Below are 144,179 nucleotides of genomic sequence, written 5' to 3'. Positions count from 1 at the left end.
GTCACACGGCCGTACCTAGCTTTGTTCTCTTCTTCCACACCTGTGTTTTATGGTAGCACACTCGTGTATTGTTGTACATGGCTGAACGGCACGGGTGTGTCACACATCCGTGTTGAAGAAACAGAATCGAGCCTTGTCCTTGGCACATCCGTGGTTTTCTATCCCCACGCCCGTATTTTTCCTCTCAAGTTTACCCACAGCCATGTCGCACGGCCGTGGGGATTTATCGCACCCCGTGTTTTGGGGAAATCATGTCCTGCTTCAACACGGCCGTGTCGCACGGTCGTGTCTCTTCCCCTGTTTGTCCATGGCTTTAGGCACGCCCGTGTGCCTAGCGGTGTGTGTTGAAAAACTTTTCAATTCAAAGACTAAGTTAATGATTTGAAGTGGTAGAAATTAAAAATAAAGAAATCAAAATATGTTAGTGCTCGAGTTACCTCCTGAGAAGCGCTTATTTATTGTCTAAGCTCGACTTATCTCTCTGTTGATTTATCATGGTGGTTTGAGAAGTTCATACTCTTCGTTCCTACTGTCAATCTTAAAATAAGACTTTAATCAGGTGTTGCTTACCTTAAAAGTGCCAAACTTGGGATGACTCACCTCAACCGTGTGGAATGGGAAAATACTGAGTACCATAAGAGGGATTTCCTCTTTTGGTGTGGTAGTGATAATATGGGGATCTGCGGCATCTAGTAAGACTTTATCGCCAACCTTAAGTTGATTAGGAGAGGCATCGGGCTTGTTTTGGCATAGTTTTGGTTTATCATATGTTCTCGGTTTGTGTTCTCGCCATTCGTCTAGCTCCTCTATCCATAGTCTTTGTTCTTCATGGACGTCTTTGTTCTCTTCATGATAGTAGCGCACTGTCTCTGTTGTATTGGTTCTAGGAAGTTCCTGCAAGGACGATTGAATATTAGTTTTATAATCGATAGGTTTTATAACATTATCTTGAGTCTTAGAGGTTTTGACTGAGTCGTGTGCTTGGAGTGTTACTGCGTTGTCACTTGCACGAAGTGTTAGCACTCCTATTCCTATATTAATAATGGTTCTGGCAGTTGCTAAAAATAGTCGTCCTAAAATTAACTGTACCTCGTTATCTTCATCCATATCGAAGACAACGAAGTCTACTAGGTAAATAAATTTATCAATTTTAACGAGAACATCTTTAATAATACCCTTAGGAAATCTAACTGTTTTGTTAGCCAATTGTATGCTCATCCTAGTCTGTTTGGGTTTACCGAGACCGAGTCGTTTAAACATTTTATAGGGCATAACATTTATACTTACCCCTAGATCAGCTAAAGCATTATTTACAGATAAACTACCAATTAAGCAAGGAATTGTAAAACTCCCTAGATCTTTCAATTTGTTAGGTAACTTATTCTTTAGAATAGCTGAGCAGACTGCATTGAGTTCTACATGCGATGTAGCGTCTAATTTCCTTTTATTGCTCAGAAGTTCTTTCAAGAATTTTGCTGAGTTGGGCATCTGCGAAAGAACTTAAATAAAGGGTAAGTTAATATGTAATTTCTTTAAGAGTTTGAAAAACTTACCGAATTGTTCTTCTGTTTTGTCTTTCGTCATCACTTTAAGATATGGCACACGAGGTTCATGATTCGTACTTACCTATTTGGGATCATTATTGTTTACCTCTTCTCGTCCTTTGTTCATCGCGTTGTTTTTTGTATTTACGCCTCGGTGCAATGAGTCATCCTTATTTTGAGTACTAATAGCATTGAGGTGTTCTGTCGGATTAGGTTTAGTATTACTTGGTAAGCTATCTTTGGTCGTTCGGAGATTAGATTGGACAACTGGCCTATCTGAGTTTCGAATCCTTGGATCGATGCTTACTGATTCTTAAGTGCTGTCTCGGTATTTTGGAAACGGGTTTCTGACACCGAGATAAATTTAGAAAGCATCTCTTCAAGGTTTGGTTTCTTTTCTTGTTGATGAGGTGGTTGTTGAAAACCCTGAGGATTTTGTGGCTTTTGATTCCCTTGACCACCCCAGGAGAAATTTGGGCGGTTCCTCCAACCTGCATTATAGGTATTACTGTATGGGTTATTTTGAGATCTAAAGTTATTGTTACCTATATAGTTGACTTGTTCTTCTTCAGTTGTAGGATTGAAGGATTGGTATTCTGTATGCACACCTCATCCGCTTGAGTCACACCTCATTACTGGATGTACCTATGTAGAATAAAGAAAACTATCAATTTTTTTATTGAGAAGTTCTACCTGATTCGACAGCATAGTAACTGAGTCGACGTTATAAACGCCGGCTGTTTTTGTTAGCTTAGTCCTCATGACTTGCCACTGATAGTTATTCAGTGACATTTCTTCTATAAATTCATAGGCATCTTCCGGTGTTTTATTGTTGATGGTTTCGCCAGCAGCTGCATCAACCATTTATCGAGTCGAGGGATTTACACCATTGTAGAACGTTTGAACTTGTAGCCAAAGCAGTAACCCATAGTGAGGGCACATTCTCAGTAAGTCCTTGTATCTCTCCCATGCATCGTAAAGTGTTTCTAAATCCATCTGCACAAAAGAAGAGATATCATTACGTAATTTAGTCGTTTTAGCCATTTAAAAATATTTTAGTAAAAATTTCTCACTCATTTGTTCCCAAATAGTGATAGACCCTTGTGGTAACGAGTTCAACCACTGCTTGGCTTTGTTTCTCAGTGAAAAGGGAAATAACCGAAGACGAATGGCATCATCAGAAATGCCATTGATTTTGAATGTATTGTAAAATTCAAGAAAATGCGTCAAGTGCGTGTTGGGATTAGTTCAAAATTATTCGCAACAATAGCAAATCTAACTATACTAGACTCAGTTCCTGTTAAAGAAGGTTTAGCATAGTCATACATAGTACATAGAGCAGGATTTTGATTAGCTGCAATTGTACGAGGCAGCTGATCACCTGGGTTTTCGGCCATCTCTTCGGCTGCGGGTTGAGTATCGTCTTCTCGCTCGTTCTCCGTGTATCGTAAACTACGCCTTATTTCACTTTGATTTCTATGAACTGTGCGATTGATTTCTTCGTCAAAAAGTAATGGTCCTGATGGGTTTCTTCTAGTCATAAACTATAAAAATTTGTCAAGAGAGAGAAAAAGTAAATTAATAAAGAATAAAATAAAATAAAATTCCAAGAAAAATAAATGGCTAAAGTAATAAAAATTTACTGTTCCTAATATTTCAGTTCCCCGACAACGGCGCCAAAAACTTGATCGCGTGATTCGTAACCAGCAATAAATATTTATAATGAAGATCAAACCTAGACTAACTATTATCACGACGAAAAGGCAAACGCACCTATCGAACAATAGTATAATAATGGCAAGACCGGGATATCGTACCCAAGGGAACCAAAAGTACTAGTAATAACTATCTTTTTATTATCTAGTCTAAGAATAAAAAGGGTTTGTTTATTCAACTAATTATCTAAACTAATTAACTAATTTAATTAAAGCAAAGAGAAAATTTGGAAAAGGTCTTGAAGAGAAGCAATTGATAAAGACGACACCCAAGGAGGAATCCACCTAGATTTCACTTGTTATCTGTCTCTGTACCGGACGATTTATTCACTTGACTTGATCCGTGAGACTCCCTAACCTATGTTATTATCCCTTTCGAGACTAATAACTTCTAACCTTCAGTTGAATTAATCAAAATTTATTTCTTAATTAAAACCCCTAGAGAAGCAGTAAATCACTCTATGGACTCCTATATTAGGTTTCACCCTAATCCGGTAAAATCTCGTAACCCTATTTCTAGGCATCTTGTAACGTCCCCCTACCCGAGACCGTTGCCGGAGTCAAGCAGGAGACATTACAAAACTTATCATAGCACTTAAACAGTTTTCGTAGTAAACTAACCATCTGCGTCACGGTCGCTAAAAAAATCATATCTCGAGTTACAAAACTCAAAATCCAATTCTGTAAATTTTCCCTGAAACTAGACTCATATATCTACTTACTAATTTTTTTTCTAGTATTTTTGGTTAGGCCAATTAGTACAGTTTATTAGAAGAAGTCTCCCCTGTTTCAGGGTTCGGCTACTCTGACCCTTGTGCACTACGAATCAAATTTCTTCCTTTACAGAAATCCAATGACTATACCATTTGTTTCAATTAAAAATAGACTCAATAAGGAATCCATACAAATAAATTTTTAGTCCTAATTCTTAATACACAATTTATGGTGAATTTCTAAAGTCAGAACAGGGAATCCAGAAATTGTTCTAACCCTGTTTCATCAAAACGTAAATATTTCATAAAATACAACTCTTTTACCTATTTTGTTTCTTCCATATAAAAATAGATTCATTAAGCTTCAATTACATATTTTATTCATCATCTAATTCACTTTATACTATTTTTGGTATATTTTCAAAGTTGGACTACTGTTACTGTCCAAATCTGTTTTAGTATAAAATGTTGATAACTAAGTTTATAACATCTTCATTTCTTCTCTCTACAACATTTACCAACAATTCCTCTTATTACTCTTCACTAACATATCAAAACATACCATACTTAAGGTTTTGGTAACATTTACAAAACATACCAAAATATCACTTAACAACTTAGATACTTTCAAAATGACCAAAAGACATCCTAGGTACAATGCCATTTTCCAAAAAGATGGAAACTTCACCAATTTGAGTTTGGGGATCAGCGTGTATGCTGAGTCCTTATACTTTCAGACCTAGCTGCATGCGAAATAAACCGTCGCTGAGAATACTCTCATGGTATTTCTATAAACAATAGCTTAATCAACTTTAAAACATGGTAATTCAAACACATTATTGCTATTATTCAATATCAATCAGTACTTTAATAACCTTTACTTTATTTACCTTTATTAACATAACTCAGATACTAAAGGATACACGGATCCAACCCACACTCCAGGATAAGCACATAGTGCTTCATCGGAACAAATCCGAAACTTTAACATTATCGTACACAAAGTACTTCATCGGAACAAATCCGGAACTTTAACAATAGTCGACACATAGTGTCTCATCGACTCAATGTCGGAATATCCCAATACTTCCAATTTCTATGACATGTCAACTATATCCGACTAGCCCGACACTGTTAATAGGGTATTCAAAATCACATTCATTTCAATATGGTAAAAATACTTACCTCATTCACTTTTTCATACAATATCAATATCAAATATAGCAATAACGATTAAGCTCGGTTTATAGAAATACAAACCACTATTTATCGAATTTAATTGATATCTTTGTTCACTTTCTCTTTCCCTTCTTTGATGACGTATCCGATTACTCGTTTGCTACTAACAATCATACAGTTAAAATCATCAATATACTAATTCATAAAACACATTTTCACTCTCTATCAAACTTTTACAAAATTCCAATTTCATCCTTTTTCCATTACTAATCTTTTTTCTTTAACTTAAGCGTCATATTCTCTTTTAATCAACTCATTAACAATTTCTAACTCATAAAATTCATTATAAAACATAAATTTTGAGCTCTATTCAACTTAATCCCTATTTAAACCTAACTTAAAATTCTTTTAATAAATCACTCAATTTTCACTTCTAACTTCAATTCCTATCAATTTAACCCATAAAACCTCAATTTATTCAACTAAATCAATATCTAAAAATTTTCTATTTTTCTTCATTTTAACCTCATACATGTAGAACTTTGAATTAGGCATCCATAAACATAAAAATCATAAGAAAATGAGCTAAAACAACTTACCAATCAAGCTTTAGGGCCTTAATCCTCAAATTTCCCTTTTCTATTTCTTTCTTTCTTTCCTTCTTTCTTTCTCACGTTTGCTCTCTGTAACTCTTTCTATGTTTCTTTACTCATTATTCTTTATTCATTATACTATATTATATTATTATTAACCTATAATAAATATAAAATTAACATGTGTAATAGCTATAACATAAAATATCTTATAGCTATTACACATATATACCAACTATTACACATGTTATATCATACATTCACACACATGGCACTTAGGGTCTAATTGCTAGATTAGTCCCTTTTACTAATCTTTAATCTATAATTAAACTTTTATACCGTATGCAATTTAGTCATTATTCTAAATTCAAGCTATTTAACTTAATCAAACATTAAATAACCATTCAACTATAATTCATAAATATTTCTAATAAATATTCATGAATAAATTTCACTGAAGCTTGATTTAAGACTCAATTTCCGATACCGTAACTTTCGGTTCATTACACGTCTGATCAACTCCGCTTAATTATGCCAAACCTACAATTAGGCAGGGCCTATTCCTCCTCTGCATAAGCATATCAAATCATAAATTAATACCCGGAATATTAACTCAAGCATTAAGAACACATAATTAAAAATAAATCAAGTATTTATCATACAGTTCAGATAATAAAAACAAGATCCATTATTGGTTCTATCCCCCTTAGGTATCTAAGGGGTTTAGTTCATAATAAAATAAGAGTACATCTCAAAAGTATAAAAATAACAAAACATGAAGAAAACTCTAAAACCCCTGAAGGAATTCTGAGAGAGATCTTCAGTCTTGGAGTAGCTCCGGCTTTTGGGATGGATCGTTTGGCTTCCTTCAAGTAATTCCTGCCGTGTGGTTCTGTATTCCAGAAAAGTTCTTGAAGAGGCTCCCTCTCTGGGTCATACTTAGGGTGTTTATATAGGCTTTGGATTGGCTTTCTTCCTCCCTAAGTACCATTTTCCGTGTAAAATACAACTCTTTAAAAAAGGGACACGCCCATGTACCACGACCGTGTGACGTGATTTCCAGGCCGTGTTCGATCTGTTAAATTGCCACGGTCGTGTGGGCTCAATGGCCAGGCTGTGTGAATCGTGTAAACCTTGGTCGACACCCCCGAAGGCCACGGGCGTGTGAGATGCCCGTGTGGCAAGGCTTAGGCCGTGTGATCTTTTCGATTTAGTCTGTTTTGTCCCTTTTTAGCTTGTTTTTAGCTCCTTTTGACTCTTGGTGCTCTCATGAGTATAAAACATGAAATAACCAGATTAAGAGCACCAAAATCCATAAATCTAGTAGTAAACATCCATAAATATGCTAAGTATTTAGGGTAAAACTATGTATAATTTGGCGTTTATCAAATACCCCCACACTTAAGCATTTGCTTGTCCTCAAGCAAAACTCTCATTTACTGCTAGAATTCATTCTTTTCAATCACATGATCAGTATTGATAATGTTACAAACAATTCCACGAAAAATCATACAGTGAGAATTTAACTATAGGGGCATTAAAAGACTCAAAAAATCTAAATCTGATATTTTGATAATAAAATCATAGGTAATCTCCTTCCTCTAAGTAATTAACTTTAGTCCTAAATGTACAAGAGATGACATCCTCACTAAAGATTCACTCAAATCACTCAAAGTGTTTAAGGTTTAAGATTAAGCACTCGATTGTCTAACATGAAAAGTTATTACCATAGGCTTGCATGAAAATCAAATCTCCACCACTTGTAAATGATATGATACACTAATCAAAAGGTCTTTCCATGGTTGTAATGGGGTTTAGGTTACAGGTATGGATACAAGCTGAAGAACAGGGGTTAGAATCGGGATAATTTCAATATGTTACCCCACTATAAAAAACTTAATTACTGAACCACAAACAAATATCTAGAACTATTTTACATGAGTTCATGACAAATCAAGTAAGAGGATTTCAATGGGTTAATGATAAGGGTTAATCAATAAAAAAAGGTTAGTAGGCTCAAAGGGGGTTCGCTAAGGGTTTAATTATGTGGGAAAGCTTTTTATGGAGTAAATAGGTCAAATCCTAAGTGCCTTTATCATATCAGTATATCAAATCATACGTGTGATCTCGACATGTATAATCAAAGCAAGTTCTAGAATAATAGTTCAATGTTGACACACTCAAACCATAAAAGAAGTGAGCAAGAAAGAAAGCTATATGCTCAAAAGGCTCAAAAATCTCACCAAAAATTTGGGTTTTTGATGTCATTTCTGTATACTTAGGATTTCAAGATAATACCTCAATTTAGGAAAAATAGTCTAAAAATTTTATTTCTCAAAATACCAACTTATCATGCTCGATTCTTTAAGGTCCTATAATCAAATAATCATGCATAATTCCCTTGGTCTAATTCACGACATATCAACAATAATTATAGATCAATCAGAATTCATTCTATCAATATTATAAGAAAATCACTTAAGCACAAGACCACATTCAGGGATTTGAGAATAATGTAAAAAGTTAGGTTTCATGTTCACCCCCTACACTTAAGATGTACATTGCCCTCAATGTACAAAGATAGATTATTCAAAATAAAGAAAATCATAAGAGGAAAGAAGGTGAAACTCCCTATTATATGGATGTGGAGCTTGATTCTGAGGATGGAGTGTTCGGGGAAAGTGGTAGCTGCCATTGTTCTTGGCTAGATGAAGAAATTGGGTCGTTGAACATGGCACTCGTAAGGTATTGTTTCCCTTTTATTTTCTCATTCTGTAAAATATTCCTAGCAGCTTTGCTTGGAAGTCTGTAGAATCATGAAGAGCTTATTAAAAGTTGGTATAGAAGAGAATGTAGTGTAATTACTTGTTAGAAATACCAGAAAATGGAAAAAAAGTAAAATTTACTAATATAAATATGTCTTTCAAAATAAAATAATAAAATTGAAATGAAAATAAAAAGAAAAATCAAAATCAAAAGAAAATAAATTAAATTAAATAAGAATAAGAATAAATAAAAAAATAGGAGGATTCAATGATCCTCGTCGGTGGGGCCCTCAGGTGGTGGTGCTGGAATGGCGATGTGAAAGTACTGGCACAGCTGCTGCATCATGGCCTGCATATAGTCCATCTGTCGGTCCTGTCACTGATCTCGTTCGTGAATCATCTCGAACTGTGTAGTGCAATACTGCTCGAAATGGGCGAGTCGGTCAGAAAGATGTGCCAATGAAGCAGCCGCATGAACTGGTCGTTCCCTAGGTGGTGCGGTGGAAGGCTTCTCATGCTGTGGTGGAACATCATCAGGGATGTCCTTAAGATTCTCCTCGTCAATGGCATGCGAGAGACGGTACTGAGGAGGATCGGCCCCACGTCGGCGCTCGATCATCCTCATGTGTAACATAGTCGTGATGTCCTGCGGGGACATCTGACCTATCAGGGTAAGCGCTGATGATTGAGCCGTGGTGTTGAGGAGGCCGAAGTGTCTGGCAAGGCGCGTCACGTAGTGGCCGATAGAGATCACTCCCTTCCTATGTCGCTAGGTCTGATGACGAATGGCGAAAGCAATGAAGTATGCCAAGTCAGTCACATGTCCATTCGCCATGCACCATAAATAGTAAGCGTCGTAGGTGTTGACGATGTTGGTGCTCTCTCTCCTTCCGGTCAAGGTGTGTGCCAATATGGTATGGAGATATTGTAGGGAAGGGGGAAGAGCTGAGGCCTTCGAGCGGCTGGGGTCGTAGGTGGAAGAGAGTGGTGCCAAAGCCTTCCAGCACAAGGAGGGGGAGATGTGGATATTGCGTGGTAGTGCATTCATGTCCTCCTCTTCCATAAACTCATCGGTGTAAAGTTCCAGAGCAACTCCAAACTCTGGGACACTCATCACACGAACTAGACCGCCTAATCAAAAGTGAATGGTGCCTGGGTCATCATTGTTCATCATCACCACCTGTAAATAAAAAGTAGAACATAATTTTAAAGTTACCTCTAAATAAGTGGGCTCGGTAATAGCGAAGAACCGTTTCCATGGGTCTGTGGACAGGAGGGCGTGGATGGCATCAGCGAGCTGGACTTGTTCTACGGCAGCCCAGTCGATGCAGTGACCTATGGTGATGGGTTGTGCGCGTAGTATCTGAAATAGCTCCTCCTGCGAAGCTTGCGAAAATTCAAGGAATGAGTGCCAAACTTCGGCTGTAGCACGTGCCGATGAAGGACCCGGTCCCCTACGTCTCTCTGAGGATGGGACCGCGGCCTTCTTGCCTCTTGATGATGACATAATGTACCTTAAACAAGTCAAATATAGAAAATTCTAAAGCAAATTCCTAACTTGTCTAAAACATATTTGTAATAGTAACAATATCTATGCAAAGCATGTAGAATACTAATGTAGCAACACAAATTAAAAAAATAAGGTTGAGAAAGTGAACCAAAGGCTGTTGTAAGGCGGCGCAAGGGCGAGTTGGCGGCGAGTACGGGTGTGTGACGCGGGGAGGAAGCCGTGTGGTGGGAAAATGGAGGGTATAGGGAGGGGAAAATGGGGATTAATGCAAGAGAAGTGGATTTGAGGGTGGTTTAAGGGTTAGAAAAGTGAGAATCTGAGAAATGGTGGTCGGAATAGGGATTAGGGGTAGGGGGAGGTAGATTTCGGCTAGGGTTTTGAAAGGAGGAAGAAGATGAACAGTGGTTTGTTTATATAGGGAAGGGTCACACGGCCTAAGGCCATGCCTATGTACTTTGAGGGTGAGCCCGTATTGTTTGAATTTTGAGAGTTAGGGCGTGTGTTAAGCACGGCCATATCACACGGCCGTACCCAGCTTTGTTCTCTTCTCCCACACCTGTGTTTTATGGTAGCACGCTCGTGTATTGTTGTACATGGCTGAACGGCACGGGTGTGTCACACATCCGTGTTGAAGAAACAGAATCGAGCCTTGTCCCTAGCACATCCGTGGTTTTCTATCCCCACGCCCGTGTTTTTCCTCTCAAGTTTACCCACAGCCATGTCGCACGGCCGTGGGGATTTATCGCACCCCGTGTTTTGGGGAAATCATGTCCTGCTTCAACACGGCCGTGTCGCACTGGTCGTGTCTCTTCCCTGCTTGTCCATGGCTTTAGGCACGCCTGTGCCTAGCGGTGTGTGTGAAAAACTTTTCAATTCAAAGACTAAGTTAATGATTTGAAGTGGTAGAAATTAAAAATAAAGAAATCAAAATATGTTAGTGCTCGGGTTACCTCCCGAGAAGCGCTTATTTATAGTCTAAGCTCGACTTATCTCTCTTTTGATTTATCATGGTGGTTTGAGAAGTTCATACTCCTCGTTCCTACTGTCAATCTTAAAATAAGGCTTTAATCAGGTGTTGCTTACCTTAAAAGTGCCAAACTTGGGATGACTCACCTCAACCGTGTCGAATGGGAAAATACTGAGTACCATAAGAGGGATTTCCTCTTTTGGTGTGGTAGTGATAATATGGGGATCTGCGGCATCTAGTAAGACTTTATCGCCAACCTTAAGTTGATTAGGAGAGGCATCGGGCTTGTTTTGGCATAGTTTTGGTTTATCATATGTTCTCGATTTGTGTTCTCGCCATTCGTCTAGCTCCTCTATCCATAGTATTTGTTCTTCATGGACGTCTTTGTTCTCTTCATGATAGTAGCGCACTGTCTCTGTTGTATTGGTTCTAGGAAGTTCCTGCAAGGACGATTGAATATTAGTTTTATAATCGATAGGTTTTATAACATTATCTTGAGTCTTAGAGGTTTTGACTGAGTCGTGTGCTTGGAGTGTTTCTGCGTTGTCACTTGCACGAAGTGTTAGCTCTCTTGTTCCAATATTAATAATGGTTCTGGCAGTTGTTAAAAATAGTCGTCCTAAAATTAACTGTACCTCGTTATCTTCATCCATATCTAAGACAACGAAGCCTACTAGGTAAATAAATTTATCAATTTTAACGAGAACATCTTTAATAATACCCTTAGGAAATCTAACTGTTTTGTTAGCCAATTGTATGCTCATCCTAGTCTGTTTGGGTTTACCGAGACCGAGTCGTTTAAACATTTTATAGGGCATAACATTTATACTTACCCCTAGATCAGCTAAAGCATTATTTACAGATAAACTACCAATTAAGCAAGGAATTGTAAAACTCCCTGGATCTTTCAATTTGTTAGGTAACTTATTCTTTAGAATAGCTGAGTAGACTGCATTGAGTTCTACATACGATGTAGCATCTAATTTCCTTTTATTGCTCAGAAGTTCTTTCAAGAATTTTGCTGAGTTGGGCATCTACGAAAGAACTTAAATAAAGGGTAAGTTAATATGTAATTTCTTTAAGAGTTTGAAAAACTTACCGAATTGTTCTTCTGTTTTGTCTTTCGTCATCACTTTAAGATATGGCACACGAGGTTCATGATTCGTACTTACCTATTTGGGATCATTATTGTTTACCTCTTCTCGTCCTTTGTTCATCGCGTTGTTTTGCTGTATTTTTGGCTCGGGTGCAATGAGTCTGTCCTTATTTTGAGTACTAATTGCATTGAGGTGTTCTGTCGGATTAGGTTTAGTATTACTTGGTAAGCTATCTTTGGTCGTTCGGAGATTAGTTTGGACAACTGGCCTATCTGAGTTTTGAATCCTTGGATCGATGCTTACTGATTCTTAAGTGCTGTCTCGGTATTTTGGAAATGGGTTTCTGACACCGAGATAAATTTAGAAAGCATCTCTTCAAGGTTTGGTTTCTTTTCTTGTTGATGAGGTGGTTGTTGAAAACCCTGAGGATTTTGTGGCTTTTGATTCCCTTGACCACCCCAGGAGAAATTTGGGCGGTTCCTCCAACCTGCATTATAGGTATTACTGTATGGGTTATTTTGAGATCTAAAGTTATTGTTACCTATATAGTTGACTTGTTCTTCTTCAGTTTTAGGATTGAAGGATTGGTATTCTGTATGCACACCTCATCCGCTTGAGTCACACCTCATTACTGGATGTACCTATGTAGAATAAAGAAAACTATCAATTTTTTAATTGAGAAGTTCTACCTGATTCGACAGCATAGTAACTGAGTCGACGTTATAAACGCCGGCTATTTTTGTTAGCTTAGTCCTCATGACTTGCCACTGATAGTTATTCAGTGACATTTCTTCTATAAATTCATAGGCATCTTCCGGTGTTTTATTGTTGATGGTTTCGCCAGCAGCTGCATCAACTATTTATCGAGTCGAGGGATTTACACCATTGTAGAACGTTTGAACTTGTAGCCAAAGCGGTAACCCATAGTGAGGGCACCTTCTCAGTAAGTCCTCGTATCTCTCCCATGCATCGTAAAGTGTTTCTAAATCCATCTGCACAAAAGAAGAGATATCATTACGTAATTTAGTCGTTTTAGCCGACGAAAAATATTTTAGTAAAAATTTCTCAGTCATTTGTTCCCAAATAGTGATAGACCCTTGTGGTAACGAGTTCAACCACTGCTTGGCTTTGTTTCTCAGTGAAAAGGGAAATAACCGAAGACGAATGGCATCATCAGAAATGCCATTGATTTTGAATGTATTGTAAAATTCAAGAAAATGCGCCAAGTGCGTGTTGGGATTAGTTCGAAATTATTCGCAACAATAGCAAATCTAACTATACTAGACTCAGTTCCTGTTAAAGAAGGTTTAGCATAGTCATACATAGTACATAGAGCAGGATTTTGATTAGCTGCAATTGTAGGAGGCGGTGATCACCGGTTTTCGCCATCTCTTGGTTCTTGGGTTGAGTATCGTCTTCTCGCTCGTTCTCCGTGTATCGTAAACTACGCCTTATTTCACTTTGATTTCTACTTAACCGTGCGATTGATTTCTTCGTCAAAAAGTAATGGTCCCGATGGGTTTCTTCTAGTCATAAACTATAAAAATCATCAAGAGAGAAAAATTAAATTAATAAATAATAAAATAAAATAAAATTCCAAGAAAAATAAATGGCTAAAGTAATAAAAATTTACTGTTCCTAATATTTCATTTCCCCGACAACGACGCCAAAAACTTGATCGCGTGATTTGTAACCAGCAATAAATATTTATAATGAAGATCAAACCTAGACTAACTATTATCACGACGAAAAGGCAAACTATAATAATGGCAAGACCGGGATATCGTACCCAAGGGAACCGAAAGTACTAGTAATAACTATCTTTTTATTATCTAGTCTAAGAATAAAAAGGGTTTGTTTATTCAACTAATTATCTAAACTAATTAACTAATTTAATTAAAGCAAAGAGAAAATTTGGAAAAAGTCTTGAAGAGAAGCAATTGATAAAGACGACACCCAAGGAGGAATCCACCTAGATTTCACTTGTTATCTGTCTCTGTACCGGACGATTTATTCACTTGACTTGATCCGTGAGACTCCCTAACCTATGTTATTATCCCTTTCGAGACTAATAACTTCTAACCTTCAGTTGAATTAATCAAAATTTATTTCTTAATTAAAACCCCTAGAGAAGCAGTAAATCACTCTATGGACTCCTATATTAGGTTTCACCCTAATCCGGTAAAATCAAGTTGTCATGACACAGTTCGATGATCCTTGAACAGTCCAGTTCCGTCTTGGCAGTTTAGTGCTCCAGTTGAGCGTACCTTATTTTAGGATTGCACTAGGGCTGTATACGGAGGAGCTCATGGACGACAATGAACTCAACACCCTCCATCGTTATATCCACTATTCTCCTTCGAATAGTTGGAGTGCTTTAGTCCCTAACTCGGCCACCTATGACCCTAGCCACTCTAAGGCATCGGCCCTCGCCCCATCCCTGAGGTACTTACATGCCATCTTTTTATGGAGTATGGCGAATGGGCACGTCTTCGACCTTGCCTATTTCATTGCCCTCGCTATTCGCATCATACGGAGCGACATAGGAAGGGAGTCATATCATCGGCCCTTATGTAACTCGTCTGGCGCGGTATTTAGGCCTCCTCAGCACAGCGGCGCAAGTATCTTCCCTCACCCTCATTGGTCAGATGTCCCCATAGGGCATCTCGAGTATGCTACATATGAGGATGATCGAGCGACGACGTTGAGTTGACCCTCCCCAGTACCTCCTGGTCTAGCCCGCCGAGGAGGAGGACCAGGAGGACATTACTGATGATGTCTCTCCACGTCATGAAGACCCACCGTCTCAGCCACTACCCATCCATCGTCCAGTTCATGCAGAGGCTTCATACTCTGACATTTCTGAGCGCCTTACACGATTTGAGCAGCAGTGATTTTAGCGCTTTGATCACATTGATGCTATTCTACTTCAGATTTGTCAGCACCTTCACATCTCATCACCACCACTACCTCGCGAACCGTCCGACGATGACGATGTTTAAAGATTTTTTATTTATTATTTTTATTTTCACTGTTATCTTTATCTATCTTTTTAAAGTACTTTTTATTTTATTTTCCTTTAATACTATTTCATTTTTAGGTTTTATAATTTTTTATTAAACAATTTATAGTTTCGGCTATTTCATTACAAGTAATTATGCTTCTTTATATTTTCTAAAGAGTTTTTGATTTTGTCACAGTTATAAAGAGCTCCAAAGCTCACCATCACTTAGGAACTTAAAACTCCTCTGAAAAAGGTTCTCCACGACTGTCGGGTCCTGCCCGAACACCACGATAACCTCTTCGCTGGACACTGTGGTTGTGGAACCCAACCTCTACCACCACCAGAGTATCCTCCTCCAATCTTATCATTGCCTTGGCCGATTATTCTTCATACCTCCAATTCAAGGATTCCATTCAACATTTAGGAAGTTTCACTTCACTCCCTCTCTCTTCTGATATTATCTTTATATCACTATTATATATCTTTGTACATTGAGGGTAATGTACATCTTCAGTGTGGGGGGTTATTTATTTCATTATCAGAAAAATCCCTGAATTTTGTCTTGTTCTCAAATAATCTTCTCATATCATTATTAGAATGAATTATGATTAATTTATGATTTTTATTGATATGTCTTGGATTAAAACATAGGCATTTATGCATTGATTGTTTAAACTTTAAGGAATTAGAGAATCAAAGCATGATAAGTTGATTTTTGAGAATTATAAAAATTTCTAGGTTATTTCCCTAAGTTTAGGTATTATCTTGAGTTGAAATTCACAGGGTTAACATCAAAAAGCCATAATTTTTGTAAGATCTTGAGCCTTTAGAGCATATACTATTTCTTTCATGCTCACTTTTATTGTTACTTTGAGTGCATCAATATTGATCTGTTATTCTAAAACTTGCTTGATTATACATGTCAAGACCACATCTTTGATTTGATATGTCAAAATGATAAAGGCATTTAGGTTTAACCCACTCACTCCATAAAAGCCTACCTTCATAACTAACCCTTAGGAAACCTCCTTGAGTCTAATAAGCCATCCATTGATTTACCCTCAATATTAACCCATAACCCATTATTGCTGAAATCCCCTAAATTAATTTGATCCCTATTTTTTTCGAGATTTGATTTGAATAAATTGCTTAGCTATGTTTTATTTTTGATAGTTAGCCTATGTTATTTGACTTGTTCTTAAAAAAAATTACAATACATACATTTATATTAGTAGTGTTCTTTGTTTTTTAGCTTAAATGTTTAAATCCATATTCTGAGAAGAAGCTCACTTGTATTCAATTAATGATTAGTTATTTTTCTAGTTAGGTAATTTTTCAATTCAATCTTGATTCTAACCATTTCTCTCAGCTTGTAACCACACCCCTTAACCAAAGCCACGTTACAACCCTCTAAAGACCTTTTGATTGATGTATCATCTCAATTTATAGTAGTGGAGATTTGATTTTCACGCAAGCCTATGGTAATAACTTTTCATTTTGACTGTTGAGTGCTAAATTTCTTGTCCTTAAACACCTCGAGTGATTTGAGTGAATCTTTAGTGAGGATGTGAAACACTGTGATATTTTGAATCAAAGGTGATTACTTAAATGAGGGGAGACACCTAGGTTTTTGTGATAAAATGCTCAACTTGGAATGTTTGAAACTTTGATGTTCTTCGAGTTGAATTTGCAAGGTATGAGTACTTATGGATTATTTTGAGATACTATTGAGAATTTTAAGTTGAGAAGAATTTATTTTGATTGTGAGTTGAGGATTTTGCTTGAGGAATTCTCATATTCAAAATCAAGATAATTTTTGTCATATTAACTCAATTACACATTATAAAGATATAGTTGCATTATTAACATACAACTTACCTCAGATCACAAAATGTAGGCGACTAGTCGGTTTTAGTCTACTTGCTTGGTTTTCCCCTGATCTATGTTCGGATGTTGTATTTCTTGATCTAAAATAATAAAAAAATCATCCATTTAATCACAAGATAAAATTTACTCAATCAAAAATTCATATTTTTGGTAAATTGACCATTTTGCCCCTAGACTTTCACAAAATGACCATTTTACCCTTAGGCCAGGAAATTGATTTTTATCGAATTTCCTCGTTACTGAAGCCTAACTGACCATTTATCTCTCTTATGACAACCCCAAATTCCCAATATTTCACAACATTTCTCTCTATTTCACAAACTTTACAAAATGGTCTTTTTAGGTGTTTTCCATGAAAATCATTTTACAAAAGTTGTTTATTTCACAACTATAACTTATATTCTTCCATAAAACTTTAGGTAACATCACATATGCTTTCATGGCAAAACCTTAGACTCTCAACCATCTTGCAAAATAGTCCCCTCCATAGCTAGATTAAGCTTTAGGGGTTCCAAAAACACAAGAATAACCAAAAATAACCATCTAAATCACTTACAAGAGAAAGGAATAAGTGGCTAAAAGTTTCAAGCTACCATGGCCATTTCTTGGAGGAAAGAAATTGGTGGAAGAAGGAAGAGTAGGAAAAAAGATGACAACATTTTCTCTTTATTTCATTTATTAGTCAAATACACCACCTAATGCCAACAACCTTTGATTTTTTTGAATTTCTTTGTCTCAACCCGCAACACCTAAAAAAATTGGCCTATTTGCACATTAAATACCCCTAATTTATAATCCATGGCCATTTAAAACTATTTTCTAGCAAATCACAACTTTCTCCCTTTATGTGATTTAGTCTTTTTTTCAAAATTAAGATCTCAAACGTTAAAATTACTTCACCAAATTTTTCATGCACTATTATAATCTGGTTATAACACCAAAATAATAATAAAATAATTTATTCAACTTTGGATTGGTGATCTCGAAACCACAATTCTGACTAACCCAAAATCGGGCTGTTACAATTTTCCCTCCTTAGGGATTTTCATCCCCGAAAATCTTACCGGTGAATAGATTCGGGTATTGGTCTCTCATGGTTTCTTTAGGTTCCCATGTGGCTTCCTCGACTCCATGTCTATGCCATAATACTTTTACAAGTTCTATACTATTATTCCTTTACCGTTTAACCTGTCGAACAAAAATCTTAACTTGCTCTTTGCCATAAGTCATATCCGATTGAATTTCAACCTCAGTTGGCGCGATCACATGCGAAGGATCCGATCTATATCGGCGTAACATTGATATATAAAATACGTCGTGAATCTTCTCCAACTCTGAAGGCAAAGCCAATCGGTAGGCAACAAGCCCTACTCTCTCGGTAATCTCATAAGGTCCTATGAAACGAGGACTCAGTTTGCCCTTTCTACCGAATCTGAGGACTTTTCTTCATGGGAATACTTACAAAAACACCTTATCACGGACTTGAAATTCAATCTCTTTTCATTTCATATCCGCATAGGATTTCTGTCTATCCGAAGTGGCCTTTAAACACTCACGGATTACTCTCACTTTCTCATCCTCAGTCTTTTTAATTAAGACAACCCCGTGTATCTGATTCTCTCTCAACTCGATCTAATACAAGGGTGTTCGACACTTACGCCCATATAAAGCCTCATAAGGCGCCATTTTCAAACTTGACTGATAGCTATTGTTGTAAGCGAATTTAACTAGCGGTAGATATCTTCCCCAACTGTCTTGGAACTCAAGAAACAACATAACAACATGTCTTCTAGGATTTGAATTACTCTCTCTGACTGACCATCGGTTTGCGAGTGAAAAACTGTGCTAAAACTCAACTTTGTCCCTAAAGCTTCTTGCAACTTCTTCTAAAACCTCGAGGTAAACCTAGGATCTTTATCCGAAATAATCGACAAGGGCACTCCATGAAGTCTCACTATCTCAGAAACATACAATTCAGCCAATTTCTAAAGGGAGAAATTGGTATGCACCGGTATAAAATGTGTCGACTTTGTAAGCCTATCAATAATGACCCAAGCAGAATCCTTTTTCTTTGGCGTTAAGGGCAATCCCGATACAAAATCTATGGTTACTCGGTCCCATTTCCACTCGAGAACCATCACAGGTTGAAGTAATCCCGAAGGTACTTTGTGTTCGGCCTTCACTTGTTGACAAACCAGGCACCTAGAAACAAACTCAGAAATGGCTTTTTTCATCCCCGACCACCAGTACAACTTCTTTAAGTTGTTATACATTTTCACACTACCCAGATGGGTAGACAAGCAACCATAATATGCTTCTCATAAAATCTTCTGAATAAGCTCATTATATTTGGGTACACAAACCTTACCTTGGAATATCAAGCAGCCTTCGCTATTAATCCGAAAATTTGGTTCATCACCCGACTCACACTGAGCCACATTAGCTTGCAAGTCCTTATCACCTTTTTGAGCCTCACAAATCTCTTGAAGGAATGTAGTTCTAGCTCTTATCTTGGCTCGAATTGAACCATCATCAATCACAGTTAATTGAGTATTCATAGCCCTCAAGGCGAACAATGACTTTCTACTCAGAGCGTCGGTAACTACATTCGCCTTTCCCAGGTGGTAGTCAATCACCAACTCATAATCTTTTATCAACTCCAACCACCTTCGTTGCCATAAATTTAGCTCCTTTTGAGTCGTCAAATACTTTAGACTCTTATGGTCGGTGAACACTCGGCATTTATTGCCATACAAATGGTGTCTCCAAATTTTCAACGCGAATACGATGGCAGCCAACTCCAAATCGTGCATTAGATAATTCTTCTTGTGTGGCTTTAGCTGTCACGAAGCATATGCTATCACTTTGCCTTCTTGCATGAGCACACACCCTAATCTATTTAAGGAGGCGTCGTTATATACCACGAATTCTTTTTTCGATTCTGGTTACACTAAAATTAGGGCTTCTGTCACCAAAGCCTTTAGTTTCTCGAAACTCTGTTGGCATTTCTCTGTCAATTCAAACCTGACATCCTTTTGCAACAACCTTGTCATCGGAGTAGCTATTATCGAGAACCTAGTTACAAATCTTTTATAGTATCTAGCCAAGCCTAAAAAGCTTCGAACCTCTGACACATTCTTCAGCAATTTCCACTCAACAATAGCCGAGATCTTGCTTGGGTCAACTCTAATCCCATCTCTCGACATGATGTGTCCTAGGAATCTAACCTCTTTAAGCCAAAATTCACTCTTACTGAACTTGGCATATAACTGTTTATCTCTCAATGTTTGTAAAACCGCTCTCAGATGCTCCGTATGCTCACTCTCATCACGTGAGTAAATCAGTATGTTGTCGATAAAAACCACCATGAACTTATCTAAATACGGTAAAAAAATGTGGTTCATTAAATCCATAAACACCGCAGTGGTATTTGTTAAACCAAAAGGCATAACAAGAAACTTATAGTGCCCATACTTCATCCTAAACCCGATTTTTGGCACATCTTGCTCCTTAACCCTTAGCTGGTAGTAGCCAGACCTTAAGTTGATCTTAAAAAACACGACAGCTCCCTTCAACTGATCAAACAAATCATCAATCCTTGCAAAGGGGTACTTGTTCTTCACAGTCACCTTGTTGAGCTGTCTGTAGTCTATACATAACCTCATCGATCCATCTTTCTTCTTCATAAAAAGTACCAGAGCATCCAATGGGGAAAAACTCAGTCTCACAAAACCCTTTTCAGTCAATTCTTGTAGTTGAACCTTTAACTCCTTCAACTCCGTAGGAGCCATTCTATACGGAGCAATTGAGATGGGTGCCATACCGGTGACTAAATCAATTCTAAATTCAACTTTCCTCATGAGAGGTAATCTGGGTAATTCCTCCGGAAACACGTCTGTCAACTCACAAATCACTTGTACCGATTCAATTTTTGACTCAGACACTTGAGTATTCAGCACAGAAGCGAGATAAACCTTATACTCTTTTCTCAAATATCTTACTGCCAATATGGATGATATCACCACATGCAAGTTATCCGTTCTATTCGATTCCACCTGAAGAATATCCTTATTTTCACACTTCAACTCAATAACTTTTCTTCCATAGTCCACTACAACAATATGAGAAGTCAACCAATCCATCCCAAGGATTATATCAAATTCATTAAATGGCAATAACATCAAGTTAGCCGGAAAATAGTGACCTCCAATTGTCAAAGGACAATTTCTACACACTTGATCAACTAACACATGTCTGCCTAAAGGGTTCGACACTTTTATCACAAATTCGGTAGACTCTACTAGCATATTCATACGGGGTATCAATTGCATACAAATATAAAAGTGGGTAGACCTTCGGTCGATTAAAGTAACAACAGGAATATCATGGATAGAAAAGGTACCCGTGATCACATCGGGAGACTTTGCCTCTTCACGGGCACGTATAGCATAAGTCCTTGCAGGCACTTTGCCCTCAGACCTCATAGCAGCATCTCTAGGAGCACCTCTACTTTAACTCCACTTCTTGGGTTCTTATGTGGTCACCCCTTGAAGGAGCGTTACCCGATCTCACGCTTTGATCCTTATCTTTCTCAACCATCTCAGAACAGCTACGAATAAAATGGTCCCATGACCCACATTTAAAACAGCCTCTTTCATTTCCTTGGCATTCACCGAAATGACGTCTGCCGCATTCTGAACATTCTGGTCTATTCGGGCGAGCACTACCAACACTCGCAATAGAAATGGTTTGGGCTATTTTACCATGTACTGCTTATTCTTGCTCTTATTCGAGAACCCCACTGACACGTTTGATCAAGTAGGAAACTCTCTCGATCTCTTAAATGAGGACTGTGTGATTTCCTTATATGTCTTTTCCTTGAGTCTCGGGATTAGATATTTACTTTTCTCTTCTCTTTGGCTAATTCATCGGCCTTGCAAGCTCTTTCAACCAGTATCACAAACTCCCTCAACTTTAAAGCTCTTTGGCTAATAAACGAATGTTTTCATTTAGACTATCATTAAACCTCTTACACATGATGGCTTCTGTAGATACACATTCCCACGCATAGTTGCTGAGCCTAACGAACTCGTGTTCATATTCTGTCACTGTCATACGGCCTTGCTTTAGCTCTAAAAATTCTTTCCTTTTCTGGTCTATAAACCTCTGGCTAATGTATTTCTTCCGGAACTCTTCCTGGAAGAATTCCCAAGTTATCTCTCTCGGTACAACGGACATGAGAGTATTCCACCATTGGTAGGTCGAGTCTCACAGGAGTGATACTGTGCACTTCACGCACTTCTCAGGCGTGCACTACAGCTCATCAAATACCCTAATGGTATTTTCCAACCAGAACTTTACTCTTTCTAGGTCATCATCAATATTAGTCTGAAATTCCTCGGCTCATTACTTTCGAATTTTGTCTACCGGGGGTTTTTCTCCCCTAACAAAATCTACTCCTTGAGGAGCTACAGGTGCATACTAAGGAATCAGAGGAGGTGGGGGAGGTGGAGTATTTGGATTCGCACGAACAAACTCTGTGTACCAAGCATCCATCATGTGGAGGTAAGCTTTCCTAGCTCCTCTGCCCTGACTTATCGTCACGAGCCCACTATCTACTGGCGCGGTCCTTTCAGTTGGAGTTGGCGCATTACTCTCCACGTTATCCACCGTAGCTACGTCAGGATCCATTTATTATATAAATAAAAACACAATTTATCTCGTCAAGAGTTGTCACACTATCAATATAAAGTTATGGCATGTATAGCTAGACTCATACTCATGCTAGGTTAGTCCTAGAATCGACTAAAACATAGCTCTGATACTACTAAATGTAACACTCTACACCCGTGCCCTACATCGGGACAGAATACGAGGCTTTACCATACTAAAACACATACATACCACCAATTTTGAGTTATGTGAATTAGGTCCAATTTAAAACTTTTCTTTTTTAATCTAAAAGCTCTAAATATGGGCCTATGAAACCCAAATCATGCTTAGGAAATATCCCGGGATTAATCCCAACATCTACAAAAACTTTTGAAAAATACTACTTTAAGCAGGGCACATGCCCGTGTAGAAGGGCAGCACGCCCGTGTGGCCATTATGACATGGCTGTACTAAAGGTCCATGTGGTTCACACGGCCTAAACACGAGGGGACACGTCCGCGCCCCAAGCCCGTGTGAATTAAATTCTAAATTCGAACCTACAGGGGTTTTCACAAGGCCTGACACACTCCCGTGTCCACGACCCATGTCCTTCACACGGCCATGACATGCCCGTGTCTAAAAACCTTGACATTCTGTTTCTGACGTCAGCATCTAATTTAAGGTACACAACCAAGGCACACGCCCATGGCCAGAGACCGTGTCCTCCACACGGTTGAGACACACGGCTGTATATCTGCTCGTGTGTTTACTACCATGCGTACTAACTTGCAAATTTTACGTGTAGGGGACACACGACTGAACAACACGCCCATGGGGCTAACTGTGTGTCACACACGGCCTAGACACACGCCCATGTGTCACTCGTGTGGACGATATAAGGCTATCTACCAAGCCCTTTGCCACCTTGAAACACAATCTAACACCAACCAACATATCAAATGTCCAACTTATCATGATTTCTCAGCCATCAAGCATAGCTAAGGTCTATATATATATATATTTCATATATTTAACTATGCCAACAATTCTACATTCATGAAAGACTATCTTGCATTCATATAATAACTTTCAATATTAGCCATTTACCATGACTTTATACAAAATAAATCAAATGCTGAAGAGAGCCAACACATTTGGTCAATTGACAATGACACAAAACTCAAAAGTTAAGATCCTATACATGTCATAATCAAAATAAAAGATCTAATTATACAAAGTGCTTCAGATGATAATGTGACTGGCTTCTCCGACCTGAGCGATAATCCTCGAGCTACTTTGGCAGAACTAAAAGAAAATGGAAAGGAAATAGGGTAAGTATAAAGCTTAGTAAGTTGCATGAAAATAACCATCAAATAATCATTATAAAACAATATGCTCATAACCTTTCATAGCTTACTCATGAATACCATAAATAGATGAAGGTACAACTTACTCATCGTCATCTATTACATTTTATATTTCATATATTGGGCTCACATCTTATACATTTCAAATAGGTACCTATGCCACTCATCACATGATCATAACTTTCTCATCTAGATATAAATCATAAATCTTTCGTCGAACCATTTGGAATTCTACCAGATATTCAATAGCCCTAATGGGTTATGTGATATCCCGAATTAGGGCCTAATCGGAATAGTGGTTTCAGACCACAAATTTGAGATAGAAATAATTATTTTATAATTATTTTGAGGTTTATGATATGATTGTATGATTGTGTGAAAGTTTCGTGAAGAAATTCTATGCATAAAGTGCTTAATTTGAAATTTGGGACTAAATTAAATAAGTTGCAAAACTTGCATTCTAGAAGTTTCTAGTATGAAACTACTTTGGAAAATTAATTAAGAGGTCTTAAATAAAAATTTGACCAGTTTCTAAGTTTTTGGACAAAAATTGAACATGGATGGAATTTTTGAAAGTTTAGTAAGAAGGGCATTTTGGTCATTTCGATTTTAATGAATTAAAATGGGAAAAATCAAGCAAAAATCCATTCATCTTCTTCATGTTGCTGCCGAATTTTACTTGCTACCATAGCTAGGGTTTCTTCAACTTCTAAGCTCAATAGTAAGTCAATCCTAGCCCCGTTTTTAATGGTCTTTACATTTCGAAATTCTCATAGCTCGGTTTACCTATTTCTACCAATATTTTGGGCTAGGGTTTATATTTAAAAATTTACCCATGAATGATATGCATGAATTTTGATGTTTTATAGTAGAATATGAAGCTTGAGATTGTGTTAAACAACTTTTGCTAAGTGATTTTACGTAAAAACGACTAAAATGACATAATTGGTAAAAATATCTAATGTTCATAAACACATGATAGAGTGTGAATTTGATGTTGTTATAGAATGTAAAAATGATCAGCATGTCATAAAACATAAGAAAATAGGAAGAATTTTAATTTCCGAGCCAAGGGAAAAAATTGTAATTTTGTGAAACTTTAGGGGTAAAACTATAATTTTTGCCATAGAATGTTTTTGGAGTAAATTGAGTAATGTGAGACATTAATAACTCAAATATGTTATTATAGATCAAGAATTACGTGGAATCGACTTTGATCGAGGAAAAGAAAAGATTTCGAGCTAAATTGCAACCTACATACATTTTGTACCGAGGTAAGTTCATGAGTAAATAGGGTAACATAATTGTTGTTTTAAGCAATTTAATGTTGTTTATATGATATGATGCTTATTATTATCATGAAATGTTATGTTTTGTGGTTATTGTTGAATAATATGTAATTATGTGAATTACTTGATGAGTATAAACTATCACCGAAGTATCGATTTCGACATTTCGTAGAAGATGGCAAAGGAGTATGATCGAGGGAAATCCCATTTGAACATTAGGAATAAATTAGGATACAAGTGACATGTCACTAGGAAATTAAGATCCGAACTCGTTAAGTTGCGTTCTAAGTTTGTGAGAATTATGAGGCATCCGAACTCGTTGACTTGTGTTCTGAGTTCACTTATGGATGAAAGCATCCCAACTCGTTGAGTTGTATTCCGAGTTCATTATGGATGTGAACATCCGAGCTCGTTGAGTTGCGTTCTGAGTTCATTATGGGTGAAATTATGATAGTTTGATTTCATGTATCCGAATTACATTCCGATGTGTTCAACGGGTAAAGTTTTAGTGAAATGGAAGAATTCTCGAGATGAAAGTGACTAGTTGGTAAGTGTTGTGGAACGGATACTTTGGACAGGTATATACTTAACCCTCGGGTTGAGACTTCAATATAACAATAATATGGTAGGATCATAAATGAGAAATATGATATGAATGCTTTGGTGATATTATGCAAATGTGGATTTCGTATTATTGCATGGTTATGTTACTTACTATTTACATGTGAACTTACTAAGCAATTATGCTTACTCCCTCCTCTCTATTCTTTGTAGTTTTGTCAAGCCGGCTAGGAGATCGGGAACGGTCAGAGGCGCGCTCACACTATCAACAAACTATTTCGGTATAATGACTTGTATATTTTCGGAATATAGCATGTATATCATTATATCATTTTGTGTGTATAATCTCGTGATATGGCCCATGGATGACATGGAAATGTTTGAAAATGATTAGCTATTGGAGTGGCTAATCAAGATTATTTTTGATAACTCATATGCTTTATGTGCTAACTAATCTATGGAAGTCCATAAAATGGTGAAATTGGCTATAAAACAGAATCACACAGCAGTAGTGACGTGAGTTTGAAAAATTACTAAAAATAGTAGAGATAGAATTAGATGATGAATAAAATATGTAATTTAAGCTTAATGAATCTATTTTCATGTGGAAGAAACAAAATAGGTAAAAGATTGTATTATATGAGAAATTTACGTTTTGGTGAAACAGGGTCAGAGCGACTTCTGGATCCCTATTCTGATTTTAGAAATTCACCATAAATTGTATGAAAATAATTAGGACTCACACTTTATATGTATGGATTCCTTATTGAGTATATTTTTAATAAAAATAAAATACATGGTCATTGGATCTCTGTACAGGAAGAAATTTGATTCGTACTATACAGGGGTCAGAGTAGCCGGACCCTGAAACAGGGGAGACTTTAACTAATAAACAGTACTAATTGGCCCTACCAAAAACTCTAGAAAAAAATTATAAGTAGATATATGAGTCTAGTTTCTGGAAAAATTTACAGAATTTGATTTTGAGTTTCGTAACTCGATATATGATTTTTTTTAGCGACTGTGACGCAAATGGACAGTTTACTACGAAAATTGTTTGAACTTGTTTAAATGCTAAAATAAGTTTAGTAATGTCTCATGCTCGACTCCGGCGACAGTCTCGGGTAAGAGGGCGTTACATTTGTTGGTATCAGAGCTACGATTTAGTCAGTTCTCAAATTAACGTGGCGTATGTACGGTCTTGCTATACATGCCATATATATTTTGTGATAGTGTGACGACTTTTGACTTTTTAAATGATTTTTTTATATAGTAAATGGATCCCGATCCAGCTATGGTCAATGATGTAGAGAGAAATGTGCTAGCTCCTGATGAAGGGGTAGTGCTGACTGAAAACCGACCTCCTACTATTGGTCAAGGAGGAGGAGAAGGGGCTCGAGAAGCCTTTCTCCAGATGATGAATGCATGGTACACCGAGTTCATTCGTACGAACCCGAATGCTCAACAACCTCCCCACCTCCTCTGATTCCTCAACTAGTACCCCTGATGCCTCAAGTTATGGATCTGATGAAATTTCATAGAACCCCATTTGATAGAATTCGCAAGCAAGGGGCTGAAGAATTCAGGGCAAATGTTCATGATGATGCCGAGAAAGCAGAATTTTGGCTTGAGAATTCTATTCAGGTATTTGATGAATTGTCTTGCACACCTGAAGAGTGCTTGAAATGTGCCATATCCTTGTTGAGAGATTCAGCTTATTATTGGTGGAAGACATTGATTTCAGTGGCGCCGAAAGAGAAAGTGACTTGGGAATTCTTTCAAGAAGAATTTCGAAAGAAATACATCAGTGAAAGATTTGTAGAACAGAAGCGTAACGAGTTTCTCGAGTTGAAGCAAGGCAACATGATAGTTACTGAATATGAAAGAGAGCTTGTCCGGTTGAGTAAGTATGCTAGAGAATATATTCCTTCAGAGGCTAAAATGTGCAGACGATTCGAAGATGGACTTAATGAAGACATCAAAGTATTTGTAGGAATTCTTGAGTTGAAAGAGTTCGTAGTACTTCTTGATCGGGCTTGCAAGGTTGAAGAACTAGTTAAAGAGAAGAGAAAGACGGAGGCTGAGACTAGAAACTTGAAGAAAAGACCAATAAGTAGCACATTTCCACCGCAATCCAGAAAATCCAGAGATATGTATTCTCATTCTCATGCTTCGACAGGACATTCATATGGGGATCCTAAGAAGCAAAACATGGATTCCAGATTTCAAGCTACCTCTATGGCTAGTGTGGGAAATTCTAGACTTGTTGGACCCAAGTGCCAAAGATGTAGTAGAAGTCATTTTGGTCGATGTAGAATTAATGATAGATCCTGCTACCGGTGTAATTCTCTAGATCATTTCATTAAAGATTGTCCGAAGATGAATGAGAAAGAAAAATTTCAGAGTGCAAAACCTAGTAGTGTAGTTTCGAGAGGAAGATCTTCGAGAAGAGTTGGAAAGAGGCAAGCAGCAAGAATGTAGTCAGAGATTCAGTAACTAAATCTGAAGCTAGAGCTCCAGCTAGAACTTATGCCATAAAGGCGCATGAAGATGCTTTATCTCTTGACGTGATCACTTGTATTTTCTCTCTTTATGATGTTAATATTATTACTTTGATTGACCCCGGTTCTACTCATTCATATGTGTGCATGAAATTGGTGTCTAATATGAGTATACCTATTGAGTCTACAAAATTTATGATTAAAGCATCGAACCCGTTAGGCAAATGTGTTATAGTTGATAAATTATGTAAGAAATGTCATTTGATGATTAGAGGTCATTATTTTCTGGCTGACTTGATGTTGTTTCTGTTTTATGAATTCAATGTCATTTTGGGTATGGATTAGTTAACATTGCATGATGCTATAGTGAATTGTAGACAGAAAGTTATTGAATTGAAATGTGAAAATGGTGAAATTCTGCGGGTTGAACTAGACGAACCAGAGGCATTGCCTAGTGTGATTACTTCAATGTCGGCTCAGAGATATTTGAAAAAGGGTTATGAAGCTTATTTGATGTATGTGTTGAATACAAAAAAATCTGAGAAGAAAGTTGAATCAGTGCTGATTGTGTGTGAATTCACAGATGTATTTCTAGAAGAGTTGCCGGGGTTGCCTCCTATCAGAGAAGTAGAAATTGGTATTGAGTTGATACCGGGAACAACTCCGATCTCGATTACTCCATATAGAATGGCACCAAAAAAGTTGAAAGAATTAAAGTCGCAGTTGCAAGAGTTGACTGACAAAGGCTTTGTAAGACCGAGTTTTTCGCCTTGGAGTGCTCCTGTATTATTTGTCAAAAAGAAAGATGGTTCAATGAGATTGTGTGTAGACTATCGGCAGTTAAATAAGGTGACAGTCAAGAACAAGTATCCGTTGCCGATAATTGATGATTTATTCGATCAGTTGAAAGGAGCGACATGGTTCTCAAAGATTGACTTGAGGTCTGGATACTACCAGTTGCGAGTAAAAAAGTCAGATGTGCCTAAAACTACTTTTAGAATAAGGTACGGCCATTATGAATTTTTAGTTATGCCATTCGATTTTACAAATGCCCCTACTGTGTTTATGGATTTAATGAACCGAATATTCCAGCCATACTTGGATAAGTTTGTGGTGGTATTTATTGATGATATCTTGATTTAATCAAAAGATGAGACTGAGCATGCTGAGCACTTAAAAATAGTTTTGCAAACTTTGAGAGACAAGCAGTTGTATGCTAAGTTCAGTAAAAGTGAGTTTTGGCTTCGATAAGTCAGATTCTTGGGTTATATAGTTTCGGGTGATGGTATACGGGTTGATCCCAGTAAAATTTCAGCTATTGTTGATTGGAAACCGTCGAACAATGTGACTGAGGTTAGAAGTTTCTTGGGTCTAGCTGGTTATTATCGATGATTTGTGAATGGATTTTCTATGATTGTTACTCCTATGACTAGACTGCTCCAAAAGGATGTTAAATTCGAGTAGACGGAAGAATGTCAACAGAGCTTTGAGAAATTGAAAAAGTTACTAACTGAAGCACCAGTGTTGGTACAACCCGAGTCAGGTAAAGAATTTGTAGTATATAGTGATGTTTCTCTAAATGGCTTGGGATGTGTACTTATGCAAGAAAGAAAATTTATGGCTTATGCTTCAAGGCAGCTGAAACCTCACGAAAGGAATTACTCGACTCATGATTTGGAACTGGCTGCTGTAGTGTTTGCTTTGAAGATTTGGCGACATTATCTATATAGTGAAAAGTGCCAAGTGTATACCGACCACAAAAGTCTCAAGTATTTGATGTCACAAAAAGATTTGAATTTGAGACAACGGAGATTATTAGAATTATTGAAAGATTACCAGCTTGTGATTGACTATCATTCGGGGAAAACGAATGTGGTTGCTGATGCCTTGAGTAGAAAGTCGTTATTTGCTTTGAGAGCTATGAATACTCAGTTGACGGTATCTGATGATGGCTAGATTCTAGCAGATTTGAGAGCAAGACCAATGTTTTTATAAGAGATTTGTGAAGCTCAGAAAAGTGATCAAGATTTGCAAGCCGAGAGAAAGCAATGTGAGGCTGATACGGGATCAGATTTCAGAATCGGTTCTGATGGTTGCTTGATGTTTAAAGATCAGATTTGTGTACCGAAGAATGATAAATTAATTTGGAAGATCTTGCATGAAGCACACAATGGTTGTTTGTCAATGCATCCGGGTAGTACAAAAATGCACAATGATTTGAAGAAAATATATTGGTGGAACGGAATGAAAAAAGATATTTTTGAGTTTGTATCGCGATGCTTGATTTGTCAGCAAGTAAAAGCTGAACACTAGGTGCCTTCGGGTCTACTTCAGCCTATCATGATTCCCGAGTGGAAGTGGGATCGAGTTATTATGGACTTTATGTCAGGGTTACCGTTAACTCTGAGGAAGAAAAATGCCATCTAGGTAATAGTTGATAGATTGACTAAATCAGCTCATTTTATTCCAGTACGTACTGATTATTCTCTTGATAAGTTGGCTGAATTGTATATCAGTGAGATTGTTAGACTTCACGGAGTACCTTTGTCGATCATTTCAGATAGAAATCCGAGGTTTACCTCACGATTTTGGCAAAAGTTGCAAGAGGCATTAGGTACGAAGTTAAATTTCAGCACTGCCTTCCATCCACAGACTGATGGACAATTAGAGAGAGTAATTCAGATTCTTGAAGACATGCTCAGATGTTGTGTATTGGAATTCCAAGGTAGTTGGGAAAGGTACTTACCATTGGTAGAATTTGCTTACAAGTTTGAAAATGGCACCTTATGAAGCATTGTACGGATGCAAGTGTCGGACGCCGCTGTATTGGACCGAACTTAAAGAAAATCAGATTTACGGAGTTGATCTAATCAAAGAAACCAAAGAAAAAGTGAAAGTGATTCGAGATTGTTTGAAAGCTGCTTCAGATAGATAAAAATCCTACGCGGATTTGAAATGAAAAGAAATCGAGTTTCAAGTCAGTGATAAAGTGTTTTTAAAAGTGTTTCAGTGGAAGAAAGTTCTTAGATTCGGTCGGAAAGGCAAGTTGAGTCTGCGTTTCATAGGACCGTATGAAGTAATTGAAAGAATTAGACCGGTAGCATATCGGTTAGCACTACCACCGAAATTAGAGAAGATTCATGATGTGTTCCATGTATCTATGTTACGTCGGTATCGTTCGGATCCTTCACATGTGATTTTACCAACGGAAATCGAGTTGCAACCGGATATGACTTACAATGAAGAACCGATTAAGATTTTAGATTGGGAGGTCAAGCAACGGGGTAGAAGAGGCTACATGGGAGCCCGAGGAAACTATGAGGAATCAGTACCCACACCTGATTATCGGTAAGATTTTCAGAGACGAAAATCCTTAAAGGGGGGAGAGTTGTGATATCCCGAATTAGGGCCTAATCAGAATAGTGGTTTCAGGATCACAAATCCGAGATAGAAATAATTATTTTATAATTATTTTGAGGTCTATGATATGATTGTATGATTGTGTGAAAGTTTTGTGAAGAAATTCTATGCATAAAGTGCTTAATTTGAAATTTGGGACTAAATTGAATAAGTTGTAAAACTTGCATTCTAGAAGTTTCTAGTATGAAATTTCTTTGGAATATTAATTAAGAGGCCTTAAATAGCAATTTTACCAATTTCTAAGTTTTTGGACAAAAATTGGACATGGATGGAATTTTTGAAAGTTTAGTAAGGAAGGGCATTTTGGTCATTTAGATTTTAATGAATTAAAATGGGAAAAATCAAGCAAAAATCCATTCATCTTCTTCATGTTGCTGCCGAATTTTACTTGCTACCATAGCTAGGGTTTCTTCAACTTCTAAGCTCAATAGTAAGTCAATCCTAGCCCCGTTTTTAATGTTCTTTACATTTTTAAAATTCTCGTAGCTCGATTTACCTATTTCTACCAATATTTTGAGCTAGGGTTTATATTTAAAAATTTACCCATGAATGATATGCATGAATTTTGATGTTTTATGGTAGAATATAAAGCTTGAGATTGTGTTAAACAACTTTTGCTAAGTGATTTTACGTAAAAACGACTAAAATGACATAATCGGTAAAAATATCTAATGTTCATAAATACATGATAGAGTGTGAATTTGATGTTTCTATAGAAGGTAAAAATGATCAGCATGTCATAAAACATAAGAAAATAGGAAGAAGTTTAATTTCTGAGCTAGGGGAAAAAATCATAATTTTGTGAAACTTTAGGGGTAAAATTATAATTTTTGCCATAGGATGTTTTTGGAGTAATTTGAGTAATGTGAGACATTAATAAGTCAAATATGTTATTATAGATCAAGAAAGACGTGGAATCGACCTTGATCGGGGAAAGGAAAAGATTTCGAGCTAAATTGCAACCTTTATACATTTTGTACCGAGGTAAGTTCATGAGTAAATAATTTAATGTTGTTTATATGATATTATGCTTATTATTATCATGAAATGTTATGTTTTGTGGTTATTGTTGAATAATATGTAATTATGTGAATTACTTGATGAGTATGAACTATCACCGAAGTATCAATTTCGACATTTCGTGGAAGATGGCAAAGGAGTATGATCGAGGAAAATCCCGTTTGAACATTAGGAATAGATTAGGATACAAGTGACATGTCACTAGGAAATTGAGATCTGAACTCGTTGAGTTGCGTTCCGAGTTCGTGAGAATTATGAGGCATCCGAACTCTTTGAGTTGCGTTCCGAGTTCACTTATGGATGCAAGCATCCGAACTCGTTGAGTTGTGTTCCGAGTTCATTCTGGATGTGAACACCCAAGCTCGTTGAGTTGCGTTCCGAGTTCATTATGGGTGAAATTATGATAGTTTGATTTCATGTATCCGAATTATATTCCGATGTGTTCAATGGGTAAAGTTTTAGTGAAATGGAAGAATTCTCGAGATGAAAGTGACTAGTTGGTAAGTGTTGTGGAATGGATACTTTGTTCAGGTATGTACTTAACCCTCGGGTTGAGACTTCAATATAACAATAATATGGTAGGATCATGAATGAGAAATATGATATGAATGCTTTGGTGATATTATGCAAATTGGGTTTCGTATTATTGCATGGTTATGTTACTTGCTATTTACATGTGAACTTACTAAGCAATTATGCTTACTCCCTCTTCTCTATTCTTTGTAGTTTTGTCAAGCCGGTAAGGAGATCGGGAACGGTTGGAGGCGCGCTCACACTATCAACAAACTATTTCGGTATAATGACTTGTATATTTTGGGAATATGGCATGTATAGCATTATAATCATTTTGTGTATATAATCTCTTGATATGGCTCATGGATGGCATGGAAATGTTGGAGAATGATTAGCTATTGGAGTGACTAATCAAGATTATATTTGATAACACGTATGCTTTATGTGCTAACTAATCTATGGAAATCCATAAAATGGTGAAATTGGCTATAAAACAGAATCACACAGCAACAGTGACATGAGTTTGAAAAATCATTAAAAATAGTAGAGATAGAATTAGATGATGAATAAAATATGGAATTGAACCTTAATGAATCTATTTTCATGTGGAAGAAACAAAATAGGTAAAAGAGTTGTATTATATGAGATATTTACGTTTTGGTGAAATAGGGACAAAGTGATTCCTAGATCCCTTGTTCTGACTTTAGAAATTCACCATAAATTGTGTAAAAATAATTAGGACTCACACTTTATATGTATTGATTCCTTATTGAGTCTATTTTTAATAGAAACAAAATACATGGTCATTGGATCTCTGTACAGGAATAAATTTGATTCGTAGTGCACAGGGGTCAGAGTAGCCAAACCCTAAAATAGGGGAGAATTTAACTAATAAACTGTACTAATTGGCCCTACCAAAAATTCTAGAAAAAAATTAATAAGTAGATATATGAGTCTAGTTTCAGGAAAAATTTACGGAATTTAATTTTGAGTTTTGTAACTCGAGATATGATTTTTTTTAGCGACTATGACACAGATGGACAGTTTACTACGAGAATTGTTTGAACTTGTTTAAATGCGAAAATAAGTTTAGTAATGTCTCATGCTCGACTCCAGCGACGGTCTAGGGTAAGGGGGCGTTACAGGTTAAGATGCTGACGCCATGTCCCAGATATGGTCTTACGCTGGCTTTCATATAGCGAGGCCAATTTCATGTCCCAGACAGGTCTTACACTAGCTCTTATCTATCGGTATCAATGTCATGTCTCAGACAGGTCTTACACTGACACACAACAAGCTGATGCCATGTTCCAGACAGGTCTTACACTAGCTCTTGTTTCGATGCCGATGCATGTCTGAGACATGTCTTACACAGGCTCTCATACTGTGGCTGATGCATGTCCCAAAGATGTCTTACACTAGCACACATATCACTCATTATCACGGTACAAATATCCAAGTCTATTCCAAATGTTCAACGAAAGTCTTTACTATGTAAATTTCCCGGCATGTATTCTCATATTCAAAATCAAGACAATTTATGTCATATCAACTCAATTACACATCATAAAGACATAGTTGCATTATTAACATACAACTTACCTCGGATCACAAAATGTAGGCGACTAGTCGGTTTTAGTCTACTTGCTTGGCTTTCCCCGGTCTAGGTTCGGATGTTGTATTTCTTGATCTAAAATAATAAAAAATTATCCATTTAATCACTAGATAAATTTACTCAATCAACAATTCACATTTTTTTGTAAATTGGCCATTTTGCCCCTAGACTTTCACAAAATGACCATTTTACCCTTAAGCCCAGAAATTTATTTTTATTAAATTTCCTCATTAGTCAAGCCTAATCGACCATTTATCTCTCTTATGACAACCCCAAATTCCCAATATTTCATAACATTACTATCTATTTCACAAACTTTACAAAATGGTCTTTTTAGGTGTTTTCCATTAAAATCATTTTACAAAAGTTGTTTATTTCACAACTATAACTTATATTCTTCCATAAAATTTTAGGTAACATCACATATGCTTTCATGGCAAAACCCTAGACTCTCAACCATCTTGCAAAATAGTCCTCTCCAAAGCTAGATTAAGCTTTAGGGGTTCCAAAAACACAAAAATCACCAAAAATAACCATCTAAATCACTTGCTTGAGAGAGGAATAAGTGGCTGAAAGTTTCAAGCTCCCATGACCATTTCTTGGAGGAAATAAATCGGTGGAAGAAGGAAGAGTAGGAAAAAACATGACAACATTTTCTCTTTATTTTATTTATTAGTCAAATACACCACCTAATGCCAACAACCTTTGATTTTTTTGACTTTATTTGTCTCAATGGCCGACTATACCTAAAAAAATTGGTCTATTTGCACATTAAATACCCCTACTTTATAATCCATGGCCATTTAACACTATTTGCTAGCAAATCACAACTTTCTCCCTTTATGTGATTTAGTCCTTTTTTAGAAATTAAGCTCTCAAACGTTAAAATTACTTCACCAAATTTCTCATGCACTATTATAATCAGTTTATAACACCAAAATAATAATAAAATAATTTCTTCTACTCCGAATTAATGGTCTCGAAACCACTATTCTGACTAAACCCAAAATTGGGCTGTTACATTTTGTGTTTACTCGGGCCATAAACTTAATATTGGAAAATCAAAAATATTTTTCAGTACTAATACAGAGAAGCCAATTACAAAATTGATAAGTAATGAGTTTGTTTTCTAGGAGGTGGATAATTTGGGTAACTATTTGGGCATCCCATTATTTCATTGAAGATTCACGAAGAATAACTCCAATTTGTGATCGAAAAAGTGCAAAGAAGGTTTAATAGATTCAATGCGAAACTTTTATCATTGGCCAGTAGAGTGACATTAACCAAGTCAGTTTTGTTGGCGATCCCTAATTATTTCATGAAATCGGTAATGATCCCTATAGGGGTGTGCGATAAAATTGAACAAATTGTGAGGAAGTTTGCATAGGGGTCAACAAGTAGTGTAAGGAAGGTGGCTCTAGTTAAATAGGAAACTGGTTGTAAGCCATTTGAAATTGGTGGACTGGGTATAATGAGAATAATGCCTTAGAACTTTTCGTTCCTTATCAAGCTTGCTTTCCAACTTGTTTCAAAGTTGAATGCTCTTTGGGTTCGAGTATTGCGGAGTAAATACAAGATGAATAAACCATCTCCTTATTCAATAATTAGGACAAACTGCTTATATATTTGGTGATCCCTTATCAATATATAGGAGATGTTTTGGGAAAACTTGTATTGGAGTATAGGAGTTGGAAAATCTTTAATCTCATGCAAGATATCTAGATACCTGAATTAAGGTTACTTAGTGATCACCTTTTACTATAACTGAATATCAATGTGCAAGTTAAGGTGACTGATTTTGTTGAGTTAGACAGTAGATGGAACTAGTAACAATTGCAACTATGTTTTAACAAAAAGGTGTTGGGATATATTGTTTTGTATCATTCGCCCAAAAAATGACTAGGCGATGAAAAATGCTTATTGGAATCGAGCACTTCTGGTAAGTTTATTGCCATAGATGCATATAAAAGTCTTACTTATGAAGAGCCTTTATTAACAAATTTTGGTTGGAAAAAGATTTAAGAGAATATTTTACCCGTATGGATAAAGTATTTTTATAGTTGGCAATAAAGCAAAGACTCCTAACGAACTATGAAAGGGCTAGAAGGAACTTAATCGATGACGTTGGATGTGATCATTGTAGGTGCTATCAAGAAACGAAAATACATGTGTTACGTAATTATTCGTTTGCCAGGGATGTATGGTGAAATGTGGTTTCTAGAATGTCTGTTACACTTTTTTTTGAATTGGAATTTTCTAATTGGTTGTTGGTAATTTTGTGAAGTGTGTTCGAATTTAAAAATGGGATGGTTAAGTCTAATGTGGTGTTTGTTGTCGTATGCTGGTTATTGTGGAAAATCAGAAACAAATAAGTTTTCCAACATTCTGATGGTAATGTGGATGAGATAGTGAGGAGTGCCAAGTGTTTTACCATTAATATCTACAACAATGGGATAAGGTGTGGCGTAACGAAAGGCAGCCTAGTTTCAAATGACAGATGATAGCCACCCATTGCGAGCTGGATGAAAATTAATACAGATGGATCAGTTAGTAGTAACGGATCGACAATCGGTTGTGTCATTCGAGATTTACATGAAAATTGGGTACATGGATTTAGAAGATTCATTGGGAGGGGATCCACAATTAATTTTGAATTGTAGGCAATTTTACATGGGTTAGAAGTAGTAAGATCCAAGAGCTATAGTCAAGTGGTTATTGAGAGTGATTACTTGTATGCTTTGGAGATGATTAAGGATAAATTGAAGAATATTTCATCTGACACTCATTTTAAAGATACAAGAAGTATGTGGCTCTTTTTAGTCTGTGAAGTTCTGGCATGTTCCAAGGGAAGGTAACAAGGTGATCGATTAGTTGGCGCGATATTGCCCCTATTCAAATTCGAAATTAGATAACATTGAATTTCTTGATTTACAGGTTAGAAGATTGTTAGTGTAAGATAAACTAGGTACTCCTTATGTACGGATAAGTTGATTTAAGGTATTTGGTGCTTTTTTTTTAATAAAAAATGTAAATAAATAAATTAAAGTTTATCTTTGTTATGCATAATCACACTAAGAGAAGCTCGTCAAAGAAAAAATGCTTAAAAAGAGCTTGTCTTACTAATAAAAAGTTTGCCTGATTAATTGTCTGAATAAAAGCTTGCCTATATGAATCCTTGTCCAACTAGGAAGTCATATAGACCATCACCAAATCTCGAGGAAGTCTACCTTCGGATGTATCTAGTCATATCACATCACATTCATAACTCCAATACTTCTCATTATTGGGTTCAATTACATTTGTCACATCTTGTCAGATCCGAATAAAGCCTATCGTGGCCCCATTATTAACCATACTTAATCGAACATTCATTTTGAAGGGTATATGTCAGGTTCCAAGCTCCTCTTTATAAGATCTCTCAATTATCTTCGAATTTTGACAACCTCCTATAATAACTCTCTACACAACTGTGTAAGCCACCCATTACCTCTTTTTACTAAATATTTATCAACAATTGATGCTATTTTTTAGAAACCAAATGAAAACCCATGATTGTGCCAACCAAAACATTCCTGACATCCAAAATCAAAATGACACAATCGATTATTCTCGACAATAAACAAGACAAAGATATTAAAAAATCTGGCATATAACCAAAATGGCTAATATGATAGCTACTTCTACTACAATGCTTACCATTTACCCTATTTACAAATCACTAAAAAAAATTATCCAGACTAGTACGACCCTTTTACAATAATCTACCAATATTCACTATTACCGACAGATAATCACATTGTCCAAAACAACAAACCAAATGGCTAACAGTGCACGACTCAAGCTCCTCTAACAACAACAAACACTGAAATAAAAAGCTCAAATCACACAATAGCTCAGAGTGAGCTGGGACCCTCCCCTCCTACCCAAATATGCCATCGGTAAAATAAGAGGGCACTACATCATTATTTTTAAGAGACAATATAAAACTAAGTTAGTCGCAATAACATTCAAATTGGTCATAGGGTACTAAACTCAAGCTGTTAACCTACAACATCTAATGACGAAAAATCGTGCTTTACAATATATTCAAATTATGGCTTAGTCATTATCAAATGCACATAGTTGTCGTCATAATAATATATTTACAATAAAACATTTTGATGTAGGAGTATTTTGAGAATCCAAACTCTGAGTGTGAATTATTTAGTCTAAATCTAATACATTACAGATAGTCAAGATCACTAATGTTATGGTTGCCAATCTAATTAATCTTATATTTATCAATGCGACCGATTACAAGAGTATTTACTAAAGCTAACACTAAAGAAACTAAAAGCCATCCTAGAAATTTCAATTGAAACTTTCCCTTCAAATACAAAACTAGTAAGTGGATCCAATTGGTGAATTAGTGATTAAGCATGAACAATAATATGCATTATTACTAATCCTAACCTTTCTCGATCTCTGAATCGCTTCAAAAACTAGGATTCACTACTAAACAACAACTTTCCCCTATAGGTTTATTAAATACCGAGTTTATGCTTCTTGAGTTGGATCGATATAGCCAACCAATGTCAGATCTTTTATTTTCTCTAACTCTAACCATGTTTGGGGTTGTCAAGCATAAACATACATAAGATTATCTATGCAAGCAAGCAACAACAAATATCATTATACCAAATTCACTATTAATCAAAACATTACCATTATCCACTACTTATCACATAATCAATTTAGCTACACATAGACCTCTCAATAACACAACCATCAACAATGGAAAACATCGTTATAATTGCAATAAATTATAGAGATTGAGATTTAAAAATGCTCAACCAAATGAAACTTCCAATTGGACAATTGTCCAAGAGTAAAATCCTATTTACACTTAAATTTTCAACCAACTGAAATGTAAGCTTAAAAAAAAAAAACTAAGTTCTAGAATTTACAAAGCAAATCTAGTTGAATTACAAAATATTTAAAGTTTCTTTAGAGAAATATCAAAGAATAACAATATTCATCTCAAAATTAAATTTTCTAAGCATCTTCCTTACTTTCTTATAATTTATACTTGAAAAATCTTATAAAAAGCCTCCTTTAAAATTGTGAATTATTTAAGTAGTATTTCATTACATGGTAATTTGAGCTTGAATGTTGCACGAAAAGATGAAGAATTTTGCGACATTCTTAATATTTTTTAATTTTACCCTTTAACAATCTTTCCAATAATTGTTCAATGATTAGATTCGGTGCGGCTGCTGTAACATTAAAGGCTTGTGCATTACAAATTCCTCTCCTATTTTGTCAAAACTTAGCCTTTGATTATTGGTTGAGCTTTGATATTTCAACGTGAATGTCACAACATCCTCTAACAAGTGATAGGACACAACCTACTATCATATGCCTATTTTAATAATTCTTTCGTTTCAACTTACACTAATTAAGCTCACTTGATGATAAGATGTATTAAACATTAAAACACACAAAATAAACTAAAACTATGTGATGGAATGAATATTTAACCTAAATCTTAAAATACTAAAATAATTAAAAACAAGCATTAATCTAGTATGAAAAACTACTCTAAAAGATGAAACAATGAGATGTTAGGATCTAGTGCCCTAAGTATAGTTTTTTCATGACCTAAAATTTATGGGTATCGAAAATCGTATTCCCGGCTTACTATTTTAGAAAATTAGCTTCGTAAATATTTATTAGAAAAATTTACGTAGCTAGTTGAGTGATTAATTAGATTTTAGTTAAGTGAATTAGCTTGAATTAAGGTTAATTTAGTGTAGGACTAGATTGAATATAATGTAAAAGTTTAATTATAGACTAAAGAAAATTGAAGGGGTTAAATTAGCAAATAGCCCATAAAAGGAAATAGTGCCAAATGTATGGAAAATATTATTCCATGTGTATGTATAATATACATATATTTATACTTAATACTTAAGTATATAATATAATAATATATTAATATAATAATATAATATAATAAAACATAATAAAAAAAGAAGCAAAAGAAAGAGAACAGAAAAGGTGGAACGAAATATGAAAGAAAAAGAAAGGAGAAAATAAAAAGGAAAATTAGGGTTTTGAAGCTTGAGGCTTAATTTGGTAAGTTAATTAGTCCATTTTCTTGCAATTTTGATGTTTTTGGAGTCCTATAGACAAATATTACTTGATGTAAGTGGAAATTTTGAAAGTTAGATGATTTTAGACATGGGTTGTGTTGAATAAATTGTTAAAATAGGGATTTAATTGAATGAATTTAAAGTTAGAATTGATTAAGGGATTAAATTGTAAAGAAAGCTATAAGTTTTATGTTTGAGGGACTAAATTGAAAAAAATTGAGATTAGGGTTTTACTATGAACATTGATGGATAAGGTGGATGTGATAGGAAAATTGAATAGATTTGAAATGTAAATTGAGTAGTAAAAATCAATGAATTAGTTTGGATTAAATTGAAATTGAGATTTGAATTGAATAGAAAATTCAATTAGTTATTGTAAATTGTTAATGTATTAATAGTATAAATTGTTTAATTTCCATAGCTAACGTAGTACCGGAGACATTGACGAAGAAAGGAAAAGAGAAGGTTGACAAAGAGTAATTCGAAAACTACGGTTTGTATTTCTATAAATTGAATTTAATAGTTATTTACTGTATTATTTATTATTTAAATTACATGAAAAATGAAAATGACGTAAGTATTGTTAACTTACTATACTGATTTGAAATGTGAAATTTTAAATTGAAAAGGAATTGAAAAATCCTATTAACAGTGTCAGACTAGACGGATATAATTGGCCTACCATAGGATTGAAAGTGTTCAGGGATATTCGACCTTGAGTCGATAAGGCACCTTGTGTGTTGTACTGTTATTGTTACTGTTCTGGATTAAATTCCGATGAGGTACTCTGTACCGTACTATTATTATTACTGTTACTGTTATTTTTCGACTTCAGCCGGTGAAGCACTATGTGCTATACTGGTGTGTGGGTTGGATCCGTGTATCCGTCCAGGTCCGAGCTATGTTAAGAGGGGTAAACTACTGTACCAAAGATTGAATGATACCGACTGAATTGAAAATCTTACTAGTTTTTATTCTAATGATATATGTTTTATAAAATAAAGACAATTAATTGAATATTCATGATATGTTTATTTATTAAACTATATGGTTTAAATATAGATTTAAATTTAATTATTGGTTTATAGAAATACCACTGAGTGTATACTCAGTGTATGGTTTGTTTCCGTGCACAGGTTAGATACGAAAGCGACTAACAACTCATCATCCAAAACAAGCCCGAACTCAAATACTTGGTGATGTATCTTATTTTGAGAAATGGCATGTATCTAGGTTATCTTTTGGAAACCATTTTGAATGTGAATGTTAATAGTGTAAGAATGATAATGGTTAACCCAAGAATGCAAAGTTTATGTTTACAATATGGTCATTTATATAGCCTAATTGAAGTGATTTAATTAGTACCAAAGTACACTGTCTAGAAGTTTTAGGTTAAACACTTATTAATACACTCAAGTTGGATAATGTGAAAGGGATGTATTTAATCATGTTTTGGATTGGTTGAAAGATTGGTTTTAAATTTTGCTTGTTACTGAAGTTTGCAGGGTTGGAAAACTTAGACTATAAGGTTCCTTTTGAGTCTAAACGGCCTAGCACACGGGCGTGTGATCAGACCATGTGAGACACATGGCTTGCACACAGGCATGTTGTTAGGTCGTGTGTCCCCTGCACCTAAATTTTGTAAAATAGAATGCTCAGGTTTTACCACACGGGCAGAGACACGGGCGTGTATCTCAACCGTGTGGGGTACACGGCCACAGTACACGGGCATGTGCCTGGCCATGTGAAAACTACACTAGATTCGAATTGAAAATAATTCCATATGGGCTAAGCACACGGGCGTGTGTCTTGACTGTGTGAAACTAGTTTGTTCATGAGCAACAAACAGATAAGTACACGGGTAGAGGACACGGGCGTGTCCTAGCCATGGAAGTCATACGAGGTGACAACACAAGCATGTCATAGAGACACACGAGCGTGTCTCTATACTACACAGGCGTGTGGTACTATTCATTAAAAGAAGTCTTGGCAAATCTTACGAAAAAGTTTATAAGCTTCTGATTGGGTTCTGGTTTGTTCTTAACATATTCCATGAGCCTAGAATGTACCAAAAATGAGTTAATAAAATATATTACTAAATTATACAATGTTTAGTTTTATTTGATTCGTGTTATAAACTGTAGTGACCTGTAATACTCCGTAATCCCATTCTGATATCGAAAAGGGTTAGGGGGTGTTACAAGTTTATTCGTCATTTATACTTGTAAGTATTTAAACAAATTGGTCAAATAAAATTTCATTATTCACATTAATATCGTTTGTATTTGTCCTCAACGATTTTTGCATGCAAAGCAAAATGTAAACAAATATTAGCTCATTTATTACCTAATATTTAACTAATATTAAGTTGCATTACGTGGTTGGGCCATCATATAAGACGACAAATTGTATTAATAGGTAATCTAAAAGGTTCATAGTCTAAAAAATCGAAATTAAACAAATTGGTTAAAGGAATATTATGTTGTCTATCAAGTCCAAATGGGAAGATATCTTGTTTTGGGTATTAGAGTGTACTCCCAAAAAGTAGAGACATAGGTGTGATTGTCTGGATTGACAATACATTGGACATGACTCAAGTTGAATTAATCCTAGACCCGTTTATGGATTAATTCATTTGTGACGTTCATAGTGTGACTTACCTTAATTCTGAGTAAGTGACTGACTACGTGTGCATGACTCATATATTTTGATGTATTGAAAGCTTGAGTTCAAATAACTAAAGAACCGAAAACTGATACATTGGGTATATGACTTCTATATGATACGACTTCATTAATGATAGTGGAATTCATAGTTCAATAAATGGTAAATGATAGGTAGAAAAGTAATGTCACCACAGGTTATTTGTCAAAGACAAATGATTTAATCACTATTTGTTGATAATTGACTTTTCATAAAGGATGATGTAATGGTTACCATGAGATAAAATAAGATCATATTGGGTGAACAAATTTAACCCAAAGAGATTAATGATATCTTCTAAGGGTAACATACTTATGACTAAGGTCATTAGATAAACACTTGTAAATTACTTTCGTAATTGTATGCAATAAATGAGAGTTCAATAATCATACGTTAGTATAATAACTCCCGATTAAATAATATTGTAATTAATAAACAAAGATTTGAAACTTAATTATAAGTTATTTGAGCTCTAATTATATATTCAATTAGTCTATCTGTTAGTTCGATATAACCTAAAACGAATATCATCTCGATAATATAGAATGAACGAAAAATGATGATTAAGAGAAAAGATCGCATGTATCATTATCCACAATAAATGCATTTTCTTGCTAAATACATAAGATAGACTTAGAAATTAAATGAATTTGTTTGAATTATTATTTAGTTAATTACAATTAACAATTGAAATTCAAAATGAGAATTGGATTAATTAGTCATCATAACTTTATTAAATGAGACAAGTAAATATATTTTCTTATTGATCCTTATTATGGTAAAGTTACTATAATTTGATTAATTATAAAAGGACAAATTAAAATTATAATAAAAGGGTTAATATTTAGTAAATTAGAAATATATATTTTTTATTTCACAAGTAGCTTTAAAATTTTGACATGTATATTTTTTTAGTTATTTACTTCTAAATATTTTACCATACTCTATCTAACAATTATATTCACTATACTCTAAAACTCAAACAAGTCAAATATTTTTCAAAAAATAAATAAGAGTATTTAGAACTTTTAAATTTTAATTAATAATATTCACGTATTCATAATTTAAAATTATTTTATAATTTAATTCTTAATTTAATTATCTAGTTTTTAAAATGATTTTTATATAATTTTATTGTTTTTCTATTTTAAATTGCCCCGATGAACAAAAAGAATTATCCATATTTAAGAAAAAAAGTTTTACAATAATTATTAAACAAAAACTTCTGTTATTACAGTGATTCAAATAAATTAAAAAAAAAGAAAAAGAAAAGAAAAGAAAAATTGCAGACTCTAGAAAGAGAGAAGTGAGAACACCTTTGATGTTTGCTCATTTCACACCGCAGGGAACCAACTCCCTAACCGAAGCCTTCCTCTCCAATCTTAACCTTAAAATATCAAAATCATAAATCAAAATAAAGATCCTTCTAATGTCCAGAAAACATTTGAACTAAAAGGGTTTCGGAAAAAGAAAATCTTTCCGATCTGGAAAGAAGAAAAACCCTAGTTTTTGCACTCCACTGCCAAACAAATAAAGAAAGGTAAAAAGAAAGGGGGCAAAATGGCGCTTTCCGAGGAAGAGTGCTCAACGGCGAAGGCATCTTCCTCTTCACCGGCATCGTCGTCAGCGACTGTTTCTTCGCAAGGCGTTAACTACCTAGCCAAGTGTGTACTTAGAGGAAGTGCTATCCTTCAGGTCGCTTACGGTCACCTCCGTTCTCCTTCTTCCCTGGACGTCGTTTTCGGCAAGGTCTTTCCACTTTTTTCCTGGTTTTTAATTAATTTTAACTTTTATTCATCGAACTCGATCAATTTACTTAGTACAAACAATAATCAACTTGCATTTAGACAGTGCTTACCTTTTTTTTTTTAATTAGTTTCTAATAGGATAAGCTTTAAAATTTTCTCTTAAGATAACTCTATGTGTGGTTTTATTTTAATTCGTAAGAGATAAATTGTAATAGGAAAATAGTTTAAATATTCCTTGTCAATTTTTTTTAATGACATTTATGATGCTGTTTTCACTTTTCGACCTAGTATTTAGTTCTATATATGAACTAGAAGTTACTTTCAAACTGATATTTACATGGTTCATCCAAGACCTTGTGCTGTTACTAACTCTTCCTATAGCATTTCCATAACGACATCTTTATTTCTTCTTTAAATTCCCGTGCTCAAATATAGTATTGTAACGTTGACTTTTAATGCGTCTTTTTGAATCTACAGCCTCTCAGTTATTTGCATTTGCTTCTATCATCCTATTGTCAAACTTGTTTTTGATAATGATGGTGATACTTTAATGTTATTAATTCTGATAATAAGTTCCTTCAATTTTATATTAAGAAATCATTTATGTAAGTGCAAACACTTTCCAATCACACTGTGAAGAATTACCTTAGGAAATTGGGAGAACTGTACATAATGGAGACGGTAAAGTTGAAAAGAGAAGCAAATTTAATTCAAATATAACAGTTTATATAATTCTTGGATTTCACTAAGGCAAAAGATCACGTTGATTTCACATCAATCCGTGACTCGATACAATAGTTGAGATAGGCGTACTCATGAGGATGAAAAGTTGTAGTAATCAATTAAGTGGCTATCATTCATTTCAATCTATGGCTTACACTCAATTCAGTGTACCAACTACTGTAGCCATAGAGTTGTTTTGGGAAATCAATCTAAAAGAGAGGGTCTTTACTTTTGTGCAGTAGTGGTGTCATGGGTTAATATTCAAATGGGTTGGAATTGGTTTTCAAGAAATGGGATATGGTAATATAGAGAATTCTCCAATTGAGAACAACACACACAGATTTTGATAAGAGGATAAAGGGTTATGGATTAGTTTTCTTGGATTGTAAACCTTGTTCCTGAAGAAAGCTGTCTGGGTTTGCTCAGCTTTGAGTTTGACTCTTTGTTGTATTTGATGAATTTCTTCCTTCTGAAACTAGAGTGAATTTATGGCATTTCTGTAATGAGATAGCTAATCTAACCGTTTGTTTGATGGTGTTTTATTCATGAGACACCATAGAGTTGGTAATAATTGGTGAAAATGGTATGATAACATCTATAAATATATTAAAAAAACATTTTCCAATTGAACATAGGTTTAGATTAAAAGAATAAGGGTTATGGATTAGGTTTTCTGGATCATTGATGTTATCCTCCAAAAGACCCATTCTAGTTTGCTCTGCTTTGCGTGTGACTATTGTATCAGAGGAAATTACTTCTAAAACCACTGTTAATTCATGACATTTTTGTAAAACGATAGCTAATCTAACTGATTGTTTGGTGGTGTTTTATTCAGGAGACGTCCATAGAGTTGGTAATAATTGGTGAAGATGGTATTGCGACATCTGTCTGTGAGCAGACTGTCTTTGGTACGATAAAGGATCTTGCCATTCTACCTTGGAATGAGAAGGTCTATGGACAAAATACACAGGTCTGTACCAAAAGTATAATGGAAGCATTGTAGGACATATCCTCTTTATATTTATTTGTCTGAGAGTATTTCTTACTTTATTTATTTTTAATAATAGATCTTCTGGACTGGATAAAGTTAATATGATTTGAAGCAGTTTTTTGTAATACAATTATACTATAATTTCATTTTAAGTTAATTTGCTTTCTTCTGTTTTCTTTATTTAGATGCCTGGGAAAGACCTGTTGGTCATTATTTCTGATTCTGGAAAGTTATCTTTTCTCACATTTTGCAATGAGATGCACAGGTTTTATTTTCTATCCCGCAATTTAGTTTTCCATGTTGAAAGTGAACGTGCCTAATGGCTCTACAGCTGACATTTTGGTATGTTTACTTCCACTGTGACGATACATATTTTTTGAGATAGGTTTTTTCCCGTCGACCATATTCAGCTTTCAGATCCTGGAAATGCAAGGGATCAAATTGGAAGATTGCTAGCTGTTGATTCAGCGTAAGTCCCTTATGCTAAAGATTAATCTGTGTGCATGTTATTTTCTTGTGTCTCTGTGCATGTTGAAACTAGATCCATTTTTTTAAAAACTAACAGAATATCATGTCTAGCAATGCGATGGGTTGGCCTAACTTCCCTGATTTTCCTTTAACAGTGGCCGTTTCATTGCTACTAGTGCTTATGAAGACCGATTAGCCTTTTTTTCCCTTTCAATGTCTGGAGATGATATTGTTGACAAGGTATTGTTATTGTCAGACTGGATTCAGTGTTCTTGCAGCATTTTTTGTTGAAACTTTGTCTTACTGTGTATATGGAATTATGAGATCTTATCTGTGAGTATTTCAGAAAATATTTTATCCACCTGAGAATGAAGGCAGTGGTAGTTCTACTAGAAATGCTCAAAGAACTAGTATACGTGGTACAATATGGAGCATGTGCTTTGTTTCAAAAGATCCTATCCAAACAAATAAGGAGCATAATCCTGTTTTAGCCATTGTTTTAAATAGGTAAGAACTAAATTTATAAAGATGATCTAGGAAATGGTCATATTTATGGTTTATCTGTCTTCCCACGGGATAATATATATATTTGCTTGGGCTAGTCTAAGAAAGGGGTACATATTGTTACTGCAGGAAAGGTAATACCCTGAATGAACTGGTATTGTTGGGATGGAATCTATCAGAGCATGCAGTTGACATCCTTTCACAGTATCTTGAAGCTGGACCACTAGCACATAGCATTGTTGAAGTTCCTCATTCCTGTGGATATGCGTTGCTGTTTAGGGTTGGTGATGCTCTCTTGATGGATCTTAGAGATGCACGTAATCCACACTGTGTGTATAGAACAACCTTAGATTTTTCAGTCCATACACCAGAGGAACATATTTGTGTTGAAGAGTTATGTACAGCACATGAATTTGATGATGATGGGTTATTTAATGTTGCTGCATGTGCTTTACTGCAGCTGAGTGATTATGATCCAATGTGTATAGATGGTGAAAGTGGAAGTGGAAAAACAACCTGCAAACATGTTTGCTCATTTAGTTGGGAACCGAAAAGCGATAGAAGTCCGAGGATGATCTTTTGTCTTGATACTGGAGAATTTTACATGATCGATGTTTCCTTTGATTCTGATGGCCCTAAGGTGAATATATCTGATTGCCTCTACAGAAGTCAACCTTGCAAGTCCCTTTCGTGGGTCGATGGTGGGTTCCTGGTGGCAATTGTAGAGATGGGGGATGGTCTGGTCCTTAAGGTTGAAAATGAGAAGCTAATATACAAAAGTCCTGTTCAAAATATAGCTCCCATCTTGGACATGTCAATAGTGAATTACCATGGGGAGAAACATGATAAAATGTTTGCATGCTGTGGTGTTGCACCTGAGGGATCATTAAGAATCATACGAAGTGGAATTAGTGTAGAAAAGCTTCTAAGAACTGCCCCTATTTACCAAGGAATAAGTGGAACCTGGACAGTTCAGATGAAAGTTACGAACTCTTATCATTCTTTTCTTGTGCTATCATTTGTTGAGGAGACCAGGGTACTATCAGTTGGATTAAGCTTTACTGATGTTACTGAGTCCGTTGGTTTCCAACCTGATGTCTGTACTTTGGCATGTGGTCTTGTTGCTGATGGCCAGCTCGTCCAAATTCACCAAAATGCAGTTAGGCTTTGTTTGCCTACTAAGGCTGCCCATTCTGAAGGTATCATTATGTCTTCTCCCGTCTGCACAACTTGGTCCCCAGATAATATGAGTATCAGTTTGGGGGCAGTTGGCCAAAGTTTGATAGTTGTCTCCACTTCTAATCCATATTTCCTTTTTATTCTTGGGGTCAGATCGCTATCAGCATATAATTACGAAATATATGAATTGCAGCATGTGAGATTGCAGTATGAGTTATCGTGCATATCAATACCTCAAAAGCATTTGGAGATGAGGCATTTAAGCTCTAATGTAAACCTGGTGGATGTTGGTGGAGCTGTTCCTCCTGTCGGAGTTGGCATGGGTATTACCTTTGTTATTGGTACCCATAAGCCTTCTGTGGAAATTCTATCTTTTGTACCTGAAGGTCTAAGAGTTCTTGGTGCTGGAACAATTTCACTAACGACTACTATTGAAACTGCTATTAGTGGTTGCATTCCTCAAGACGTAAGGCTAGTGCTTGTTGATCAGTTCTATGTTCTGGCAGGATTGAGGAATGGAATGCTGCTTCGGTTTGAGTGGCCTTCTGCCTTCGCTCCTTCATCGGAACTATGCCTACGTAGTTCTATTCCTTTTCCTGGGAAGGTTGAGAATTTTTTATTGAATACAAAATTAAATTCGTTTGGATCAGAAACATGTTCTGTTAATATGGGTGAGAAAGATGGCCTTCCTGTTACACTTCAATTGATCGCGACTCGTAGAATTGGCATTACTCCAGTTTTCCTTGTTCCTTTGAGTGATTCACTTGATGCAGATATTATAGCTCTCAGTGACAGGCCTTGGTTATTGCATACAGCTAGGCATAGCCTTTCTTATACATCTATATCATTTCAACCTTCCACGCATGCAACTCCTGTGTGTTCTGTTGAATGCCCTAAAGGAATTTTATTTGTCGCAGAAAACAGTTTACATTTGGTAAGAGTCATTATCTTTAGAACATTGAATTACCGTGATTGTTTGGCTGTCATACTATTGATGATAGTTTATATTTCCAGCCTTGAACAGTTGGCTTTTGACTTATTGGAACTGTTTGGGAGTAAACTTTCTGAAGTAAACCTGGCTGACAAACTAATTTTCCATGATGTTTTTGGCATTTTCTTGATGTCTAAAGCTTTGGGTTCATACACTTTTATGGCTTAAAATTTCTCCCCTCTTCCCTAAATACTGCCAAATTTGTCTATCTGCCTAGTAATGGATAGACAAGTCTGTATGAGTTATGTTGGGAAATTTGGTGCTCTGCATATTATTTTGGAACTTCAACTCTGTAGAGCTATCAATTAAACTGCATCTAGCCCTTCCTTCCAAGTTAGATGACTCATTTTAGTAACTGTATGAGTGCATAGCATGGGTGGACCTGATTTCAACTCTTCCATTACTATACTTCATCCATATGGATTCATATAAAGCCTGTTTGGCTGTTCAAAAATGACAAATAAACTTGCAGGCAGTGTCGGAGCCAAGGGGGGGCTGGCAGGGGTCCCTGCCCCCCCTAAAATGGAAAATTTTCCATTTAGGCCCTTTGTAATTTATAAAATTTTAAATTAATAATGGTAAAATTGCATTTTGCCGCCCCCCCAAAAAAAAAAAAAAAAAAAATTGATTTAATGCTTTAAAAATTATAAAGATAGACTACTAAAATGGTGAAATTGCATTTTTACTATTGTAAAAATATACAATTTAACTCCGGCCCCCCAAAAACTTTGTTGGCAATGCCATTGCTTGCAGAGTTGTATATTAGTGGGTTGCCTGTTACAAATATAGGATGCAATGTTCTCATTCTTATCATTGATCCTTTTCCTCCTGATTCTTACTGAACGTTTCTCCTTGCATCCATAATCATCTATCCCCGATGTTTAAATTAATTGCTGAATACTTGGATATTTTCCTCTTTGTGTTCTGGATATGTATTTATATATGTATGAATGTATGTACACCTATATGTCATGTAAAGGAAATTTGAGCACATGGTTTGGTAGCTTGATAAAGGGTGAGTTTGGATGGGTGGTGCGTTTACCTGCGGTTAGTGTATAAACAGCGGTGGCGGTGAGATTAGATACTGTAGCGATAGTGTAGCGTGAGACAAAAAGTAAGCTAAACGCACCGCACTGCCGCCCCAAACAAAGCCAAAGGCAATTGAGTTACAATTACAGTGGATAAAAAAACTGTTGTCTGAATTTAAATATTATTTGATCAATTAAACTATGTAGCTTTGTTTTAGTGCGATGCTTGTGAAAATTAGATTACTGTTGGCTGCTAGTGGATTGTGTTGTCAGAGCTGTATGAATGAACAAGTGGGGTTATGAAGGAACTGTGAGTGGTTGATTGACATAGGTGGAGTGATGGACTGTTGTTGTAATTTAGTTATGGTTCTCTTACATGACTTAGATGATATTATTGGATTCCTTGTCTTCTCATAGAAGAAACTATGATTAGTAATAGCTTCCATTTTCAGAAAAATGTGGTTCTATTATTTATTTAAAAGCATCTCAATTCTAATCTGGTGCATGATTTGGTTGAAGTCACTAGTTTTAATTTTGTGTTTAAGGTGGAGATGGTGCACAGTAAGAGACTTAATGTGCAGAAGTTTCATCTTGAAGGCACTCCACGGAAGGTCCTGTATCATAGTGAAAGTAAGCTTTTAATTGTGATGAGGACTGAGCCAAATAGTGACACATGTTCTGAAATTTGTGCTTTGGACCCCCTCAGTGGGTCTGTGATGGCATCTTTCAAACTCGGACCTGGAGAAACTGGAAAATGCATGGAACTAGTTAGGGCTGGAAATGAACAGGTTCTAGTAGTTGGAACTAGCCTGTCTTCTGGTCCAGCCATAATGCCCAGTGGTGAAGCTGAAAGGTTCATTTACTTTGTTATCCCTATTTTTCCTCTTTGGGTATTGAAGGGCTCAACTTTTTATCTTTGCTTGAAGCATGGTGACTTAAACTGGGTAACTATTTTTTAGAAGAGGGCTCGAGAATCCTTATAATTGACAGAAAAATTCTCCCCTCCCTTTAAAAGTTTCTGAATATTCCATGCTTTTAGTTCCATATGTTTTGATTCGATATTTTTGCTACAGCACCAAGGGCCGTCTAATTGTCCTCTGCATTGAACATGTACAACATTCAGATAGTGGGTCGATGACGTTCTCTTCAATGGCCGGGTCATCTTCTCAACGAAACTCACCATTTCGTGAAATTGTTGGTCATGCCACTGAACAACTATCAAGCAGTAGTATCTGCAGTAGCCCAGATGATACTAGTTGTGATGGAGTAAAACTGGAAGAAACTGAAGCATGGCAGTTCCGGCCGGCTTACACAACCACTTGGCCTGGAATGGTACTTGCTATATGTCCATATCTAGGCCGTTACTTCTTGGCCTCTGCTGGTAATGCTGTAAGTTGCAAACCACAATTTATTCCTTTAAATGCTAGAGTTCTGCCATTAATTAGTCTATTAAGATGTTGATCCTTTTTACCCCCCAGTTCTATGTATGTGCTTTTCCCAATGATAATCCTCAAAGGGTGAGAAGATTTGCAATAGCGAGGACGCGGTTTATGATAACATCATTGACGGCATATTTTACTAGAATTGCTGTAGGCGATTGTCGTGATGGTATTCTTTTCTATTCATATAATGAGGTGAGAAAATTTTGCTGACTGTAAATGGTAAATTCATTTCTGATGTCAACCATGTCCTTTAATGCTTATAGATAGTTTTTGTATAATTTTCAAGATTAATATGGTAATCAAAGCATTATGGTGATCTTATCATTTGTGATTTCAAATCTACTTTGGTAATAATCATAAATGCTACTGAACTGTTAAATTAGAAAATAAAACATCAAGGGATAAACTAGCTTTTATAAAATAAATTAGGTAAACAAATTGAATTAGATCTATTAAAATTTTATCAAAAGGAGAAAAATATTTATTTAAATTTATACGACATTTAGAAAGCCAAAAAGGCAATTTATGTTTAAGTTTTCTACAACTAATATTACTTTAAAAAGGTAAAATATCATACATAAAACGATTACAATTTTGAAAGGGAACAGGTTTTTAACTCTTAACTAGAAAAGGGTTTCACCAGAATAGTTAATTTTATATATTATTTCTCGTTGGTAATAAGCATCGTAAACAAATCACCTTCTGAGAGATCAGTGCCACCAGAAGACCGTGAGTTTCTTACTTACCTACATGGTGATCTAGTCTCCATGTGTAGATCACCATGACTTTTGGGGTGATCACTCCATAAGACACTGTCATGGTGTAACCAATTGTTCTTTAACCTATTTACAACTCCCTTACCAACTGCATCGCTGTAATCATGATCTTTGATATCTATTCTAAACCAACTCTACCTTCTTATACGCTAGGACTCCAAGAAACTGGATCAGACATATTGTGACCCATCTCAAAGGTTAGTTGCTGATTGTGTTCTTACTGATGCTGATACCGCCATTGTTTCAGATCGAAAGGGCAGCATTGCTGTCTTGTCTTGTTCAGATCGTCTTGAAGGTAAGTACATGAAACCATGACTCGTTTTACTGTCTAGTTGTATGTATGGTTACATTTATATGTATTTCTTCATATGTTCTTCAAGTTTTATAGAGGCCCTTTTTTATCTTCAAGTTCTCTTAGTAGCTATTGCTATAGTTTGCTAAAGACTGATCACAATGTTGTGAATATATTATGCAAGGAAGGAAATCATTGTCTTCAGGAATTTATTTATTTATCAAGCCTTATTAATCTGATTGTTGGAACGAGTACTCCACAAAAAGTTATACTGAAACTAAATTTCGTGTTATATTTATTTATGTAAAACAATTTTATAATAGTTTAACAGTGTACATGACTAGTGAGCTCAAAGTATTATTAATCGGATGGTCTAATCAAATGTATTATTTGGTAATTTGTGCCTTTGTGGAGCATAATTTAGATAAGCAAAGCATTTCTTTTGAAGTTTTCTTAAACAATAACAATTTCATATTTGATGCAACTGCATTAAAATATAGTTTTACCAAATCATATGAAAAAAAGTTTTATTTATCGTTATAGAAGGAAAATATATTTTATGGACAAAATATTTGGATTTTTGCATTTTACATATACAGCTTAAATGTTATCATTTTAAAATGACATATGCTTTGACCTTGTACGCTTGGCTAATTGTATTCAATGAATCATAAAGCCACTGGCTCCTTAAATATTGTTTTATCCCTGTAGCTTTTCACCCTCAGGTTTTTTCTTTCATTACACACAATTTTCAGCACTGCATATTTAATACTCATTGTGATATATACGAAGGGAATAATAGTTTTAGTAGCAAAACAAAAAAGAGAAATAATACCAGAAGTGTAAGGTAAAGGATGTAGAAACTGGAACCCCCAACTAGGAACTATCTTAATGACAGTAAAATAGCTTAGAGAAACAAAAAACAGTTGGAACCTTGACAAAGACAGTAGAAAGCATGAAGCATTCAAGGAGAAAAACAGATGAGTAGTCCCTAGACCCATACAAATGTGAAGTTAAGCACTTTTTGGGATCTGTATCAAGATCTTTAGTTTCATTAGATGCTAACTTCTTTAATGGTGGGATTAGGAGGTCATCGCTGATTGCTATTACCTTCAGCTGGAACCAGAACTGGATTTTGTTGTCTGAATGTTAACATAGCCTATTATCCTGTGTAAATGAAATAATGGAGCCTAAGGTCTTGTTTGATAACCTGTTGAAATATTTCAATTTATTGAAAATTAATACTTTCAGCAGTTTAATCTTTTAAACGTGTTTAATAATAATTATCATAAATCAATTGATAGAGCCTCTTCAGTGAAAAACTATTGAAAAAGATAAGTAGATAAGAAGTGACTCATTACCATGAAGAATACATTTTTTCTTTTACAATATTTTAAATTAATTACTTTTATTATTAGTTTGGATGTTAAAATTAATTATTTTTAGTTTTTATGATATTTTTATATTTAACATTTTTACCTTTTATCAAATATTTTTATATTCAAATTAAAATTAATGGCAAATATATAAAATGAAAATTTTCAAAATTTAACATCTACATTTATCAAATAATATATTAATATTCAGCAGTTAATTTTCAAAAACAGACCAAACAATTTTTATAATCCAAGTTTACTAATTAAATTTAACATTAAAAATTCAGCACTTTAAAAATTTTTCAATTTATAAAACGCAAATAAACAATGAATGTGTGATTCTAATTTTTAACATGTATTTTAGCTGCTGATATGCTTGTGTTTCTGTCCGGGATAATTTCATTTATTAATTTTTAATGTCTCAGATAATGCAAGCCCTGAACGCAACTTGACGCAGACTTGTGCATACTATATGGGTGAGATTGCCATGAGCATCAAGAAGGTAAATCGTTGCAGCTCATCATTATCAGTGATATTATAATGTGCCTTGGGTTTTATGAGATCAGGCTAGCCAATTGAAAGTCAAATAAAGATCATTAGCCTTGGTGATATTATCAACAATTTTCTATTTAGTATCGTTGCAGCTCGTCATTATCAGTGATATTGTAATGTACCTTAATTTTTATGAGATCATGCTAGCCAATTGAAAGTTAAATAGAGATCATTAGCCTTGGTGATATTATCAGCATCACTCTATTTAGTATTGTTGCAGCTCATCATTATCAGTGATATTGTAATGTGCCTTAGGTTTTATAAGATCATGCTAGCCAATTGAAGGTCAAATAATCATTAGCCTTGGTGATATTATCAACATTATTCTATTTAGTATCATCAATATAATTGTAAAGGATGATGTAAATTCCAGGTTCTACCTAAAAAAGGGTCTGCTTCCTTCATAGTGAATTATATTGGTTATTCACTTGTCTAAATAGAGAAGTTGTGCATGGGAAATTAGTGCTTATAGGAATAAATAACGAGGATGGTGTGAATGTGGTGAACAAGGGTTACTATAACGAAAATCTGTCACAACAACTCAAGATTGATGATAAGAGGTATTGCTGTTTTCTGGTTGCATGTAATCCCTGCCACAGTTATGTACAATTCACTGGGTCCATTTTCTTGTCCCGAGAAGCTAGAGTCAATTTCATTCAGTGTAGAGTTCTTGGAAATTATACTGATCACTCTGCTGTACTAAGCCCAATCATTGGATTATTTGAGTTCTAAAGTCACAAAATATGCTAGAATTTTTTTTGTTTAGTGAGCAACTATATCTTATAATTTTTTTTCTTGGTATAGAATCACCTGTTTTGTGATTTTGAAATAATCTTGCTGTGTGGTGTTGTGGAAGTTTGCTTTCAATTGATTGAGGAAAAAGGTAGACATTTTCTTTAATGATTAGTTGCTATTATGCTTTGCCTGCTTAATATTACATTTGTGATTATTTCTTGGAGTTTAGTGAGTATTCATGAGGAGGGGGAAAAACAGAGCAACTCTTTTGATCTAGCAGTTTTTATCTCATAAAAGAAAATATAATACATCTAGAAAGGGTTTTTAGTCTGATATGTTCCTTTTCAATTTGATTTGACCGAAATCCTTTTGATAGGTGAGATGCTAAATTCTTATTATCCCTGAACTCTATGGATTTCATTTTGTGCTTAAATGCTGAACAGTGCACTAATGGTTATACTGTTTGTTGCTTGTTCTTTGGGCAGATAATTTACGTTTTAAGTTTTTCTGGACATGGTTTTTCCTCTTTAACTAGCTGTTTGAGATATTCTATATATTTTTTGTAGGGTTCATTTATTTACAAACTTCCAGCTGATGATATGTTAAACAGCTGTGAGGCTCTGAATGCAAGTCTTGACCCTTCACATAGTGCTATAATGGCCAGCACACTCCTGGGAAGCATAATGATCTTCATACCTATATCAAGGTATGGATTAATGTTTGGGGATGAAGTGAATTGATTTCAGTATTGGAAAGTAATCTGTATCATCTAAGTGTTGGATCATTTAGTTGTACCTTCAATAATGGGCCGAGGTTAATGTCAATAGACATGGTTGGTCTTTAGCGCTGCATAGGCTCCCATGTTCTGATATTTTGATTTATGTCTGGATTTGGGACTTTTGTTTGATACATTGTATGTTTCTGTAGGGAGGAATACGAACTGTTGGAAGCCGTCCAAGCTAGACTCATTCTTCATCCATTGACTGCTCCTGTATTAGGCAATGATCATAACGAATATCGTAGTCGTGAAAACCCGGTAAGAATGTGTTTTCAAGGTGATTTGATCTTGAGCAGTACGCACTTGCTACTTTTAACTGTAGAGCCTTGTAGATGTTGATGAAAATTTAATGCCACTAGCTTTATTCAGCCAATGAAATACTGAAATCTAGGAGCAATTGAGCCTCTATATTAGCTCCTTGCTGTGCTCTGTTTCTTTCTTTAGTTTTGCCAATCGTCCTCCATTTTTCTAAAAAAATGTTATGCTTCATATTCTTTCTTTGGTGTGGGTCTTGGGATCCAGGCTGCTTTTGTCTGTTTGATGTTAATTCAGGGGTTCAGAAAAAGCAAGCCTCTTTTCTAACTGTGGTTTATTGTTTGTTTGTGGGGATAAAGGCTGGCGTCCCCAAGATACTTGACGGTGACATGCTATCTCAATTCTTGGAGCTTACAAGCATGCAGCAAGAGGCTGTATTGTCATTTCCCATTATTTCTCCAGTTACTCAGAAGTTGAGTCCGAAACCACCACCTTCACCTATCCCGGTCAGCAAGGTCGTGCAACTCCTTGAACGAGTCCATTATGCCTTGAATTAATAATAACAAGATGCTATTTGAGACAGCGTTGATGAAGGAGAGATCAATAACAGTAACAAATATGGCTTGTGATCATAGTTCTGACTCGAGATATCAAGGGAACATCAAAAGTGGCAGTGTGAGGGCTGGGTACAAGAAGATGACAACCACCGGCTGCAATCATGCACATTTTGGTTTTATAGTCCATTACAGAAATCGGAGGTTGGGTAACACAGCTGCAAGGCACAAGGAATAAATAGCTGAAGTAAATGGGTAAAGTTGGTGCTATGTTTTTCCCTTTGTAAGTAATAACATTGTATAGTTGGTTCAAATGGAAAATGTAAGGCCTAAAAAGCAGCAATTGAATTGGGTTTTTTCTTCTGCAACAAAATATTACATGTTTCTTGTTTAATTTTTTTTTTTTTAAAAAAGCTCTCTATTCAACCTCAAGAAAGAAGCGAATGTCATTTTTTCGTTTTTCTGTAATGATTTAGTTTGATGGGTTCCATGGCATAATGCCAGAAATTATTATTTTTAATGATTTAAGTTGATGGATTTCAGATAAATTTATTTTTATGTATGATGTGAAATATAACGGATGGATTTTAAAATAGTAATTATAAAAAATTATGGAATTGCAAAACTTCTCTTAATGGGTATGCTTATGTAAAAGTATTCTAGTGGATAGATTTACTTTTTATTGTTCATTATATTATTAAATTAATATTATAAAATAATATTTTTAAAGTATATTAATATACTTTAATCATTTAAAAAGAAATTATGTGATTTAATTAGAAACAAAATAAATATTTTTTACGAAATGTTTTGTAATTTTAAACTATAAAATAAAATGAAAATAATAAAATCCTAACTCATAATGATTTGATTCCAATTTCATATTAAATATATGGTATTTATTTATATTAATTACCATTTAGCTTTTCAATATTACGAACCAATATGTAAATTATAAAGTTAATATGTAATTTTTTCATTATATTTTTAAAATTATCATTATATTTTAATTTGATTGATATTTGCCATTGTCCATAAATTAAAGATAAATGTGCTATTATTCTTTTAACTCTATTTTGAACTTTGTTGTTTTACTGGTATTTTATTAAAGTTAGCCACTAAAAATTAAATTTTGCTTTTCAATTTTAATTTAAAGTAATTTGAAGACAAAATTTAGTAAGTATTTTTATATTTTACTTTAAATTTTAAAAATAATAATTTAATTAATATAATATTAAAATTAAATAAAATGGCCATTTTATAAAAATAAACTTATTTTTATCATTTATGATATATGTATTTTTTTTCCAAGTTTTTATTTCATTTATAGAAAATTTAATTAAAAATCAAAATTGATTGCAAAATTTAATAAAATTCAAATATTAGTAGTAATATTAAATCACATAAGAGTTGAATGGTAAATTTACTCATATTTTTAAAATATAACGGCAAAAATCAATGAAAACTAAGTATGGTGACAAATTTCAATATTCATCAATAGTATGATGACAAATTTACACTTTAACTCTAAAATATATTTTGATAAAATGGAAGAAAAAGATCATATATAAGTGTTGAGTGCATTGATAAGGTACATTGCACTTCTAAAGGAGAATGCAAATTCAAGCCTTGGAGACGACATTATTATGAGGAGCAATCACGAGCCCTGAACATGGACCATAAAATGGACATAGAGAATACAAAATAAAATGAAAAAAAGTTGATGAAGTTTTTCATATAATTAATTGTTTAAATTTTTATATTTTCATTATTAATATACATTTAGAAAATACTATAAATTATATTTTGATGCATTTAATCATATTTATTTTAATCATAAATAGAAACTAATTATAATTATAATTATTGAATATTAAATTTAAATAGATTAAAATCATAAAAATATTGAAGTAGACTTCATATACATACTAAGTTACATTTGTTATTTTAGATTGATTATGGATTAAATAGTCTCACAGTAATATACTTGGACATCCAATATTTAGGTATTTCCATCCAATATTTAGGTAGTTCTCATTTTCATCACACAAAAATATGATTTTCATTATTATTTGATATGTTTTATTTTTATCATTTTATTATTTTCTATTTTTTTACCATTATTTGATATTTATTGACTAATGAATGATTCTTAGCACAATGTTTTGAAATATCATGTTTACTATATATAAAGAGGTGTTACTACAAGAAATGTACCTAAAACAATTTATTTTAGATTTTAAAATAACATTGTTATTTAATGAATTGATAGTATAGCTAATTTATTTATATAGATTTTACTAAGATTTGTATCTTATATAAAACTTTCAATGAGATCAAAGTTCTGATAAATAAAATTAGAGACTCAATGAGGAAAAATAGTTCTAAAATTATATTTTCCCTCAATTTGCCTCACTAGCTTCTGGAAAATTGGAGAACAAAGAGTCACCGTGAAGTCATAAGTGAGGAAAATCAAGGGAAAATATTATCTTCTGAATGTCAAGTCAACCAAATTAGAGGCAACACTAAAGGAATTGTGAAAAACTAAATTTGTGTTAAAGAAACTTGGGTCTAACAATGATAAGCTAGATGAGATATTGACAGCCGATAAAAAAAGACCTTATTAAGGGTGGACTTTGTTATATAAGAGACAAAACAATATAACCAACTATGTTTGTCAAAGCTAACAAAGTTGTTGAACAACTAGAGTATTCCAAGAAGGATGTTTATTCACCCAAAGGGTTGTAGAAAGCATAACCATAAAATTGTTTGTCACTATTGTGGTGTTCTAGGTCATATTAGGCCAAGGTGTTTCAAGCTTTTAAAGGAGCTGAGAAAGAAGAGTCCAAATGTTGTTTTAGTTGAAACTTGAGGAGAATCTACTAGAGGAAAAAAGAAAAAGTTAGTTTGGAGATGAAAAGATCTGAAGTGTTTTATTGTTGCTACAAATTGATCAAACCCTTGACTTGCAATCGAGTGAGCTTCTTTGACTTGAAGCTATTGGTTGCGAGATGGTCAACCATACAGTGGCAAGTACATATGGCGGAAAGTGCAAACGCCAAGTTATTTGCTAGACAATCTGAGAGTGCAAGCGCCAAGTCATTTGGTGGACAGTCTAAAAGGTTGAACTCTCTATATGAGTCAAGAAAGAACAAGCTCGTTGATGCTCAAGCTGTGCACTGCATGGCGAACTATGAAGCTGCTGACTATTTAGATTATTGAAGACATGCGAATTGTATGGAAATATTTTTTGGTGCATGTTATGTTACGCCAATTGTAGGATTTATTTTTTGTGTTTAGGTGCTAATTGACAAAAAACAATTTGTGTACAAGTTAAGTTTTAAAAATTTTCAAGATTGTATTAGTGGGATTAGTTGAGTTCTGGCTTTAATCAACTAATATATATTGTATAATTTGTATTTGAAAACCATGATGACACATAGCAAGTCAAATTGGATTGCTAATTTTCTCTGTTTTACTTTCTTTTTTTGCTCATAACACCAACAATTGAAATCCAGAGTCATTGATCTTTGAGGGCTATTGTTTTTGTGTTTTTGCAAAAATGTCTTCACCAAGTTTCTCACCTCCTCCATCGCTTGTGTTCAATGGTGAAAACTACCATATTTGGGTAGTAAAGATGAAGACCTACCTTCAGGCTTTTGACTTGTGGGAGGTAGTGAATGTAACACCCCTAACCTTTATCCGTCGCTAAAACAGGGTTACAGAGCATTACCAAAATTTTTAGATCATATATGGACATTTCAAAACATTTAATATACATATTAAAAACCAATCATAAATCACTCAAATTGTTCCTTGGGTGCTAGGCTGTAATAGTCCGGTTATGACCCTAGTCGGAATAGTGGTTTCGGGACCACAAATCTGAGTTTGAAAAATATTTTAATATTATTTTCTGTGTCTATGATATGTGAATTTATATCTGTGAAATTTCTGTGATTTAATTTGTCTGTTTCTGTGCTTAATTATGAAAAGGATTAAATCGCGAAAAGTGTAAAACTTGAGTGCTAGATGATAAAGCACCTATTTGGGTTGGCTTTTATAATAAAGGTCCTTGCATGTCAATTGTACCATTTTTTTAAATGGTGGACAATTATGGACATGTAGTTGGTAAGTTTTAAGGTATATTAATGAAGGGCAAAATGGTAAAAGGTGAATTTATGTTACATTAAATAAAACAAAGGTTAAAATCCATTTATTTCATCCATTTTCCACTGAAAATAAAAAGAAAAGAGAGGTTTTGGGTGTTTGAAGCATTCGGCCATGATTCAAGCTTGATTCAAGGTTCGTTTTGTTCCGTTTTTGGTAATTTCTATGTTTCTGTGATCGTTGCTTCGTGTTCTTCAAAACCCATGTCTGAATTTCTGTTTCTGTTAAAGATTTCATGAAATGCCTGATCGCATGATTCGTAACAAGTAATAAAAATTTATAAAGAAGATCAAACCTAAACTAACTATTATCATGACGAAAAGGCAAGCACACCTATCGAACAATAGTATAATAATGGCAAGACCGGGATATCGTACCCAAGGGAACCAAAAGTACTAGTAATAACTATCTTTTTATTATTTAACCTAGAAATAAGGAGGGGCTGTTTATTTAACTAATTAACTAATTAAACTAAAGCAAAGAGAAAATTTGGAAAAAGACTTGAAGAAAAGTAATTGATAAAGACGACGCCCAATGAAGAATCCACCTAGATTTCACTTATTATCTGACTCTGAACCAAATGATTTATTCACTTGACTTGATCCGTGAGACTCCCTAACCTATATTATTCTCTCTTTCGAGACTAATAACGTCTAACCCTCAGTTGAATTAATCGAAATCTCTTTCTTAATTAAAACCCCTAGGGAAGCAGTAAATCGATCTATGAACTCCCATATTAGGTTTCACCCTAATCCGGCAAAATCTCGTAACCCTATTTCTAGGCGTTCGATCAACTCCGCTTAATTATGCCAAATCTATTCTTAGACATGGACTTTTGCTCCTCTGCATAAGCACATCAAATCATGAATTAATACCCGAAATATTAACTCAAGCATTAAAAACACATAATTAAGAACAAATCAAGTATTTATCATACAGTTCAGATAATAATAACAAGATCCATCATAGGTTTCAACCCCCTTATCTAAGGGTTTAGTTCATAATAAAATAAGAGTACATCTCAAAAGTATGAAAATAACAAAACATAAAGAAAACTCTAAAACCCTTGAAGGAATTCTGAGAGAGATCTTCAGTCTTGGAGTAGCTCCGGCTTTTTGGATGGATCGTCTGGCTTTCTTCAAGTAATTCCCGGCGTGTGGTTCTATACTCCAGAAAAGTTCTAGAGAGAGGGCCCCCTTCTAAGTCATACTTAGGGTGTTTATATAGGCTTTGGTTGGCTTTCTTCCTCCCTAAGTATCCTTTTCCATGTAAAATACAACTCTTTTGAAAAAGGGACACGCCGGTGTGCCACGGCTATTTGATGTGATTGCCAGGCCATGTTCGATCCATTAAATTGCACACAGCCATGTGGGTCAATGGCCAGGTCGTGTGAATCGTGAAAGCCTTGGTCGACACCCTCGAAAGACACGAGCGTGTGAGCTGCCCGTGTGGCAAAGCTTAGGCCGTGTCATCTTCTCCATTTGGTCCGTTTTGTCCCTTTTTTGCTCGTTTTTGGATCCTTTTGACTCTTGGTGCTCACCTGAGTACAAAACATGAAATAATCGGATTAAGAGCACCAAAATCCACAAATCTAGTAATAAACATCCATAAATATGCTAAGTATTTAGGGTAAAAATATGTATAATTTAGCATTTATCAATGCCATTGTTGATATCATGAGTTTTGTGATGTTTTTGGATGAATTATGAAGGCTTGTTAGATGAGTTATATGTTTTATTCTTGAATTTTTAATGAAATGAGCTATTTGAGCTAATTTGTGAAAATGAGGTTTTAAAGGACTAAATTGTGAATTAAATGTGTTAATTGGGCTTGTATGAAAGCCATGTATATTTGGCCAAGCTATAGTTTTGGTGAATTTTTGCATATTTGTGATTTGGTGAAAAATGGACTAAATTGTCAAAGTTTGAAATTAAAGGGCTAAAATGCAAAGTACTCTAAATATGTGTTCATGGATTATTTTTGAATGAAATAAATGATTGAATGGTTGAATTTGGATTTAATTAGATCAAGAACAAAGAAAATCAGATTTAGATCGAGAGAAGTCCAAAGTAGTCGAATAGTCGACCCATTTTCGTCCGAAATCCGAACGAGGTAAGTCAAACTACACTTATGTGTTAAGTTGACTAAATTCTGTGTTTATAAACTATTATCTGCATTGGACGGCCTTGAGAGCCTGATAAAAGAACGTTGGTATTGACCTGAATTATCGTGTAAGACCGTGCGTGGGACACAGGCATCGATTTGAAATTTACGTGTAAGACCATGTCTGGGACATTGGCATCGTATCTATTTTCGTATAAGACCTTGTCTGGGACAGAGGCATCGATACTGAATTACATGTAAGACCACGTCTGGGACGTCGACATTGTACTTGTCTATGAATATTTATTCCGTTTCTGGATTGTCCAATGATAAAGTATGAGATATGAAATGTATAATTCATACAAGTACGTTTGTATCGTACTAGATTTCTGAATAGAAAAGACTATGTTTCTGTGAAGTAAGGAAAAATTCTATGAGACGGTTGTGAAATCTGGCCATTTACTATTATTTTTATGCTATAATAGTTGGAAATTTGTATTTGACTTACTAAGCTCTTCGTAGCTTACTCTATGTGATTTCTGTCTGTTTTACAGTTATCGTAACTACTGAAGGCTTGGGATAGTCGAGGATTGTCACCACACTATCAAGCTCTTTTTGGTACCTTTAAAAGTGTAAATATTACTAAGTATGGCATGTATAGGCTAGAATGTCTATGTATTAAGTTTTGAATTGTATATATGTTATGCCATGTCAATTGGCTAGCAAATGTTAAGTTTTGTGCATAGTTTTGATGCATGTTTTGAAATGTGTTATGTTCTAATATGAAATGGTCATCTTTAAGCATGGAATTGGTTAGAAATGTTGCTTATTAATGCTGGTAGGATTGGACCCTTAAAGGTTGGAAAATTGGCTTAAACCAAGCCTGTATTGTGCCACACGGCCAGGGAACACGGGCGTGCCTTGTGGTCGTGTGAGAAAGTCAGTAGCTAGCTAAATTTTACACGGTCATGGAACACGGCCGTGTCTGTTAGCCATGTTAAAAAGTCAGTATAGGACCTCTTTTTGGCACGGTTGGACTACATGAGCGTGTCTTGTACCCGTGGGAGTCATACGGCCTAGTCAAACAGGTGTGTGACTTGGTCAGTTTTGAAAATATTGATTAAGTTCTGAAATTTCTGAATGGGTTCAGTTTAGTTCCGACCTTCCCTAAATGTACGTTTTAGGTCTCGTAGACTATCTTAATGGATGAATTGTGGATGAATATTATGTATTGATATTATATGATATCTGTGAATCTGTGTTACTCTGAAATGCTCTGTCTGTCCGGTGACTCCCCTTTCCTATTCCGGCGTCGATTACGGGATAAGGGTGTTACATAGGCCATGTGAGCATACTAATTTATGAAATTAAGGTGCAGGGGTCACACGGCCAAGCTGCACGCCCGTGTGCAAAAACCTAAGCATTCTGTTTCTAAATTTTAAGGATGCAGGGGACACACGGCCAGACCACATGCCCATGTGCTTGGCCGTATGTTACACACGGCTGAGATACACGCCCGTGTGGACGAAAATTGTCCATTTCAAGGCCACTTTTCTCACCCATCTAGATATCAACCTATATACAACATTTTAACACATCAAAATACTACAACCAAGCATTCAAAACAAGCCAAAATCATGTATTATATACAATATATGATAACTTATATCTTAAATACTCAAACTTACCTATTTAATCCATTTAACTTGTCTCCTAAAGTTCACCACAAATTGAATACAACAACCTATATCATTCACATCAACATCACCAATATGTTTCATTTCCAACCCAACATATATATATAAGCAAAATTATAATTATTAACATTTACATAAGACAAACTTTGATTAAACCCACACAAACCCTATACATGCCATATAAACCGTATTGAACGTACAAAAACTACCGGAATAGGCTGGATAGTGTGACTTGATGTGCTGATACTATCTTCTAACCTCTTGAAAATCCACAAGGACATTAAATAATACAAGAAAGCTTAATGAAGCTTAGTAAGTTCGATGGTTTAAACATAAATCTTACCGAACCTACTATAAAACATCAATTTAAATAAATTCATTCAATTTAATTTCCCTATCAATCACAACTTCAATCAATGAATACATTTATTTCAAATCAATACCAAAATAACAATATGTCTTCCAAAATCACTTTCACTTGTCACTTACCAAATCTTACCGAGTCAGAGAACGGTTTACAAATATAAGTACATCATTTTCAAAACCCCGAAGGGTGAACAGAAGCACATAAGTGCTAAACAGAAACCCATAATGGTTGAATAAAAGCTCATAATATCTGAACGGAAACCCATAAGGGTACAACAGAAGCTCAAAAAAGCTTAACGGGAACCTATTAGGGTTGAACAGAAACTCATATGACTTAAATAGAAGCTCATGAAAGCTAAACGGAAAGTAAACGTGAAAGTTCTCAACAAATGCTAAACCTTAGTTTACTTGGGTAATTTGCCGTCAATTCTTCATTTGTTGTCTTAATTTGCCGTCAATTCTTCATTTGTTGTCTTTCGTCACACAACGATTGTACTCAACCCCACGTTCCATTTAAACCGGATATTCACTTCAAATTTATAATTTAACAATATTTCATTTTTCAACAATATACTAAATACATAATATCATTCATAAATTCAATATAATTATTAAATTTTAACCATACAAACCTAACTGGGGTAAATTGTAAGATTTTTAGAAGTTCAGGGACTATTCTGCTAATTTTCTTTTTTCACGAATATCTACGGGCTCTTTATCTAAAATATAAAATTACTCATTTATTACCATATATTTCAATTCCAATTCACTTCACCATTAAAATCCTTAAATTTTTTAAATTACACAATTACCCCAATTTTTACAAATTTTACAATTTAGTCCCCTTACTAATTAGTCTATCAAATGAACTAATTTTTCTCAATTGATAATTTATCTAAATATTCTAAGCTATCTTACAGCCACTGATACATAGAAATTTAATACCAAACCCTAATTCTTTAATTCTTCACAATTTAGTCCTAAAATCAATATCTAACAAAATCACTTATTAAAATCATTATACAAGAAAATTAAAGCTCTAAATCCATGTTATTTCATCAAAATATCCATTATTAATCAATGGAAACTTTTAAAATTTCCAATAAAATTAAAAACTAATGAAATAGCTAGTTGGACCTAATTGTAAAAGTCTTAAAAACATAAAAATTACAAGAGAAGGGAAAGAATTAGACTCACATGCAATAAAAATATGCAAAACCAGCCTAAAATATCTCTCCCATAGCTGTTTTGCCGAAATTATGAAGAAGAATGGCCTAGAAAACTTTAGAATCCAATTTATTTAATTTTAATTTCATAAAATTTACAATTTTGCCCTTCATTCACTTTATTTTTATTTATTTCTCCGCTTATGCCGCCTCATGCTTTTCCTTTAGGTTTAATTTCTCCTTAAGTCCTCCCTTATTTATTTCTCAAGTTATTTAATCACTTATTTTCTATAATTTATAAGTTTTGTATCTTTTTTCAATTTAGTCCTTTTTAATTAATTAACTATTAAAACATTAAAATTTTCTAATGAAACTTTAATATTACCTTAATGGCAGTCCGTAAATATTTATAAAAATATTTGCAGCTCGGTTTATAGAAACAAGATCTCGATACCTCATTTTCTAAAATCACTTGACCTAATAAATCTTTATAAAACACAAATTACTAATGTAAAAATCTTTCTAAAATCTCATTTGACTCATCGGATTTGGTGGCCTCGAACCACTTTTTCCTACCCCACTGAAAATCAAGCTGTTACAGTAAATGCCGATGTTGAGCCACCACTGTTGAGGACGAATCACACCATAGCACAGATCAGGCAGTATAGTGATGATCGTGCTAAGATGTACAAGGTGATGTCATCCATACAAAGTGGTGTTTCAGATGTGATTTTCACCAGGATTGTGACTTGTGAGACTCCCAAAAAAGCTAGGAATAAGCTAAGGGAGGAGTTTCAGGGTTTAGACAAGACCAAGCAATAAAAACTCATTAATCTTAGAAGAGATTTTTAGAATTTGAAGATGATAGAGGTTGAAACTGTAAAACAATATGAGATGGGATAATGGAAGTGGTCAATAGCATCAAATTGCCAGTTTATTGAGAGTAGGGTGGTTGAGAAGGTTATAACAACACTTCCTAAGAGGTATGAGTCAAAGATTTCCTCTCTTGAAGACTTGAGGGACCTGTCAACAACCTCACTACCAGAATTAATTAAAACTCGGAATTGATTGTTTATATAAATTTGGATGTGATTGACACTTATTTGCATGTGGGAATGACTATTTACTACCTAATTGACTGTAGTTGCTTCGGGAACGAATGTGGCATCCTATAACTTAGACTTAACAATCAAATCGGGTGAGGGGTTATAGTTATAATGTGTTAAAGAAAATGATAACATCATATATCGTGTCGTAATTATTTTACTCAAATTAATTTAAATTAATTAAAAATAAATTAAGAAAATAAATCTTCTTTAAAATTCTTTTATAATAAATCATATTTTAAGGATGATTTTATTTCTAATTAAATTACATTAAATAAATAATAAAAAGTTAAAGTTATTTTAGAAACTGTTTTTGAAAAATTCATATTATAAACTTTCTTTTTCTTGACTTGGGAGAACTATAAAAAACTTACCTCCAAGCAATTCAATACAAATATAAAAGTGCTGAATTTTAGAATATGAAGAGATGATTTTAAATACCAAAGCTCTCTCCAAAATCCAAAGTCTTCTTTGAAATAAATAAATAACTTGAAGGAATTTCGAAGAAGTTTACGTCGATTCTCAATAATTCTCAATAAGTCACTCTACGATCTTAGTTTGCTAAAGAAAAGAGATCAAATCTTGTTTTCAAGATTAAGTCTTTATGACTCTTGAAATGAACTACTATCCAAGACCAAATTTTAAAAACCCTTGAATAAGAAATCTTCAATTTTGAAATGGAGATCAATCAGTCTTCAAGACCAAGTCTAAAATGCTTTTGAAATGAATCAACCATCCGAGATAAATTCTCAAAGATCTTTAAACCAAACTCTGTTCGATTCAATCTCATTAACACAATAGATAATTAATTTCCTTAAGATTAAGTCTCAATAATCTTTAAAGCAAATTACATCTACTTAAAATTAAATCTCGACACCCCTTGAATTAAAGCTTTATTTACATGAAAAAGAACAAAACAAATTTCTTATTGGAAAAAGAATAAAAACTGCAACTTTTTTGATAAATAAGAAAATTTGTATTTGTCTCCAGTTTTTCTTTTTATCATATTTCAAACATTGAAATTTATGTCTACAACGAGTCCAACTCAAAATTTTCACTGATTTTGGTAAACGGACATTATAAATTCAATTTTAGTAAAAACATTTTAATTTAAAATATTGAGTTCTAGTTTAGTAAATATTATTTAACGTAATAATTAAAAAAATGAATTTGAATGTGTTTTTTTTTTCATTTTAAAAATTAAAAAGAAGTTATAAGAGTAAATAATGATGATGAAAATGATGATGGAAGTTGAAAAGAAAAGACAATAGGTTTGTTGTGATAATGAAATAAATTTGTTTTGCAAAAGTTGTTAAATGTCAATGAAAAATAAATAGACAGTTAAATACAAAAAGGCAAATTTTGAAGACCGTTGAAGATAAGATCAAATTATATCTATTGTCAATATCGTCAATGCCCTCAATTTGAGGGGAAAAAAAGACCTTTCCATTGTTTTTAAGAAGTTTACATTGCCCCACATAATTAATTAATAAATTAAATAATTTTGAAAAATCTTAGCTATAAATATAATAATCATATATATATATATATATATATATATATTGACAGGTGATTTTCGCTTCAAATGTGTATCTATAAAAAAAAAGTGTACATGTTTAAAACCATCTTCATTCTATAATTAGATAAGAGCACTATTGTTTTGGAAGCAATTGACAAGAGTAGTATATAATTACAAAACATGTCCATGTTTCATAATTATACCTGTTTTGAAGATATCAATGTCTGCTCTTTTGGTTTTGGATAAGAGTTTTTTTTGAAATTGAATTTTATAATTTATGGTTAGAGTTTGTGATTATCTCTTTAAATAATATCATTTTCAATATTTAAATTTACGTGTCTCTTTAAAAATACAATATATCTCATCATTGCATTCAATATTTATACATCAGAACTAAATTATTCTAATTAAAATAACCAACCTTTGATAGTTAGATTTAATAAATTTGAGATTTAGATCTCAACGTGTTCAAATATTTTTCAAGGAATCACTTTTTTATACCAACAAAAATATTAGATAAGAAATAGAGCTAGTGATTTGTATACTAATACTTCAACACAACAATACATAAATCAGATGTACCACTAACGAATAATTATATGATTTTGTAACTCAAAATAATTCCTTTTATATTTTATTATTTTTCACTTTCAATAAATACAAGTGTGTAAAAGTATGTTTTAATGATGGATAAACTACACATCATTGACATCATCAACATAAAAGTCTGAAAACGGTTTGGTTTGAAACAAAAATAAAATTATGGTTAATATGCATGACACCAGCGGCTCCGAAAAAAGTTACTAAGTGTTCAATCATACCACATTCAAAAAAAAAACCAAATTTGTTTTTAACCAATCTCATAATTCTCTTATTTCGAGATTATAATTTGAGTGATTTAACTTTTCAAAAAAATGTTTAAAAATTTAGTATTTTTAACTTGGGTTAATTAATATATCAACTCACAAGGATGGATTTAAAAAAAAATTATGAATCAAAATTAAATTATAAATTTTGAAAGATCAAATATAGATTTTATCATGTACTAGTTTATAATTTTAGCATTTTTAAATGGATTAAATGAAATATTTTTCATTTTTTAGAGGGCTCTTATATTAATTTATAATTTAATCATTTATAAAAATTAAAATTAAAACTTTCTAAATTTTTGGGAAATGATCCATTCCAAAGCCTCTGCCTGCCTCCTTTGTATTTGTCTTTGTCAACTTGGTCAAGAGAATTTATAGAGATAGTACGCAAGTTGAGAGCGATTAAACTTATTACTCCTCAAAAATTTGAATATACACAAATACTAAGACACACTCATTATATAAATGAAAAAAAAAACATAAAAAAAGAAAATTTTGATTAATAAATATTGGGAAAAATATTGTATTTAATAAATAAAAAAAAGGATGTAAATGGAAGATGTAGGTGTAGGTGTAGGTGTAGGTGTAGGTGTAGAGGGGTTGGCCGAAAATGAAGCAGAAATAAATTGAAAGGGCAAAGTCAGAAAGTATGGTTCAGCGGACATAACCAAATTAATAAATGAGGGATTAGGATTCATCAATTCAAAAAGCCTACAACCAACTCCTCTTCATTCTGGACACCACCCTTGTTCAATTGTTTCCACTCCAACACTATATTCCTATATTCCTCTTCATTTTATGAATGTTTCAATGATTTTTTATTTTTAAAGTTGTTTTAATTTTAATTTTGATTTTTAAGAATTAAGACTAAATTGACATAATATATAAATTTGTTAATTTTTTTAGAATTAGGACCAAACGGATAGAAACTATAAATATTGAAGGGTTAAATTTATTATTATTCTAATAAAAATAATCATGTAAGCACTCCATTAGTGATTTAATGAATGAATGATAAAAAATTAATTTCAACAATGTTAAAAATAGAAAATTTTAAACTTAGGTGATCAAAACAAAAATGTGCTAATAATTGAATGATTATTTATGGAGTTTACCCTTTTATTTTCATTTAAAACCGAAAAAATACATGATTTGTGAAATTTAATGGACCCTTTTACCAAAATTTTTTAAGAAAGAGACATTGCGGTTTAATTTATCTATCATGTTTTATTTAGGTTGGACAACCCTATGTTACTTTTTCTATTTATTATTTCTAAATACAATTTTAATTATCATTTATAACATTTCGGATCAAATGAATTTATCTTATTAAAATATGTTGTTAGTCCTTGTGCTTTGATAAAATTTAAAAATTCAATCCTCCTAACTTTTTTATTTAAAATCTCAATCCAAATATTAAAATTAATTATTTTCTATCAAAAGCATTCAATTTAGAATTTTAATTAGGTTATTCTCATCGATGTGGCATATAATTAAAAGAAAATGAATATGTTAAGTTAATAAATTTTGACAGAAACTATCAACATCAACAATGACTTTTAAATTGAAAAGTAAGAAATTTAAATATTTAATTTTTAAAACATAAATTAAATCTCAAATTTTATCAAGTATACTAATGGTAATAAGCATACTAAAAAAAGACCTGTTTAGAATACATGTGAGAACTCTCAATATATATATTATAATTATAATAGTTTATGTAGATAATAGAATGGTTTTGTCTTTTAAATGAAAAATCAATGTTTGTTTTTCTTGACCAAAAGCAGACATAAATAAATAAATAACATTATGTTTATTGCATTCCCTCAGCAATTAAATATAAAAGAAAATGGATATATATATATATATATATATATATATATATATATATATATATATATCATCAGCTTATTAAATAAAGTTCAAGAGAAAAGAAGACAAGATATTCTGTTTCTTTTAGCCAATATCAACTATAGAAATATAACTAAAATAATCGTTTTAGAACATATTCAAAGTAATGGCGAAGTGTTGATTTTTTTATTTTATTTTATTACTCTCTAAGTGTATATACCGTCGATATTAAAAACAAATATATTTATAAAAAATAATAATTGTTAAATGGTAAAATATAAATGCTAAAACTATAAAAATTTAGGCTGTAACTTCAAATCTCATTATGTGTTTTTCTTTATACAAAATATAAAATGATAAAATTATCTTAAAAATAATACAATTTACCATGTGAAATAAAAGTTTTTTGTAATTATTTAATTAAATTGATGTATTATTGACTCGTCTTATTAACTCCAAATTAACACATAAATTAACAATTTAGGGGACACAGAAATCTCATACAACAATCCAGAATTATAATACTATTTTATTGACTCCACGCTTACTTTATTTAACATTTCACAGTAAGAAATCTATAAATACAAGCTAAGAAACTGAAGCAACAGAAGGCGGGATAACTAGAACCTCTGATATTGCAGTAACCCGGATAGCATAAGGGAGAAAAAATGGAAATGGTGTGCGAGAAGGGGGGCATTGCAACAGCATTGAACGCAAAGATATATGGAAATGGGAGTGAAACCCTGGTTCTGGCACATGGCTATGGTGAAGACCAGAGTGCATGGCAGCTCCTCCTCCCTTTGCTTGCCTGCTACTTCAAGGTGGTGGTCTTCGACATGGTTTTCTCCCCAAAAGTTAACCCCATGCTTTATGATCCACAGAGGTATCAGACGGATTTCAAGGGGTATACAGATGACTTGGTGTGCTTGCTGGATCACCTCCATCTCCATAACACTATTTATTTAGGTCACTCCATGGCTGCCATGGTTGGATGCTTGGCTTCAATCAGGAGGCCTCACCTATTTACCCATCTTATACTCGTCAGTGGCTCCCCTAGGTGCTCCCTACCATCTATTCTTTGTGCCCCCATCCCCTCTATCCATGAATATGAATCGCTTTTCATGTTTAAAAATATGGTCCATCGTATATAAGATAATAACCCTGGTCTTATCATTACCCGATTTTACACCTTATTTTATGAAAAATCATGTAATGTACAGAATTCAATTGATTCTTGCAATCAATCATAAAAGAAGTAACATTCTATAGGTCTAGAATTCATTCACAATGATGTTGGAACCATGATGATTCCTAACAGTTGGTTTCCAACGGCTGTTTAATGGTGTGGTGTAGGTACATCAATGATGGACTATACTACGGAGGCTTTGAGAGATCAGAAGTCAATGAGATATACAAAAACATTGAACAAAATTTCACGGGTTGGGTACAAAATTTTGCACCAAAAGCTGCGGGACAAAACAATACAGCCGCAGGAGCTAAGTTCGAGAAAACCTTGGGGAGGATGAAACTATACATTGCGTTAAGTGCTGCTAAAACTGTTTTCTCTAGTGATTTCAGACACAAGTTACCTCAGGTTATGGTTCCATGCACAATCATTCAGTCCAAGAAAGATGTTATTGTCCCTCAATCGGTAGCATTTTACATCAAAAACAATGTTGGTGGCGATGCCATAGTCAAGATACTAAATACAGAAGGGCATTTCCCCCATCTATCAGCTCATAATTTACTATTTAGGGTTTTAAAAGAGACTCTTCAAATAAAAAATTAGAAGAAACTATGGATATAATTTCTTCCTCTATACTAGAGCTATTTTAATGCAAAAATAATGTTATCTCGACGACTACGCCAATGTACTCGCATATTCCAGATCAACTGATCAGATGAGTCTCAAATCTCAATAACTTCAAGTTAGAGTACTTTCTACGTAATCCATTGCCTTCCGTTTGACAGATTCAATTCTTGCCTCATCACCACAGGACTTTTCGTAATTGAGATACTTTTTGAATAAAAACTGCAAATGGAAGAGGCGTACAAGGATTATCAAGAAAGGAACAAAGGCCAACTGCAAGTATACGACATAAATGCAATTTCTTAAAGAGCAAAAGCAAAAGCATACAAACCTTCATCTTTTTGGGTGGTAAGCTCAAACTAATTGCCCTCTCAAACAGAGCACGAATCACATCTTCATCTCCAAGTCGAATTTCCTGTCAAGTTTGATTGAAAATGGTAACATATGCACAATACATATATTAATATAACCAAAAAAATCAACTAGTATAAAGTCCTCACTTGATCAAGATAAATGCTCCACAAATCCGTTCTCTTTGGGTACTCTCGTAAAACTCCCTCAAACATAGATCTCCCTCTATCAGGAACCCCAGATTTGAACTCAAGTATAGCTGCCTGTGAAATAAACTTAACGTGCTTATGGTGTGGAAGGCAGAGTAAAGCACGGTTAACAACAGGTTGAACCCGATCCTGCTGTTGCATCAACAGCATCTGCACCCGTCTCAACCAAAGCTGAAATTTCTTACCATGTTAAAACTAGCTTTAATCAAATTTCTGAAAAGAAATATCAACACAGGAATTCATGAAACACCTTGCACGAGTGCTTAAACTTCTTGCTCATTTTGTCAAGTAGCTCTTCGGCCAATTTATGTTGCTCTGTCCTCTCATACATGCCCAAAAGTGCAAAATGTACCTTTTTGGGATCACAATACTGCAATGCCCTTTGAAATACTTTTTGCACAGCTTCCTGAAATAACATCCCAATGGAAGTTAACAGTTACAAGAACTAATTTTGTTAAAAAAGATATACTCGATTGAAAGATGCATTTGCAGATCCAATGTTACCTCTGGAGGATTCCCATACTGATTCTCCAAATTAAAGTAAGCCACCCAGATATTTAGCTTCTCTGTTTCTTCTCGAATGTTAATGGTTCTCAAAGCCCTTGAAGGAAAAGAATAATATTGAAGATAAAGTTAGCGTAACAAATTATTCAAATATAACAGTGTCCTAAAGTGGGTAAGCATCTCTCATTTGGCATTGCCACTCTTTTATAAATACATTCTGTTCAACAGCTGTATATTACATATCAATGCGGCAAACCCCCAAAAATAAAACTGTAAAATGAGCCCCAGAAGACAATGAAATAAATGGAAGCCGCATACAAAAAATTAAAGCTGGAAAAGCAATCTAAAACCTTAAATTATGAATGCTTGCACATGGGAGAATGAGGCTTCAAGATACAATGAAATTCATCGAAGTACGAATTTCAGTCAGACCACAATGACCCAATATGCTAAACTACAACCTATGACTTACATCCAGGCAAAGAGACCTATAAACATTGAGTCTAGCTTAATTTGGTTAACAAGCTACCAACTACCCAAGTAAACCAGAAGAGACAATGGGGACCATATGGGTTTTTGTCCCCCATTACCGAACATGATAATGTGGATAATATAATTTAAACCAAGCAGATTTATGACTCCAATCAGTTGTCTTAAAAATCTAGAAATCCTACAAAAGGTTTACAAAGAAAAAGAAGCTCGGCATTACAAAGAAAACTTTTTATATTGCTTATATTAGCATTTCAGTTTCCTATATACTCTAAACAACCAACAATTCAGTAAAAGTTCTACCTTTCAGCAATAGCACGAGCTTTCTCGATATCAGCTGAATTAAGCATGAAAGCCATGTATTTAATCCACACAAAACTACTATTAGGAGAGCTCCTAACAAGTTTCTCGAATTCATCAGTAGTTCTTGGTATATCCTTCTCCAATTGTCTTTCCTCAGCAGCTCTAATTTCTCTCTCCCTGCAAAGGATAGTTTTCAAGAGTAGAACAGAGGTAAGAGTCTGTACACCTATCCCTATATTGGCAGAACAAAAAGATAAAAAGGGATATAAAGGACCTCTCTTCCTTTGCTTTTTTTTTTGCCCGTCTCTTGCTCTTCTCATCAACGGCGGTAACCTCATTATTTTCTTGATTTTGACTAATAAAATTTTCCATGTCAGAGTGTTCAATGTCATCAAGAGTGACATCAAGTGGAGGAATTGAAGCTCTAGATTCTGCTTGAGCAAGAACATCACTCACTCCACTTCCGTACTCGATATCCATCCCAGTGCTGTCTGTCAACAGTATTGACCGTGCCTCATCATCCGCATCATCATCTGCTACACCAGTCTCTTCAATGTCTTCATCAGACTCTTCTTGTTCAGTTATTTGGAAGTCAATATCATCGGTAAAATATGAATTTTTCATGCCAAGGGAAATCCGGTGTCTTTCCTCATCCAACTGACAAAAAGGTTCAAAGAAAAGAAGAAAGTAAGTACCCAAGTTTACATACTTTGAGTGACGCTATTAAATGATCTAGAAATAATTATATCAGTCTGGAGTTAACCATAATGACAGACCCTATCAAGGGACATTAATGGGACACTGCTGTTTTAACAGTGTACTTTTTGTTCTTATTTTTTTGTTTTAGTTTTTTTTTTCCTGTTTCCTGCATTACTTATCACATAACTATTTGGTACAATAATTTATACCACTTTATTAATGTAAACTCTTTCAAGGGAAAATAACCAATTATACTGTTAGATTTATAGTCAATTGAACAAAGTTGCAAGTAATAATTAGCTTTTTATTATTATCTATACCAATGAATACTCTAAATTATCATTGTTTATGTCAATGTACGAAGACAAAAGTAACCTGTTAAAAGAAATATATTTTCCACGTAAAAAGGGTAGCTAAAGCTTTGCTCAACCTAAATATTAATAGATACAATCATCACTTTAATGACAAACCTAATACTCTTTCCTAAAGTTTCTCAGAAAGGATGTTAACCTTTAATATCTTCGCTTTAACCTTCTCCCCTGCAGCATAGTTAGTTTGGATGTTCTCAATGTGATCATCTGAAAGCTCAGAGAAATGGCAAAGTCCAACCTACCAGAAAACAAGCACAGACATGCAGTTAAACAAAGAAACCAGGTAGCAGAGATAGATATTAGGAAGTTGGCAAGTCTATAGCCTGCTAAAGATAAGATGCTGGTCCAAAATGTGGTTAAAAAAGAATTATATTAATATTTAAAAATTTGGGTTTTTTTGTTTGGGGGGGGGGGAATTGCACAACTCATTCCTTACCATGTTTGTGTGGTCAAGTGTGATAAACAAACCATATGACTCCACACGCCTGATCCTGCCTGAAACTATATCTCCAACGTGCAGTCTACTAAAATCATTAATTTCAGATTTTGAAGTGCCCTTAGTATCTGAATTTTTCAAGGTAACTTCTACTCGCTTTGACAAAGGCTCAACTGCTAATACCCTGCAGCATTGCCATAAATTGTCAGCACCACTATCTTTTAATTAGCAAACAACCTAAAAAATAAGATTAAAACAATTACCTTCCAGATACAAGCTTTCCTATGGGAAATTCCTTTTTCGGGTCATTAACATAGCCATTAGATAAATTTGACATGAGGATTTTTGCATCTACCTTCCTTGAAAGCATAATGAAGCATCCTTTTGGAATAACATTTTTAACATAACCCTGTAAGCCAAGAAACTAACATGAGCTGAAGGGTATAAATTCAAAATATTATTCATCTAAGAATTTAAAACCTAAATCAACCTACATAGATTTTTGGCTAAAATATAGAACAGTTTTGGAACATTTAAATATTTGTGCTCGATTTTTCAACCAAGGAATCAGTGTTAAAGCTCATTAGACTAATTGAAATTGCAGGATTTTAAAAATTCAACCATCTCTACTATAAATATCATCAATTAAAAGGCAAATGATCCACCTTAGGATAAAGGTCGGGAAAAGTTGCATATTTGCACTGTCCAGATCTCATGGAAAATCATTTCTCAAGATTAAATGTGAAAACAAGAATTACACCATTGAAATCAATGCATAGCTAAAAAGGAAATTTTGATGTTTCAAAACCATTTGCAATTTTCCATTTGCAATTTTTTGGCTAAATTACAAATTTATACCTGTACAGCCATATTGGGATAAAGATCCTCAACTTTTTCTGCACGCTTGCTTGTAGAATCCCTGCTCATAAACATTTTAGTTTTTAACCAAATGATAAATGTCATGTCAGCAGAAATTTTGAAGGCTCATTAATACAATATATGGCTAATCATTCTTCAAGAATGGGAATTATGCAATCACATATTTCGTGGAGATTCTGACCGTTCAATGCTGCCAATCTAGGCGGGAAGCAGAGATCGTAAAGAGTTTCTTTTTTGTCAATTGTATTTGTACTACACTTATGCTTATCATCAGAGTAATCCTAGAATGAAAACTGTTATTAGTTAAAAGAGCTACTAAAGACTGCCTATAATAGCTCTCAACTTCTTGGCCAAAAAAAAAAAAACTCTCAACTTGCTGCAGGAACAAGTAACTAAAATCATAAATCGGCTGTTAAATATTCTATAATCTCCTACAAAATTTCTTTTCAAAAATGCAGTAAACTGCATGAATGAGAAAATTTACTCTGAAGCTCTAACTTCTCTCTGTTAATATGAATGATACCAATTGGCACTTCCTTTACTGGTCATACAAATGTCAATATGCAAAATAATAAATTTCATCACAGAATGAATATCTAAAACACTAAAAAAAATAAAATGCACATGCAGAGATAGAGAACATGATACCACGAACATTTAGATTCTAACACAGTCACAATATATCATACCCAGAAGAAAGCAACTTACACATCACTCGCAAGTTCCAAAGGATTCTTGGGAATCAGGCCATCCAAAGATAGCCGTAAGGATAAATCAATGTGAATAGTTCCCTTGGTTGAGTGGCTCACTTCTAGGACTTTGCACTTAACGAATTGCCCCTCATGATATCCAGATAGTGGGTCTGATTCCCATGCATCCTTCAGTTCAGTAAAGTGAACCCTACCATAATTATTAGGACCAATTTGCACAACCAGTCCTCCTATACCTGGAAGTATTTTGGAAATTCTACCACCTAGAATGTCTCCTTCATGTATATGAGCTGTCACACTCTCATCTGAAATGTTATTACCTGATTCACCTTTTCTTTTATCTTCATCACCAACATTCCTAGTAGAAAGGGCACCTAGAGGATGTCGCACTATTTGTAACAGCTTTTTGTCCTTGTTAACATTTAAAATGTGACCAGAAACAGGCTTTCCAACTTTAAAGCGCTCCTGGAATTGCTGAAGTTCATTAGGTTCACATCCGGTATCAAGAATAAATAGTCGAGCTTTCACATGACGAGAAATGGTTAACCACGCCCATTCACTGTCCACTTTGTAGACATAACCAGTGACAAGTTGTCCAGTTGAAAAATCAAACTCTTCCAGTGCAGTCTTAACACCTATTTCACCAGCATCTGCATACAGATAAAAATTTAGACAGCTGCAGTAAGACTCAAGAATCACTATGAAGCAAACAGATTTATGGGTAAGACTACCAAGACAGATACCTTTATAAGAGCCCCAAGGATTAGAAACTAGTGAAGCAATGGATAGCAATCATGACAGTTTCTATGATAATATGATATGGAAATTTCTGATAAACAAGTAAAGAAAGCAATTAATGTTTCGATAGATTCGTTCACTCAAATAATATAGATACTGTTATTCTGGGGACATGAGCACAGATGCTTGCCAACAGTTGGGGCTGAATCAGCTTAATTGTAAAATCATGTCCGAAGAAGAAACAGACAAATGACTTGATCTTGATTTTGACTTTTAAGTGTGCTTTGATCATATGAGTCAAGCTCGAGTCTTATAGAAAAAGTGAAACTAAAAGTAATTTGCCTTGTAGTTAATATTTTAAATATATAATAATTTTTATTTTTATATCATGGCTTGAGAGTAGATTCACATGCATTCAACAGAAGTTTCCAAGAAATTGTCTTACCAGCAAGCATGGCGGGTTTAATAGACAAATCCCATAGGTGTCCCTTCTGATTAGGCTTTCCGACAATCCTTGCAGTGATTGTCTGCCCAACTTTGAAGTTCCCAAATGGCTTTTCAAGAACATTATTATCATTTACCTGCCAATGAGACAATTTAAAATTAAACATGCCTTTTATATAAACATGCATTAAAGGTTATTACATAAATAAGTAGTAACAATAATACTGAAACTTATATTTCACCTCTGTTATATGAACCCGTCCACAGAAACCAATTCCAAATTTCAATCTCAACTCAAGGGGCATTATTTCAGTAACCTATGGAGCATTTAGCACAAGTATTCAATAGATGTATTTGAATCAAACAAGCCCAAAAAAGGGAAAAACAAAGTTCTAAAAGATCAAACACTAATTTTTCACCTCTGCTGGAACCAATGATCCCACATTATAACTAGACTTCTTTTTGGCCCGTTTTGAACAGGATGTCTCAGTGACCTCACCAATTGAATTAAGGAGTAAAAGCAACCTTCCTGACGTTTCAGGACTCGGAAGAGCCATAACAGTTGCAATAACCCTGCATCAATCATTTCGAGTGTATTTAAGCTTGATAGGCATTAGTAACACATCCACAACAAGCATTCAAGACCACTACAGGACTTGAAAAGAAACCAAACAAAAATGAAAATGACACCTTATCCATAAGATAAAAATGGAGCTGCTATTGAAGCAATTAAACAATGGAGGATATTAACTCCAAACACCAATTACAACATTGTAAAGATTACTACAGCCAATTTACATATACAAATAAGCGAAAAATAAGCAAAAAAGGATTGGTCACTAAAATCAACCTCACCTCTGCCCATTCAAAAATTGTTTCTGCGGAAGCTTCTGTGTATTGTAATCTGCTATTGATGCATACCCTATGGCATGGTTATACTCAGGAATTGCAATAACCTAATAAAACATTAAAAAGAGTTCAGAATTTATGAGACAATTACAGTAAGCTGACAACAAATTGAACAGCATTGCCTACATACCAAGTAATGTTCTTTCACAATCTCCACAACAGCATTTACTGTTTGGTGCAGCTCCAAGGCCTTGGAAGCTTCTCTTTTGCGTTTCTAAGATCAATAAAGTTCAAGTTAGGCTCAAAACAAAGTCTACCGCAAAAACTTCAAAAAGGGGAAAAGATCAATGTTTCAAAAAGAAAAGACAAGAGAAACTCTAATTCCAAAAATTTTTCATCTGATAGATATACATATTAAGGCTGCAGAGAAATAAAGTGCGAAATAGGGCTAAACCTTTTTGTGTGGTTGGCTTTTAGAGCTTCCCTCTTGTGATTTCTCAACAAATTCAGGTTTCAAGGATAAATCAACAAGGCGTTCTGCCTTGTCAACATCAAGAACTGCAGCTTGTACAACAGATCCAGTTTCTAAAGAAAGTCCACCTACTGAAAATATTACAACACACTAGGTGTCAATTGTTGCAAGAAAATTAAAAAATAAAGATAACAAAAATTTAAGAGAAAATACATACATTGAGAATGTGTGATAAAGCCTAAAACATCGTTATATTTGTCAAAGCTGACAACTACTCCAATATCCTTTGCCTCTCCAATTTTTGCCTCAATGACACTGCCAATATTAAATCCTTCAATCCACTTCAACTCAGATCCATCAGAGCCCAGTGATTGCAGCCTAGCAATCTAAATTCAACAGACATGCCAAGTTCATTGTCAAATATAGCAGAATCCAGTAGCAAAACTTAAGATGAAAAGATCAATGCTAATACCACAAAATTTGAAGGTACTGCTGCCATTTCAGTCCATAATATAATGAATACAGACACATTTAAATGAACCCTGAATAAACAATACCGGTACCTTAATGACGTAGACAAATAAATTATGGTCAAGAGGTAACAAGTTCATTTAGCTCAATGTTCACAGCATAATACAGTCAACATCCATTGTACAGAAATTTAGGCACCTACAGATCATTCCATATTTTCTCAAAGGAATAATGCTCATTTCAAATGATATTTCTGTCTTTATACCAGCATCACCACCAAGATTAGGTTGGGTATTTCTCTAGATTAGTATGAATTGCTCACAAGGTTAAACAATCATGAACTCGTTTCATGAAGTAGGACTAGAACATAAACGTGCATCATCATAACATAAAGGAAGCTAGGGATTTTATACTATTTAAGCATTTTAAATAAACCCATTAAAATATAATTATAATTGGAAAAATACAAAAAATAAAAAAAGACACAATAAGTAACCTGAGACTTCAAGTTGATTATAAAAGTACTTAAACCAGTCACAATAAAGCCTAACTTCACACACAGAGAGGATCACCACAACAGTATTTTACAAAGCATGCTTTACAATTATTAGGTTTATTGAATAGAAATAAGCATTTCTTGAACATGAATCACAAAAAGAAGCTCTTATTATGACAAGAATATACCTTCTCCTCTAAAATAAAGTATTCTTGAATAAACGTTGCATCTGTTGAAGAACAACATGATTGCTTCAAAGAAAGTGTTATTCTTGCTGTTTCACTATTTACCTAGAAGAAGGGGTGACAGTGTGGAACAAGAAAAATCAGCTTATTAAATACTTCAAATATATGAAGCAAATTAAAGAATTTGGTTTTAAATAGTTCACTGACATCGACTATATTACAGCGAACAGATTGGCCAATGTAAAAGGCTCCAGAGAGATCAGCCTTATGGTCATCCATTGCCTTCAAAATATGTACAAGGAACAAACAAGGTCAGGTAATGTGCACATGTCTAGATACCGGATGAAACAGATATGAGAAACTATAAGAACTCAGTTACCTTGCTTCGAGGTGAGAAACCAGTCAAACGCCCAAGAAAGCGGACAAAGCAGCCAGTTTCAATTAAATTACAAACATAGCCCTGATTCACAAAAAAGAATAAGTAAATCTCAGAACAGTTTATCAAACTGCAGTGTAGTCTAACGGATGACAGCATTATAGAAAATAGAGCATTTGTGTTGGGATTTGGTTATGATTTGATTCTGAATTTAGTGGGGATATGATTATAATTTTATTTCCTAGTAAAAATTGTGAGCAACACAGTTACTTACATGAACCACTGTGTTAGGTCGGATCTGACTGTTATCAGAAGGCAGTTGTTCAGCCGAACTTATGAGAGAGAATTTTGCAGAGAGTACAATATTATTGCCCTCAATATCTACAATAACATGAGAAATCTCAAGAAACAGAAACTGGAAAAATAAATACTAAAGCAAAAGAAAGCACCATATGGACAAATCAGCATTCCTAGAAGAAAGGAGCAAATTATTAAAAAACTTAAAATCTTTCTTTCTTGAAGATGCAGGTTGAAACAGAAAGTACATAAGTTAAGAGGGACCATGAAGCATCAAACATGTACAAAGGGGAAAGACACGCATAAATGAAAGTCAGACAGACACAGAAGTATGCTAAACAGAAAATGACTTTTCATTTGCAAAGAAGGTTTTGTGACAGGACTAGTGCCTGATCTGATTGGATGAGAAAATACAAGTTCAATCATGTTTAAATTGATTTGATTCCCATGATAAAAATGGAATTAACCAAAAATAATAAGAAGCCTCTAATCAAGTGCATTTTTTAAGAGATTAGCATAGATATTTACTCAATAATCCACTGGGCAACAAAGCAGGAAGCATTTTAAAAGGTCAAATTTCTTGTATTGCTGTAAATTTATTTTGATTTAAGTGATATTTAAATAAATCCTCTGCATTTAATTAATAGAATAAACCAATGTCTCACATAATGAGTCTCTTTAAAGAGAAAAACCGACAAGGATGATCCAGAAATACAATTCCACGTGAGTAAATTCAAGATAATTGCCTTTCTTATTCTAATTCTTTTTTTTTTTTTCCGTAACTTATGATTGGAACATTTTCAAAGAGGTTTAAGTCAATAGTTTCTCAGAGAAAACATATTCTACCCAAGGAATCAGATACAGTTGCAGTCACCCTCCTTGGACAATCCTTTTTTTTTTTCTTTTTGCAAAACAATTTTCCCCCATCTCAAGTACATCTGTTTTTCTTATGTTTGATCCATTTTCTATATACTTTCCTACACTGAAGATTCGCTATTTGTTAGTTAACAGGAACTGCCTTAAATAGAAATTTCTGTCATTCCAGATAGAAAATGAGATGATTAAAAATTGGAAAGGGGAAATAATAACAAACACTGACAAGATGCAGCTACAAACAAGATTACCTAGAACCAGCAGTTGATCAAACTTATATCCAGGCTTCAGGATTGATTTCAACAAGGCAGCACGTTCTGCAAAACCAGACAGAACCTGAGAAAAAGCCAACACAAGAAAGTACAAAAGGAAATTTCTATAGAGGCAAAGAAAAGCATACCATGATGATCTGCCAAATGTTCATTAGATATCATACCCTTCAAGTGAGCTTTCGAGTTAACATTTATAACTACTGCAGAGGGAGTTAAACCCTCAACAACCCCAGAAACTATGCTACCCAACTTGACCATATCGTCTTCAGAAATCCTGCCATTCAAATTTTCAAGCAGAAGTAGAGCAGTGTCACCATACAACTTCACAGAGGAAAGAAATTACTAGCACATAGTTATATATCAGCAAAAACTTTTTGGGCTGAATGTCACTGGATACCAGCATTAAGATGTTCCCAGCTATTTACCAATCAAGTTTTCAGCAAGAAAAAGGTGACAGGGAAGAAGTATTAGTTCACCAATAAGTCCACTAACTGAAAAGATATATTTTCATAATAACCAGATATACCAGATACTCATTGAAACAAACCTCACGGGCCTCATCTGCAAACTAAGATTGATATGCCTTGAAGCAGGTGAAGAACCGGTTACTCTGCATTTAACAACTTGTCCCACATGATACATTGAATTTGGATCATCTCCTGGTCCTAAGCCAAGTTCGGATCTGATTTTGTAATAATGAATAATCAATTATCAATGAAGATTACTAAGGCAAAGGATGATAAGAATTGCCCAACATAAAAAAGAAGGGAAAAAAATCATGGATAAAAATAGCAAGGAAATGTCAGGGAGGGGGGTGTTAGAAGATGCATTAAGGGAAGAAAGTGTGATTTCAGATTCCCAGAAAAGCACTTCTGCACCCAGTTTGAGCAGTTCGGATTTTTTTCATATTATGAATTACAAATCTAATTTTCAGCACAATAACTAAAAAGTAGAGGGCAAAAAATAAGTCATCAAGAAGCAATTACTAATATGTCAAACATTCCTGCATCTTGCATTATTAATTACTTCAAACAAGTGGAGATTTTTATTCCTATTGTAGATAAAGTCTCTTATAGGCATAAGACTATAACTCTAGCATATTTAATTTCAAGAATTCTGGGGGTTTCTACTTGTCAATACATTCAATTTCCTTCATAACCTAAATTCATCACTTCAAAATTCTAATATCCATTATCTTAAATGTTGCTTAATTCCAAACATTCATCAATAAATGACAAATAATTAACAAACAACATATACCATGAAATATAATCAAGGAATGCAAAACTAAACATTTCAAGTCAATAAACTGAATTGTTTCAAGCCCACAAGATAATGATGATGAAAGGAAAGAGAGAAAAAACTCAAAGAAAAAAGGACCGATTATAGGAATTCTACTTTTGTGGTTGGAGAACCAACCTAGGTGCAAATCCTTGGACTCCATTGTAAAACCGGACAAAGAATCCATGCTTTTCAATTTTAGTTATCCATCCATGAGTTACTAGTCCCTCAGTTGCTTCAGCATAAGAACTAATAATACCAAGTTTCGATTTCACCTGCAAGAGCACCCATTAGCAAAGTATTGTTCAGAATTAATAGAATATTAATGGACATGGATTGCTAATATTAGAGGGTTCATGAAGTAATCATGACCATACAAATTTGTTTATCTTTTTTTTTTTTTTAAAAAAGGAGCATTAAGAGCCAATGTCACTATTGGCAGAGAGATAGAAATTCCCAATGTGGTCAGTCTCAATCCCAAATAGATTCCATCTTTATGGACAATATAGTTGCAATTATTGTGTTCATAACAGTAACTAATTATTCAAACCAGATCCACCATAAAACAGGCAGTTAAGGAGCGCAAGAGAAAAATATGGTTCTATAGAAATTCCCCCTACAAGCAGCAATAAAATGTCAATTATGAGTAACACAAACTCCCCATCCAAAGGGATGAGATAGAAGATAGAGCCATTCAACAAGACTATTATGCCCCAACAATAGACCCTAGTAGGTCAGAATTTGTCCATATAGCTGTCTTATCTAATACTGGGAAAGGAGCAGAACAAATGAGAAATTCAAAAGGCACTAATATAAGCAAAACAGGAACATACGAGAGTTTTCTTGTAAGTGACAGTTATTCTCTTAGACTTGCAACCGAGCACCCGGAAGACTAATTCAGCTCCAACCTGCAAAGCCAAACATGCCAATGAGAAACAATGGTCTGAGATTTAGCAGTAAAAATCTCAATAAAAACAAAATAGACCATTTCAGATATGACCTTAAACTTCTTTCCAGGTTTTGCAATTTCAAATTCAGACAAGTGCCGTGTGGGACATAGTGCCTTCACACCACCAGGAAATTGCACAATGGCACCAAAGCTGTCAAGTGAAGTGACTTTAGCTTTTACCACCATCCCAGGTTTCACATCTGAGTGAGTGAAAACTGGTCCTTCAAATGCACTGGCCTGCTTGCAGAAACCAAAGGGGGAAAATTAAGTATAATGCTATCTACTGAAATCAACAAGATACAGCATCTCAAATGAAGCAGAAATTTTGGAATTTTCTATTACCAACAAATGCACACTCAAGTATAAGCAAGCAAAAAGCAACCTTTAAAATACCAGTGGCAAGCCCTTCCAAGTGTCGGAACCCAAGAATTCGAACACGAACTTGAGTGCCTTCCTTAAACTTTTTTTCTAGCTTGCGGACTTCCTCTTCAGCCACATCAGATACCTGAAACACTGAATTAGCAACTAGGATGCAAATGCAAATATATCAATGAAAAACAAATCTGAAGCAGAAATTAAACACACATTCACATAGGCTGGAGTTGACACTGGTTTAGAAGGGATTTCGAGCAGAAGACCGAACCCTCTATCGACCCTGACCACTTTTGACTGATCAAAAATATCTCCAATGTTAACATGCTGCATGTACACCCAAAACACATTAGTCCAGAACAGGCATGACAGGTTATTAGGTTAAAAACATAATCACAGAACAATTATAAGAAATGAGATTATTCTCAGAAGAAAACTGAATGACCATAATCACAGAACAATTATAAGAAATGCCAATTATCATTAGTGCCTTTGCAGTAGAGTGACAAATGATGGCAGACACTTCCTGCCCACTCTCAAAAGTCACAATATCAAATGTGAATGATAAATAATTTGTGCACTTCAAAACGGAACAAGTAATAGGCAGCAAATCAAGGCAGAGAACCACAATTTCCTTGCACCAAATAGAAAAGAATTGCATTAGGTTCAGAAAACAAATTTTCATCAGAAGTGTGGAGCCCAAACTGAGTAGATATTATAAGATAACCTTCAAGTCATGACAGCAAACTTCACATTCTCAGAATCTATAATAGAACAAACATGAAGATATAATATATCCTCAATAATCATACCAATGGAGGAGCTTTGTTATGAACAAGATGAGGATTCAGGGTCAAGCCAACTGCTCTAGTTGAGGGATCAATAAACAATATCCGAGCATTAACCTGAACAAAATAAAAAATATGAGTATATATTTAAGATTGATGATTTACAAATTTCAACATACAACAAAATGTTAAACAAAATAGGTTAAAAACATAACCAGGAAAATATGCCTTCAGTGTACGAAAATGTAGTTTGGCAAAACAATCAAAGGAATAACCATTAAACTAACAAGTTTCATGCTTGTAAACTAGAACTTTTGAAGACTAATACCTAATATGCAACCCAAGAATAGGTACTTCAAAATAACCATAGTATATCATTCACAACATAGCTGCAAAATAGTTAAGCCAACTAATGGCAATGTATCTCAAATGCTCAATCGTGATCTAGCCTGTATTTCATTCTACAGCACCTACAAATTTAAATTTAAGGCATGCCATGAACAGTGAAAATTGATTTATTATTATCTTACCATACCATAATACTGAATTAGGTCACACTGTTTCATTTCAGATGACAAAATTAAAATACAAGATCCTTGTTACAATGTAAGAGATCATATATTAAGTTTAAAGAGATGTTCGGAATTGATTCCCTGGCACAAAGTGAAAATCACAATAATCAGAAAGAATATGGTGCTATTATCAATAAAAGTCACAAAGAAAAATACCTTCTTATTTTGGTTGTAGTCATCCTTCCAGTTCTTATTAGGGAATTTATTTTGTAAATGACACGTATCAACCTGTATAAATCAAACAAGGTAGGAAAATATTATAGCCTGTAGCCTTGTACAAACCAAACTTAGTTCTCGATTCAATCAACATCCTACAGATAGTTTTCTAATGAGAATCAGTAAACTTACTGTTCCAGTAAAGTATGTCAGAAATGATAACATGATACCATTCTCAAGGGTTGACCGCACCGAAGCATTAATCAACATGCCAGGGATAAGAAGATCAATTGAGATGCCCTTAAGATCCTTGGTCTGCATAACAAAACAGCGAAAAGAAGAATGTCAAGCCAGAGTAAAGAAAAGAGAAACCAATTAGACAAGAAAAACAATGGCACATGAGAACCATACTACACATTTAGACACGGTATCTGGGTCAGAACTCAAATTAACAACTTTGCGAGTTTTATCAATGCTCTTAATAACCCCTTGTAAAAACTGTCCAGTCCTCACTTCAACGTCCTTGCTTTCTGAAACGAAAACAAAAGGAAAAAAGGAAAAATTTTAAGAAAAACATGAAAGAGATCACCAAAAGAAATGTTTGTGTATCATATCTAAATGTGGTTATGAAAAGTGCAGAGCAAGCTAGTTATAAGATATTCTACTAAAAGAACTTACCATGAAAATGATTCAGTAAGAACCACATAGCACCATCCTTAACCAAGCCAAAATGTTTTAATTCAAAAAGGTGGAAAGAATTTACTAAAAAGAAAGATTTAACCAAAACAAAAATACTGATATAATATTAGGTGTTCAGACAGACAAGGTAAAAAGGTAACTTATAAGTTAATCCACTACAGAATAGAACTTGGCATACAACATAGCACCCTTCCCAAGCATGTCAAAAAGTTTCAGAAATATGAAAAAATCAGTGGTGCCAAATTATATCCCAGGAAACTCCTAAAACCAACTCTATGCCTCTTGTTTTTGTATTTTCTAAGTAAACTACTTATATAACAAGCATGCAATTATAAGTTTTCGAAACCCAAGAAGCATTTTTGGTAACATAAACCCAGGAAACCTTGCATGAACTATTATGCAGATTTCCTACCATAGCTATGTTTTCTTATTGTGGGTCAAAAATTGAGAGTTTTGCAATTCCAGAAACTTGAAAATGCAAAAACATGGAAAAATCAGCGTGCAAACTTATATCCCAGGAAACTCCTAAAACCAAGTCTAAGCCTCTTGTTTTTGTATGTTTTAAGTAAACTACTTGCATAACTACAAGAGTGAGATTATAAGTTGCGAAACCCAAGAAGCTTTATTGGTAACATAAACCCAAAAAGCGTTGCATGGACTACAATACCGATTTCTCAGATAGCTATGTTTTTCTTATTGTGGATAAAAAATTGAGAGATTTTGCAATGCAGACCCGCCTCAAATTGCACATTAACTCCTTCCCCCTCATACGAGAGATTATACTCAAAACCACAATGAACAACACCTTTGCTGATTACAGACAACTGGCAGTGCATAGCTTTTCTAAAAAAGATTTTCATCATGAGTTCCCCAAATTCTTAGAACCTCTTCCAAGATTCAAAACAATCATTCAAATTCCCAACCTCATTAGTTTCAGAAAATGAGCATAAATAAGAACTTTGAAAAAAATCAAATAAAAAAAAGCCAAAAGATTTTACTTTGGTCAATAATAGTACAAGGGAAAATGACAATTGACAAAGGAAAAGTAACAAGAACAGAAGTTCCAATATGTACCAGCATGGCCATCTTTTCGTAAAAACCCCGTGAATGACGATAGTCCAAAGTGAAGCATGTAACCATGATCTTCAATGCTTATAACGTATCCAGTGAGAACCTGCGATCATATCCAGTTTCATATACCAAATTAACATCATCATCAAGAGGGTATTAACATTGATCATCTATAACAACAACCTACAACAACCTATAACAATTTGATGTACCAGAAAAAGCAGCCTAACCATCTATTCCTAAAGAATGCCACCATATATAACATTCAACCTACAACAATTTCCACCATAACAGGGAAGCATTCAACTTTGTTTCCTCCTATCCATTTTACAATCAAAAGCTGCGCATAGTTCGACAACAATCGTTATAATTAATACTGTCAATAATAATAGTTCATAACAATTAGCATCTAAGTTCATTCAATATTTACAACTAAACAAATTTTCAAGAAATTCTAAATATTCATATCTAAAAACTTTCAAAGGTATTTAAAGAATATCATCTGTTGGTTAACCTTTTTTCACTACTCAAGTGGATGATAAACAAGTAAAACTGCTATATTCACCTTGGATAATATAATCTCCATGAGGAAAATGCAATATCAGTAAGGATAATGAGCTAATTTTAGTTTTATTTTTGGCCAGAGAAATAATTTTAGTTTGATTAACTAAAAGCTGCTTCAAAATAGAAAAAATTTATGATAGCTTACCATATGAACTTAAGAGCATCCAGCATTGAGGACAATTTTTTTTTAAAAAAATTCCCTTATGGTTAACTTGCAAAGAATAATTTAATTTTTGCAATAACAACAATTATTTAATAATTTTGTCCAATTCCTTGATGTAAAGCTGCTTTTCAATAACAACAATTATTTAATGGCCAATGATATAGATTTAAACCTACAGGGGAAGAAATACAAAGATTGCCAAGATTATTCAATTCTCTGATGATTAATCAACATACCATCCCCTCTTGAACAGCATCCAAGGTGAAGCCTTTGTGCAAAAAAGAGAGACGCAAGGAAAGCCATATTTTTCTTTTGCCAGTCTCCTTCTTATCATCATCCAACTGCAGCACAATGCAAGAAACCAGCTGCCCAGGGTAGAATATATTTTTGAGGAAATCCCCTTCATTGTTCTGGCAAGAAAAGGTTCATCCCCTAAGAAACTCAATGCTACGATTGCATGCATGACATGGAAAAAATGGGAGGATAACCATAATGAAGAAAAGATAAAGAAGAAGAACAACTATATCCCCTGAGAAAGAGGTTTATATGCAGGTGTACCTCAACTTTATTACTGACAACAGGATCAAGAGCATCACCAGCACGAACTAAACCACGTAAGCCGCCTGGAAGACTAATTACAAGATCCTTCTCATTTACTTCAGCAACAACTCCCCAGAGCTTCATTCCAGGAGAAATATTCTATATGCATACAAAAGAGAGAAACTAAGTTCATTTATGAAGCTTAGAAAATAACCTAACACATATAAAATAATCAAAGCAGAGCTTAAGTTCAAAGAAAATCAATGAAAGAAAACTAGTTAAGACTTGGATCATCAAATGCCCCCACATTTCCTACTAGAGTAATGTGACAACATCCAAATAAGAACACAAGATGCCGGTGATCGGGAAAAAGGCAAAATGAAATTTAAAAGAAAAAAATACCACGTGAAATTTTACATTTAAAGCAGGTGACAAAAGAATGGAACAATAAAACGTTGTAACTTAAAGTGAACAACTTTGAATCTAATTTATGCAATTCCACCAATAAAAAAGCCAGTAACTCCACTTCAAATATATATGACCATCATAAGGACAACAAGTGAAGAAGAATAACTTCAAGCTGGCAAGATTGTACAAATTTACAAAATTATTTGTTCCATGATCCTAAAGAGAACTAATAGAACCATTTCATTAAGTATCACAAAGATTATGGTTTGATGATAACAATTTAATACAAAAGACAAAAATAAATAAATAAATAAACTTGCTTGGAAAAATGTTCCCTTTGGGATTTATACCTTTAAAGTTATTTTATTTGCGTATCTAGGTAGTTTGCCAGTAATGCCATCACCAAACAAGGAACCCAAGTCATCCGGCATAGCCTGGATTTTCTTCTGCGATTTCTTCCTCTTATTCTTCTTTGATGCCAGCTCCTCTGCCTCAAACTCCGCATCCACTTCTGCTCGAATTTCATCACGTTCGTGTTTGCTCAAGGAACTCCCCCCGCCTGTCAAATCCCCATTTAGAGAACGTTTCGTTAAACCAACGATCATTTTTCAATTTAATCATTGTAATCCAATTTAATGACAACCCTTGTTTTTTTCCTAGGGAAACAAATAGAAAATTGAAGAAGAAAGGGGAAAAAACCTCTGGGGAAGTCGGGGACATCGTCTTCAAGTTGCAAAGCTACAGCCTCAGACTTAACGGCACCGTCCTTCTTCGTTTTGAACTGTTTCTTGGACGCTTTATTGAACTTCCGTTTCCCTTCATTGGATTTTTTCTTCTGAAATTTCTTTGAAGACGCTGCCATTCTTTACTTCAGAAAAAAATACGAAACCCTAACGAGCTCAGATTAAGAAAAAAAAAGTTAAGGATTTTTGAAAATTTTGAGTTTGTTTGGGAGTTAACTTGAAAGCGAGGAGGAGACGAGGGTTTAGACTTCAGAGGGGTTTAAGACATGGGCGCAACATTTTATTACAACGGAAGCCGCTAGGGCTCGCAATGTCGGGTCGGGTTTTAAATAAGGGCCTATTTGGATCAACGCTATGATTGGTCCACTTTTTAATTTTGCGTACCTTCCTGCTCTATTCTAGTTGGATCAAGGCCCGTTATGGATCTAGCTAAGCCAACTTAAATGACGTTCCACCGTTGATAATTATGTTGGAAAACACGCGGGCGATTAGGATGCCTTTGAGTGTTCAGTAGCAGGAAGTTGCTGGATTTTAAATTTGGAGGGTAGGTGAAACTCAAAAAGACACGAGTTATTAACAAACACATCTAATTCCGAACGCCAAAAATTCTTTAAGCACTCAACCACTGAAAGCTTGTGATTTTCTTTGCTTTTCTCGCTAAACAGTTAAGTTTCTCACAGTTTCTTCTCTCTTCCTCCTTGTTATTTTTTCTTTAATTTTCTGATTGGTAAATCTTTTTTTTTTGTTTGTTTCATAAAGATTTTATAATTTTAATTTTATAGTTACGTAATTAGATTTTATTTCCTTCGAAATTCCGTAATTATGTTTTATGCGTTCACTTTTTTTTTCTTTTTTGCATGTACTCTGATTTATGTTGCGTATTTTCTGTTGATCATGGAATGACTGTTGTGAGTTTTTATTTTAGAGAAAATATTTTCATGGCGGAAAAGTGAACTAGGGATTAAATAACAGAATTTGAAAATATATGGGGGAAGATTGATATGATTGTTGATATATTTCGTAAATTTTGGCTCCCTTTAGTTGTTACTTTTTTTTTAAATTGTCTATAAAGAAAAAGCTAATAATAAAAAATCGAGCTTTTATGCTATTAAACATGATAAAATGTTCTAAATGCATTTTTTAATTCATGCATTTTGCTGAAAGTTATAAATATCATATTTCTTCATTGCATTGGATCTGTTGGATTGTCAGGTTTTTTATCTGTTTTCTTCTCTCCTTTTTTTTTATTTGCAATAAATAGACACACTTTTTCAAGTTTGATCAATGTTAAAGGCAATTTTATAATTATTGAATGTCTTAGGTTTGTTTCCAATGAGGGGTAGAAATTACAGTCCCTCACTGCCAAGGGATTATGGTAGAAGGTATCGCAGCCCTAGTCCCAGGGGTTGCTATGGAGATCGTAGTAGAGATCTTCCCACCAGTCTTCTTGTTCGCAACCTTCGCCATGACTGCAGGTTTGAATTTTGTCTGTCTTGATTGAAATCGGTTGTTTTGATACCTTTATTTGTTTTTAGTTTTCATGCTAGTGATTATATGCAAAGCTTTTTGGGAGACGCCCTAAACATTTTGCATCTTTGTTATCATTTGTTTTTGTCTATCTATTGGAAGAACAAAAAATGATTGCCCTAATACAAGTTAAAAATTTAGTCCCGTCAAAGTGTTTTCCTTGGAGCTGATAAATTTCTAATTTGGCTTCATGTGCAGGGTGGAAGATCTCCGTGGACCTTTAGGGCAATTTGGTCACCTCAAGGACATCTACCTGCCTCGAGATAATTATACTGGGTAAGCATAATACTTGTTGATTCCTGAAGAATGGTAACTCAGTGTATATGTTTGTCTCTGTCTGGTAATATCAACTTGTCTGTCTTCATCCAGTCCCACAAAGGGTTTGTGTCATGGAATTGTTTTTTTTCTTTTGTCATGTAAATTGGTTTAAGGAAATTTGGTTGTTTTTATTGAAAGTTTTGAAGACACCAATGAAGTAATAAGAGTTATATGTTGAAGACACCAATGAAGTATTAGAGTACTCTGTTGAAGACACTTTCAAGTTATGAGTACTGTTCAAGATTACCTTAATTTACATTAAGGTTGGAACGGAGTTGGTTTTGAATTCATTGTGAAGAATTGCAAGTCTTGAAGAATATCAATTCAATTAAAATTTGGCTCCTCAAAGTTAGCAGTCACTTACTTGAACTGTGTGAAGCATTGGCTTTGCCATCATGAACTTTCATATAACTCTGGAGTCAAGATCATGTTTGTGATTTTGAAAATCAATGAGCATGTGTAGCTTATGAAATATAATGTGTTCCTTTGTATGCTATGTTTATGAGGGCTACCTTATTTGTGATGCAGGGAACCATGTGGTTTTGGATTGTCCAGTATCTAGATCCCGCTGATGCTGCTGATGCAAAATATCATACAGATGGTTATGTTCTTTGCCCAGAACTTACTTTTGTATTAGCTGAGGGAAACAGGAAGAAGCCTTCAGAAATGAGGGAAAGAGAACACAGAAGGTAAGCATGGGTTCTTTTGTGATGCATGCCCATATTTTGCCCACCCTTTCCTTTCCCAAATTAGCTCCTGTTCAGTTGATGTTCCTGTGTTGTAATGCATAGAAGGATTTAGGAAGACGAGATTTCTATTTGTCAAGGATTTCTGATTATAAAGTTGTTAATTGGAAAATGTTAATTCTGATTATAAATGTATATGTGCATGATATTAACGACAGGAGTCGGACAGATAGGCACTCCCCGCTTCATTATTCTCGATAACCGTGATGTAACTGAAGTTTCTTCTGCAGTCCAGATTATTATTGTCCTTCTAGGAAAAGGCATTACTCAAGGTAAGCTGTTCACTGTTGTTGTTTTAATCATTTATGGATTGTGAATGGTTATATTAATGCTGCCTTCTGATATTTTTAGGTCAATTTCACCCAGAGATGGGAGATGTAGAGGGTGATCCTACTCAAGGTCGCCCTATAGTAGGAGCAGGAGTCAAAGTCTGGACTATTCTAGGTGACTAATTTGGTAGTGGATGGATTAATATGTGTCTTTCTCAGGAGATATGTTTCTATGTAGTTGCCTGGATGATTAGTTTAGCCTTGCTTCTTATATAACTCAGAACAAAGTTGGTTGTTTAGTTCCTAGTGCTGGTTGTGGGTAATAATAATTTTAAACATACATACCGGTCTTAATATTCTATGTCAAAAATGATTTTATATCCTTAAATATTTTGAACATGTTTCATTCATCCTTATTTCATGCATGGGTAAGCAGATGCTTATTTTGTGGCAGGATTCCTCCCTGGATTTGATGAATATGTTGTACAGCATCACAGTTGATCTTCTTATTGTTCTCTGTCATAGATTTGGTTGCCACGTTCAAGCTCTTGTGAATATTGTTGCGTAAGGGCTAAAGAGACTGGATATTAGGTAGAACTAGCAAATCTGAGTTGTGTTGGTACCATATTTTTTCTTGTTTAATATGTTATTTATAAATATACTGACAGTTCCTTTTCATAGCGTCTATGAAGTGGGATTTCGTTATTTGTTGAGATCCATTGATCTTCTGGTTTACAGAAGCAAAGACTGAAAGAAGAAAACATACAAGGTATTGCTAATGTCCACGTTATATTACGAAATCTTGTACACACCCATAAACATATGCATATGCAAATATCTTGTTGCTGCTAGATTTTAATGATGATACACAACATCCGTAGCTGCATTGAAGGTAAGAAACAAATATTATCCTTCCTGATCTTAGATTTACTTCATCATAAAGCGGCCATCAGCTCAGCCGTCCAACTTCATTACAAAAGGAATTAGATATCCAGGGAACAACCAGATTGTACAAACCCAGAAAACTGGGGTGGAACATCGATTCTCTTAAATCTTTCACCGTGTCCTTCGACCAAAAAGAACCCCTGTGGACCACCTTGGTAAGCTGATCCACACACAAGTGTCCGTTCTCCCAAAGGTACAGCACATGCTCCCACTCGTATCGCCGAGTCACAGTCGCCCCAGTAGAAGAGTTTCTGCTCTTTCCCAACACCCACGCAAGATCTAGGACACTGGCTCTCCTTCCAAGCTTCCTCAATTCGTCTCCATTCGCCCGTCCTCAAATCCATCAACTCCGCGCTCCCCTCGAATTCTCCTTGATTATCCGTTCTATATCCGCTCACCACCCAGAATTCCGACCCAATCACCATCCCTTGACACTCATCTCGCTCCTGACTCATCCGAGCCAACTCGGTCCATTCATCCCTGTTCACGTCGTATTCCCACGCTGTACTTAAAGCGTTCTTGTTCTCGTCATGACCACCCGCCACAATAATGCGCCCTTCAAACCCCCCAGGCGCAAAGAACGATCGAGTTTCCGGCATCTGCTTCCCTTGTCTCCACCGCTGAGTTGTGAAGTCGTATATGAGGACATCCCGCACTGGGTCATAACTTGAGGGGTCCCATCCACCCATCACCACTAGCTTTCCTTCAGAGCTTGCTATCTGGCAAAACAAAGGAAGACCATAAGGGTACTTGGGAACCGGGTCAATTCTATCCCAGATTCCACTCACAGGATCAAAAACTGTAAGGCCGTATGTGGGTGGACCAACCGGCTTTGACCCAGCAGAGTCGGAGGTGTTATTGAGTAATTGAACTATGCAAGCCGCTTTACGGGTATATCCGGCTTGCTTTCTGAGATAGTGCAACTCCCTGCTTTGGAGATGCTGTTGCCATCGTCGGCAGACTCGAGCTGCGACTCTGTAAGTAGAATAATGAAACCGAATCAAACAATCGAGTCCAATTTCCTCAGGTAAACCGGGAATCAACTCCGGTGATAACTCAATAGAAACCATTTTCTCTCTCTTCTTCTTCTTCTTCTTCTTTTTTTAATTGCTGTTAGCATGTGATAGGACGGCTATATATAAGTAGAAAAAAAAAATCTTCTATTACCTATGATGTGGAACAAACTCTAAATTTTTAACATTTATTTTATTTATTTAATAATTGAAAACTTTGGGGAGGAGGGGGGGCTTATCCTGACATCAAATGTTGGGTGTTACATATAATTTATGACCAAAAATAACTATAACTTTTGAAATTATACAAGCAAATGTTGCATATCTGTATATAACATATGTATTTATTACCAACATCAAATGCTTGTTTTATAAAATACATATAAAGGTCCATAAACTTGACGCTCATGGTATCAATATGCAGACGGTAGCAATATTACCACTGCTACAATTCTTCCTATTTTCATATAATATGTATTTTTTTAAGTTTGAAATTTAGTTTTGAAAACTACAAATTAAAAAAAAAAGGTTGTATGTCTTTATTTTAATGGGTATAAAGAGTGTGAATTTAATAAAATAATTTTAGCAATATCCCTTCTTTGGATTTCTTTAGCAAAGTAAAAAGAATTCCTTTGAATTATCTAGTTTTTATTTATTTCAATTTTGAGGTAAAATTAAGAAAAGGAAAACAATATTTTTCTTAAGATACGAACTTACATTTTATTCTATTAATTTTTTACCCAATATATTTTATAAAAATGATATATTATTGTACTCTAAAAAGATAAAACCATATACTTAAAAAACTATTATAATCATTTTTTTTCACAGATTAATCAAACAAATGTTGTAAACATTCATTTGCTTTATCTTCATTTACTAAATTTATTTACCCAAATAAAATAAATATACATCATTTTCTTTCTTTAACCTTTCCCATTTCTTTTCTTTTTTAACTTTCATCTTATTTCATTTTCTTTATAATTTTTAACCTAATATCTTCCTTCTATGAAACAAGTGTATAAATTTTGCACCAACATAAGAAGCAAAAAAACCAGGCCTATTTGTTCGGATTGTGTTAATGGTTGAAATTTGTTTATTGGGACTTCGATGTGTAGTTATTTCATTTTTAATTAAATATTTGGCTTTTAGATAACATTTTAATTTAATAAAAAAAGGATAAACTGGTAAAATAGTCACTTTTGTTTATCACATGTTACATTTTAGTCACTTATATTTAAAATATTATGTTTTAGTCACTTATGTTAACGTATTGTAACATTTTAATTACTGAGCTGTTAATTATCGTTAATGGTGTAATGATAGGTTGATGTGGCATGTTAAATCATCATTTCCAATAAAAAATTTAGGTTAAATTATACAATTAGTCCTCATATTTTTTCATTTTGAGCAATTTAATTTATTTTTTATGTTATTTTAAATCTCTTTTTTTTCTTTATTTTCTATTCTTTTCTGCTTTCTCCTCTCTTTGATTGATCTTCCCAATTGTTCAAAAACAAAAAAAACTATAAGGACTAGTTTTAATAAATTAAAATATAGAAAAATTACGTTAAAAGAAATGAAGGGAGGAAAATAGAGGAAGAATGTGAAGAGAATAGAAAATAAAGAAAAAGAAATGAAAATTCAAATAACATAACAATAAATAAATAGCTCAAAATGACAAAATATAGGGATTAATTGTATAATTTAACCTAAAAAAATTTAAAATGATGATTTAACGTGCCATGTCAGCGTACTATTACACCGTTAATGGCAATTAACGCTTCATGACTAAAATATTGCAACACGATAATGTAAATAACTAAAATGTGAAACAAATAAAATAACTATTTTTATAGTTTATCCTAATAAAAATAGGAGAAACTATATATATTTATTTACCTAATAAATTTGAATCTTTTAATGGCTGAGGAAACAACTATTTTATTTATTTAATATTTTAACATGTATAAATTTTAAATTCATTAAACCGTTAACCGTAATTACTGGTATGAAAAATATGTTTGTTAGAATTTGATTTTTTTACATTTTATAAAAGTTAATAAATTAATTACTATTAAATTTTGACCTTAAATTATTTTTCCTAAAATTAATAATTCAATAAATTATATATAAAAATTAGTAAAAATTAATTAAACAGTGTTTATCAATAAGTGAATAATTTTTAAAATATGATGATGAAAATTTGATAAATTATGGATGAATCAATTTCTTAATTTTCGTAGGGTAGAGAGATAAAATTCGGATTTTTTTTTTTTTGCAATTCTTCTATTTGAAGGGTTTTTTTTAATCAAATATATATATTATAATATTCTTTTGTTAAATAGAAAAATCTCATTAGTTTAGCTTCCAATTTAGCTTTTTCTTTTCGGCCACACCAATTTAACTTATTTAACAAATGGAGACAAATGCTTGCGTCTTAGATCCCTGGGTACCCTACTTCAATTATTTAGGAGCAAGTTGCAATATTCTTAATCTTTTAATTACACTTTTTTTTATTTAGAATTATTGTAATTATTCTTTTTTCTGTATTGAATTTCGAATATATTGAAATGTCACTTTTCTTTCTCCTTACGACTACAAACATCTCATAAATTTTAATTAAACAATTTGCTTAATTAATTAAAATATTCAAAGATTAAAAAGAGAAATTTAAACTGGGAATTCATTGTGAATATTAATGCATTAGCATTATCTCTTACCAAGCTTTGATTAACGGTAGTCTGACAACATCATTTGCTCTTGTAAAAGGGTATGAGTCAAGTGAATCCATTATCCCATGCTTGTTATTGGGGAATTAAATGTCAATTTATCATCTTTTTATTTTGAGATAAATATTAATTTTATACATTAAAATTAATCAAGAGAATCCATTAATTAATTTTTTTATATTAAAGGCTTTCAAAATCTATATTTAAAAATTTGGTCGGTAATAAATTTAAAATTATACAAAATCAAAGAAAAAATGTTTTTACCATCAAGTAAAATGTGACCTATATATAGGAGAACTCAAATTGGTCTAATTTTTAAATATTTTTCTCCTTATAATAATAATAATAATAATAATAATAATAGATAATTTCATGAGTGAAATTAAAGACTATTCCATACTTTCATTTCATTTTATATCAATAATTTGATTTGTAAAATATACGTTTTCCTAGTAAGTATAAATATGGTAAAATCATATAAGACGAATATATTAATATAATCATAATATTACACTTTAATCTTCTAATATTTATAATTCATCTCTGCCCTAAAATAATTTTCTAACTTTATTCCTGCAATCATAAATATTATACAATTATAAATATATGTCTAAATAAATACAAAACATATAGTGATGACTAACAATCAAAAGATAACCAAATATTAAAAAAAACTAACTAAATACCTACAGATAAAAATAACACATAATCAAACTCGAATTTAAATAAATATGGTATTGCTAATAATACGAAAGTTGCATGGACCAAATACAATAAACAAAGGTACTGCTGTATAGGAATAAAAGAAAAGGCAAAGAATATTATCCAAAGTGAAAAAAAATGAGTGATGAAAATGGAGAGGGCAGCAAAGCTACACCGACAGTGACACCCAGCACTGACTGGATGTGGATAATTGGATATGGATAAACCTCTTCATCTACTTTATCCAATTAACATATGTTATAAAAATTTATGATTACTATTATTTTTACATTTTAAATAAGGTTAAATTATTTTATTAAATTTATAAATTAATAAATCTTCATATTTTGTCTTTGGTATTTTTTTTATATTTTAACATTTAGGCCATTGTAAATTTGTAATCGTTAAATTCATAAACTTTTGTTATTTTCGATATATGATACAATAATTATATTATCGCTTGTAACTGTTTTCACATATTACTAGTAAATAAATTAATTAATAGATTTATTTATTACTGTTTACATCAAAGATTAAAAATTTTAAAATTTAAAAATTACCGACACAAAAAATAATCCTGTCAAAAAAATATTGACTAAATTTATTGCTTGAGACATTAAAAATACTAATAGAAGAATTAATCTTACTGTTTATATCAAAATCAAATTTTGAAAAATATAAAAACTAAATAAATTAATTCCAAAAATAAAAATCTCAACTACTGGTCAGGTCAAGCCTAAAAAATTTGTTGATGTTGTAAATGCGGATAAGACAATAGAAGAGTTGGCTAAACATACGGAAGTTCAGTGGAAAAATAAATTGCTGAGCTGGCTCATCTCGATGATAAGGCTAGCTCGACATTATTACGAGGTTGATGAATATATTGATAAAATATTATTTACCAAATAAACAAAAAGAATAATTTCATAAATATCAAACGTAAGCCACTTCCACTTCCACTTCCACTTCCATTTTCATTCACTCACAAATATTTGTATTTTTAATAATATTTGAGTTTAATACTAAAAAACAGCAATTACATCAAAATACTATGAAAACAAATTCATTGCTTATTATATCAAACTTTTAATATTAGCTATGAGCTCGAGTTTCGTCAAAAATCTAAACACTTTTCTTCTTATCTGAAACCATTTTAGTTAGGAAATTTATATATTTATTTTCTTCTCTAGAAGCATGCATTAACCTTAATTGTACAATACGCTTTTTATTAAATCAAACTTTTAATATTAGCTATGAGCTCGAGCTTCGTCAAAAATCTAAACACCTTTCTTCTTATCTAAAACCATTTTAGTTAGGAAATTTATATATTTATTTTCTTCTCTAGAAACATGCATTAACCTTAATTGTACAATACGCTTTAAAACTTGAAGAATCCTCCTTATTAAAATGGAATTTGAAATTATCAATTGCCCGTCTTGAATAATTTTGACTGTCTCTAGGCCATCGGTTGATATCAACACTTTATCATGTTTTCGCCTGTGAGAATGAATTAGATCATCTAAAATCCTTTACAGTTCAACATCAAACACTAAGCACTCCCTCAAATAGTAATTGTAGCCAAAATCTACAGTTTAATATATATATATATATATATATTAATTTGGTATTTTGTGTTTTTTCAATTCAATGTGATCGTTGTGTTGGACAAAACTATACAATTTAGTACCGAATTAACTATGTAATTTATTAATATTAGGTAAAGTACAAAATTATCACTAAAATATTATTTACGTTCTATTTTAGTTCTATTTTGGTCATTGAACTTTTAACTTTTTTTGGACATTAAACTATAAGAAATCAAATATTTTAGTAATCAAATATTAATAACTATTTGAAATTTGACGAAAATGTTGACATGGATATTTTTATTGGTCTAATAACAAATTTAGCTATCTAATATTTATACATTCTATCAATTTGATCCTAAATATAAAAAATTAACAAATTTAGCCTTTAATATTTATAAAATTTGTCATTTTAATTTAAATTTTATAAAATAATAATAAATTTAAAACTCAATATTTATAGAATGATAATTTTAAATTTTAAAATTTTTGTTTAAAAAAAACCAACACCCGAACTTGGGTAAGGCATTCCCATTCCTAGAGCCCCGCGAAAACCCAATCCCCGCAGGGAGTATTACATGTATACTATTCTTGATATCTTCAAAACTCACTTTTTGTTGTATGGAAACCTGAAAAGTAATTCCTGTGAGACATTAATTACAGTATATTACATAATTTTCAAGATCTTTGGCTGGCATTGGCAGTCCTTCAGCTATGAAACTAGACAGTGGATCCTCCTCGAGCAGCTCAAGTTTTATCCAAAACGTCCGACACCCAATCTAGGCCATCCCAAGATCAATGACCCTTCAACCATTTAAGCAGCTCAAATTTAAAAATTAAAATTGTCATTTGCAATGACTAAATTTATTAAAGTTATTAGAATTTAACTAAAATTGCAAAATTCATAAACATTTAAGAATAATTATTTTTAATATTTAGGATCAAAATAATAGAATGTGTAAATATTAGAAGACTAAATTTATTATTAGACTAATAAAAAAGCTACTCCCATCAAATTTCAAATGGCTATTAATGTTTGGTGACTAACATATTAGATTTCATATAGTTTAGTGAACAAAATAGGACATAAGCAATACTTTATCGACTATTTGAGTGCTTTACCCTTTAATATTAAATTTTGAGTTTTAGTGTTGACTTGATGAAAATCCATAATTAGATAATAATGTTAACAAATTACTTTCATCAAATCAACACTAAATCTCAAATTAAATCACATCCATCGGACTATATTTGTCAAATTAAATGCAAAAGTTAACAAATTCACAATTAACACAAATTTTATTCTATTACCAAAATTGCGAAGAAGTCAAACTTAATAATATTAACAATTAACTTTTGGCAAATTAACTTTAAAACCTAAATTAAATACTAAAAGTCAAAATATATAATTTTGTCAAATTAAGATACTCCATTAAACAAAAATTACAGAAGAAGTATTACATTAGAAAAAAAGTGTTAAAACTTGAATACCTAACGATGTATTTGACATTTATTTTTTAAGCTGATGGATCAATAGAAAAATCAATTAACCATTTATGGAAAAAGTTAAACAGATCCTTCCATTAACGGAAATGTCATTTACCGATTTTAAATGTTAGCAAATGTTGACTGAGTATTAAAAATTAATACGTGGCATACCATGTCCACGTATACTTAACTTTTTAAAAATTCTAAAAATTATTTAAAATTTAGAAAAAAGTTGTCCATAATTAACTAAAGAACATCCAAATTCACTTTCGATACAACATTATCTTAAAATTCATTAAATATACTTTAAAATAAGTAAAAAATTGTAAAATATATTTAAAATGAAAAAATATAAATAATTGTGATTAATTATTATGAAATTCTAAATTAATTATTATGAAATTCTAAAAATTATAAAAACCATAAAAAATTTAATTAATTTATAATAATTATTAAAAGAGTTATCAAAACAAATTTAGCAATCAATGTTGGCGACATTCACAAGAGGACCAAATGACAAGCTAAAAAATAAACATTTAAGGTGAGTTTAAATGGACGATGTGTTTAATTATGATTAGTGTAAAAATAATAATAACGATAGAATTAAATACAATAGTATAAAACAAAAAATTAACTAAACTCACCACACTAAATCGCTTATCCAAACCCACACTTATAAAAGTACGATTTCTTCGTCTTATTGTTTGCTGTAAAGCTAGTTTTGTGTTTTGGGGCTGCTTTCTCACCCGTTTATTAATTAAGGTATTTCTTACATGTTTTTCTTCTTTACAATGAACTGGACAATTGTTATGAGATGTTAAAATTTTCATTTTTTTAATGATGTATGATGTAATTCCACTAACATTGATTGTGCTAAAAGTTATATTTTATCATCATATTTTAATTTTTTTATAATCATATATATTCTCATCTATTTTATGGTATAAGTTTAATTTTATTCAAACTGAAAGTAATGTTAAGGTGAAACACATTTAAATTGTTGACGACTTTATGAGAAATATGGTGAATTGATGTTTGTCTCTTTCACAACAATTTAAAACCATAGTTTGAATGACGACTCTTTAACTTCACATTTGATTCAAAAATTTCATATTTTCACATTAATATTCTTATTTGGATTTTAAAATTAATCAAATTAAAGTATAGATATTACCAATATAAAATCTAATAATAGAATTTGACATTAAATTTATCTCCATCTAATTATTTTTATAATTTATCCCTTAATTAAGTGCATGCAATATAATCATATTTAAATTAATATTTGAAGTTATATTCAAGAATTTATAAGTCATTTCTTGTACAGTTTAATATAATTTAAACAAGAAAAAGTTTGAATTATAATATTTAATATATAAACTACAGTCTAATCATAAATGAATAAATATTTTTCTATTGTACTACATTTTGTCTATTGTATTTCTTTAATTTTTAATTAATTATTATAAATGAGTTTTTCATTGAGGAAATTAATATTTTGTTTATTATTATTGTCTTGCTTTTTTTCTATATTTTAATATTTAACTTTTATTTTCAATATAGTTTATTAATTTTTTCATCCTTATTTATAATTTAGGTAAATTTAAAAATGCTATCAATTATTTTTTTTATTCTATTTTAATCATCCAACTATTAATTTTTGATATAATTACTAAATTTTTCAACATTAAATATTAATTTTTATTTTCAATATGAAACATTTATATTTATATTGCAAGTGACTTGAAAGAGGTACTCTTTTCTTATTTTAATATCTCACATTGGTTAACCGATAGGTTATATAGCGTTAAAATGATTTTTATTTTTATTTTTTAATTTTAGAGTGAGGACTAATTTGACAGATTTTTGTTAATATTGAGGGCCTAATTTATTGTTTTTTTGGAATTAGAACTAAAATAACAAAAATTTGTAAATATTAAGGGTTAAATTTGTTGATTTTTTTTATATTTAAGATCAAATTGATAGAATGTGTAAGTATTAGAAGGATAATTTTGTTACTAGACCTATATAAAGAGCTCATATTTACTCAAAGTGACTAAAATATTTAATTTCAAAAATTTGGTGACTAAATCAAAAGAATCAATAATTAGATAACCAAAATAAAACAAAAGTCATAATTAGTTTACCCTATAACTTATAAACATGAAAATTAATTAAATTTATGATATAGTGAAAACAGTTTTATGAAAAAGAAGAAAAAAACAGAACTTGTCCCAGCAGATATGTTAGTGCAATTTGGTAGTTTTAATTTTTCTTTTTCCTTTTGTCAACTTTTTACGTTGTTTGTTTAGAATTACTTATAGTCCTTCCCCAACCTATAAATAAGAGGATAATACGTTTCAGCACATTTGAACCTTTGACTCATACATTGACAACAATTTTTATAGTAATCGAATTAAAACTCAATTAATTATCCACAATATTACTTGAATTAATGTAATTTAATATCACACACTTGGATAAAAAAAAATTGGGCCTCACCAGTTTCCAATCAAAATTTTAAGTAAACAGTTGGCCTATCCACGACTTTACTAAGGTTCTAATTCCAAGTCCAATATAGTTATCTTTCAACCTCATAAATTATTCAATTTTTTATTCTAATTAGTATGAATTTATGATTGCTTTATGGTTGGCATTGGGTTAAATATTTATTTTTTAATTATAAATAAAAATTTAAAATTACAATATGCTTTAAGTTTTTTACTAGTTTTATATTTGAAATTTAATTTTTTTTATTTTAGAAATTTAATCCTCTACTTTTTAGTTAAAAAATGTAGGCTTATTTCTTAATACTGCTAAAATCCATTTGTTAAATTTGTTGGTTTAACAATTTAAAATTTTTTTAAAAAATACTCATTTGATATTCATTAAAAATAAGGTTAAAATGGACCTAAATTTAATAGAGAATTTTAACAGTGTTAATAATTCTTGAAAATTCACATCAACATTTTAATCAAAATAGAATATTTAGACTAACTAATGACATTATAAGAATTGAGGTATCAATTTTTTCCAGAATTTAAGTATAGAGATTAAATCCTAAAATTAAGCGAAATATAAGGATCAAGATTAAAATGAACTATTCTTACATAATCTCAAAAATATAGAGATTTTGTAATTGAAATTTAGTCATTATATTATTATCTAAAAAGGAAAGAAAAACTCATGGTTGATGGTCTTTCTTACTTTAACTATTGAGTATAGAGCAATTTTAAAACTCGTGGCCAACATTTACTCTTTAATGGGCCTACAGAATATAGATAATTAATTATTGAGTTCGCTCCAATAGATACATTAAAAAATAAAAAAAAAATGATAAAAAAGAAAGAAAAGAAAATGGACAAATAAGGAAGGCCTCAAGGACTATTATATTAAAAAATTGAAAATGGGCAGGTCTCAAGTTAGGCCTTACGGCCTTCCGTTTTATATGTAGTACTAGTAGTATACATTCATATTATTTTAGGAATTAATGAAGTTACAGTTAATCTATGAACTTATTCCTTGTTTGATATGCGGTTAAAAATTCAATTAACTTACAATTAATATTTTCAATTGTTTTTTATTAAAGCGCAACTTAATTTTTTGGACATATTTAATAACCCACAATGAAATATAGTAGATAGATTTTTTCCATAAAAATAATGTAAGAAATAATGAGTACATAGAGACCTACCTATTACTTTATAGAGAACCAATCTAATTGTTTTTATCTTATTCTATTTCATTTAACATTATATTTTCTTTTATCAAACAATCTAATTATAATCATATTTTATATTAATTAATATATTAAATAAATTTTATAAATTAAATTCAATACTTAATTTTTAGTACTTATTTTTCAACACTTATTTTTCAATAGTTAAATTTTCAGTTTATCAATTTTATAAAATATTGGTCTACATTAATTTTAGAATTTGATAATTTTTTAAATTTGTTTTTGAAATCTAGGCTCACTTATATGACATGTATATAGGTTGGTTATGTATATGTGTTTACCTTGAAAGATGGTAATTTTGAACCTTAAATGATGTTTGAGTTTGAATGGTTTTTTGTTGTGTCTATAAGTGAATATGTTGGTAATGTGCTAAGCTATAGTTGGAGTATATGAATGACAATGTTGGTAGTAAAATGTTGTGATATTTGAATGGCACTTGTAAGGGTTATTGAACGTGGAATGGTATCAATGAATGATGACTTGAAATGGATACATGACATGGTTAAATAGGTTGAATTGATACAAGTTGTATTGATATATTTTGATGTTTATTAGTGAAAATGTTAGATCAGTTAAACTGAAAAGAGTTATATGAATGATTGGTATGATGTTGAAGGGTTCAAAAGCATATATATTAGTATAGATTATGTATGAATAGGTGACATGGATAAGTTTGGTGTCAAATGTGATCTTTTGGTTTAGTTAGTATTAGGACTGGTTAAATGGATGTCTTCATATATGTTTTGGATTGTTTTTGTGTAGGTTTAAGTGTGCATTTATGCACCAAATGAGCTATTGATTTGGTTTGACACAAAATAGGTATCAAATGGCTAAATTTTACAAAAAAGAAACAAAAAAAAAATAGGGTTTTAGTGACATGGAATATCTCTCGTCGCAACGTCAATTGATAGTTTGTGATGTCGCAACACCATGTGGTCCGATGTAGAGGTGATCATGGGCCAGGCCCAGACAAAATTTTAGGCCCGTCTACTAGGCCCGAGCCCGGCCCGGCCCGAAATAAAATTGCTAAGCCCGAGCCTACTCATATTAAATTTTTTACTTATTTCATTAAATAAAAATTTTAAAATATAATAAATCAAATATATTTAAAAATATAAAAACAATTATTAAAACAGATAAAATGATACTAAAACAATTCTTAAAACAATACACAAATTGACAATATAATAAAAATGGTTATATTAAAAATTTAAAATGATTAAAAATAAAATAAAAAATATATTAATATATAATTCGGGACGGGCCCGGGCCAAAAAACTCTTACCCGAGGCCCGGCCCATTTTCTAAACGAGCCTTGTTTTATTGCCCAAGCCCATTTCTCGGGCCTATAATTTTACCCAAACCCTACCATTTTTCGAGCGGGCCTGGCCGGGCCTCCCAGCCCATGATCAGCTCTAGTCCGATGTCATGACGTGACAAACTATTTCGTGACGTCATGACATGGAGATAATGATGTCACAACGTCAAGCCCAAACTTTCAAAACCTTACAATTTGGTCCTAATTAGTGTTTGGGTCATTAAAAAAGCTCTCGTAAGCTCGATTAAGGTTCAAATTTGATTGTATATCATAATATCTAGATGTTTATGACATGATTGAATACTTGAATGATTTTTTTATGGTGAACTTGTTCTGACATTTTAAAAATGCCACAAAAAGGTCCCAATTTAATCTCAGGTTGACTTTAAAGCATTCGTATGTATAAGACTTGAGAAAGAATGTTCATGTTATTCAATTATGTATTATTGTATATTTCATGATTGACGATGTGAAATGATGATTTCACTGTGAAATCATCAGTAATTGCTCGACAACAAATTTAACATCTTGTTACTCGAACCCAGGAATCGGGTCGGATAAAAGGTGTTACAACTTATTGTATTGTATTATACTTGTATACTTAAAAAAAAAAAATTACACACCGTCTACAATCTTTAAAAATTTAGGATTAGTTTTGCTTTGTAAGATATAAATTTTAAAATAAAATAACATTTATTCATTTTACAAATCTAATTTCATACTAGAGATTTCTTTGTGCTCTACATTTACTAGATTATAACAAACTCACACTAGATTATAACACACTCACAAATTCAGTGAAAGAATTAGGTAACAATTATAAAATTGACATATATAAAACAACTAGACTTTGGCTAAAATGATAAATTTGAGATATTAAAGTTTATGGTATCTTAGGTTCAAATCTTAAGTATACGTATTTTTTTAGCTTTTATATAAAATTAAAAAAGACAAAAACACCCTCAAAGTTATATTTTTCATTTTAGCTTTTGATAATTTCTCAACCGAGTGGTTGATGGGTGACACCAACACAATGGCTTAAATAAAAATATAGATGCTTATTCTAATTTAGATTATTATTTAATAAATATGATGCTATTTGATAAATTTAAAATTATGAAAAGTAATTGTTTAAAAATAAATATTGAAAATTTAAGTACAAAATTTAACTTATAAATTATGTTCCATATATTACTTAAAATTAAGTACATAATAAATAAATATAAATTTTAAGTCACGACATTTTATTCTTAAATTTTAAACATTTTACCTTATTTTAATCAATGTTAAAATTTAAACCCAAGTCTTTATAAAATAATATAATATTAAAATAAATAAAATATAAAGGAATTAATTGAATTTTAAATTGAAAATATTTTTATAAGGAATAAGTAGCTTGTAACACCCCTATCCCATAACCGTCGCCAGAATAGGAAAGGGGAGTCACCAGACAGACAGAGCATTTCGGAGTAACACAGATTCACAGATATCATATAATATCAATACATAAACATACCCTTTTGGTCGGTTTGATTGGTATTGCTTAGAAGTAATATTGGATTTATAATCCATCGATGTAATAGGTCCCTTTTCTTTCTCTTTATGATTCCTTATGATAATAAATGACCTACTTAACTCAATGGTTAGAGTATTGCTTTCATACAGCGGGAGTTATTGGTTCAAATCCAATAGTAGGTAGAACTTATTAGATACCATCGATCCCGGTGTCTAATAAGTTTTTCTACCAACCTTCTTTTATTGATTTTCTATCTTTTTCATCCTATTCTATTTCCGTTTTCAATTTTCAAAATTTTCGTTAGATCAAAATCTGATTTCACTTTTGATTGTATTTGATTCTATTTAAGCAGAATCAAAATGGGATGTATAAACGAAAGTTCTGTTTCTACGGAAATTCTTCGATTAACCAACTCGTTCTTTAAATCGCGTTGATAGCCTCGACTCGTGTCCTAGCCCGTCGAGAGCTAGTTTTGCCTCAATTTTTTGCCTCTTGCCTTCAGCTTTCCTCAAGTTAGCTTCCGCTATTTCAAGAGCTTGCTGAGCTTCTTGTGGATCAATGTCACTACCCTTCTCCGCATCATTTATTAAAATAGTGATTTCATTGTTGCCTATTCTAGCAAAACCACCCATCAGAGCCATCGATAACCATTGGTCGTTAAGGCATATTCTCAAAATACCTATATCTACAGCTGTAGCAATAGGCGCGTGATTTGGTAATATGTTAATTTGTCCGCTATTAGTAGATAAAATGATTTCTTTCACTTCTGAATCCCAAACAATTCGATTAAGGGTAAGTACGGAAAGATTTAAGGTCATTTCTTCAATTTGCTCTCCATTTCTAAGTTCGTAGCCTTCGCAGTAGCTTCGTCGATGTTACCTACCAAATAAAAGGCCTGCTCGAAAAGACCGCCTAATTCTCCGGAAAGGATCAATTTAAATCCTCTAATTGTTTCGCTAGACCAACATATTTCCCGGGAACCGTAAATACTTCCGCCACGAAAAGGGTTGTGATAAGAAACGCTCAATTTTTCGTGCTCTTTGCTACTGTTAAGCGATCCTCTTGAACAATTCGCCTAACCTAAGGATAGCTATAATGTCCTCAAGTTCTTTGTAACGTAGTAAGGTTTGCTTAACCCTTTACGCAGCTTCATAATGTTCCTCACCAACGATTCGAGGTTGGAGCATAGTAGACGTTGAGTCTAAAGGATTTACCGGATAAATACCTTTGGCGCCTAATCCTCTTGATAGTACGGTAGTAGCATCTAAATGCGCAAATGTTGTGGCGAGGCGGTGGTCGGTCAAATCATCCGCAGTACATAAACAACTTGAATAGAATTTATGGATCCCTCATTGGTAGAAGTAATTTTTCTTGTAAAGCATCCATTTCGGTACTAAGGGTGGGTTGATAACCCACAGCGAAAGGTATTCTACCCAATAAGGCAGATACTTCGGATCCCGCTTGGACAAAACGGAAGATATTGTCTATAAATAGAAGTACGTCTTGTTCATTAACATCTCGGAAATATTCCGCCATAGTTAGGGCAGTCAATCCAACTCTCATACGAGCTCCTGGCGGTTCATTCATCTGGTCGTAGACTAAAGCCACTTTTGATTCCGCAAGATTTTATTCATTAATTACTCCAGATTCTTTCATTTCCATGTAAAGATCATTTCCTTCACGAGTTCGTTCACCTACTCCACCAAATACGGATACGCCCCCATGAGCTTTGGCAATGTTGTTGATCAATTCCATAATGAGTACTGTTTTACCTACCCAAGCGCCCCCAAATAATCCGATTTTTCCTCCACGATGATAAAGAGCTAAAAGATCGACTACTTTAATTCCTGTTTCAAAAATAGATAATTTTGTATCTAATTGTATGAAAATGGGCGCGGATTTATGAATAGGGGATGTTGTGCGAGTATCTACAGGACCTAAATTATCAACGGGCTCCTCAAGCAAGTTAAAAATTCGTCCTAGGGTCGCTCCACCGATTGGAACACTTAGAGCGACTCCGTGTCAATCACTTTCTATTCCTCTCGTTAGACCATCTGTAGCGCTTATAGCTACAAATCTAACTCGATTATTTCCTAATAATTGTTGTACCTCACAAGTTACATTAATTTTTGACCGGCGGTATCTTGACCCTTAACTACTAGGGCGTTGTAAATATTAGGCATCTTGCACGGGGAAAGGCTACATCCAAGATCGGACCGATGATTTGAGAAATACGCCTGATTTTCTTTTTCAAGCATGAAAACTCCAGAATGTAAGTAGTAGGATTTATTTTCATAATAAAGTGAAATATGTCAATTTTTTTCCAAAATTATCTAATACAAAACAAATCTTCGACGGAGGTTGATCGGTTAATTCAATAAGAAATGGGGTTAGCCGATTTTTGGTCCCATCCAATTCAAGTGCATGCAATTGGATTGTTTCCTTATTCAATAAAGGAATTTTAAGTCCAACCAACCTATTTTCAAAATAGGAAGTGGATAAATAAAATTTTGGGAGAGTCTTTCATTTGTCCATCATTATAGGCAACACCATCCATATTATCTATGGAATTCGAACCCGAACTCTATTTATGATTCCTTATTTCTATCTCATTAGTCTTGTTTCAATTTCATTTCATATTTTATTTTAACATATCGATTTTTTTTTTTACTTTACGTCCAACCTCTCCCCCTTTTTTCCATCTATATTCCTTTTTTTTTTTCATTTCAAGGCCGAATTATGCCTGTTTACTCATCTAGGATTTACATATTCAACATATATTACTGTCAATGGTGAATTTCTTATTTTATTGAGCTTATAACATATAATTTATATTAGATGTTAGAATATTAATTCTATTGTATATTTATCTATTCTATATATTCTAATATATATTAGTATTAATTTTATATTATTTACCTATTTCTATTTCATTTATTTCATTTGCATTTAGAATTTTGATTAAAAAAAGTAAGGAATTATAAACTTGAAAAACACGAATCGGGTTGCGCCATACATATGAAAGAATATAGAATAATGATGTATTTGGCTAATCAAATACCATGGTCTAATAAGGAACCTTTCGGATTCGTTGATAATTTTTGAAAGATTTCTTCAAAAGGTTTCATTAACTCCTCATTTATATCGAGTTGACCTTGTTGTTGCGAGAACTCTTAATTCATGAGTTGTAGGGAGGATTTATGTCACCACAAACAGAGACTAAAGCAAGTGTTGGATTCAAAGTCGTTGTTAAAGAGTATAAATTGACTTATTATACTCCCGAATATGAAGTCAAAGATATCGATATCTTGGCGACCTTCCGAGTAACTCCTCAACCCGAGTTCACTTTGAGAAGCGAGGGCATGCAGAGTGCTGAATCTTCTATCGATACATGGACAATCTGTGGACCAATGGGCTTACCAGCCTTGATCGTTACAAAGGGCGATGCTACGACATTGAACCCGCCTCGAGAAGAAGATCAATATATATGTTATGTAGCTTACCCTTTAGACCTTTTTGAAGAAGGTTCACATTAACATGTTTACTTCCATTATTGGTAATGTATTTGGGTTCAAAGCCTCGCGCTTACGCCTAGAGGATCTGCGAATCCCTATCGCTTATATTAAAACTTTCCAAGGCCCGCCTCATGGCATCCAAAGTTGAAAGAGATAAATTGAACAAGTATGGTCGCCCCTATTAGGATATACTATTAAACCTAAATTGGGGTTATCCGCTAAGAACTACGGTAGAGCAGTTTATGAATGTCTACGTGGTGGGCTTGATTTTACCAAAGATGATGAGAATGTGAACTCCCAACCATTTATGCGCTGGAGAGACCGTTTCTTATTTTGTGCCGAAGTAATTTGTAAATCACAGGCTGAAACAGGTGAAATCAAAGGGCATTACTTGAATGCTACTGCAGGTACATGTGAAGAAATGATCAAAAGGGGTTTGCCCATTTGAACAATTCATCTATTAAGATGGTTTACGAGACCTAAAACGTACATTTAGGGAATGTTAGAACTAAACCAAACCCTTTCAGAAATTTCAAAACTTAATCAATATTTTCAAATGTGACCAAGTCACATGCCTGTGTGACTAGGCCGTGTGACTCACACGGGCACAAGACACGCCCATGTGGTCCAACTGTGCCAAAAAGAGGTACTATACTGACTTTTTAACACGGCCAACAGACACGGCCGTGTGCCATGACCATGTAAAATTTAGCTAGCTACTGACTTTCTCACATGGCCACAAGGCACACCCGTGTTCCTTGGCCGTGTGGGATAATGCAGGCTTGGTTTAAGCCAATTTGCCACCCCATATGGTTCCAATCCTACAAACATTAATATGCAACAAGTATACCAACATTTCCAACCAATTCAATGCTCTAATATGACCAAAACACATTAGAACATAGCACATTTCAAAACATGCATCAAAACTATGCACAAAACTTAACATTTGCTAGCCAATTGACATGGCATAACATATATACAATTCAAAACTTAATGCATAGACATTCTAGCCTATACATGCCATACTTAGCAATATTAACACTTTCAAAGGTACTAAAAAGAGCTTGATAGTATGGTGACAATCCTCGACTATCCTGAGCCTTCAGTAGCAACGATAACTGTAAAACAGACAGAAATCACACAGAGTAAGCTATGAAGAGCTTAGTAAGTCAAACACAAATTCCCAATTATTATAACATAAAAATAATAATAAATGGCCAGATTTCACAACCGTCTCATAGAATATTTCCTTACTTCACAGAAACATAGTATTTTCTATTCAGAAATCTAGTACGATACAAACGTACCTGTATGAATTATACATTTCATATCTCATACTTTATCATCGGACAATTCAGAAACGGAATAAATATTCACAGACAAGTATAATGCCGACGTCCCAGACGTGGTCTTACATGTAATTCAGTATCGATGCCTCTGTCCCAGACAGGGTCTTATACGAAAACAGATACGATGTCGATGTCCCAGACATGGTCTTACACTTAAATTTCAAATTGATGCTTGTGTCCCAGACACGGTCTTACACGATAATTCAGGTCAATACCAACGTTCTTTTATCAGGGTCTCAAGGCCGTCCAATACAGATAACAGTTTATAAACACAAAATTTAATCAATTTAACACATAAGTGTAGTTTGACTTACCTCGTACGGATTTCGGACGAAAATGAGTCGACTATTCGACTACTTTGGACTTCCCTCGATCTAAGTCCGATTTTCTCTGTTCTTGATCTAATACAATATAAATTCAACCATTTAATCATTCATTTCATTCAATTTAATCCATATACACATATTTAGGGCACTTTACATTTTAGCCCTTACATTTTCACACTTTGACAATTTAGTCCATTTTTCACAAAATCACCAATATGTAAAATTTCTTTGCAACAAGGTCTAGCCGAATTTTCATGTCTTCTATATAAGTCCATACAACATGTTAAATTTATAAATTAGTCCTTCAAAACCTTATTTTCACAAATTAGCCCAAATAGCTCATTTCATCAAAAAATCAAGAACAAAACATATAACTCATCTAACAAGCCTTCATAATTCATCCAAAAACATCACAAAACTCATGATATCAACAATGGTATTTCATGAAATCTTTAACAATGGTATTTCATGAAATCTTTAACAGAAATAGAAATTCAGACATGGGCTTTAAAGAACACGAAGCAACGATTACAGAAACGTAGAAATTATCAAAAACGGACAAAAAATCGTACCTTAATCATAGATATTCATGGCCGAATGAAATGAAGCTTAAAATCCTTTCTTCTTTTCTAATTTCGGTAGAGAAAGATGAACAAAATGGCCACATTTTGTTTTGTTTTTGATTAATATTAACATGCTAATCAATTTCCCATGTTGCCCTTGTTATTAAAACATAAATTTTCATCCACTAATGCCCATAATTGTCCACCATTTAAACAAATGGTATAATTGACATGCAAGGAACTTTATTTTAAAAGCCAAGCCAAATAGGTGCTTTATTATTTAGCACTCAAGTTTTACACTTTTTGCGATTTAATCCTTTTTCATAATTAAGCACAGAAACAGACAATTAAATCACAAAAGTTGTACAGATATAAATTCACATATCACAGACATAGAAAATAATATTAAAATATTTTTTAGACTTGGATTTGTGGTCTCAAAACCACAATTCCAACTAGGGTTAAAATCGAACTGTTACAGAGCTCTTACTTATCAATTTTCAAAATTTTTCTTAGAAAAATTATATATAAGTGTTTCTATTATAAATTATCAAACATATATAAAATTGTATAAAAATCAAAATATAAAAAATCATTAAAAGTAATAACTTTGAATTAATTTATTTTTTTCCTAATTCTTTATCAAACCAAGCTTAAAATTAAATGAAAACTATATTTGCATTGGGAAAAGACAAGGCTAAGATACTCATTGAAAACTTAGCTTTTCAATTTACTTATTATATTGCCTACTTCATGTTTATGTGTAAGAAATTTATGAAATTGTTACCTATATATAATTTTCTTAAGAAAAAATATTTAAACTTTTGATTTTTCCAATTATCAAATCTCATGCTCTCTTGATAAAGTGTAAGAAATTTTCTTTTTAAATATGTTTGATCCATAATGGAAATTATTAGATAATTATATTCTTTAAAAAGTAAAAAGATGAGTAGATAAGGACATATTTATAACTTAATAAAGAATAAATTTAATGATTTTATTTTATTTTATTTGAGATTATATTATCTTTTATCAAATAATTTAATTATATTCAATATTTAATTTTAGATAAAATACCAAATATATTTTATAACTTAAATTCAACCTTTAATTTTTCAGCACCCTTTTTTTTTTTTCAATTTATCAAACATAGCCTCCGTCTAGAGGTGCTCATGGGCCGGGTCGGTCGAGTTCAACTAAACATTTAGGCCCATTTTGTAACACCCCCTACCCGTATCAGTCGCCGGAATAGAGTACGAGGCATTACCGAGGAATACGAAACACTTACAGATAATTTAAATATATTTTCATAACAACTTGTCTCGATTTCATACTATTTCATATTTAAGCTTTATTCACCAAAGTATTTGAAATGCCACATTTATTCAGATAGCACACATTAGGTACATAATTCTATAATTATGAATGAACACATTTATCAAATATATTCCACATTCATATATCAATGTCTCATGTTTCCATATATCAATAACCGTCATTTTTCTTGTTTTTCAGATAATTATGTGTAACCATTCATAAGCATGCAATTCACTGTTTCTTCCTGTCAATCACAATTTCAAATGACAAATTCATGTGAATGAGCTCAACCTCATTAGGTGTTTAAATTCTGTCACTTTGATTCACATATTCATAATTTACTAACATATCCTGTTAAACACAATATGAATGACAAAATCACATAATTGAGCTCAATAATAATAATGATAACATTACTTACATTTCTTTTTCCACACGTTACATTTACGACTTACCAACTTGTCCATTCAAGGAACGGTTTACGGATTTGAGTACATCGTGATATAAAGCCCGAAGTCTAGCTGAAGCACATAAGTGCTAAACGGAAGCCCGAAGGCTAACTGAAGCTCATCAGAACTGAACTGAAACCCCAAAAGGGTTAACTGAAACTCATATGAGTTAACGAAAGCTCATAAGAGCTAAACGGAAAGCAAACACGTGAATTCGCAACAAATGTTGAATCTCGATTTATTTGGGTAATTTATTGTCAATTCATCTTTTTCACTGAAAGATCGTACTCATTTCCTGCGTTCCGTTCCTTTGAAATACTCAGTTCAATTTCATAACTTTTGTAAATAATTTACTTATTTTCAACAATTAACATAAATAAATATTAATCACCATTCATAAAATAATATTGAAATTTAATAATATTAACAAATGGTCACTAAAATTTAGTTATATAAACTCACAAGTTCGATTTTTGTATTATAGCGATAATCATAATTTCGTAATAAATATTCCAAATAAAACATTATATCATTTCTAATTCAACATTTATCGATTATAATCGGGCATGTGATCAATTTATACACAAGTCATTCATATATATATATATATGTATATTTTCCTCCTCCTCCTCCTCTCCATCCACATCTTTAGTATAAATAACACACTTGTAAGTAACATTATCCATAATTTTCACTATTTACTTATGTGAATATTCAAGCTATCCATCCGTGTCATAGTCACTAAATTATTTTTATCTTAAGCTACAGAACTCCAAATTAAGGTCCATTAATTTTCCCTGAAAATAGACTCAAGTATCTTCTTACCATAAAATTTTAATAATTTTTGGTTTAACCAATAAGTACAGTTTATTCTTTAAATTTACCCCTGTTCTGCAGTCTGACAGTTCTTACCCTTCTTTACTAAAAATTAATTATCTCCTAGTACAAGATTTGAATGATGTTCCAGTTTGTTTTTCTTGAAAATAGACTCATTAAGGATTCTAAAAATATAAATTTAAGCCTATGATTATTTTTATTAAATTTTTTATGATTTTTCAAAGTTAGAATAAGGGAACCCGAATTCATTCTGACCTTGTCTTACAAAATTTATTATATCTCATGATTTACAATTTCAATGCTTACACTGTTTCTTTTATGAGAAACTAGACTTAATAAGCTTTAATTACATTTTTTTTTCATATTCTAATTCAATTTCTAAAATTTATGGTGATTTTTTAAAGTTAGGTTACTGTTGCTGTCCAAAACTGTTTTAGTGCAATATGTTTATTACCATTTTTCCCCTAAGAATTTATAATGTCAATTCCCTTAGATGAGACTATATGACCTAGAATCAAACCTTTGTCTACCATAAAATGACACTTTTCATAGTTCAAGACAAGATTAAATTCTATGCACCTGTTCAAAATTATCGTAAGGTTTTCAAGGCATTCAGTAAAACAGTTTCCATACACGGTAAAATCATCCATAAAAACTTCAATAATTTTTTCTACATATTCAGAAAATATACTCATCATGCATCTCTGGAAGGTAGCTGGTGCGTTGCAAAGTCCAAATGGCATCCTCCTATATGCAAACGTGCCGAACGGGCATGTAAAAGTGGTCTTTTCCTGGTCTTTTGGCGCAACAGGGATCTGGAAGAAACCTAAATATCCATCAAGACAACAAAAGTGAGTTTTACCAGCTCAATGTTCAAGCATTTGATCTATAAAAGGAAGAGGGAAATGATCTTTTCTAGTATAAGCGTTCAACTTCCTGTAATTGATGCAGACATGCCACCCGTTCTGTACTCGGACCGATACTAAGTCGCCCTCAGCATTTTTCTTTACTGTCACGCCCGTTTTTTTGGGCACGACTTGTACCGGACTTACCCATCTGCTGTCAGAAATGGGGAAAATGATGTCAGCATCCAGCAGCTTAATTATTTCTTTTTTCACCACCTCCATGATATTCGGGTTTAAGCATCTTTGTGCCTCTCTCCTTGGTTTCATGTTCTCCTCCAAGTAAATCTTGTGGGTGCATGTCAAGGGGCTTATCCCCTTCAAGTCAGCAATGGTCCAGCCAATCGCCTCTTTATGACTCTTTAGTACCTGGATCAAACTTCCTCCTCGGGTTTAGAGAGTTTATTTGAAATTATAATGGGTAAGGTATTACCTTTTCCTAAAAATGCATACTTAAGATGCGCAGGAAGTGGTTTCAATTCCAAATTTGGAGCCTGCACAATAGAAGGTAGAAGTTTAGTTTCTGATGGTGATAATAATGTCTTAACAAATTCATAATCATCATATCTATATTCAGATTCGTCTTCATAAGTTGACTCAAAAGTCTCATCCACTAATGAGTCACTCAGGTCGACGCGGTTTACACTTAAGATTTCGCTTGGATGGCTAATGGCATCGTAAACATTGAATTTCACGATCTCCCCATCAAATTCCATCATAAGAGTGCCGCTTCGGACATCGATCTTAGTGCTAGCAGTATTAAGGAAGGGTCAGCCCAATAGGAGGTCTGAAGATCCAGCAGTGTTGTCCTCCTCCATCTTAATTACGTAGAAATCTGCAGGGAAAATAAGTTTATTAACTTTTACCAAGACGTCCTCGAGGACTCCTTCGGGATGCACAATAGACCTGTCTGCCAATTGAATAATAACACCTGTCTTTGTCAAAAAACCTGCGTTAAGTGATTCACAAATAGAATAAGGAATTACATTTATTGAGGCCCCTAGATCACACATAGCCTTCTTAATTCCCAAATGGCCAATTTTGCATGGAATAGCGAACATACCCCTATCTTTGCATTTAACCGGCATTTTCGCTGTAGAACTGCGGAAACATTCTCACCAACATTTACCTTTTCATTACCTGTTAGTTTTCATTTGTTGGTGCAAAGTTCTTTGATGAACTTGGCATACCGCGGAATCTGTCTAATGGCATCTAACAGTGGTAAGTTGATCTCAACATTCTTGAATGTTTCGAGGATCTCCTTGTCTTCCTTACTTTTTCGACACTAATTTAATCGTCCTGGGAATGGAGGTTGGATTTTCGGCAGTGGGGGTTTCGCTCGGATCTGTTCGTCATTTCCTGGAGTTTCCTGGGCGATTTCTTGACCAAGATTCTTGCCAGGAACTGGTTCCAGGATCTTTCTGCTTCGTAACGTTACTGCATTCGTATTCTGCCTCTGGTTTGGTTCTGTTTGTGATAGCAGTTTCCCTTGAGAGTTTAATTTCTTAGTTGATGTGGTCAACTCCCTTATGGATGCTTCAGTTTTCTATTGAAAACCCTTCATTTCTCTTTGGAAATTGAGAGTTTGCTATTGAAAATTAAGGACATTAGTTGCTAATTTATTGACCAAAGTTTCTAAAGAATTACCTGAATCTTGCGACTGTTGTGGGGCTCGATTTTGGTATGGCTGGTTATATCGTGGATTAGCCCCATAACTAAAATTAGGGTGGTCCCTCTATCCTGGGTTGTAGGTATTGGCGTAAGGGTCGTATCGTCTTTGTGGTGGCCCAGGAAAATTTAGCACAGCATCTAAATGGGCCATAGAATCGTCACACAGACTAGGGCACGCATCAGTCGTATGTTCAGGTGTAGCACATATTTCACATACTTGAGCTGGTTTCGATTTTTCTGTAACAAGGGAATTCACAATATTAGTAAGTCTATCAAGTCTATCTTTAATGGTAGAATTACTTAGCTGGTGAACCCTTCTAGGGGGTTCAGGATTGGCTCGAAATTGCTGGGAATTCGCAGCCATTGTGGAGATTAAGTCTCTTGCTTGTTGTGGAGTCATGTTGACTAACGCTCATCCACTCGCGGCATCTGCCATATTCATCTCCATGGGTTTCAAGCCTTCATAAAAGTACTAGAGCAAAGACTGTTCCATTATACCATGTTGTAGGTAACTTGCACACAACTTCTTAAATCGCTCCCAATAGTCGTATAGAGTCTCTGCGTCTTTTTGCCTTATGCCCACGATTTCTCTTCTTAACTCAGCCGCTCGTGATGCAGGGAAAAACTTGTTAAGGAATAAACGAGATAGATCAGCCCAAGTTGTAATGGATCCAGGAGGTAAATAAAATAACCATTCCCTGCTGAATCTGCTAGGGAAAAAGGGAAAGCGCGTAATTTAATTTGATCCTCAGTTACCCCTTGAGGTTTTATACTCAAACAAACCATATGGAATTCTTTTAAATGCTTGTGGGGGTTTTCATTTTGTAACCCACGGAAAGTTGGCAGTAACTGAATCAAGCCTGACTTTAATTTAAAATCAGTATCCATAGTAGGATACGCAATGCATAGTGGCAGTTGTTCTGTCGGCGCTTCGGCCAGTTGTCGAATTGTCTGAGCCATAAGTTGAGGTGTTAAATTAGGGTTTTCGTCAACCCTAGTGTTCAACACTTCTTCAGGAGAATCGACTTCTTCTTCTTTACTTTCTAACGTTTGAGTAGGGTTTTCGTTAACCCTAGACTCTACTTTGTCGTCGATTCTAATTTCTGGCGGTGGATTGCTTTGAGTTCCAACCACCACTGATTGCTTTTTCCTTAGTTTTGTTTTCTTTCGATTAGCTTTCGCAGCCTTTTCGATTTTTGAGTCGAGCACAAGAGTACCTGGAGCAGATCTGGTCATAGAAAACAAAGAAAAACAAGATTAGTATGTTGCCGATCCCTAGCAACGGCGCCAAAATTTGATGCGGTCATTGAGAGCACCAAAAATATCCTATTCCCTATAAAATAATGAAAAAGAAATAGTAAAAGGGAAGTAGGGTCGAATTTTCAGGGACAGGATTATACGAATGCTTGTCTCTCAAAATCCTGGGCAGAATCGTGCCCAAGAAAACCTGCGTTCCTGGAAAAAAAATAAAAAACAGAATTTAAGAATTGATTTTGGAAGCGAAAATAAAATAAAAACAGAATTTAAAGTTTACTGAAATTATGATTACGAAAATAATAAAAATAATAAAGAGAGTTTTAAGAGAAAATAAATTCTTATGGGAAAGTTCCAGCCTCCGGTTGTCTCTTCCGCCTTGGGCTCAATCCTTGGATTTTGGATGATCCTTCTCGACTCAAGTAAGCCAGTTATAGTGGAAGAGGACGCCTACGACCACCAGCTCCAAAGATTAGATTTACGATTTTTAGGGAACCTGACTATAGCCAATAATCTATGCTAGATCAACGCTTCTCAATTGCGAATCCCACGCCATTTTGTCTCTTTGGCTCACCAACCTCTGACGCAGTAAGTTAACGAACCGACTATGCAGTCCTTCCAAAACATACAAAGCAGCCGCTTTTGCATATGTTGAAAAACTTACTTAAGGGCCATGGACTAAGCATCACCAGAAAAGTGAGAAACGATGAATACTTGGCGAGAAGGCTAAGTACGAATTCTAGGCCTCAATAACCCTTTTTGGGGAAATATTGACAACTTTTGGCTAGAAGGGTTTTTTAGTGGCTCATGATAATAGAGGGAAAGCAAATAAATAAAAATATAGAAAAAGAAATTTTATTGAAAAGAAATATGAAATAACAAAAGACTTTTGGGGAAGAGTGTTTACAGAAAAATATGCCCCCAAATAGAGTCACTTCACCCCCTATTTATAGTGCCAGGGAGACGGTCTAATTGAACTTAAATTCTAAAAAGATAAATACATTTAATTAAAGATAAACAAAGATAATTAAAATAAAATCCTAAATTTGAATAATCTTAATAATTATCTTAATATTAATTATCCTAATAGAATAAAATAAAATAGAGTATTCCAAAATAAAGTCTCTTCTATTTGCTTTTAAGTCCTTGTGCCTTCCATGTTCGCACTTTTGGCACCATATTTGTCCCACGTTGCATATTGGCCCATTTAATCTCTAAATTGACGTTTTTTCTCTTGAATTTACTTTTCGCCTCCAATTTAGTCCCTAAAAGATAAAAAGACATAAAATGCTCAAATTAGTAGGCTCAAGCTCAAAATAAACACATGATTAATATATTAAAACACGTCATTTTAGAGTATTATCACCTAAGCTTTTAATAAATAATAATTTCGTCCCTACTCAATTAGCCTCTCAATTGAGCTGATTTTTCTTAATTAACACTTTATTATACCACTTTAAATTACTTTATAACCTTTGGGAATCAAAATTTCAGCACTAGACTTTAATTCCAAATATTTTCACAATTAGGTCCTAAAAATCAATTTCTATTGAAATTACCTAATAAAATCATCTCATAAACAAATTAAAGCTTAAATTTCATGCTATTTCATCATAAACTTACAAAACTCAACCATGATGACTTTCAATTTCATCCATGAAATCAAAAACTAATGAATTTAATAGTAGGACCTAGTTGTAAAAGTCTTAAAAACACAAAATTTATAAGAAAAAGGCAATGGTTAACTCACTTGGTGCAAAAATTATGGAATACCAGCTTATAGAACCCCTCCTATGTCGTTTTGGCTGATGAGAATGAAGAAAAAAATGAAGAGAATTCTAGATAGTCCAATTTGGTCCAATTTTTATTTAGCTAATTTTGATAATTTTTCAATTTTTACCTTCTTTCACCTTTTTCCTGATTTTTTCTCAGCTATTGCCGCCCAAAATATCTCCTTTGGGCTTATTTTCACTTTAGGTCCTTCCTCATTTGATAATTGAGCTATTTAATCCTTTTAGCAACTTTTACACCTTTTTCAATTTAGTCCTTTTATTTAACTAACCACCCAAACGTCAAAATTTTCTGACAAAATTTTAACACTACCTCACTAACACTCCATAAATATTTCTAAAAATATTTAATGCTCGATTTATGAAGTCGAGGTCTCGATACCTCATTCTCGACCCAATTTACATAATTAATTCTTTTAAATCACCAAATTCACTAATTCAAAAATACTTCTATATTCACATTTGACTCATAGGTATTAATTTATTAAATTTTTGACTCACTCGTCGGATTTAGTGATCTCAAATCTCTATTCCTGACACCATTGAAAATTAGGCTGTTACACATTTACTAGGCCCGACCCGAAAAATGAGCCTAAATTTTTACCCAAGCCCGACCCGGATAAAAATTCTAAAACCTGGCCTTGGCCTGACCCGCCAGTATTAATTTTTTATATTATTTTTATATAATTTTTAAATATATATAATACATCAAAGATACTAAAAACATCAAAATAAATATTTCCCAACAAATTGAAAATAAATTTTAAAAATATGTAAACTCAAATAACACTAAGATAAATACAACTTAACAAGCAAATGCCTCTAAAATAATAACAAAATTAACAAATCCCTTTAAAATAATAATAGATTAACAATAAAATAAGTTTTATATAATATCCAAATAATAACAATAAAATAGTAGCAACATAATAGTAAAACGGTAACAAATAGGGAGAAAACAACAAGAAAATTCGGGCTGGGCCAGGCCCAAGCCAAAAATACCTTACTCGATGCCCGACCTGTTTTTTAAACGGACCTTATTTTTTGTCCAAACCCATTTTTTGGGTCTATATTTTTACCCAAACCCTCCTACATTTCGGGCGGGTCCCATAATCAGGTCTACCTCCGTTTAAATAGTACAAATTAATACAAATCGAAGTTATATTCCAAAGGTATTTATTCAATGTTAAAAATAAAAGAATAATAATAAAAAATATTTATTGATTGAGTTTTAGTTTGATTGACATATGTATTATTGTCGGTGCAAGATGATGTGAGTTCGAGTGTGTTGATACACGTTATCCTCTTGTTTAAGGGTGAGGGAGGGATTATATGAGATTAATGTTAAAAAAAAATTACTTTGTATTTTAAAACTTATTTATGGTTTATTTGGAGGAAGATCCATTGCTACACAATAATTATAACAAAGTCTTGATTTGAACAAAGAAACACTTTAAATTTTCCCAAACCAACCATCAACTGATTTTTCTATTTTTACTTACTAAAAGTTGGTGCACAACTGAAACAAACTGGGGAACTTAGTTATGTGAAATGGTTTTTTCATTAAGGGTGGGTTTGGGGCGGTGGTGCGGTGCGGTGTGCTGGATTTAGCTTACTTTTTTGTCTCACACTACAGTATCGCTACAGTATCTAATTTTACTGCCACCGTTGTTTTTACACTAACTGCAAATAAACGCACCGCCCATCCAAACTCACCCTAAATGTAATAATCCTTATCTATCTTTTGTGGGAAACAAAAGTATCATAAACACCCTTACTATATCATATATTGTATTTTAGTTCTTCTACTGAAAAATTGAGTAAATTAATTCATGCACATGAGATGAATGAGCAAAATAGTCCCTCTTATTAAAATTTGATGTTTATATATAATAAAATATACCCTTATTCTTTTATTGGAAGCAAATTAAAAAATTTAAACTAATTAGTCTAAAGGATAAAAAACTTTAGTAACAAATTTAAAAATCAATTAAACCCTTTTAAAATTTAAAATTTATTAAAAATTATAAATAAAGTTATAAAAGAAAGTTCGTATAATTTTAAAATTTTTATTAAAAATAACAATATTAATAGATTAAAATCTAATGGTTATAAAATTTTTAAAAATTGACTCCTATTTTTACTAGATCGATATTGTTATTTTTAATAAAGATTTTATAATTTTATAATTTCAAGCTTTTCTTAATGAATTTTGTTTATAACTTTATGGTTTTTAATAATTTTAAAATTTTAAAAGGACTTAATTGATTTTTAAAATTTGTTATCAAGGCCTTTTTAGCATTACTTTCATTAGTTTTAAAAATTTCTAATTTACTTCCAATAAAAGAGTAGGGGTCAAATTGAATAAACAGATAGATGACTAAATTTATTACTGTCGAAACCATCCCTCTTTCAAAACATTTTAAATATTCATATTAATGAAAATACGGGGGAATCGATTTTTGAAAAGCAAATAGAGTGCCACCGATCTTTGTTTTGATGTGATCGGGTCATCTAAGAATTTGGTTATTTTAATAAAACATTTTCGGTTTATTAAAACAACGACTCTGGTCTACGAAAATTTCAGAAAACGGGCTCGGGAGTCGGTTACGCATGAGGAAGGATTAGCACCCTCACTACGCCCAAAATTGGTACCAAATTGATTAAATACTGTCCTTATGTCTAAAAATGTTTTTTGGAATGTGGCTCTTTTTAATAAAAGTTGAATAACCCGAGTTGATTGTCAAAAATCTTTTTGTTTCGACGTCCAAAAATTTACAATTTGAACTTGACAAAAGGATGCACAACTATTCGGTCCAACGAAAAACCGAAAACCAGTACAGTATGGCACGATTTCTTGAATTTCCGAACATCGAACATTGCCTCACCTTAGAAAATACGAGTGAAATTCCGAAGGGATCTTTGATTGTTCTGAGCAAATGAAAAAGCGCAACCCAGCACGATAGGGCTCGATTCTCAAATTGCCAAACATCGAACGTCGCCTTTGTTTTGAAATTTTTTTAATAAACATGAGTGAAAACCTAAAGGAATATTCGATTGCTTTGAACAAATGAGAAATCACAACCCAGCACGATAGGGCATGATTCCCGAATTATCAAACACCGAGTATCGCCTTTGTTTTAAAAGATTTTTAGAAGACAATAGTGGAACTTTGAAGTGATATTCGATTATTTTGAGCAAACGCGAAATTGTAACCCAACACGTTAGGGCATTATTCCGTGAGTTGCCAAACATCGAATCTCGTCTTCATTTTGAAGAATTTTTGAATGAATGATTATAAAGCTAGCTTAAGACGTATTAATTCAATTTGAAATAAGACGAAATTAATCACGAATTTTGGATTTTATAGAACCACGTTTCAAGAACTAAGTGAAAAACGATAATATGGGGGCCATATATGCATGAAATACAATCGATTTGCGAACCCTAAAAAATATAACCAACCTAAGGAACATAATCCGATTACAATCACGCATGGGGAACAATTAATATGGCAATAACGAATAAAATGTAACAACGGCATACATGGCATAATAAAATTATTAGAGGCATAAAATAAAATGCGATCCAAAAAGCAAAATGGTATAAGATTATTGTAAAACAATGACAAACTTAATATACACATGCAACCATTAAGATATATCATAGAATGAATATTTTTAAGACACATAATGTATGAGTTGACAGATTTGCATAAAATAAGAATATATAATGATGGAAATAGATATTATAAAATACAATTTCGAATCAAATCATGTGCAAAATAATTAAAACACAAATTTATTCAAAATTGATAATTCACAAGATAATTTAAATAATATATTAAATATGAAAGTATAACAATACATAATAATATACAAAGTCAATTCATGAAACCTTTATATACAAATAAATATTGGGTATAATTATTGAAGAAAGAAATTAAAATTAATAATAAAAAAATGAAGTAAATATATAAGTTATATAACAAAATATACATATATAAAAATATAAGGATAATATGGAATATAATAAATTATATGATTTAAAAGGGTTCTTTAAAAATATTATACACATAAATAATTTTAAAAGAGGATATACATAGAAAAATATTTACATAAAATTATGTGAAAATAATAACATATACAATTAAAATATGTCATATACATGTGAGAAAATGTTAGAAATAATTACATGTCAAAATATCCTTTGATTAAAATAGGAATTATAAGGTTAACTTAATTTTATTGTAAATTACATACGTAATAAAAAATAATTACTGACACGTTTATTAAAATCTATATATAAGAATATCAAAACTTTAATAATAGATGCGAACTAAAGATAAATACAAAATATATGCTTTATTAATAAAAATTCCAATAATACAAAATACAAAGAAGTAATAATTCATAGAAAAGTAGTACACATATTCAACATATCTAAAATAACCAATCGTACAAACAAAATACCAAATTAAACTTGCAGTAAAAATAAAGAGGATAATTTGCAAATAAAGCAATTACAAAACAAATCAAATTTCAATGCATACAAATATCAGAGGACTAAAATAGTAATATTTCGCATCCACGATGCAGCAGTAAACCACAGATTTAATTGAAACCACAGACAAACTAGAGGGCTAATTTTAAAACATAAAATGAGTGACTCATGCGAAAATTGCGAATTGTGCGCAAAGGGGAGGGATTCATCGCTAAATTTCCCCATTCACCCCAACCATGCGCATACCCGGCCAACCAAAGCGGGTTGTCGCGCGGGTCCTAGCGCTATGAAAACGGCACCGCACTGATTAGGCCTTCATTTCCCCTTTTTACATTCCAGAACAATACACCCTCATTTAATTTTGAAATCATAACACAATTCTTGGCTAGGGTTCTTCCTGCAAGCGGCCAAATTACCATCAAATTTGGTATCCAGCAACGTGCAGAACCACTCCCGATTCTGCTACTACAAGTACTCAACCATCTATTGAAGAATTTGGTAAGTCTCTTTCTCTTCTTCTTCTTTATTTTTTTCTAAAACCTAGATGACAAACAAAAATATTGTTCTGTGAAGTTCTCATCGCGTAGCCACTAACCTTCATCAATTGGATGGCTAATGGCGCGGATGATGGTCGGGTTTTACCAACAGAGGCCTCAATTTTTAAAAACTGGTAATACTGCTTCTTTTTCCCCTTTTTCTCTTAAAAAAACGAATCCTATGATATTGTTTCAAGAAAAACGAAGTAGAACAAAACAAAACTTATGATATTCTTTAAAAAACGAAATAACTTTCAAAGCTTGAAACATGATTTAGTATCACTCGATCCTCGCCCCATCTACGCATGTTTGTGATATTGGGCTATCATCGGTATCGAGGCTTTTCTCTTGGTACTTAATCTTAAAATTAATTAAAGGAGAAATGAAGAAAAGAAAAAAACTGAAGAATCACCTTTCAAAACTTTTTGCTTGATTCAATATGATGCGAATGTATAGTATGCGTACAGTATCCTCTGTGTGTGTGTGTGTAATCTCCTTGTTGTATTCTCCCCCCCCCCCTTTTACAATCGAAAATCAAAGGCTTTATAGCCGAATAACTAAAAAAACAACAATTTTTGTCTTCTGCTTTTGTATTGGCTTGTTGCTGCTTTCGTTTGTTTTCTTTTGCAGGTACCGAGCACGGGGCTGTGCGTTGGCGCTCGGGTATGGGTTCAGAGACTGGGGCGACGTGAGGCCGTGCATTGGCCCTTGGCACGAGGGTATGGGGCGATGGCAGACAGTATGGGCGATTGAACTTGGGGGCTGAGAAGTTTTAGGACTAGTTGGGCTAAGGTTTAGTTTTGGGCTTGGGTATATTGGGCTGTTATATTTGCTTATGAGCCCGGGTAAATTGGGTCTGTACAAATACTATACTTTATATATAAATACCAAATTTAACAGAGGGGTTATTTTGCTTATTCATCTAACACGCATAGAATAATTTACCTATTTTTTTCTGGAGGAATTAAAATATAATTTATGGTATAATACATGGGGAGTTTTATAATATTTTCATTATCTTTTATGTAAGTTGATATTACACATCAATTATGAATTTATCAAAACTGTTAATATACTGAATTGTAAGTTTTAAAAATTATTTTATAAAATAATAAATATTTTAAATTGATATCACTCATCAAACTCAAACGTGAATTTATTGAAAACTCGATGGATTTTATATTTTGACAGTGATGTATAAAATTAATATTTTAGAAAGGAAAGGAGAGGATTGTTAGAAAAATAGGCAAATAAAATTTAAAACTTGTGCCAGAATTTTCAAACTAAAATGAAAAGCAATTAATGTAAGGAGAGAGAAGCAAAACTACCAGAAGAGAAGAAAAGCCTTAACTGCTAATGAGAAAAGATGTGGACACGTCACCTGCCTTGCCTCCCTTAAAAGCTCCTCCTTTTCTATACCCAACCCAACCCTGCCCTTTATACACCTACATTTTACTCTCCCCCACGCGCCACTCCCCTCTTCTCTTCTCTTCTCTTGTTTTTTTTTCTTTATTTTTACCCAAATTAGACTTTTTTATCGAATAATTCTTTTAATAAAAGAATACTTAAAACTTTTTTATTTATGGATTTATATGTTTTCCATATCACGTCTCAGCTTAACAATATGATTAATTAATGAAGTTTGTTGGTAAAAGGCAATAACGGAGTTTTTTTAATAAAATTGAGAATTTAATTAAAATTTTTAAATATTTCGTGAGATTAATAAGGATTTTAGAAAATTGAAGAGATTTTAATTAAAATTTTCTTAAAAAATTAAAAAGTATAACGAGAAATTTCAAATATTTGAAAGAGTGTAATTAAAATTTTAAGGAAAAAAAATCAAAATTTTGGATGGAACAAAACCACTTACGCCCGGTCCGCCTATGTAGAAAGGTATTTTCAGTTTTTTTATAAACCAAATGGAATTTAAATATTAAATAAATAAATTGAATTAGATTCAATATTAAAAAATCTAGGATTTAAAATTTTGATTTTTTTAAAAGTTTGTTGGTTTTCTTGACTTTAAAATTAACAAAAAAAAAAATATTTAGTCTTATTTTGCAGGGGGTGGTAATTAATAAATAGGAAAATAAAGCAAGATCTGCTACGAGGTTACCATCTCATAATTAGCCTTTACAACTTGTTCAGTGGGTGAGGAGTAAAGTATTAACCCAATGTATGACCTAATTACAAGTCTTACAATTATCATTGATTCAGAGAAATGTTGTTGAAAATGTTAATCAAATATCTTTTGAACTTGGCTAATCCAGTCATATTATCCTATTAATTTCAATAACTGCTAATTATTTTATAGGTTTTAACGTATAATATTAAAGAAAAAATCATTATATTTGAAAAATAATACAACTTGGATCGGAACCACGTCATTAACTTAAGCTTTCACCTATATATATCACGATCTTTTAAAAGTTATTTTAATTCCAAAATCCACAAAAAAAAAGATTATTCTAAGTAATTTGTATTTAAAAAACTAGTTTTTTATGTAAGAAGATAAATTTTAATTCGGTTATTTTTTATTTGCATGTTAATACTAGATCCCATAATACATGCTTTTATTTATATATTTTTTGTGTTTTAATTTTTGTTAAAAAGTTTTAAAATTTATATAAAATTTGATTTATTTATATATTCATATTATAATCTTATTTTTAATAAAGTCATCATATCTGATTGAAAAATATCTCTGTACCAATGACATGATAATACATGAAATTTCATGCAAGAAAAACAAGAGCTATTATTAAATTAACTCTTTAGAGACATGCGCCAAAATCATATATATAAGAGCTAAATTAATAACTAAAATAATATTAAAGGAGAACCTTGACTCATTTACTAAAGAATTATATATTAAAGTCCACTAAAGTTAATTAAATATATTTTTATAGATAATTTTAATTTTATAAAAAATAACTACATACTAAATTATGATATGCTTGTTATATTTTTTATATGATGTTCGTAATTAAGTATAATTCCTTCTCACTTATAAATAAGATGATAAATGTGCTTCAAAATATTTAATTCCACTTTCTCATTCTTTAATAATAATATCAATAGCAACTAAATTAAAACTTAATTGAGAAAATTAAAATTATATAATAAATATATTTATAAAAAGAATAATATAAATAATAGTTAAACAAAAATATAAAAATATTAAAATTATAAAGATTTAGAGTGAAAATTAAAAATTATTATATAATATCAAATAAGAATAACACCCTCAACATAATATAATCGATTTAAAATAAAAAAGAATTATTTGAGTCGTGAATGGTGATAGCGAATTTAAAATGGTTTAGTAGAGATCGAATGAAAATTAAAGAGACAGAATAAAAGAGAAGGAAAGAGAAAGCTGAACTGCACGCACTGAAACAGCGTGTACACAAAGTTGATAAACGAAAAGCAACTTCCTTTTAAGTACCGTTTCTCTTATTTTCTTCTCTGCCTGCCTTCTTAATTTCATTACTTCACTTTCTTCTTCTTCTTCTTCTTCTTCTTCTCCTATCTCTCTCCTTGTCTGGAAACTGACACAAAACGCAGGCAGATGAGTCGTTTGGCCCCCTTATCAGAAGAGCCAATAAACGAAGACAACTCTGCAAACTGTTCGAAGAAAGGCCTGTCATGGAAAAACTGGCTCAAAACTCATCTCTCTCTTGTCTTTAACAAGAAGTCTGACCTTAAAATCCTCTTAAGCGTTTTGGGTTGCCCTCTTTTCCCTGTTTCCGCCCTTTCCAAACCACCCATCAATGAGGTAAACTAACACCCTGCTTCTTTTCCTTTTTAACATTTTGCTTGAATGCATGAATTTTATTGGCATTTGGATCACTTGATATTGGATTCATGCTTTAAGGTTCTAGTCTCATTGGAGCTTGTTTTTTTGCCTCCTTTTTCCTTCTTCTTTAAAAACCATATGTTGTAAACGAGTATTTGTTTACTCTTTAATTTGGAATCTATGAAAAGTAACCAATGGCTTTGTGTTTGTGCCTTTGTGGTAAAGTGTTACTGGCAAAGAGAACAAGGTTGGGTTGGTTTCTGTAGTGCCTCTCCACTGATATGGTGGCCTCAAAGTCCCCACTGGCTTCCCACCATGAAAGCATCCAAAAGGAAAAAAAAGTAACATTTCTTTTGTGGGTCCTTTATTTTTTTTTTAATATCAAGTTGAGTTTGTGTGAAAAGCTAGGTGATTTTTTTTTAATTAATCAAAAAGTCTTTCAAATATTTTATTCTTTTACTTTTTCTTTTCCTCAAAGTGAACACATTCAACATGGAATTACTTATATAAAATGTTGGATCTTGATCCTTTCAATTATCTATTCGAGGATGTTTTTGCGAGGAATCATTGTAACAGCATCCAAATTGCCTTTGGCATCCTCTAATTAATTGCCTTCTTTTTATGAATGGACCCCCTTGACTTGTTAGGTTTCAAGTATATTTTGTTTGCAGATGTAATGAAAAAAAAAAGATTCCAAAATTTGTAGGGCCAAAGAAAATGAAAAACAATGCAGTACTGATAAGTGTGTCTAATTTTGCTCATGTATAACTTGAAATTAAAATTACTGAAGGAAATTTCAGATTCAACTCAAAATAATCGTCTTTAATTGAGAATCAAAACTTTTGTGCATAACAGGTATCATCTTCAGCTCAATACATTATACAACATTTTACAGCAGCAACAGGATGCCGGAAATCGGAAGGAACAGTGAAGAACATTTTTGTGACCGGGAAAGTAACAATGGCAATGGTAGATGAGCTGGGTGCCACGGTAGGCTCGGTGGCTGGAGCTGCCGGAGTTGCGCAAAAAGGCTGTTTTGTTATGTGGCAAATGGTACCTAATAAATGGCTAATAGAATTGGTTGTGGGTGGTCACAAGGTTATAGCAGGTAGTGATGGCAATGTGGCTTGGCGGCGCACGCCTTGGCTAGGAGCACATGCAGCCAAAGGTGGTGTTCGTCCTCTACGCCGAGCTCTTCAGGCAAGTAATCTTTGTTTGATTTACTTATCTTAGCTATAGGAAAGTAGTTGTCCCTTTTCTTAGCTTAAAACTATTATTGGTCCCATTTGTTGGTATAAACAATAACTGGGGCAGGGTTCCTTTTACTTTTTTATAATTTATGAGTTAAGTTAGATCTATGGTATCTTGTGATGTTTGAGGTGTAGTGTGACAGCTGCTTTACATGTAACTATGGATGAATTCTCAAAATGGGTTGTTTACTTATTTTCTTTGGAGGATTAATGTGCATGGCATCAATATATGAGTGTTGAAATCATTGTCTCAATGGCCAATCTAAACCTGTTTATTCTGTAAATGGATCTTACCTTAAACCAGATCCAACAACCCAAGATATCGGATCTGGTTTCCCTGACACGTTCTAGGATTTGAAATCAGTTGAATTAATTTTATTATTCATTCACATTTCACCGAGTGATATTTTCCTGCTCTGAATTATGAAATACCAAAACACATTTTGCTTTGGAAGTTGAAAAGAGTACTCTATTGTTTTGACTATCAACAGCCAGTACCTAAATGTTTCATTTGGAGATGGTCCCATTTTATAATCAGAGTATGGAATAATTCATGTAGGGACTGGACCCTATGGCAATATCAGCTGTATTTTCCTCAGCTCAGTACATGGGAGAGAAAAGAATCTCCAGCACCGATTGCTTCGTGTTGAAACTATCTGCTGATCAAGTGGACTTGGCTGATCGGAGCGATAGCACCGCGGAGATGATCAAGCATGTCATATTTGGGTACTTCAGCCAAAGAAGTGGGCTGCTGGTGTTTCTAGAAGACTCTTACTTGACCAGGATTCAGTCACCTGGAACATACCCTACATATTGGGAAACCACAATGGCTACCAAAATTGAAGACTATAGGTTAGTAGAAGGTGTCATGGTCGCACATTCCGGTCAATCTAATGTCATCATCACGAGATTCGGTGACAATTTAAAGGCAGGCCTCTCTGTTACTCGCATGGAGGAGACGTGGACCATCGACGATGTTGCATTCAACGTCCCGGGACTCTCCCTCGATTGCTTCATTCCTCCAAAAGAAGTCCAGAAAGATTTCCCCGATGAGAACTTGGATTGGAGGTCGCCTTTGCATCGGTGATAAAAAGCCGATGGTACATGGTTGCTGATTGCTTTCAATTAAAAAAAAAAAAACCAATGGATTTCAATGTCATTTTAACTTTTTGACTGGAGTAGGCACTCAGATTAAGCATGTATATATATAAAATCAGATTATATATATTTGAGTCCAAGTGTTTAGGAACTAAAGAAGGCTTTCACATTCATTGAACTCATTGTGGGAATCTTTTTGTATCACTTAAAAAAAAAAAAGAGAGGGTATATTTCTGCAATTCATAGTAGCTCAGATCTGTTGAATGTCACATTGTGAAGATGACTTGCATAAACTGATTAAAAACATTTTGCTATTAGTTTTCTTATATTTTAGTTAAAGAGTAGGTAAGAATGATTTGCATCGAGAATTTGGACATACGTTTGGTGAATCGACTGACAATCCAGCACCTAACAAAGCCTTTTAAGTCAATATATTAATTATTTCTTTTAGTTCATATTATTTTGTGTATGTAAGAGCATTAAAAGTAGACTTAGAACGTTGTAATCTATGAATCTGAAGCTTCTAGATTAAAATATATGATATGTATTTGACTTTCATATATTAATACTTCAATGTTGGTGTAGCTTATTATTAAGCAGCGGAAGGTGCAATAAGTTTTTACTATCATTGAGTTTATATTTGGTTGGGAATTTTTTATATGGTTTTATGCAGTAAATTTGTGAGGGGTAAATGTAAAGGATTTATGGGTCATCTATCCATTTAGATCAAAACAAATTTGGGAATCATGATACGTGAAATGGGCGAATTTTTGGCCATTGAAATTAATCTCTTCAACCTCACTTAATCTCCTACACATCGGAACCATTTTCACAAACATTTCATCACTGCAAAACATAATTCTACAGGTTGTAATGTTGGTAAGATTGATTGGGTTATTTCTTAGGTTATACCTCAACAAACAATTACTCAATTATTTAGTGGGATCATATTATTGATTGTTGAATCATGGAAGGAAGTTCAGGCTCTAAATTGATGGCTTGAATTATTCCTATTAAAAGGCACGTATAACAGCCTTTATAAAATCGATTTATGACAAGGCATGAAAAGTTATATTAATTAATTAGGAACCTTCTATTATTGAAACAAATAGCTCTCAAACCTAAAATAAGATAATGAATTGAGGAAGACAGAATAGCAAATTATAACTCAAAAGCCTTGATTTTATTTTCAATAATGTAGACCACCAAGATTTTAGGTGCCTCTCCAAGTGTTTTCTTATTTGTGAGGCTTGGACAATACTTCAAACCACAATGGAGGAATCACTAGTGTGAAACAATCAAAGCTACAAATGTAGCTACTCAGTTCTTTAAGATCCTTGATAATTTTTAAGTAAATTTACGTGACATATCTAATTAATTTTTTTCTTAACAAGACGTATTCAAATTAACAGTTGATGTGTAAGGTTTTAAGATAAATCTCAGGAAAAATAGTATGAGAGATGAAACTTATGGTCATCGGTTTCTATCGTTCAATCAATGTAGACATTAATGATGACACGAAATTTTTTTTTCAATTTAGCAAGCATGATAGAAAGTGATTTGCTTTGATTGAGGAATGATTCTATCATCAAACAAATCTAAACTCATTACTTCGAGTTCAAGCTACAAGAAAATACTCTAATGTTGCTGTATATTTTCAAATATGTTATAATTTTTTTAAAAATTATTAATCATAACTCAACACTAATGGATGTCATATGTGACAGCCCAAAATTGACCCTAGTCGGAATGTGGTTTCGGGACCACAAAACCGAGGCATAAAAATAATTCAAAATTTATTTTGATACCTATAATATGTGTGTGCTCATGTATGACATTTTATGATGATTGATTTAGTGTTATAAAGGTGAATTTCACTAGAAAGGACTTGTGTGAGAAAACTTAGAAATGAGATAGGCAAATGTTGAAGTGGCCTATTGATGCACACTAGGAAATGTTGTCCTTGCATGTCAAATTCCCCAAATTTGACTATAATGGCCGCCAAGGTGGGTATGATGGGCAAGGAAAACATGTTTCCAACATGTTTGGCTAGTGAGTTATGTAGGAAGTATTATAATAAAAATAAGCATAAAAAAATGAAAAAAAAAAGAGAAAGATGAGCTTGGATGCCCCTTGTTGCCGTGAGTAGAGGAAAAGAGAGGAGAAATTTTGTTCATCCATTTTCACTTCTTGGCCGAAAATACTAAGGAAAAAGGGGGAGGATTTTTGCTTCATGCTTGGTTTAGAAGAGATCTAGAAGGAGATTTGGCTAAGTTTGCATCAAGATTAAGGTATGTATGAGGTTGTGTTAGGAGTTTCATGCATGTTTTGGTTGCTAACTTGATGTGCATGTTAGTCATGGCTCAAATCTTTGTTATGCCATGGAAATGGTATTTGGCCAAAGTTGTTATGGTGATAAAGCCATTGCATGCTAAGTGTAAAGCTTGATGATGATGCATGCAATGATGGATTGTCTACTCTTGAGTAAGATTTTGAGTTTTCTTTTGTTTAATCATGATTGAAGTTGAAAAGGAGCATGATTGTCATATTCGCCATGATGCATTCATAAGCATGGTTCATGCTTCTTGCATGTTAGTTAAAATTTGTGTTTTGGATGGCTATGGACACCTTGAAATTCGCCATGCTCATATATGTATATATATGTTTGCACATGATGTTTGGTTATGAACTAAGTGATGAATATGTTTGTTTAAAGAAGAAGATGTTGAAGAATGAATGTGAAATTGCAAGCACATTCGCCTAGCACACATATGAGTGCTTGATGCTATATTATAAGTTTTGAGCAACAATATGCAAAGCATTAACTAGTAAAATGCATGCTGTTTTTGTGAGGTATTATGCATAATTGGCCTCAACATGTACATGAATATTCGCCTTGGGTAGCCTATTGAAGGCCTTAGCTTTTCCTTGATGCTCGAATAAATTGTATTGAATTGCTTGATGTAGTATAAAATGTGCATGACCATTGTGTATTCAAGCTAAAGAGTGGCCATATGACCATTTAAACTCCTTGTCATATTCGCCATAAGCTAGCACAATGAGGTTTTAATAGATTGAATTTGTTTGAATTAGCTCAAGAGCTAAGAGGGCCACAATTGGACAAGGGAAGGAAAAAGTGATCGAATAGCCGTAAAAGCCGCTCGACAACATCCGAGGTAAGTCCTCAAGAAGTGACCTTAATTGAATTATGTGGAATGAAATATGGATGTATTGATTATTGATTTATGTGTGTATGAGTATTCAATTCTACCCGGCTAAGTCCCGGCGATTATGCTAATGATTATAATTGTGTTTGAGCCTTAGTAACGAAAATGAAATAGGTATGTCCAATGATTATTGATGTATGTGTGCATGAGAAATTGAATGATATCCGGCTAAGCCCGAAGACAATTATGTTGAAATTTTATCCGGTTAAGACCAAGGCAATTGTGCTAGCGGCTATATCCGGCTAAGACCAAGGCATTCGTGCAAGTCATTCTATCCGGCTAAGACCAAGGTATTTGTGCACATGCTTATATCCGGTTATATTCAAGAATCTTGGGCTGGAGGTGAGTGTTGGTTGCTGTAATAAATTCAATTAGTACACTCGAGAAGCCCAAAGAATAAGGTACGTTTATATGTGCATTGAAAGTCGACATGTTTGAGCAACATTCGCTCAATCGACTAATGAATTTCAGTTATTGAATTGATTGATACTTTGTGAAAGTATATAATGATGAAGTGTGAAGTAAGAATGTGTATTAATGAAATGATGCATTTGGCTATGTGAATGTATTGCTGTAATTAGAGTTGATTATATTCCTTGAGACTTACTAAGCATAAAAATGCTTACCCTTACTTTGGCTCTCTGTTTTATAGATTTCGCCGATAGCAATCGGATTCGGGATCAATAAAGTCAAGTCATCCACACTATCAACGCCTCTATTTTGGTATAAATTTTGTTTGAACTTTGAAATGGCATGTATAGGACTACCCTTGTTGGTTTAAAATGTGGTGATGTATATGTATACGGCCATGCGAAAATGGCTCGTAAAAGAAAGCATGAACTTGGACTATTTTTGGTTTGTATGTATATATATGGTGTCATGATGAGATTATGGATTGGAAATGGGAGTGTTGGTCACATGATCAGCCATTGGTATGGTTAAAATGATCATATATGAACCTATGTATGGCAAGACTAGTTGGTTCATGGAGACTACAAAATAGGTAAGACTTACCTTAAAAACAGATGCTGCCAGCTGCAGTGACGTGAATGTGAAAAATCACCAAAATTTGTAGGAATGGTATTAAATAGTGAATAAGCTATGTAAATGAACCTTGATGAGTCTATTTTCATATGGAAGAAACGAAATGGTCATAGGAGTTACATGTTAAGAGATATTAAAGCTATTGTGAGACAGGGCCAGAACGGTTTCTGGGTCCCCTGTCGCAACTTTAAAAATTTACTATAAATTATCCAGAAAGAATTAGGAGTTGTGCCTTATATGTACAGATTCCATTTTGAGTCTAGTTTCATTAGAAACAAACGGCACCAGTATTAAAGCCCTGTACAGAGAGATATTCAAGTTATAACTCGTGAAGGTCAGAGCAGTCGATCCCTGTAACATGGGTGACCTTAACTAATAAACTGTACCAATTGGCCCGACCAAAAATTCTAGAAATAAATCCATGGATGGATATATGAGTCTAAATTCAGGGAAAATTTACGAAACCAGTTTCCGAGTTTTGAAACTCGAGATATGATTTTTAAGGCGACGGTGACACAGTTTTCCAGCCTGACTGGAAATGTCAAATTGGTGGGCAAAACATGTGAACTTGGCTTGTTAACCCCTCGTGTCCGACACCGGCGATGGTCTCGGGTTCGGGGTGTTACATCATATTACGAGTTAAATGTTATCTTTCACAATTTCAAAATTTAATTTATATTATTACCGTTTAAATTTTAAATATTACACAGATACCTAAAAATATTAAGATACTATAATCGTATCATAATAATTATATTGATTCCAATTAATTGCAAATAACTTAACAACATAAACATCTTCACTAAACTCTCGACATCAATGAGTTTCAAAGTATCCTCCATAAATAAATATCACGAGAAATAACCCTTTACAAACTTATACTAATAAATAATATTAAAATTTGCTATTATGAAGTTAAAAACACACACCATATTATACTATATATATTTTGCAGATATTATATATATCATATTTTTCATAAATTTGAAAATTTAATTATATATTTTTATTTTATTTATTTTTAGATTTTAAAATTTATATTTATTTATTAACATGGTTAATTTTAGAATTAAAAGTGAAAGAATTAAATTCTAAATTTATTAAAATTAAGAGGAGTTATGACAAATTTTAACCATGTAAATTCACAAACTGAAAACCAGAGAAGGAAAATGTGCAGTCGGGGATTGTTACAGATGGTACAGAAAGTAGGTTGAAGAAGGTCATATTGTTTGGTCAATGGAATCCATAGCCATGGCGTTGAGAAAAGGAGCAGTATAAGTAGAAAGGCGATTGTTTACAGATACATTACAATTTACAACCATAGTCATTTCCTCTCGCCATTTCTCTTAATCTCAGTCTTTTAAGGTTCAAACAACACATAAGAATGTCGCCTTTGGCTTTTGTTTTGACTTTGAGCTGTTATAGACGTTGGCCATCCCGCTTCAGCACCCCCTATTCTCACAACCTTCTCGTTTTATTCTCTTCAACCGCCACCACCATTACCCCACCTAACGGAAAAGAGTCGCCGTCGAGTGGACCCGCTCCGCCTCCTATCCGAGTCGCACTCACCGAGTCAACAGGTCGAGCCGTGTTCGCCACTCGGAGAATTGGTGCTGGAGACACCATCCACACTGCTAAACCCATCGTATCTCATCCTTCTCTCTCTGCCATTACCACTGTCTGTTACTTTTGCCTCAAAAAGATCAACGCTGTTACTGCGTCTCAATCTCAAGGCGTTTCCTTTTGCTCTGAAAATTGCAAAGAAAGCTCCAAGGTTAAATGGGTTTGCTCTTATTGTTATTGTTCTTATCTGGGATTTTGATATAGTAACCAATTAGTTGATGATTGAGTCTGGGCAAGTCTTTTGAGTTAGGGAGCCTATCAAATGTTTGATTATTTAGCTTCAAGAATCAAAGCTAATCAGAAGCTGGAAACTTAAAGAATGAAAATTCAAATTGTACTAATTTTATTTTGTTTTAAACTTTGGAGTATGAAATTAAATAACGATATATTCCAAAAACAATTGAGTATGCTTCTTTTTGGTCTTATGCTATTAATTTGGGGTTTACTTGACATTGATTTTAGGTTTTTTATGATGTGGAGAAGAAAGCAGATTGGCTAGCTTTTGATGATTATTGCAGGTAAGAAAGTTTGCTTACTGTTGACTAGAGTGTCACTTAGATTTCCTTCATTTTGTATGTGCATTGTATGCTTCACTTTTTTTTTTTTCTTGTTTTCCCTTAGATTGAATAATTTTCCAGTAATCACTTTGCTGGGTTAGGCCATGAAAAGTTGAAAATTGTTCTGTTTATAGAAGACTGGGGTTTAGGGTTTAAGGATTTTAATAATTTAACAAACTAGCAACATCCCATGGGGAGTTGATTTCAGCAAGATTCTTGTTATGAATGGGATTAAAAGGGAAAGATATAGTGATTCCAGTGGATTTTTACAAGGTTTTAGGATTGATTTGATAGAAGTAGAGTGGTTGAGGGAGAGAGTGCAAGATATTCTTGCCTTGATTTGTTTTATATTCCTCTCTGTTAAAATCAATGCCCTGAATTTGCTTATTTTCGTCCCAAGGAGGTTTCAGGCTGATCATTGCAATCTGCTCTGCAATCATTCCTTTCAATAATTTACTATATATTCATGCTATCTTCTACCATTAAAAAGAACAATTTCCCATTTTTTTTTTTTTGTCTTTTGGGCATCCAGCTCTTCCCTTTTTCTTATAATTGTTCTAATGCTTAAAATGCAACATTAAAAGATGGCAGTAGTGTTTTTGAGGACACAGAAGTTTACGTACAATGATACATATTCTACAGTAAATTTATTTTGGTGTGCTGTTTCCACACTTTCTTCTGAAAGCTGTGTTAGATTTACTTTTATCTGAAAGAAGAAAATTTTCTATCTAGAAAGTGTTATTCAAATGAATGTTTCTACAATATATTTATTAAGTATTTCTTGTTTGTTGTGCTTAGAAGTTAGAACCCTGCTATTCATGCTGGTGATAAACCCTAAAGCATGATATGATATATCATAGCATTTACTTTCTTATTTCCAATTTTCTCTTTGTTAAGGACCCAAGGTCTGAAATATCCCCTTTTGGTAAAGCGGTTAGCTTGTATGGTCATATCAGGAGCTGCACCTGCTGGTATTCTCGACATACTTCAACCAGCTAACTTAACTCAAGGGATGATTTTAAAGGTGAGAAACATCCATCTATTTTGTAACAATGGTGATTTTGTTGATGTCCAAATGACAAGCATATACTGGCAGATCAACTACTGTAGTAGCATATTTGTTAACTGGTTACTAGTCCATC

General features: G+C 33.3%; 6 protein-coding genes, 1 long non-coding RNA gene, 2 other non-coding genes and 3 pseudogenes across 10 annotated transcripts in view; 9 read left to right on the top strand and 3 right to left on the bottom strand.

Moving 5' to 3' along the window:
• Window positions 1-2,466: 2,466 nt before the first annotated feature.
• Window positions 2,467-2,573, top strand: LOC128281185 (small nucleolar RNA R71). Its single transcript, XR_008271398.1, has one exon. It is a non-coding gene; the product is annotated as a small nucleolar RNA R71 (small nucleolar RNA).
• Window positions 2,574-13,001: 10,428 nt separating this feature from the next.
• On the top strand, window positions 13,002-13,108 carry LOC128281243 (small nucleolar RNA R71). The gene has a single exon (XR_008271456.1). It is a non-coding gene; the product is annotated as a small nucleolar RNA R71 (small nucleolar RNA).
• Window positions 13,109-44,982: 31,874 nt separating this feature from the next.
• LOC108456740 (uncharacterized) lies at window positions 44,983-58,699 on the top strand. The gene is made up of 15 exons (XM_017755373.2): window positions 44,983-45,498; window positions 47,056-47,190; window positions 47,397-47,476; window positions 47,597-47,680; window positions 47,835-47,919; window positions 48,026-48,186; window positions 48,313-50,296; window positions 51,927-52,234; window positions 52,455-52,770; window positions 52,860-53,015; window positions 53,753-53,894; window positions 55,693-55,769; window positions 57,121-57,260; window positions 57,482-57,590; window positions 57,947-58,699. The coding sequence occupies exons 1-15, from the start codon at window positions 45,310-45,312 to the stop codon at window positions 58,142-58,144; spliced, it is 4,164 nt and encodes a 1,387-aa protein (XP_017610862.1). The 5' UTR covers window positions 44,983-45,309; the 3' UTR covers window positions 58,145-58,699.
• A 14,862-nt stretch (window positions 58,700-73,561) lies between these two features.
• On the top strand, window positions 73,562-74,947 carry LOC108456705 (strigolactone esterase D14-like). Its single transcript, XM_017755312.2, has 2 exons — window positions 73,562-74,042; window positions 74,339-74,947. The coding sequence occupies exons 1-2, from the start codon at window positions 73,654-73,656 to the stop codon at window positions 74,772-74,774; spliced, it is 825 nt and encodes a 274-aa protein (XP_017610801.1). The 5' UTR covers window positions 73,562-73,653; the 3' UTR covers window positions 74,775-74,947.
• Window positions 74,602-93,877, bottom strand: LOC108456704 (rRNA biogenesis protein RRP5). Its single transcript, XM_017755311.2, has 40 exons — window positions 93,482-93,877; window positions 93,133-93,341; window positions 92,393-92,533; window positions 92,071-92,244; window positions 91,111-91,210; window positions 89,749-89,867; window positions 89,530-89,652; window positions 89,338-89,409; window positions 88,634-88,726; window positions 88,035-88,148; window positions 87,832-87,954; window positions 87,501-87,686; window positions 87,334-87,408; window positions 86,639-86,775; window positions 85,767-85,901; window positions 85,348-85,493; window positions 85,199-85,264; window positions 84,052-84,158; window positions 83,781-83,861; window positions 83,609-83,683; window positions 83,405-83,506; window positions 82,467-82,635; window positions 82,232-82,380; window positions 81,968-82,051; window positions 81,784-81,884; window positions 81,348-81,501; window positions 81,171-81,245; window positions 80,930-81,065; window positions 79,745-80,396; window positions 79,016-79,076; window positions 78,421-78,566; window positions 78,158-78,341; window positions 77,861-77,959; window positions 76,926-77,308; window positions 76,652-76,828; window positions 75,860-75,956; window positions 75,606-75,761; window positions 75,296-75,526; window positions 75,127-75,210; window positions 74,602-75,017 (listed from the first exon to the last, which is right to left on the bottom strand). Exons 1-40 carry the CDS (start codon window positions 93,642-93,644, stop codon window positions 74,910-74,912), a joined length of 5,787 nt encoding a protein of 1,928 aa, XP_017610800.1. The 5' UTR covers window positions 93,645-93,877; the 3' UTR covers window positions 74,602-74,909.
• A 98-nt stretch (window positions 93,878-93,975) lies between these two features.
• On the top strand, window positions 93,976-96,773 carry LOC108457461 (serine/arginine-rich SC35-like splicing factor SCL33; annotated as a pseudogene).
• Window positions 96,774-97,155: 382 nt separating this feature from the next.
• On the bottom strand, window positions 97,156-98,541 carry LOC108457460 (F-box/kelch-repeat protein At1g15670-like). The gene has a single exon (XM_017756539.2). It carries the CDS (start codon window positions 98,398-98,400, stop codon window positions 97,369-97,371), a length of 1,032 nt encoding a protein of 343 aa, XP_017612028.1. The 5' UTR covers window positions 98,401-98,541; the 3' UTR covers window positions 97,156-97,368.
• Window positions 98,542-111,844: 13,303 nt separating this feature from the next.
• Window positions 111,845-113,720, bottom strand: LOC128280681 (ATP synthase subunit beta, chloroplastic-like; annotated as a pseudogene).
• Window positions 113,721-114,604: 884 nt separating this feature from the next.
• On the top strand, window positions 114,605-115,387 carry LOC128280475 (ribulose bisphosphate carboxylase large chain-like; annotated as a pseudogene).
• A 14,604-nt stretch (window positions 115,388-129,991) lies between these two features.
• On the top strand, window positions 129,992-131,340 carry LOC108454633 (uncharacterized). The gene is made up of 2 exons (XR_001866748.2): window positions 129,992-130,401; window positions 130,477-131,340. It is a non-coding gene; the product is annotated as an uncharacterized LOC108454633 (long non-coding RNA).
• A 2,494-nt stretch (window positions 131,341-133,834) lies between these two features.
• Window positions 133,835-136,745, top strand: LOC108454409 (uncharacterized). Of its 2 annotated transcripts, none has more exons than XM_017752860.2 (3): window positions 133,835-134,217; window positions 135,094-135,438; window positions 136,048-136,745. In XM_017752860.2, exons 1-3 carry the CDS (start codon window positions 134,011-134,013, stop codon window positions 136,573-136,575), a joined length of 1,080 nt encoding a protein of 359 aa, XP_017608349.1. In that variant the 5' UTR covers window positions 133,835-134,010; the 3' UTR covers window positions 136,576-136,745. The 2 variants fall into 2 exon arrangements, with proteins under 2 accessions (XP_017608349.1, XP_052875300.1); XM_053019340.1 differs by lacking the exon at window positions 133,835-134,217 and adding an exon at window positions 134,271-134,579.
• A 5,197-nt stretch (window positions 136,746-141,942) lies between these two features.
• The window catches only part of LOC108454712 (histone-lysine N-methyltransferase ATXR4), a 4,097-nt gene continuing 1,860 nt past the window's right edge, over window positions 141,943-144,179 (top strand). The window contains exons 1-3 of the mRNA XM_017753259.2: window positions 141,943-142,631; window positions 142,943-142,998; window positions 143,935-144,061. Of these exons, the coding sequence (XP_017608748.1) occupies window positions 142,242-142,631; window positions 142,943-142,998; window positions 143,935-144,061 (573 nt within the window). The 5' untranslated portion in view covers window positions 141,943-142,241. The remainder of the gene's footprint in view (window positions 142,632-142,942; window positions 142,999-143,934; window positions 144,062-144,179) is intronic.

Source organism: Gossypium arboreum, chromosome 9 (assembly GCF_025698485.1).
Source record: "Gossypium arboreum isolate Shixiya-1 chromosome 9, ASM2569848v2, whole genome shotgun sequence".
In the NCBI taxonomy this organism is placed as follows: Eukaryota; Viridiplantae; Streptophyta; class Magnoliopsida; order Malvales; family Malvaceae; genus Gossypium; species Gossypium arboreum.
Note: the sequence above shows the minus strand (reverse complement) of the source record. Positions and strands in the feature narration are given on the sequence as shown.

Bases quoted from the DNA above. Each gene is read 5' to 3' on its own strand.
- LOC108456740 (XM_017755373.2), top strand. From the start codon at position 45,310: ATGGCGCTTTCCGAGGAAGAGTGCTCAACGGCGAAGGCATCTTCCTCT. The intron at 50,297-51,926 runs GTAAGAGTCATT...TTTGTGTTTAAG, and splicing joins CAGAAAACAGTTTACATTTG to GTGGAGATGGTGCACAGTAA. The intron at 53,016-53,752 runs GTGAGAAAATTT...CTTATACGCTAG, and splicing joins TTTTCTATTCATATAATGAG to GACTCCAAGAAACTGGATCA.
- LOC108456705 (XM_017755312.2), top strand. From the start codon at position 73,654: ATGGAAATGGTGTGCGAGAAGGGGGGCATTGCAACAGCATTGAACGCA. The intron at 74,043-74,338 runs GTGCTCCCTACC...GGTGTGGTGTAG, and splicing joins CTCGTCAGTGGCTCCCCTAG to GTACATCAATGATGGACTAT.
- LOC108456704 (XM_017755311.2), bottom strand. From the start codon at position 93,644: ATGGCAGCGTCTTCAAAGAAATTTCAGAAGAAAAAATCCAATGAAGGG. The intron at 93,342-93,481 runs GTTTTTTCCCCT...GGGATTTGACAG, and splicing joins TGTCCCCGACTTCCCCAGAG to GCGGGGGGAGTTCCTTGAGC. The intron at 88,149-88,633 runs GTATGATTATTG...GTGTACATGCAG, and splicing joins ATAACAAAGCTCCTCCATTG to CATGTTAACATTGGAGATAT.
- LOC108457460 (XM_017756539.2), bottom strand. From the start codon at position 98,400: ATGGTTTCTATTGAGTTATCACCGGAGTTGATTCCCGGTTTACCTGAG.
- LOC108454409 (XM_017752860.2), top strand. From the start codon at position 134,011: ATGAGTCGTTTGGCCCCCTTATCAGAAGAGCCAATAAACGAAGACAAC. The intron at 134,218-135,093 runs GTAAACTAACAC...TGTGCATAACAG, and splicing joins CCAAACCACCCATCAATGAG to GTATCATCTTCAGCTCAATA. The intron at 135,439-136,047 runs GCAAGTAATCTT...TAATTCATGTAG, and splicing joins CTCTACGCCGAGCTCTTCAG to GGACTGGACCCTATGGCAAT.